The 144,179-nt window shown below is 37.0% G+C and overlaps 2 protein-coding genes across 3 annotated transcripts; one reads left to right on the forward strand and one right to left on the reverse strand.

Annotated features, from left to right (window-relative positions):
- Positions 1-4,275: 4,275 nt before the first annotated feature.
- TEKT3 (tektin 3) lies at positions 4,276-114,748 on the reverse strand. Of its 2 annotated transcripts, none has more exons than XM_007483401.3 (9): positions 114,624-114,748; positions 112,040-112,150; positions 92,532-93,138; positions 90,353-90,436; positions 51,880-51,950; positions 46,374-46,517; positions 26,765-26,987; positions 11,328-11,482; positions 4,276-4,622 (listed from the first exon to the last, which is right to left on the reverse strand). In XM_007483401.3, the coding sequence occupies exons 3-9, from the start codon at positions 93,108-93,110 to the stop codon at positions 4,406-4,408; spliced, it is 1,473 nt and encodes a 490-aa protein (XP_007483463.1). In that variant the 5' UTR covers positions 93,111-93,138; positions 112,040-112,150; positions 114,624-114,748; the 3' UTR covers positions 4,276-4,405. The 2 variants fall into 2 exon arrangements, with proteins under 2 accessions (XP_007483463.1, XP_001368007.1); XM_001367970.3 differs by having other exon boundaries at positions 114,521-114,672.
- An 8,973-nt stretch (positions 114,749-123,721) lies between these two features.
- On the forward strand, positions 123,722-125,473 carry LOC107651135 (endogenous retrovirus group K member 6 Env polyprotein-like). Its single transcript, XM_016429626.2, has one exon. It carries the CDS (start codon positions 123,722-123,724, stop codon positions 125,471-125,473), a length of 1,752 nt encoding a protein of 583 aa, XP_016285112.2.
- The last annotated feature ends 18,706 nt before the right edge of the window (positions 125,474-144,179 follow it).

Raw genomic sequence — 144,179 nt, forward strand, 5'->3', positions numbered from 1 at the left:
CTTGTGTAATCCTGGCTGTGGCTCCTTTACGTTTGAATTACTGGATTATTTTATTTTGGTTCCTCTTTCAGGAGATGATCAGTATATTCTCACAATGTCTATTTTTACCTCATTTCAAGATATCAGGGAAATTTTCCCTGATAATTTTTGTAATAATTTCTTGTAATCCAGGCTTTTATTTTTTTAATGATAGCTTTCAGATATTTTGATCATCCTTAGACTATATAATCTGGAACTATTTTCAGGTCAGTCATTTTTCCAGTGAGATATTTTAGATTTTTTTTTCACTTTTTGATTTTGTCTCATTTTCTTTTTGTAATGGTTTCATTAGCTTTTATTTGTCCAATTCTAATTTTTAGGTAGTCGTTTTCTTCCTTGGAGTTTTTGGGGTTCCTTTTCCATGTGGCTAATCCCACCCCAAACCCTTACCTTCTGTCTTTGAATCAATACTGTGTATTCATTCTAAGGCAGAAGAGTGGTAAGGGCTAGGTAATAGGGGACTTAAGTGACTTGCCCAGGGTCACAGAGCTGGGAAGTGTCTGAGGCTAGATTTGAACCTAAGACTTCCTATCTCTAGGTCTAGCTCTTAATCCACTGACTTACTTCCTAATCCTACTCTTTTAAAGAGGTTTATTTTTTTCCCTTCCTTTTCCATTTGATTCATTCTATTTCCTAAGAGTTGTTTTCTTCAGTGAATTCCTGCCCCAGTTGAGTTTTTCTATCAATTGTCATGTTTTGTTTTGTTTTTTAACTTTTCAATTTCTTCCAGGGATTCTTTTAAGGCCTGACATTCTTTCACACTTTCCTTTGAAGTTTCACATTTCCTTTTTGGTATTGTCCTCTTTGGAGTTATAATTTGGTCTTCCCTGTCACTAAAATAGTTTTCTAAGGTCAAGGGTTTTTTTTGGTCTGGCTCTTTGTGGCCACATTTTGTGATTTTCTTGGCTAAGTTACTGGAGTGGTTGATCATTTTTCCCCCCCTTCAATTTACAGATGTGAAAAATGTGAACTCAAGAAGAATCTTCCTGACTTCAGTCTCAGCACACTGTACCACCAAGCTGCCCTAGTTATCAATGTTTATATAGAAACTTAACTTTGTAAGGAAGAATCTCTTCAGAACTGCCTTTCTACCCCTCTACTATTGGCACACCAGTTACATTTTCAAAGAAACTCTATTGAAAAAACAATTATTATTGACGGCTCTTTTTAAAAATCTACCAGATAGAAGAATAGTAACATCATGTGAAGAAAGACAACATTAAGTTTGGTTTGTAAAACATTTATGATGGAAAAAGAAGAACATTTATACTGTTTTTCGAGGTCTCAAGAGGTTTTTAATGTGCATGACAAGCAATCATAGTTTTCAAACAGTGTGACATTTGTGCTGAAGAAAAATGAAAATATTCTTAACATCATAATCATGTAATTACACAGCTGATAATAGAGGAAAATAACAGGCCACTATAATGCAGCATGCAATTGAAGGTATATATATGTCTGATCACTAACTTGGGATCAGTTTTACTTGAATATTAAACCTCTGTGGTGGTTTGGAAATAATCTGATGACAAGTTGAGACACTGCAAGACATTTCTGTATTTAGTTGTCAGGGTTTGATGTAATTATTGAATGAGCATCAAAATCATTGTGCCCATGATTATATTGATTCCAAATTGCTGCAGAAACAATCCTATAATGTTTCAAACGTGTATAAATTTTTTGTCATAGGGACTTCCGGGTAATCATGGCTGCAATCTAGACCCCACACGCTTCCTCTCCCCGGCACCGAACAAAATAGACTACATCAAAGGAACATGAAAATCACCTTTGGAGGAACAGAAGGACACCCCAGTACTCCCAGTACTCCACAGAGGCGAAGGTACGTATGGTTTGAACATTTCCACACTATAATAAGGAGGAAAAGCTTGCACAGAAAAGTGAACTGAGCCGCCCTTCCCCCACCCCACCTCCCCCACTAAACCAGCGTGAGCTACCTGAGCGCTCACCGGGACAACGAGTAAGTGGGGAATGTCTCTGTCTGGGAGGGGGGGGGCACTCCAGGGTCCTTGGGATCTGGGGACTTCCAGGAAAAAACATCTCAGGGCAGTTTCACTGGAGAATCCAGCACTTCAGCGGAGCTGTACTTGGGGCGGGCTGCACAGAACATCTCCATGGAGCTAAACACCAGGGGCGGACCACATGTTGATTATCTGGGCGGAGCTGAACACCTGGGCAGTGTGGCTGTGATCAGGGACCCAGCCCTCTAAGAAACCTCGGAGGCTGGGAAGAACTAGTCTGAAGCAACCTAAATTCAAAGTGGGGACATTAATTCATTGCTGGTGGAGTTGTGAATTGATCCAACCATTCTGGAGGGCAATTTGGAACTATGCCCAAAGGGCGATAAAAGAATGTCTACCCTTTGATCCAGCCATAGCACTGCTGGGCTTGTACCCCAAAAAGATAATGGACAAAAAGACTTGTACAAAAATATTCATAGCTGCGCTCTTTGTGGTGGCCCAAAATTGGAAAACGAGGGGATGCCCTTCAATTGGAGAATGGCTGAACAAATTGTGGTATATGTTGGTGATGGAATACTATTGTGCTAAAAGGAATAATAAAGTGGAGGAATTCCATGGAGACTGGAACAATCTCCAGGAAGTGATGCAGAGTGAAAGGAGCAGAACCAGGGAAACATTATACACAGAGACTGATACATTGTGGTACAATCGAAGGTGATGGACTTCTCCATTAGTATCAATGCAATTTCCCTGAACAATCTGCAGGGATCTAAAAAAAAATACTACCCACAAGCAGAGGATAAACAGTGGGAGTAAAAACACTGATGAAAAGCAACTGCTTGACTACAGGGTTGGAGGAGATAAGATTGAGGAGAGACTCTAAATGAACACTATAATGCAAATTCTAACAACAGGGAAATGGGTTTGAGTCAAGAACATATGTGATAACCAATGGAATCATGCGTCGGCTTTGGGAGAGGGAAAGGTGGGGGGGGGGGGAGGAAAAGAAATTGATCTTTTTTTCCCGTGAATAATGTATGAAAACGACCAAATAAAATAATGTTTAAAAAAAAAGAAAAAGAAAAAAAATTTTTGTCATAGGGAAAATTGTAGTCACAATTGAACTATAGTATGCTGCTTAAGGTTCCATTTTCAGCATTTTCAGCACAAACCCCTTGGGCTTCCACAAACCCTTAAAGGGTTTATGAATCCCTAAATAGGAGTTAGTACTGGTATTTTAAAGAAATTCTACAGAATCAAAGTCAAATAATTCAACTTGCCATTCAAGACTATCCATAATTTGGTCCCAATTTAACTTTCTAGATATGTGTTTCAATACTGTCCCACATGTCTTGACTTCTCAAAAAGCATTTAAGTTTCTGCTATATACTAGATACTGTGTATTGGGTACACAAAGGCAAAAACAATCCTTGTAGTCAAGGAGTTCAAAGTCTAATGGGGAGACAACATGCAACCAACTATGTATGAACAACACACACACACATATTTAAAGATAATCTCCACGGGAAAGCACTATCATTTTTGTAAAAAGTGGGATTCTACCTGAGACAAGTCAGATAGTCTAAGAGGAGATGAGAGTAAGAATCCTAGGCATGGGGGACAGTGGAAAGTAAATAGTTGAAAGATGCAGAGACTTCTGTGGAACAGCAATGAGGTCAGTGTCACTGAATTGTAAAGTATATGGGGGGTGGGGGGGAAGGGAGTAGAAGTAGAAAGGACCAGGTTATGAAGGGCTTTAAAAAGCCATTTTAATTTTATTCTGGTGGTAAAATAAATAAATCCTATAAGAAATAAAAGAAAGAAAATTAAATTTCTTGAATATTCAAATTGGTCTAATCATTGTTCTTTGAATAGTTTAAAATTTCCAACCTTGGAATTTTTGCTCATCATCAAGAATGTACTCACCCCTTTTTTCCACTTTTGTAGATCCTATCTATTCTTTTTGAGATACCATTCAAATTCCACCTCTTCACCATTTACCCTCTTCCTCTCACTTTGCACTTCCCTAATTCTATTTATTTACTAATTTATAGTACTTATTTGATATTATTTATTGCCTTATGTTGTTAAGTATCTCCACTCATTTTTCCATTAGAGTATAAGTTCTTTGAAGGTAAGGTTGGTTTCCACACAGCTCCTAGAACCATTGAAGACTATAGTAGTCACTCAAAAATATGTGAAAGCATGTGTCTTGGGGGAGGAAAATTAAAAAGGTAAAAAAGGGGAAAGACAATCATTTAATTTATATTAAGAGTATCCTTTAATGAGTGAACATATCCACTGTTTTTATAATCTTGCAACAGAACCATCAGGCTTGCCTTTCTTTAATGGCAAACAATTAAATGGTAATGATTGATTGAATAAGTTTATGAGTATCCCACCAGCCTAAGAGTGCTAGGGTAACTTTTGCGCATTCCCATGCATTTTTCCTGGTCAATAAAGAGAGAATTTGCCTTGACAGCCAGGTCATGTTCCAAGGCAGTTTTGGAATGGACTAGTGCTTGTAGAGTGTCCTCAGCATCTCTCAGTCGCTGCTGTAGACTCTGGATTGTGTCATCAATTTCATGAACTTCATTAACAAGGCTGTAACAAAAATAAAATATTAAAGAAATGATATGGTTAGAAGACCCCATGGCTTGATTCCAGTTAAATTTAATTCATACACCATTTAATGAATGCTTGTTAGATATTATATATATGTGTGTGTGTGTGTGTGTGTGTGTGTGTACTATTGTTGTTATAGTATGTAAATCTATAAAATATTATTTCATAGATTATTATATCACAGAAGTGCAAATAATTGTTGAGCCATATAAAGGTGAGCACCTAATGTGGTATAGTAGAAAGAACACTGGACTTGGAGTAATAAGTTCAAGTTTCAGGTTTCTGTCTCTGATCAAAAATACTATTCTGATGGAGTTTCCTGAGCTCTGATCATAATTTTCTGATTATCTTCTCCTATGATTTTGAGCACTGCTTAGATCATGACTATCTATAAATTTCATATATATTTTGTATCATCTCAGGATTATAGGTTAATAGTATCTAAAGAAAAGACTTCAAAGATAATCTAATCTATGACTTGAAGAAACTACAGCACAGAGAGATTAAGTGACAGTTATAATTTCAGTATAGAAATATTGATTTCATATCCTGTGTTGTTTCTACTATACCCTACTGGCTTTCACCATAAACTACCCCCAGGAGGACACCTAAAAATTGTTTCTTTATGATTTTAAAACTGATTTGTTTTTTATCATCAAGGAGTTTCCATCAGGAATCTTGGATGGTATGTCTACAAGCAAAATCTGATTTTTTCTCTCCCCAGGCTTTTAGATTTTAGATGCTTTACCTTTTTGTGCCATTGTCCTCTTTGGCAGTTTGGGAACCCATCAATTCCATCTCAAAATAATGTTTTGAATGCATAAAATAAAATGAATAGAATTGCAAAGGAAAGTATACTAAAATATAATAATCAGGGTAAAAGGTTCATAGACCCTATAGAAGAGGTATTAGGACTTTTGCAGCCCCTTCTTTATCATATAAGAGCCCTATTTCTATTTACAGAGGCTAGATAAAATCCCACATGGTTCAGTGGTAAGATTGATCAGTGAAAAGGCTAGTTGATCTGCACATAGCATAGCTTTGTCTCAAAGACTGAGTTATGCAAGTCTAAGTACAAGTCTCTGGTATAGTGATTGTGTGAATGGTTCTTCTAATCAGCTATAATTTGTTTTGTCATACACACTCTTCTATTTGGATATCTGTGGTAATTCTAAGTTGAATACATGCTCATGACAAATGCTGACATGATGAAATAACAAAGAAACCTCAAAATAAAAACTCTTAGGAATCCTTTTCAAAATTCAGGGCTTCAAGATAAAGAAAAGATGCAAGCATCCCGAAAGTAAGTTCAAGAATAGAAAAGTCACTGTCAGAATTGTACAAAAAAGCTTGTAATATAATTTTCCAAGTGGCAGAAGAGATAGGCTTGTAACCAATTTACCCAGAAAAACTGAGTATAATCCTATAGGTAAAAAAAACCTCTTTAATAAAATGAGGACTTTTAAACATTCCTGATGGAAAAGGCCAGAATGAATAGAAATATTAACTTATACATATACATATACATATATATATACATATACAACATGCATATTCAAGAGAGACACAAAAATAAGAAATCAATCACTACATACAGAGAAAATGTTTATGTTCTAATGGAGGGAAAGAAACGAGTTTCCCTTGAGAAGGAAAATGACAGCAGGATTTATAGAATGAGTTAGATAAATTTGGCAGAAAGTACATGGGTACATGATTTAAACATGATGGGTCATCACCCACTTGCATAAGCAAATTAAGGGAACATGGAATAGTTTACCAGGTAGCTCTATGGATAAAGGAAGAAGCTATGACCAAACAAGACAAAGAAGCCACCAAATAGATATAAAATGAATAATCTTGATTTCATTAAACTAAAAAGGTTTTGCACAAACAAAGCCAATGCAACTCAGATTTAGAAGGAAAGCAGAAAACCAAGAGAAAAAATTTATAACAAATTTCTCTGATAAAGGTCTCATTTTTCAAGTATATATAAAAATGAGTCAAGCATATGATAAATGGTCAAAAGATACAAATAAGTTTTCAGAAAAGTTAAATGAAGCTATCTATATAAGAAAAATGTTCTAAATCACTATTGAGTGGAGAAATTAAAACCAAAACAGCTCTGAAATACCACTTTCATATCTATCATATCAGCTAATCACATCATTTAATCATAACAAGAAAAAATGACAATGCTGAAGGGGATGTGGGAAAACTGGGACTTTTTCCCAATTGGTGGAGCCACAGCGTCTGATCCAATCATTTTGGATATACATTTGGAAATATGTTCAAAGGGCTCTAAAACTGTCCATAACCTTTGATCTCGCAAAAATATTAATAAATTTGTATCTCAGAGATTATTAAAAATTATCTATTTTGTACAAAAATATTTACAGCAGTTCTTTTTGTGGAAGCACAGAATTTTAAATTGAAGAGATGCCAATCAATTAGAAAATGGCTGAAAAAATTGTGGTATATGATTGCTAATAGAATATTCTTGTGCTATAAGAAGTGAAAGAAAAGAAAAAATGAAAGAAAAAATGTAAATGAATGAAAAGAAAGCAGGATGCTTTCAGAAAAATCTGGAAGAACTTACATGAACTACTGAAAAATAATAAAATGATAAAGCTGATAAAGCAAAACTAGGACAACCTTGTACACAGTAACAGTACAACAAACTATGAATAGTTAAGCTATTCTCAGCTGTGGAAAGATCCAAGCTAATTTCAGAGAACTTATGATGAAAACATACTCTCCACCTACAGAGAAAGAACTGACAAATTCTGAATGCAGATCAAAGCATAATGTTTTAAAACTTTATTTTCATGGGAGATTTTTGGTCTGTATTTTCTTTTACAATATGATTAATATCAATATATGTTTTATATGACTGAACATTCTTCAGTGAGCGAGAAGAGTTAGGAGGGAATTTGAAACTAGAAAATTTTAAAAAATTGTTTTTACATGTAAAAATATACATATATAAAAATATATGGAAAAATATATCAAAGCATATGATTTTTCACTTTATTCTTATTTTGGGATTTTGCTTTTATAAGAGTATTCTCTTAGAACAATAGAAATACATTTTGCATGATTTTATGTATATGTGTATATATATAAAACATAAAAAAAGATTTACATGGAGTAGGTTTTTTGTGTTTATATAATTTTAAAATAGGAAAGGGAAGGGAAAGGAAAAGGAATACACTAGGGAAGAAATCATTGTGAACAAGTAGATTCTCCCCAACCCTCAAAAAAAGGAGGAATGGATGAATGTCACTTAAACCTCATTTTCATATGAACCAATCAGAGTTGGGTAGAACCCACACAGAGTTTAATAGAGAAATACGTTCAACCCAATGGGAAAGAAGAGGAACTTAAGAGAAGAGAGAGGGAGAAATAAGAAGCGCTGACTGAGAATAAATTGGCCATAAGCAAACAAATTTTAACTACAGAAAATAGATTGGGAACAGAAGGGAAATAAAATTATATCAAGTATAGAACAGTTTCCTTTCATGTCACCACCCTTGTCTTTGTAAAGAAAAGACTCAGGAAAAGAGAGAGGAAAAAAGAATTAACAATCATAACTTCAAATAGGACAATATTAACTCACCCATAAAATGAAACAGGAAACAATACTGGGTTGAAAGGGGAAATCTAACACATACTGTTCATAAGAAACATTTTTCAAATATATATATATATATATATATATATATAGAGAGAGAGAGAGAGAGAGATAGATAGTTACATAAAAACACATAAATAAAAAATAAACATGTAAAATAATGGATGCAAACAAAATGTATTATTCTGCAGCTGAACACAAAAAAAAACCAAGAGTACATATCAAAACATCTCAGATAGTACAACAGAAAAAATAAACTTGATTAAGTGAGAAACAGAGAAATTAATTTTACATACAGGCACTATGTGTAATTAATAAATATTAATATTTAAACTATGTGCACTAATTAGTACAGAATTCTAAATGCTTAGGAGAAATGTTAAATTAATTATAAGGAGAAAAAGATGGTAAAAGTATGAAAGTTGGAGATGACATCTTTCAGACCTACACAAGAAAAAACCAGAAATTAGATAATGACCTGCATACATTTTTTTAAACCCTTACCTTCCTTACCTACTGACATTTATATAATTTGACTTTTAAAATAGGCAAACCAAATCATCATTGATTGATCATCAATGAGAAATTTTACAATTTTGAATAAATTAATAAGATGAATAAGAGAAATCATTAGAATTATTTTCCTCAATTGTATGTTAGTAAAGCTGATAATGTGCCAAGAGCCATAAAAGACCACGCTGTTTGACCTGGTCACATGTGGAAACCAAAGACTGCAAAGCAGCCCCCAGGAATGATGGAAACATCCACTGAAACCCCCCTAAGTGACTTTCCTCATTAATATCCCTTTATTATTGGAATTGCTATGATTATTCCCCAGGAAAAATAGATGAGAGCAACATGCTTGCAGGGTTAATACAGATGTCCCACTCTGTTTCCCCCAGAATATTACCAAGAGATTTTACTCAAAAAATTAAACCTAAGGATTCTTATGTACCCACTTAGATAGGACCCTTTTTTCTAGGCATAAAACTTCTAGCAAATCTGTGCTCTGAATCCCCCAGTCTATATCTGGGTCATGTTGCTTCTACCCTCTGACCCTGCACTTAGCAACAATGTTTTATTGACTATTTCCTTAGACTTTGTGTCTGTTGTTAGGATCCATGGAAACATGTATGTTGAGAATTATAGTGCCAAGTAGATATGTGACCACAAGGGTATAAAATAAAGCCAAGTCTCAGTCAAAGCGGAGCAATTTTTCCTGTGAAACTTGTGCTACAGGTTGAATACAAAAGCTGTGTCCTATTCATTATACTGCTGACACCGTCCCACCACCAAGACCCCATCCCCTGTGGGAGGCTGGCCCACCCCACAGCAACAATGTAAATAAACTGGATGAATATTTACTAAAATATAAAATATAAAATGTTCAGATTAACAAAACAATAGAGAATTCACACAGAATGAGCAGTAACACTGAACAATCAATAACACTGAATAATCTATAACAAGCCCCCCAAAAGGAGGTCTAGACAGTTTTTCAAGTTAATCCTACCAATCATTCAGAAAAATTCCAACATTACATAAGTTATTAAAAAAATAGAGGAAAAGAAAGGCTTCTACCAAATGCCTTACTTGATACTTTGAGACTTAAACCAGGGAGACTCAAATCAGAAAAAGAAAACCAAAGATATTGCTTAGTGAACACAAAATGTAAATAAAATATTAGGAAAGATACTATAGCAACATATCACAACTATTATATACTATGCCCATATTGAATTTGTATTAGGAATGCAGGGTTAGGAAAACTCTCGATTTAACAGATAACATTTAAAACAAACAAAAAAAAATGATATTACTATTATCAGTGGATGAAGGAAAAAGTTTTTTTAAAGATTTTTATTCATTTATTTAAAAAATTAAACCAGAATTCCTCTATTTCCTCATCACAGGAATTAGTTTTCCCCAAAAGGCGACTAAGCTATCTGTAGGACCTGATTGGCCATTAGTCTCCCCTGATGTGGCTTCTGGAGTCACCTAAGAGCATAAAAAGTCCCATCCAAATGACTATCCTTGTTGTGTTAGGTCAAAATTAATCTCTTTTTCTTAACTGTTCAAAGACTTTCAAGTACCTCATTTCATTCCAAACATCAAAACTGAACTAACAAATGGAACTTAATATAGTATGTAATATCTATCAAAAGCCAGCATTATATGTAATAGGAATAAAGTAGAAATCTTTCCATTTTCAATACTACTAGTTGATATAGCACTAGAAATGCTAGCTATAGCAATGACAAGAGAAATTGAAGGAATAATCATAGGCTGAAAGGATATAAAATAATGCTTTTTGATAATGACATAATTGTTTTAATTGTTCTATATTTATAATTATGTGTATAATTATAATTGATCTATAGTCAGTGAAAATTTAAATGAAATAACTTCATCAAAGTTGAATGATGCAAAATAAAACAACTACACAAACCATCACCACTTCTATATTTTCTCAACAAATCCATCAGAAACAGAAATATGAAATTAAATCTGATGATGAGGCAGAGGTGATAAATTCGAAGTACTAAATGAGAACTATTTTTTGGACATGAGCAATGTGGTCATTTGTTTTACTTGACTGAAAATTTTTTTTCCAGTGGGAAGGGAAGGCAGAAGAGAGAGCAAATAGTCACAATATACTAATCATCTACTATTTTATATTTCCATTAGGGACATAGTAAATTAAAACAGGTTTAATGTATAGGTTTTTGACACCGTGAAATATAAATAAAACAGGGAAATTCTACAATAATTCTAACTCCTATTGAGATTTATGATTAATTATAAATCATATAGTTTATGATGATTATTTATTTTAACATTGAGACTTTGTTAAATGAAATAAAACCATTTTTATCTTCAAAAAAAGTTTCAACCCTAACATTTCAAACTCTTTCCAAATTGTTAATTCTTCTTTGGAAAAAAAAGTTTATCTACAATCAATAATTGCTGGTGAAGTTACATATGAATGAAAGTATGACAAATATTTCATTCATTCATAAGTAATCATTTTGTACAATAAACTTGTGCCTTACCGTAGTTGGGCTGTATCTCGGCACAGTTCAACATTTGGTCTTCTTATACGCTCATCCAGTCTAGTGTGTGCCACCTTCAAAGGTGTAACTTTGTCCCTAATGGATTTTCGAATTGCTTCTAAGGCCATTTCAGATTGGAAGAGTTCCTGTAGTGTCTAAAAGATGATAAAATATAAACATTAAATAAAACTTGGGAGTTTTCTCCCAGCTTATCTTTTCCTCTTATCAGTTATTGCTTCTCCATGTGAAATGTCACTAGTGTTTTTCATCTTCAGTAAAACCTCATTCCAAAATTGTTCCTCCATCTCATGAGAAGGATGAAAGATATCACTCTTTAGCTATTGTGTTTGGCAGAATCCAAATTTTCTCTCATTGAGAAATCCATCACCTTTGAGATATTTAGCTCTGCCATCTTCCATTGCCATTCCACTAAATATGGGGAAGTTAATGTAAAAAGAAAAGGGCAAATCCCTTTCAATAGGTGTCAGCAGAATAATAATTGTCAGATGAGTGCATTAAATATCAACTCTACTGACAAGTTACTTAATTGCTATGAACTCCAATTTCTCGGGGATAAAAAGTACTTATACTACTTACCTGACAGAGCTGTTGTAAGAAATATTCTCTGTAAATGTGAATGATTATAAATAATGGTTTATACTGTATAGTATGTATGTATAGTTTTACAAGTACTTTGGCTCTGAAAACAAGTGAGTTAGACAGTATAGGCATTGTTGTCTTCATTTGACAGATGAGAAATCCATCCTGTCCAATATTATTTCACCTATCATACTACTAGCATCTGAAGTTGATTTTTTTTTCCTTTCCATAGTATTTACTTGTTTTACATTTTCAAAGAAAACAGAGTTAGACTTAAAGATACAGCTAAGGAGATAAAGGAAACTAGGAAAGAGTTAAGGAGCTAAGGAGATTGAGAAGTGAGTGGTCAGATAAGTTGAAGAGAACCAAGATAGAGTAGTGCCGTGAATTAAAAAAATCAAAAAGAAATATCAAGGAGAAGAAGGTGATCAACAGTGTCAAGTAACTGTAATAAACTGTAATAAAATAAGTAACAAAAACTGTAACAACAGAGGTAAAAGATTGAGAAAAGTTCATTAGCTTTGGCAATGAAGAGATTAGTAATAATTTTTGAGAGTAGTTTCAGTTGAATCATCATTCAAAGGTCCTTTTATATCATCCTTTCTATTCAAGTCCAAGGAATTTCTATATTCAAGAGGATGGCAACTCACAGGAGGAGGAGACTGAACTCTGGCCATGCTGTCTCCAATCCACGAAGTTACCTTTGGGACCATTTCTAACCATGTAAGTTGGGTGGTTTAAGCAGGGAGAATAACATGTTTGCTTTCAGGCACCAGCAGTGGCTCACACCCAGGGATTAGTAGTAGATTCCAAAGCTGCATTTATGTCCAAGGCCCTGGCAGAGTGGGGCAATGGTAGAGCCTATGACATTGCTTATCTCTGGCAAAGAAGGTAGCATTTGGATTCCTTCAGAGAAGTTTGGTCTTGGCAAAGGATGCAGAACTTGAATCCTTACCCAAAGGGACAGTTCTTGGTATTGGCAATAATGTCAGCAAATGTCCATCATAGCCTTTGCTTAATTTTTTGCATAACTGATATAGTCACTCTACAATGCTATTGGCATTAACCCAGTGGTCAACAAACAAGTACTTCTCAGAGAGGGCTTAGAGAATCATTGTGTCATTGGTTGTATACTCTTTGTTTTTTCTAATAAGAGGGGAAATAAGAAATAAATTCTGTATAACTATGCATGTGCCAGAAAAAAAGAGGAAAGCCCCTCAGTAAAGAAATCTGAAGGATTCAGATTTGATATGCCTCTTTCTCCTCTATCCACGGAGTGCTGAAGTAGGTGGCAATACTAGAGTGAGGGTCAGGGAACAGTGAGTGCATGTACTCTAGGTCTCAGTGTACACTGAGGGAAATCTGCAAGAAGGTAATGGTACGTTACGTTATGTTGGTCCATCAGATGATCCTGGACCATGTTTAGAATCTATGACTAGGAGCAACTAGATGGCTCAGAGGTTTGGAGAGGGGAGGTCCTGGCTGCAAATTTGGCCTCAGATATTTCCTAGTTGTGTGACCCTGGGCAAATCACCTACTCCCAATTGCCTCCTCTTTATCACTCCTCTGCCTTGGAATTAATCCACTGCACCACCTAGCTGCCTTCACTTAGTATCAATTCTAAATCAGAAGGTAAGGGTTTTTTAAATTAAAAAATTTTTTTTCAATAAATCTATGGCTATTTTAAAAGTATCATCTGTACTCTAATGTTCTTGGTGCTATTCATATTCATTGTCACTGATTCACACTAGGAGACCCCTTATAAACTGAACAGATTTGGCATCATGTACCATGTGGACTAGATCATTAAGTACTAGCCTGGATTTTAAGCTATCGCCTTCCTTAGTTTCTTTACAGCAGAAATTGTCTTTTGCCTTTCTTTATATCCTCCAAACTTAGCAAGGCCCTTAATTAAAGCTGGTGAATTAAGAGCTTACTATATATGCCAAGGCATGAGTTAAGTACATTGATTGAAAAAAGGCAAAAATAGTACATGCCCTCAAAAACTCTCATTTCTTATAAAGGGGGACAAGATGCAAGTGACCAGATTCATATAAGGTATAAACAAAGAATATGGGAGGTAATTTAAGAGGGAAAGACATTAGCAGTGAGGGGAGGAGAAGAAAGCAAGGAGGAGAGAGGAGGGTAAGAGGGGGAAAGAAAGGGACCAGGAAAGGCCTCCTGAAGAATATGGGATTTAATAGAAATCTTTTTTAATTGAAATTTTTTATTTAATTAATTTAGAATATTTCCCTCCCCTCCTCCCTCCCCCCACCCCGCTGAATGCAACTCCATCGAGTTTTACTTGTACCATTGGATTTGATATAAATCTTTAATGAAACTAGGGAAGCAAAGAGTCGAAAGTGAAGAAAGAGAGAATAGGGCATGGGGGACAACAAGTTGGGAGATGAAATGTCTGTGAAAAGAACAGTAGGCCACTGAGGACAGATCATAGACCATAAGTGTAATAAGACTGGAAAGGTAGGAAGAACCTAGATTATGAAGTATATTAAAGGTCAAACAGAAGATTTTATAATAGGTAGCAAGGAGTAGAGTTCATTAAGCAAAGAAGCTTGCATGCGTATGGCTAGACTTTGGAAAAATCACTATGGTAGCTGAGTGGAGAATGGATTAAAATGAAAATAGCTTTGAGGTACAGAGGCTAATTAGAAAGTTATTGCAGTAATCAAGGTGAGATATAATGAGGCTCTGAACTAGGGTTGATGGATATAAGAGTGAAGAGAAGGGAATGTATATGTTGTTGTGAAGGTAGAAATGACAAAATTTAGTGACAGAAAAGGGGGAGTTGAGAATGATACTGAAGTTGCAAATCTGTGTGACTGGGAGAATGGTGGTCACTTCAACAATAATAGGAAAATAGATAAGAAGGGGAGAGAGCTGGGGAGAAGGGAAGATGATAATGAATTCTTTCAAGAATGAAAACATCCATCATCCTGCAACTAACTTGTGATTGGCCTTTCCAAACTGAGTTCAATTGCTCTTTTGACAGACATGTTATGTCTGTCACTGTCACTGTTACTGTTCTTACTCAAAGTCTTTTCTGCTTAGTAGGGCTTGTCAGAGCTTTCAATCAATCAACATTACCTACATGTTAACTTTCATGGCATGATAAGGAATCACATTAAGCTTGAGCAGTAGCTACTTGTTTAATTAGCTCTATGAAATACTGTCACTATATTATTATTATTTTTGAACTGTTTAATTGTTGAATGAGTACAGCAGTAAATGAATGAATACTTTTCTTATTGAAGACAATAATATAACCATTAGAACACTGCATTTAAATAAAAGTTTAAAAAAAGACAATGACTGAGACTCAAATATTCAGTTTGAAGTGTTCAGATATATAGTTCTGAGAATAATCTGCATACACATGATAACTGTATCCATGGGAGCTGATGATATCACCATGTGAGAGAATGTAGAGGAAGAAGAGGGCCCAGGTCAGAGCCTTGGGCTCTTCCATGATTACTAGGTATGACATGGATAAGTAAAAGATATTTTAAAAGATCAGCAAGCTAAGTAGGAGGAGAATCTAAAGAGGACAGTGTCATGAAGTAGAGAAAAGTTTCTAAGAGGAAATGATGATCAACAGCATCAAGTGATGAAGTGAAATCAAGGATTAAGACTGAGAAAAGGCAATGAGATTTGGCAATTAAGTCATCACTGGTAACTGGAGAGGGTGATTTCACTTGAATGACAAGGACAGAAGCTGGACTGCAAAGTGTTTAAAAGTAAGTAGGAGAAGAAGAAATAGAAACACATGAATTTCTCAAGGAATTTTGTTGAGAAGGAAAGGAGAGGAGGTGGAGTCAAGATGGCTTAGAAACAGCAGAAGTTGAGACCTCTGAAAACCCTTCCTTACTGATTACAAACTGAATGCTCCTAGGGGACTGAAAATCAAACCTAACAACAGGACAGAGCCAAGAAACCCTCCTGCTGGATTCAATCCAAAAAGTACACCCCCCCCAAAAGGCAGAATCAGAGAACACTCGGGTTTAAGGGGAAGGTAGAAAGAAGGCCCCAGGACAACTCCCCCCACCCTAGAGTTCTAAGCCTCCAGCAGCAGTGGGAATCTCTGGACGGGCAAAGTCACTGGTCTGGAGGGTGTACCTTGTGGGCAGAGCAGTGCCAGGCTCTGAGTGTCGAACACAGAAGGCGGGGAAGGAGCTGTAGAGGGAGCGAAGAGCAGGCAGACTGGTCACGGCGGCTGAGACTCTCCATATTGCTACAGCCTTCCAGGAGGTTTTGGCCTTAGGGCACATCCAGCCCAACCCAGTTGATCTTAATCCCATCAAAAGGCTTCAGAGATCAGGGAATCCCAAACTCCAACAACCCTCCCTCAAAGACTTCTGGACTTTAAATCCAACCAAAAGCCTCCAGAGGACAGGAAAGCTCAAACTCCAACACCCCTACTCCACAGCCTGCACTTAGAGATATCCTGGCAAAGCTCCAAGAGGGGAGACTGTCAGAAACCCCCAACACCAAAAAAATTAGAGGAGCAAGAGCACAGACAATAATGGGGAGCAAAGAAGGGGTAAATATGAGCAAACAACAGAAAAAGAAGAAAGAAATTACAATAGACAGCTTCTGTACAGGCAACGAGCAAAGAGTAAATGGAACAGAGGGACCAACAAACGATAAATCAGAAATCCCACCAAATTGGATACAGGCTTTGGAAGAACTCAAAATGCAATTCAAAACACAATTTAGAGAGACTAAAGAAAAGAACTTAAAGCTGGACTTCCGGTCAAGATGGCGGCTTAGAGAAAGCTAAAGTTCAGATCTCCAGAAACCCTTCCCGACCAATCTCAAACTATAGGCTCCTAGGGCACTGAAATTCAAAACGATCAACAGCATAGACCCTGGGAATCCTCCTCCTGGACCTGGACCTGGATCAAAAGGTACGGCCCCCCTCAAAAACCAGAACCCAAGAACACTCAGACCTAAGGGGTAGGAGCTCAGAGTTCAAGGTTCCGGGAAGCCGTGGCCCCTTCCCCCTCAGAGAGCAGGGTCGTCTGAAACAACAGCAACCCTCAGGGCCTTCTATCTGAGTCTCAGTGAAAGTCATTGCCCTCGAAGCTCCGGGAAGCCACGGCCCCTCCCCCCTCAGAGAGCAGGGTCTTCTGAAACAACAGCAACCCTCAGGGCCGGCAAGACAGCCTCACGGGCCAGATCCTTCTATCCAAGTTTCAGTGAAAGTCACTGCCCTCGGAGCTCCGGGAAGCCGCGGCCCCTCCCCCCTGAGAGCAGGGTCGTCTGAAACAACAGTAACCCTCCGGGTGGCAAGACAGCCTCAGGGCCAGCTATTCTGAAGGCAACTTCTGGAAAGCAACCCAACCCAGTGGAGGGGGCACTCAAACAGCAGGGAAACAGAGAGAGCCGGGGGGGTGAATGTAACCCCCTGGCCCGATCCTTCCATTCCAGTTCCAGTGAAAGTCACTGCCTTAAAGCATTCTCAGTTCAACTCAGGGAAAGCTCATAGAATGGACAATCTGCCCAGGACTAAAGCCTCTGAACACCAGACAGAGATAAGAAAAGCTAATCCTCCCCATTCAGAGATGGCAAACTCCACAGAAGCACAGAAGCCCCAAAATCCCAGGAAAAATAAGAAGAAAGGGGCGACTTTGGACATATTCTATGGAGCCAAAATACAAAATACAGAGGAGATAGAATACGATACAAAAGAAAATGCCCCGAAACCTTCCAAAGGAAATGGAAACTCTCCACAAACCCATGAAGAATTTGAATCAGAAATGACCAAAAAGATGGAAGCCTTCTGGGAGGAAAAGTGGGAAATAATGCAAAAGAAATTCACACATCTACAAAACCGGTGTGACCAAACTGAAAAGGAAAACCAGGCTTTAAAGGCGAGAATCAGGCAACTGGAAGACAACTATCGTGTAAAAGAGCAAGAATTAATAAAGCAAAGCCAAAATACCAAGAAATTAGAAGAGAACATAAAATATCTCACTGACAAGGTGACAGATCTGGAAAATAGAGGGAGAAGAGATAATTTCAGAATAATTGGACTTCCAGAAAAACCAGAAATAAACACCAAACTCGACATCGTGCCCATTCAAAATCACCTTAGACAAAATAAAATACCTAGGAATCTACCTCCCGAGACAAACACAGGAACTATATGAACACAACTACAAAACACTCTCTACACAGTTAAAACTAGACTTGAGCAATTGGAAAAACATTAACTGCTCATGGATAGGAAGAGCCAATATAATAAAAATGACCATCCTACCCAAACTTATTTATTTAGTGCCATACCCATTGAACTACCAAAATACTTCTTCACTGATTTAGAAAAAAACCATAACAAAATTCATTTGGAACAACAAAAGATCAAGGATATCCAGGGAAATAATGAAAAAAAAAAAACACATATGATGGGGGCCTTGCAGTCCCTGACCTTAAACTATATTACAAAGCAGCAGTCATCAAAACAATTTGGTACTGGCTAAGAAACAGAAAGGAAGATCAGTGTAATAGACTGGGGGCAAGCAACCTCAGCAAGACAGTATACAATAAACCCAAAGATCCCAGCTTTTGGGACAAAAATCCACTATTTCATAAAAACTGCTGGGAAAATTGGAAGACAGTGTGGGAGAGACTAGGGATAGACCAACACTTCACACCCTACACCAAGATAAATTCAAAATGGGTGAGTGACTTAAACATAAAGAAGGAAACCATAAGTAAATTGGGTAAACACAGAATAGTATACATGTCAGACCTTTGGGAGGGGAAAGATTTTAAAACCAAGCAAGACATAGAAAGAGTCACAAAATGTAAAATAAATAATTTTGAATACATCAAATTAAAAAGCTTTTGCACAAACAAAACCAATGTAACTAAAATCAGAAGGGAAACAACAAACTGGGAAAAAAATCTTCATGGAAACCTCCGACAAAGGTTTAATTACTCAAATTTACAAAGAGCTAAATCAACTGTACACAAAATCAAGCCATTCTCCAATTGATAAATGGGCAAGGGACATGGATAGGCAGTTCTCAGATAAAGAAATCAAAACTATTAATAAGCACATGAAGAAGTGTTCTAAATCTCTTATAATCAGAGAGATGCAAAACAAAACAACTCTGAGGTATCACCTCACACCTAGCAGATTGGCTAACATAACAGCAAAGGAAAGTAATGAATGCTGGAGGGGATGTGGCAAAGTAGGGACATTAATTCATTGCTGGTGGAGTTGTGAACTGATCCAGCCATTCTGGAGGGCAGTTTGGAACTATGCCCAAAGGGCGACAAAAGAATATCTACACTTTGATCCAGCCATAGCACTGCTGGGTCTGTACCCCAAAGAGATAATGGACAAAAAGACTTGTAAAAAAAAATATTCATAGCTGCGCTTTGTGGTGGCCAAAAACTGGAAAACGAGGGGATGCCCATCAATTGGGGAATGGCTGAACAAATTGTGGTATATGTTGGTGATGGGATACTATTGTGCTAAAAGGAATAATAAAGTGGAGGAGTTCCATGGAGACTGGAATGACCTCCAGGAAGTGATGCAGAGCGAGAGGAGCAGAACCAGGAGAACATTGTTCACAGAGACTAATACACCGTGGTATAATCGAACGTAATGCACTTCTCCATTAGTGGCTGTGTAATGTCCCTGAACAATTTGCAGGGATCTAGGAGAAAAAAAAAAACACCATTCATAAGCAGAGGATAAACTGTAGGAGTAGAAACACCGAGGAAAAGCAACTGCCTGAATACAGTGGTTGAAGGGACATGACAGAGGAGAGACTCTAAATGAACACTCTAATGCAAATATTATCAACATAGCAATGGATTCAAATCAAGAAAACATGTAATGCCCAGTGGATTTACGTGTCGGCTATGGGGTGAGGGGGAGGAAAAGAAAATGATTTATGTCTTTAATGAATAATGCTTGGAAATGATCAAATAAAATATTTTTTAAAAAAAAGAAAAAAAAGAAAAGAACTTAAAAATTAAAAGAAGTCATCTGGAAACAGAAAATAGTGTCTTGAAAGCCAAAATCAACCAGCTTGAAAATGAGGCAAAGGACATGAAAGATGAGGCAAAGAGGATGAAAGATGACCTCCAATGAAAATCAGACCAGAAGGATGACGAAAAAGCCAGGGATGAAATCCAGCATTTAAGAACCAGAATACAACAACTAGAATTAAGTGACCTCACAAGGCATCAGGACACTATAAAACAAAACCAAAAGAATGAAAACATTGAGGAAAATATGAAGCATCTCAATCACAAAACAGAAGATTTAGAAAATCGTTGAAGGAGAGACAATTTAAGAATCACTGTTCTACCAGAAGACCATGACTAAAGAAAAAGCCTGGATGTCATTCTACAGGAAATTATTCAAGAAAACTGCCCCGATATTCTAGAATAAGAGGGAAAAGTGGAGATTGAAGGAATCCACAGATCATCTCCTGTACTTAATCCCCAACTGACAACACCCAGGAATGTTATAGCCAAATTCAAGAATTATCAGACCAAAGAAAAAATATTATAAGCTGCCAAGAAGAAGTCATTCAGATACCATGGAACCACAGTAAGGATAACACAGGATCTGGCTGCATCTACACTGAAGGACCGAAAGCCATGGAATATGATATTCCAGAAAACAAGGGAACTAGGTCTATAACCAACAATCAACTACCCAGCAAAACTGACTATATTCTTACAGGGGAAAGTATGGTCATTCAACAAAATAGAAGAATTCCAAGAATTTATAAAGAAAAGATCAGACCTGACAGAAAATTTGATGTCCAAGCACAGAACTCAAGAGAATCATCAAAAGATAATTAAAAAAGAGGGAAAAAATAATAACAAAACAAAACAACAACAACAAAAAACCCTTTTTAAAAGAGATGCAATAAGTTAAAATGATATGTATCCCTATAAGAAAAGAAGTCATTGGTAACTCTTAAAAACTGTTGTTATCTGGGCAGCTAGAAGAATTACACTTAAGAGGGAACAAACTGTATAGGATAAAATAACAAGACATAAATAGGCATATATATATATGTATACATATACATATATAGAATTAGAGCTAAAAAAGAGGTTAATACTAAAAGAAACAAAATGGGGTAAATTTATATGTCACAAAGAAGCTCATGGTGGGAGGGAGAGAACATCAATACACTGGAAGGGTAAAGAGGTTGGAGACAGGAAATACTCAACTCTCATGTGCATCGAAATTGACCAAATGAGGGAAGAACAATCCAATCCATTGGGGCAGAGAATAAATTCGCATTCTACTGGGGAGTAGAAGGGTAACAAACAGACTGGTGGGGAGGGAAGCAGTATAAGGGAGGGAATGGGTGGGGGGTAGTTTTAAAAAGACTGCAAAGAAAATAAGGGGGGATAGGAAGGGAGGGGGTAAAAAAGGAAGTAAAATAATGGTGGGAACTAGGGGGACTGATTAAAAACAAACATTGGTGTAGAAGGAAATAGTGAAAGAAGAAAAGGCAGGACCAGGAGTAGAAATCAAAATGCTGGGAAATACTCATCAGGTAATCATAACTCTGAATGTGAATGGAATGAACTCACCCATAAAATTCAAGTGAATAGCAGAGTGGATTATAATCCAAAACCCTACCATATGTTGTCTACAAGAAACACACATGAGGAAGGTAAATACGCATAAGGTGAAAGTAAGAGGATGGAGGCAAATCCATTGGGCATCAACTAATAAAAAGAAGGCAGGAGTAGCAATCATGATATCGGACAAAGCCAAAGTGAAAATAAATCTAGTTAAAAGAGATAGGGAACGTAATTACATTCTGATAAAAGGCGGTATAGACAATGAGGAAATATCAGTACTCAACATGTATGCATAGCAATGGCATAGCATCCAAATTTCTACAAGAGAAACTAGTGGAGCTCAAGGATGAAATAGATAGTGGGAGACCTGAACTGTCCTCTATCTTAACTAGATAAATCAAACCAAAAAATAATAAGAAAGAGGTAAGAGAAGAGAATGAAATCTTAGAAAAATTAGTTAGTAGATATGTGTAGAAAAATAAATAGGGACAAAAAGGAATACACCTTCTTTTCAGCAGCACATGGCACATTCACAAAAATTGACCATGTATTAGGGCATAAAAACATTGCAAACAAGTGCAAAAGAGCAGAAATAAGAAATGCAACCTTCTCAGATCTCAATACAATGAAAATAATAATTAGTAAGGGTACGTGGAGAGGTAAATCAAAAATTAATTAGAAATTAAACAATACAATTCTCCAAAACCAGTTAATCAAAGAACAAATCATAGAAACATTTAATAATTTCATTGAAGAAAATGACAATGATGAGACATCCTTTCAAAACCTATGGGATGCATCCAAAGCAGTACTCAGGGGGAAATTTATATCCTTGAGTTCATATATTAACTACATAGGGAGAGCAGAGGTCAATGAATTGGGCATGCAAATTAAAAAAACTATAAAATGAACAAATTAAAAATCCTCAGATGAAGAGTAAATTAGAGATCCTAAAAATCAAAGGAGGAATTAATAAAATTGAAAGTCAAAGAATATTGATTTAATAAATAAGACTAGAAGCTGGTACTTTGAAAAAAAAAACAAATAAAATAGACAAAGTACTGGTCAGTCTAATTAAAAAAAGGAAAGAAGAAAACCAAATTGACAGTATTCAAGATGAAAAGGGAAACCTCATCTCTAATGAAGAGGAAATTAAGGCAATCATTAAAAAACTACTATGCCCAATTATGTGGCAACAAATATGGCAATCTAGGTAATATGGATGAATACTAACAAAAATATAAATTGCCTAGACTAACAGAGGAAGAAATGGATTACCTAAACAACCCCACATCAGAAGAAGAAATTGAACAAGCCATCAAAGAACTCCCTAAGAAAAAATCCCCAGGTCTAGATGGATTCAGAAATGAATTCTATCAAACATTCAAAGAACAACTAATCCCAATATTATACACACTATTTTATAGAATAAGCAAAGGGGGAGTTCTACCAAATTCATTTTACGACACAAATATGGTACTGATCTCAAAACCAGGCAGGTCAAAAACAGAAATAAAACTATAGGTCAATTTCCCTAATGAATATAGATGCAAAAATCTTAAATAGGATACTAGCAAAAAAGACTCCAGGAAGTCATCACAAGGGTTATTCACTATGATCAGGTAGGATTCATACCAGGAATGCAAGGATGGTTCAATATTAGGACAACCATTCACATAATTTACCATATTAACAAGCAAACTGACAAAAATCACATGATTATCTCAATAGATGCAGAAAAAGCCTGACAAAATACAAAACCTATTCCTATTGAAAACACTAGAAAGTATAGGAATAGAAGGGCCTTTCCTAAAAATAATAAACAGTATATATCTAAAACCATCAGCAAACACCATCTGTAATGAGGATAAACTAGAAGCCTTCCCAAGAATTTCAGGAGAGTGAAACAAGGATGCCTGTTATCACCTCTATTATTTAACATTGTACCACAAACACTAGCAGTAGAAATTAGAGAAGAAAAAGAAACTGAAGGTATGAAAATTGGCAATGAGGTGACCAAGCTATCACTCTTTGTGGATGATATGATAGCCTACTTAAGGAATCCTAGACAATCAACCAAAAAGCTAGTCAAAACCATCAACAACTTTAGCAAAGTCGCAGGATACACAATAAACCCACATAAGTCATCAGCATTTCTATATATCTCCAACCCATTTCAACAGCAAGAATTAAAAAGAGAAATTCCATTTAAAATCACCCTAGACAATATAAAATACTTAGGAATATATCTGCTGAGACAAACACAGAAACTATATGAACCCAACTACAAAACACTCTCCACACAGTTAAAACTAGATCTAAACAATTGGGGAAACATGGATTTCATTGGTAGGATGAGCTAACATAATAAAAATGACAATTCTGCCCAAATTAATTTACTTATTTAATTCCATACCCATTGAACTACCAAAAAAATTTTTTTTATTGAATTAGAAAAAAACATAACAAAGTTCATTTGGAAGAACAAAAGATCAAGGATATCCAGGGAAATCATGAAAAAAAAATGCAAAGGAAGGAGGACTTGCAGTCCCAGATCTCAAAATATACTATAAAGCAGTGGTCATCAACACAATTTGGTACTGGCTATGAGATAGAAAGGAGGATCAGTGGAATAGACTAGGGGTAAATGACCTCAGCAAGACAGTCTATGATAAGTCCAAAGATCCCAGTTTTCTGAACCAAAACCCAGTATTTCATAAAAATGTCTGGGAAAATTAGAAGATAGTATGGGAGAAATTAAGTTTAGATCAACATCTCACACCCTACACCAAGATAAACTCAGAATGGGTGAATGACCTGAATATAAAGAAGGAAACTATGAGCAAATTAGGCAAACACAGAATTGTATACTTGTCAGATCTTTGGGAAAGGAAAGACTTTAAAATCAAGCAAAAGCTAGAAAAAAATCACAAAATGTAAAATCAATAATTTTTATTATATTAAATTTAACAGTTTTTGTACAAACAAAACTAATGCATCCAAAATTAGCAGGGAAGCAACAAATTGGGAAACAATCTTCATTACAAAAACCTCTGACAAACATCTAATTACTCAAATTTATTAAGAACTAAACCAATTGTACAAAAGAAAAAAACAAGTCATTCTCCAACTGATAAATGGGCAAAGGACATGAATAGGCAATTTTCAGTTAAAGAAATCCAAACTATTAATAAGCACATGAAAAAGTGTTCTAAATCTCTAATAATCAGAGAAATGCAAATCGAAACAACTCTGAGGTATTACCTCACACCTAGCAGATTGACTAACATGACAGCAAACGAAAGTAATGAATGCTGGAGAGAATGTAGCAAAGTCAGGACATTAATGCATTGCTGGTGGAGTTGTGAATTGATCCAACCATTCTGGAAGGTAATTTGGAACTATGCCCAAAGGGTGCTAAAAGACTGTCTGCCCTTTGATCCAGCTATAGCACTGCTGGGTTTGTACCCCAAAGAGATAATAAGGATAAAAAGACATGTACAAGAATATTCATAGCTGCGCTCTTTGTGGTGGGAAAACAAATTGGAAAATGAGGGAATGCCCTTCAATTGGGGAATGGCTGAACAAATTGTGGTATCTGTTGGTGATGGAATACTATTGTGGTAAAAGGAATAATAAAATGGAGGAATTCCATGGGGACTAGAACAACCTCCAGGAATTGATGCATAGTGAAAGGAGCAGAACCAGGAGAACATTGTACACAGAGACTGATACACTGTGGTACAATTGAATGTAATGGACTCCTCCATTAGTGGCAATGCAGTGATCCTGAACAACTTGGAGGAATCTACGAGAAAAACCACTATCCACATTCAGAGGAAAAGCTATGGGAGTAAAAACATCAAAGAAAAACAACTGCTCGAATACATAGGTCAAAGGGATATGGTTGGGAATGTAGACTCTAAATGAACATCCTAGTGCAAACAACATCATTGAAATAAGTTCTGATCAAGGACACAAGTAATACCCAATGAAATTGAGAGTAGGCTACAGGAAAGGGGAGGGGAGGAGGGAAATAAAGTGAGTATTGTAACCAAAAATTTTTTTTAAAAAAGAAGGAAAGGAGAATTAGTGGATCATAACTATCAGGAATGATCAGATCAAATGAGAGATTTTTAAGAATAGCATTTTTAAGGAGCCAGTAGATACGGAGATATATCAGATTGGGGAAAGTAGGAAAGATAAGAGAAACAATTTGCTAAAGAAGATGGGAAGTAATGGGGGAAGAATGCATTTATAGAGGTTTTCCCTGGCATGAAGAAGGGTCACTACTTCATTAAAGACAGGAATGAAGGAGGAGATAGCAGGGATGTCAGAATAATGTGAAATGAGGAAGAGGTGTTAGGGAGTATGCTAATGACTGAGGAATTAATCTAGATAGAGTAAAACCAGTTGAGAGTTCTGTTCTGGGAGGGATAAGAGGAGATTGTTTCAGATCCTTCTAGGTTGTGACAAAAGCTGCTGCTATATATCCTGTAAGGACTGCTAGATAAAAGACAGGTACAAAAATACTTCTTTCATATAAAATATATACTTTTCAATTATAATGAATGATTTATAATATATACATATATAGTATTTATAATTTTGAAGTATTTTAGTTAACTAAAGATGTCATTTTCTACTCTCATACCATTAGTAGACAAGTACTTTTTTCCCCTCCAGAATCCATAAACCTCTTTACATTGTGAAAAATAATATGTGCAAAGATCCAAGACAGCTCTAAAGCAACTATGATGAAAAGTGCTATTCACTACTATAGCCAAGGTACTGATGGAGTCTGACTACAGATCAAATCATGCCATTTTCACTTGATTTCCTTCTCAAGTTTCTTCTTGTTTGTGAGATATGTGTTTCTTTCATATTGCGTGATAGCACATATCTATATATATACACATATGTATGCATATATATATATTATATAACCTATATCAGATTACTTTGCCTTCTTGGAGAGAGGAGAAGGGAAGGAGGGAGAGAATTTGAATGACAAATGTCAGAAAAATGTTAAAAAACTACTTCTATGTGTAATTGGAAATAAAATATGTAATAAAAAAGAAAAATAGTATTTGTTGCTAGGAGAACTAGCTTTTGTTAGGCTAGTCCTTTGTTATAGGATAGAGGGAAGCTAATTGATCTATGTGACAATAAACCCCAGGATTTTAGATTTATTACTTCATGTTGTGACCAAATCACTAATGAAGCACTACAAAGAACTGATTTACCTTTGCTAAATACACCTGAATCTTGTTTTTGGCATCCGCCGTCTCAGCTATGCGATTGGTGAAAGCAACATTGACTGTATTGAACTGATTCCACATCTCATTTGCAGTCACAACCAATAGGTTTTCAATATCATTTCGCAGTTTGGCAGAAGCTGCCCTTTCACTCTGAGAACGAAGAATGTTGTCATCAGTAAACTTGGCCCATGATTCTGGCACTGAGATCCTAAGAAAATGGAGTGAAATCAATAGTGAAATTGTCCAGACAGGATACAGGCAATCATATTCTAAATTAATGAGGAATGCAAATTAAAATTACAATTGATCATGGCATAATTATTATTTATTAATTATATCTTAATATAGTTGATCTTAAATTCATTCAGAAGTGAAAGAAGGCAAGGAAAGGCTGAAAAGCAAATATAGAAGTAGGCACTATGGTATTCCTGGAAGCCTATGGTTAAGAAAAACTAGAGAGACTTCCGGTCAAGATGGTGGCGTAGAAGCAGCGAAAATTCAGACCTCGGAAACCCTTCCTTACCAATCGCAAACAGAGTGCTCCTAGGCAACCGAAATTCAAGCTGAACAACAGGATAGATCTGGGGAAACCTCCTCCTGGACCTGGATCAAAAGGTACCACACCCCAAAAGCCAGAACCCTAGATCACTTGGATCTAAGGGGTAGACAGAAAAAAGGTCCCAGGACCCATCCCCCCCAACCCAGAGTGCTGAGCCCATGGCAGCAGAGGGAACCTCAGGGATTTGAGGACTCATCACCTTGAAAGCAACCTGAGCCAGTCTCCGGGGCGCCCAACACAGACGGCAGGGAAACATAGAGAGAAGGGGGAAGCCAGTAACCCCTGGCTGGGTCCTTCCATCTGAGTCCCAACTGAGGTCCCAGCTTTAGGGCACCAGCTGAATCTAATCCCATCAGGAGCCCTCAGAGCTACTGAAAGGACAGAAAACTCAGGGCTGGCAAAGGTGTTGCTCCAAAGAGCTTACCTTGAAAGTAACCCGGGCCAGTTTCCAGGCATTGAACACAGACTGTGGAAGAGGAGGTTGCTGCTTTTTTTTTCCTTTTTTTTTTGGCTCGAGGATCATCTGGCCCACACCACCTGAACCTAATCCCATCAGGAGCCCTCAGAGCCCAGGCAAGCCATGACCCCTCCCCCCTTAGAGAGCAGGGTCTTCTGAAAGAACCAGATGAACCTAATCCCATCAGAAGCCCTCAGAGCCCAGGGAGGCCATGACCCCTCGCCCCTTAGAGAGCAGGGTCTTCTGAAAAAAGAGAAACCTAGAGGCGGAGTCAAGATGGCAACCTAGAAGGAGCATAAACCTGGCAGCCTGGCCAGAGATTTGGAGACCCTCCATATTTGCTCTAGTTATCCAGGAATTTTAGAACTCAGAGCAAACCCAGCCCAACCAAGCTGAACTTAATCCCATCAAAAGTCTCCAGAACTCAGGGAAGCCCAGGCTCCACACCCATCCTCATTGACTGCTAGACTTTAAGCCAATCAAAAGCCTCCAGAGGACAGGGAAGCTCAAACCCCCAACAACCCTCCCCCAGAGATTACACCAAGAGATCCTCTGTTAAAGCTCCAAGAGGGGAGACTGATAGAAGTCCCCAAAAAACAAAAAAAAATGAGAGGAACAAGAGCACAGACAAATACGGGGAGGAAAAAGGGGGTGAATTTGAACAAACAACAGAAACAGAAGAAAGAAACTACAACAGACAGCTACTACTCACCAAATGGAACAGAGGGGGAGAGATCAGCAAACGATAAACCAGAAATCCCAGTGAATTGGATACAGGCTGTGGAAGAACTGAAAACACAACTAAGAGAGGCTGAAGACAATTGGGAAAAGAATTTAAAAATTAAGATAAGTCATCTGGAATCAGAGGCACTTGAACTAAAACAAGAAAATAGTGGCCTGAAAGCCAAAATCATCCAGCTGGAAAATGAGGCAAAGGAGATGAAAGATGAGGCAAAGGAGATGAAAGACGAGATAAAGAGGATGAAAGACGATCTTCAAAGAAAATCAGACCATAAGGAAAAAGATGACCAAAAAGCCAGAGATGAAATCCAATCTTTAAGAACCAGAGTAAAACAACTAGAATCAAGTGACCTCACAAGGCAGCAGGACATTATAAAACAAAACCAAAAGAATGAAAAAATTGAGGAAAATGTGAAGCATCTCATTCACAAAACAGACGATTTAGAAAATCATTCAAGAAGAGACAATTTAAGAATAATTGGACTACCAGAAGACCACGACAAAAGAAAAAGCCTGGACATAATACTAGAGGAAATTATCCAGGAAAATTGTCCCGAGATCCTAGAACAAGAAGGGAAAGTGGAGATTGAAAGAATCCACAGATCACCCCCTGTATTTAATCCCTAACGGACAACACGAAGAAATGTTATAGCCAAATTCAAAAACAATCAGATGAAAGAACAGGTATTACAAGATGCCAAGAAGAAGCTATTCAGATACCATGGAAACACGGTGAGGATAACACAGGATCTGTCTGCATCGACACTGAAGGACCAAAAGGCATGGAATACAATATTCCGGAAAGCAAGGGAACTAGGCCTACAGCCAAGAATAAAATACCCATCAAAACTGACTATATTCTTACAGGGTAAAGTATGGTCATTTAACACAACGTAAGAGTTCAAGCATTCATAAATAAAAGACCAGACCTGAACAGAAAATTTGAAGTCCAACCACAGAACTCAAGAGAATCATCAAAAGGTAATTAAAAAAGAGGGAAAAAACAACAACAACAGAAAAAGTTTTTTTAAGAGACTCAATAAGTTAAAATATGTTATCTCTATAAGAAAAGAAGTCATTGGCAACTCTTAAGAACTGTTGCTATCGACTTCCGGATAATCATGGCTGCAATCTAGACGCCGCACGCTTCCTCTCCCCAGCACCGAATGAAATAGACTACATCAAAGGAGCATAAAATCACCTTTGGAGGAACAGAAGGACTCCCCAGTACCCCACAGAGGCAAAGGTATGTGGGGCTTGAACATTTCCACACTAAAATAAGAAGGAAAAGCTTACACAGAAAAGTGAACTGAGCCGCCCTTCTCCCACCCCACCTCCCCCACTAAACCAGAGTGAGCTACCTGAGCGCTCACCAGGACAGCGAGTGAGTGGGGAGCGTCTCTGTCTGGGGGGGCACTCCAGGGTCCTTGGGATCTGGGGACTGCCAGGAAAAAAACGTCTCAGGGCGCTTTCACTGGAGAATCCAGCGGACCTGGACTTGGGGCGGGCTGCGCTGAACAACGCGCGCTGATTATCTGGGCGGAGCTGAATACCTGGGCTCGGAGGCTGGGAAGAACTAGTCTGAAGCAACCTAAATTCACAGAAAAACCGCTCTTATAACCCAGACCCCAGACCAAAAAGGAAAGGGAAATAAAACCACCAAAGGGATGGCTCACATGGCCCAAAATCAAGCCTCCAGGAAGAAAGGGAAAAAAGTGACTATTGAAAACTTTTATGGTGGAAGTACCCAAGGAAAAGAGGAGAATGAGGAGGAAATCCAAAAAAATTCAGAACACGCCTCCCAAAATGGAAACTATCAACAAGCTCTGGAAGATCTCAAACTGGAACTTATCCAAAAGATGGAAACCTTCTGGAAAGAAAAATGGGAGAAAGAGATCAGCTGTCTGACAGATAAGACTGCTCAATTGGAAAAAGAACTCGAAGCATCCAATAGAAGGGCAGACAAGGCTGAAAAGCAAATCCAGTCCCTAATGACCAGAATTAAGCACCTCGAAGAAAGTGAGATGATAAAACAGCAAGAATCAATAAAGCAAACCCAAATAATTAATGAATTGGAAGAAAACAGAAAATATCTCACTGAGAAGGTCACGGACCTGGAGAACAGAGGAAGACGAGAAAATCTCCGTATCATCGGTCTCCCAGAAAAACCAGAGGTAAACAACAAATTGGATATTATTCTAGAGGAGATTATAAAAGAAAATTGCCCTCACGTTCTGGAGCAAGGGGGCAAAATAGAAATAGAAAGGATGCATAGAACACCTTCTATACTAAATCCCCAAAAGACAACGCCTAGGAATGTAATTGCCAAATTCAAGAGCTTCCAAGTAAAGGAGAAAATCCTACAAGAAGCCAAGAAGAAGAGCTTCAGATATAAGGGGGCTCCCATAAGGATCACACATGACTTAGCGGCTAACACACTAAGAGACCGCAAAGCATGGAACACGATATTTAGAAAGGCAAGAGAGCTGGGTCTCCAACCAAGAATCAACTACCCAGCAAAACTGACTATATACTTCCAGGGGAAAGTATGGGCATTCAACAAAATAGAAGATTTCCAAGCATTTGCTAAGAAAAGACCAGAGCTCTGTGGAAAGTTCGATATCCAAGCACAGAAAGCAAGAGAAACATGAAAAGGTAAATATGAAAGAAAGGGAAAAGGAGATAAATCTTATCTGTCTCTTTAAGTCAAACTCTCTTCTATAAGGACTACATTTACATCTAATTATATATATTAATATGTGGGGAAAATGTTTTGTGTAACTCTCATAAATTGTATCATCATAAGAGTAGTTAGAAGAAACATGCATAGGGAAAGATTGGGGAATTAAGAAGATTTGGGGAAAGTTGGGGCAAAAAAAGGAAAAGGGAGGGGGGAACCGTGATAATACTAAGATTAACTTCAAGAAATAGGGGGGGAATCAATAGAATAAACTTTCCCATATAAAGATACACATGGGAAGGGGAGGGGAAGAACTCTCATATAAGAAGGAGAGGAAGAGAGCGTGAAGTGGAATTACTTAAACCTTACTCTCAGTGAAACCAAATCTGAGAGGGAAGAACATCTAGATCCAGTGGGATCCTGAATTCTATCTTATCCATTAGAGCAAGAAAGAAAGGAAAATTAAGGAGGGGGAGAGGGGAGGGAGTACAAAAAGGGAGGGAAGGAGAGGGGGGAGGGGAAGGGAGCATAAAAAGGGAGGGGCTAGAAAGGGAAGCATCTCAAGGGAGGGGACTAGGGGGACTGACCTAAAGTAAATCACTGGTTCAAAAGGAGAAAGCTAAAGAAGAAAGGTCAGAACTAGGGGAAGACATCAAAATGCCAGCGAATCCACAAATAACAATCATAACTTTGAACGTGAATGGGATGAACTCACCCATAAAACGCAGACAAATAGCAGATTGGATTAGAACACAAAACCCTACCATATGTTGTCTTCAAGAAACACATATGAGACGGGTTGACACTCACAAGGTTAGAATTAAAGGTTGGAGTAAGACCTTTTGGGCCTCAACCGATAGAAAGAAGGCAGGAGTTGCAATCATGATATCTGACAAAGCCAAAGTACAAATAGACCTGATCAAAAGGGACAGGGAAGGTAAATATATTCTGCTAAAAGGAAGTATAGACAATGAGGAAATATCACTAATCAACATGTATGCACCAAATGGTATAGCATCCAAATTTTTAATAGAGAAACTAGGAGAATTGAAGGAGGAATTAGACAGTAAAACCATATTAGTGGGAGACTTGAACCAACCACTATCAAATTTAGATAAATCAAATCAAAAAATAAATAAGAAAGAGGTAAAAGAGGTGAATGAAATCTTAGAAAAATTAGAATTAATAGACATATGGAGAAAAATAAATAGGGACAAAAAAGAATACACCTTCTTTTCAGCACCACATGGCACATTCACAAAAATAGATCATACACTAGGTCATAGAAACATGGCACTCAAATGCAGAAAAGCAGAAATAATAACTGCAGCCTTTTCAGATCACAAGGCAATTAAAATATTGATCAGCAAGGGTACATGGAGACCCAAATCAAAAATTAATTGGAAATTAAATAACATGATACTCCAAAATTGGATAGTTAGAGAAGAAATCATAGAAACAATTAACAATTTCGTTGAAGAAAATGACAACGGCGAAACATCCTTTCAAACCTTATGGGATGCAGCCAAGGCAGTACTTAGAGGAAAATTCATATCCCTGAGTGCATATATTAACAAATTAGGGAGGACAGAGACCAAGGAATTGGAAATGCAAATAAAAAAACTTGAGAATGAACAAATTAAAAACCCCCAGAAGAAAACCATACTAGAGATCCTAAAAATTAAGGGAGAAATTAATAAAATAGAAAGTGACAGAACTATTGAGCTAATAAACAAGACTAGAAGCTGGTACTTTGAAAAAACAGACAAAATAGACAAAGTACTGGTTAATTTAATTAAAAAAAGGAAAGAAGAAAGGCAAATTAATAGCATCAAGGATGAAAAGGGGGATCTTACCTCAAATGAAGAGGAAATTAAGGCAATCATTAAAAACTACTTTGCCCAACTATATGGCAATAAATATACCAACCTAGGTGATATGGATGAATATTTACAAAAATATAAATTGCCTAGACTAACAGAAGAAGAAATAGTTTTCTTAAATAATCCCATATCAGAAATTGAAATCCATCAAGCCATCAAAGAACTGCCTAAGAAAAAATCCCCAGGGCCTGATGGATTCACCAGTGAATTCTATCAAACATTCAGAGAACAGTTAACCCCAATATTATACAAACTATTTGACATAATAAGCAAAGAGGGAGTCCTACCAAACTCCTTTTATGACACAAGCATGGTACTAATTCCAAAGCCAGGCAGGCCAAAAACAGAGAAAGAAAACTATAGGCCAATCTCCCTAATGAATATAGATGCAAAAATCTTAAATAGGATACTAGCAAAAAGACTCCAGCAAGTGATTAGAAGGGTCATCCACCAAGATCAAGTAGGATTCATACCAGGGATGCAGGGCTGGTTCAACATTAGGAAAACTATCCACATAATTGACCACATCAACAAGCAAACCAACAAGAATCACATGATTATCTCAATAGATGCAGAAAAAGCCTTTGATAAAATACAACACCCATTCCTACTAAAAACACTAGAAAGCATAGGAATAGAAGGGTCATTCCTAAAAATAATAAACAGTATATATCTAAAACCATCAGCTAATATCATCTGCAATGGGGATAAACTAAATCCATTCCCATTAAGATCAGGAGTGAAACAAGGATGCCCATTATCACCTCTATTATTTGACATTGTATTAGAAACACTTGCAGTAGCAATTAGAGAAGAAAAAGAAATTGAAGGCATCAAAATAGGCAAGGAGGAGACCAAATTATCACTCTTTGCAGATGACATGATGGTCTACTTAAAGAATCCTAGAGACTCAACCAAAAAGCTAATTGAAATAATCAACAACTTTAGCAAAGTTGCAGGATACAAAATAAACCCACATAAGTCATCAGCATTTCTATATAATTCCAACACAGCTCAGCAGCAAGAACTAGAAAGAGAAATCCCATTCAAAATTACCCAAGACAAAATAAAATACTTAGGAATCTATCTCCCGAGACAAACAGAGGATCTATATGAACACAACTACAAAACACTTTCCACACAACTAAAACTAGACTTGAACAATTGGAAGAACATTAACTGCTCATGGGTAGGACGAGCCAATATAATAAAAATGACCATCCTACCCAAACTCATCTATCTATTTAGTGCCATACCCATGGAACTTCCAAAAAATTTTTTTACTGATTTAGAAAAAAACATAACAAAGTTCATTTGGAAGAACAAAAGATCAAGGATATCCAGGGAATTAATGAAAAAAAAAATACAAAGGAAGGGGGTCTTGCAGTCCCAGATCTCAGACTATATTATAAAGCAGCGGTCATCAAAACAATTTGGTACTGGCTAAGAGACAGAAAGGAGGATCAGTGGAATAGACTGGGGGAAAGCGACCTCAGCAAGACAGTATACGATAAACCCAAAGATCCCAGCTTTTGGGACAAAAATCCACTATTTCATAAAAACTGTTGGGAAAATTGGAGGACAGTGTGGGAAAGATTAGGCTTAGATCAACACCTCACACCCTACACCAAGATAAATTCAAAATGGATGAATGACTTGAACATAAAGAAGGAAACTATAAGAAAATTAGGCGAACACAGAATAGTATACATGTCAGACCTTTGGGAAGGGAAATACTTCAAAACCAAGCAAGAATTAGAAAGAATTACAAAATGCAAAATAAATAATCTGGATTACATCAAATTAAAAAGTTTTTGTGCAAACAAAACCAATGTAACCAAAATCAGAAGGGTAGCAACAAATTGGGAAACAATCTTCATAAAAACCTCTGACAAGGGTTTAATTACTAAAATTTATAAAGAACTAAATCAATTGTACAAAAAATCAAGCCATTCTCCAATTGACAAATGGGCAAGGGACATGAACAGGCAATTCTCAGCCAAAGAAATCAAAACTATTAATAAGCACATGAAAAAGTGCTCTACATCTCTTATAATCAGAGAGATGCAAATCAAAACAACTCTGAGGTATCACCTCACACCTAGCAGATTGGCTAACATGACAGCTATGCAAAGTAATGAATGCTGGAGGGGATGTGGCAAAGTGGGGACATTAATTCATTGCTGGTGGAGTTGTGAATTGATCCAACCATTCTGGAGGGCAATTTGGAACTATGTCCAAAGGGCGATAAAAGACTGTCTGCCCTTTGATCCAGCCATAGCACTGCTGGGCTTGTACCCCAAAGAGATAATGGACAAAAAGACTTGTACAAAAATATTCATAGCTGCGCTCTTTGTGGTGGCCAAAAATTGGAAAATGAGGGGATGCCCCTCAATTGGGGAATGGCTGAACAAATTGTGGTATATGTTGGTGATGGAATACTATTGTGCTAAAAGGAATAATAAAGTGGAGAAGTTCCATGGAGACTGGAACAACCTCCAGGAAGTAATGCAGAGCGAGAGGAGCAGAACCAGGAAAACATTGTACACAGAGACTGATACATTGTGGTACAATCGAAGGTGATGGACTTCTCCATTAGTATCAATGCAATCCCTGAACAATCTGCAGGGATCTAAAAAAAAAATACTACCCACAAGCAGAGGATAAACTGTGGGAGTAAAAACACAGCTGAAAAGCAACTGCTTGACTACAGGGTTGGAGGAGATAAGACTGAGGAGAGACTCTAAATGAACACTATAATGCAAACTCCAACAACACGGAAATGGGTTCGAGTCAAGAACACATGTGATAACCAGTGGAATCATGCGTCGGCTATGGGAGAGGGAAAGGCGGGGGGGGGGGGAGGGGAGGGGAGGAAAAGAAAACGATCTTTGTTTCCAGTGAATAATGTATGAAAACGACCAAATAAAATAATATTAAAATAAAAAAAAAAAAGAACTGTTGCTATCACCTAAGCAGATAGAAGAACTACTCAGAGGGAACAGTTACAAACTGTATAGGATGAAAGGATAAGACATAAATAGGTATATAGATATATGCATGCATAAATACATATACATGTGTATGTGTATGTATATATATACATATACATGACTAAAGCTAAAAAAGAAAAGAGGTTATGACTAAAAGAAATGGGAAAAGAAACAAATGGGGGTAAATTTAGATGTCACAAAGAAGCTCATAGTGGGAGGGGGAGAACATCGATACACTGGAAGGGTAAAGAGGTTGGAGATAGGAAATACTCAACTCTTATGTACTTTGAAACTGACCCAAAGAGGGAAGAACAATCCAATCCATTGGGGAAGAGAATAGATTTGCACCCTATAGGGGAGTAGAAGGATAAAAAACAGACTGGTGGGGAGGGAAGCAGTACAAGGGAGGGAGAGGGTGGGGGGGAAATTTTAAAAAGACTACAGGGGAAAACAAGGAAGGGAATAAGAAGGGAGGGGGTAGAAAGGGAAATACAAGGGGGGCTGATTTAAAGTAAATCACTGGACTAAAAGGTAGAGCTGAAGAAGAAAGGTTAGAATTAGGGAAGGATATCAAAATGCCAGGGAGTCCACAAGTGACAGTCATAACATTGAATGTGAATGGAATGAACTCACCCATAAAACGTAGACAAATAGAAGAATGGATTAGAATCCAAAACCCTACCATATATTGTGTCTCCAAGAAACACACATGAGGTGGGTAGACACTCACAAGGTCAGAATTAAAGGATGGATTAAGACCTTCTGGGCCTCAACTGGCAGAAAGAAGGCAGGAGTGGCAATCATGATATCTGATAAAGCCAAAGCAAAAATAGACCTGATCAAAAGGGATAGGGAAGGTAATTATATTTTGTTAAAAGGAACTTTAGATAACGAGGAAATATCACTAATCAACATGTATGCACCAAATAATATAGCACCCAAATTTCTAATGGAGAAACTAGGAGAATTGAAGGAAGAAATAGACAGTAAAACCATATTAGTGGGAGACTTGAAAGAACCACTATCAAATTTAGATAAATCAAATAAAAAATAAACAAGAAAGAGGTAAAAGAAGTGAATGAAATCTTAGAAAAATTAGAATTAATAGACATATGGAGAAAAATAAATAGGGATAAAAAGGAATACACCTTCTTCTCAGCACCACATGGCACATTCACAAAGATTGATCATACATTAGGTCACAGAAACATGGCACACAAATGCAGAAAAGCAGAAATAATAAATGCAGCCTTTTCAGACCACAAGGCAATAAAAATAACGATCAGTAATGCTACATGGAAAACCAAATCAAAAACTAACTGGAAACTAAACAATATGATACTCCAAAATCGTTTAGAGAAGAAATCATAGAAACAATTAATAATTTCATCGAGGAAAATGACAATGGCGAGACATCCTTTCAAACCTTTTGGGATGCAGCCAAAGTGGTAATCAGAGGTAAATTCATATCCCTGAGTGCATATATTAACAAACTAGGGAGAGCAGAGATCAATCAATAGGAAATGCAAATAAAAAAACTCGAAAGTGACCAAATTAAAAACCCCCAGCAGAAAACCAAACTAGAAATCCTAAAAATTAAGGGAGAAATTAAGAGAAATTAATAAAATCGAAAGTGATAGAACTATTGATTTAATAAATAAGACAAGAAGCTGGTACTTTGAAAAAACAAACAAAATAGACAAAGTACTGGTCAATCTAATTAAAAAAAGGAAGGAAGAAAAGCAAATTAACAGCATCAAAGATGAAAAGGGGGACAGCACCTCTGAGGAAGAGGAAATTAAGGCAATCATTAGAAATTACTTTGCCCAATTATATGGCAATAAATATACCAATTTAAGTGATATGGATGAATATATACAAAAATACAAACTGCCTAGACTAACAGAAGAGGAAATAGAATTCTTAAATAATCCCATATCAGAAAATGAAATCCAACAGGCCATCAAAGAACTTCCTAAGAAAAAATCCCCAGGGCCTGATGGATTTACCAGTGAATTCTATCAAACATTCAGAGAACAGTTAATCCCAATACTATACAAACTATTTGACATAATAAGCACAGAGGAAGTTCTACCAAACTCCTTTTATGACACAAACATGGTATTGATTCCAAAACCAGGCAGGTCAAAAACAGAGAAAGAAAACTATAGATCAATCTCCCTAATGAATATAGATGCAAAAATCTTAAATAGGATGCTAGCAAAAAGACTCCAGCAAGTGATCAGAAGTGTCATCCACCATGATCAAGTAGGATTTATACCAGGGATGCAGGGCTGGTTCAATATTAGGAAAACCATCCACATAATTGACCACATCAACAAGCAAACCAACAAGAACCACATGATTATCTCAATAGATGCAGAAAAAGCATTTGATAAAATACAACACCCATTCCTATTAAAAACACTAGAAAGCACAGGAATAGAAGGATCGTTCCTAAAAATAATAATAAGTATATATCTAAAACCTTCAGCTAATATCATCTGCAATGGGGATAAACTAGATGCATTACCAATAAGATCAGGAGTGAAACAAGGATGCCCATTATCACCTCTATTATTTGATATTGTACTAGAAACACTAGCAGTAGCAATTAGAAAAGAAAAAGGAATTAAAGGCATCAAAATAGGCAAGGAGGAGACCAAGTTATCACTCTTTGCAGATGACATGATGGTCTACTTAAAGAATCCTAGAGATTCAACCAAAAAGCTCATTGAAATAATCAACAACTTTAGCAAAGTTGCAGGATACAAAATAAACCCACATAAGTCATCAGCTTTTCTATATATCTCCAACACAGCTCAGCAGCAAAAACTAGAAAGAGAAATCCCATTCAAAATCACCTTAGACAAAATAAAATACCTAGGAATCTATCTCCCAAGACAAACACAGGAACTATATGAACATAACTACAAAACACTCGCCACATAACTAAAACTAGACTTGAGCAATTGGAAAAACATTAACTGCTCATGGATAGGAAGAGCCAATATAATAAAAATGACCATCCTACCCAAACTTATTTATCTATTTAGTGCCATACCCATGGAACTCCCAAAATATTTCTTTACTGATTTGGAAAAAACCATAACAAAGTTCATTTGGAATAACAAAAGATAAAGGATATCCAGGGAAATAATGAAAAAAAAAAAACACAAATGAGGGGGGCCTTGCAGTCCCAGACCTCAAACTATATTACAAAGCAGCAGTCATCAAAACAATTTGGTACTGGCTAAGAGACAGAAAGGAGGATCAGTGGAATAGACTGGGGGCAAGCGACCTCAGCATGACAGTATATGATAAACCCAAAGATCCCAGCTTTTGGGACAAAAATCCACTATTGGATAAAAACTGCTGGGAAAATTGGAAGACAGTGTGGGAGAGATTAGGAATTGATCAACACCTCACACCCTACACCAATATAAATTCAAAATGGGTGAAAGACCTAAATATAAAGAAGGAAACCATAAGTAAATTGGGTAAACACAGAATAGTATACATGTCAGACCTTTGGGAGGGGAAAGACTTTAAAACCAAGCAAGTCATAGAAAGAATCACAAAATGTAAAATAAATAATTTCGACTACATCAAATTAAAAAGCTTTTGTACAAACAAAATCAATGTAACTAAAATCAGAAGTAAAACAACAAATTTGTAAAAAATATTCATAAAAATCTCTGACAAAGGTTTAATTACTCAAATTTATAAAGAGCTAAATCAATTGTACAAAAAATCAAGTCATTCCCCAATTGATAAATGGGCAAGGGACATGGATAGGGAGTTCTCAGATAAAGAAATCAAAACTATTAACAAGCACATGAAGAAGTGTTCTAAATCTCTTATAATCAGAGAGATGCAAATAAAAACAACTCTGAGGTATCACCTCACACCTAGCAGATTGGCTAACATGACAGCTATGGAAAGTAATGAATGCTGGAGGGGATGTGGCAAAGTAGGGACATTAATTCATTGCTGGTGGAGTTGTGAACTGATCCAACCATTCTGGAGGGCAATTTGGAACTATGCACAAAGGGTGATAAAAGAATGTCTACCCTTTAATCCAGCTGGGTCTGTACCCCAAAGAAATAATGGACAAAAAGAGTTGTACAAAAATATTCATAGCTGCGTTCTTTGTGGTGGCCAAAAATTGGAAAATGAGGGGATGCCCATCAATTGGGGAATGGCTGAACAAATTGTGGTATGTGTTGGTGACGGAATATTATTGTGCAAAAAGGAATAATAAAGTGGAGGAATTCCATGGAGACTGGAACTACCTCCAGGAAGTGATGCAGAGCGAGAGGAGCAGAACCAGGAGAACATTGTACACAGAGACAAACACACTGTGGTATAATCGGACATAATGGACTTCTCCATTAGTGGTGGAGTAATGTCCCTGAACAATCTGCAGGAATCTAGGAGAAAAAACACTATCCATAAGCAGAGGATAAACTGTGGGGGTAGAAACACCGAGGAAAAGCAACTGCCTGACTACAGCGGTTGAGGGGACATGACAGAGGAGAGACTCTAAATGAACACTCTAATGCAAATATTAACAACATGACAATGGGTTCGAATCAAGAACACATGTGATACCCAGTGGAATCACGCGTCGGCTAAGGGGGGTGGAGTGGAGGAAAAGAAAATGATCTTTGTCTTTAATGAATAATGCATGGAAACGATCAAATAAAATAAAAAAAAACTAGAGAATCAAGTAAGAATCTAAACTAAATACCTAGGAAACAGGGAATACACATGTACTCAAGGGCAAGGGGGGGGGGTGGTTTAAAAGAAAAGCAGACTGCCATGGACAATGGAACACACAAACACAGGAGGTCAGAGTCAGTTAAGTGTTCAGGAACAAATTGAGTCCTTTGGACAACAAATACAAGGTACTTGAAAATGAAGTCAAATCCATAGTAAATATAGTATATTAGAAAACATTATTTGCTTTGGATGTATGGGGTGTATGGCGTGTTTAGGGAGGGGTAGTATCTCTGGTATGGAGGGCTTGTTGTGCCCTCCTCTGGCAGCTCTCCAGCCTCTGACCGCCACCTGACACCCAGCTCTCACTTGTGGCTCCCAGTAACTGCTAGCATGCGGCAGTGGCCACACCCCAGGCAACAGCTTCGACAGGCCAGCTAAACCTTGTGAAGTTAGCCATCAGGTCATCGACCCCTGGTGAATCAGGGCTTTGCTCATCCAGCATGTGAAGACTGTTTCGGCAGAACAGGTGGAAGAAACCAATAAGAAGGTTCAATGGCTGAGATGGCAATGCAGCAAAGCACTGTGGAGTGCTTAGGGTGTGTTGGAGCACAAAGGACAACACGGCCATCCAATGCAGCTGAGAATGCCTCCAGGCATAACAATTTTTCGTGCCACTGGACCCAGGCTTCCAGCTCCGAGAGAGTGGGACTATCTCTGTGCATCAACTTTTCCACTTAAATCTCTTTCACGCACAAGTATCTTTGTGCACACTCATCTATTCCAACCCTGTCCACCCTCTTCAAGACCTGCGGCAATGGGGGTGTGGCGATGCAACAGGTGGAGGTGACCACTGGCAGTTGTAGTCACAATTCTGCACGTAGGTGGCCCATAGACCAGTGGTCTCTCGGCTCTGTAGGGCAGCAGAGACTTTTGGCAGCATCCTGAGCGACTGAGCAGCCCTCTCTAGGCCAGCACTGCTCACCCTAATCAAGGGAGGGGACTAGAAAAGGTGTCCCAAACATTGCCTGCCCTACAGCACACCGCGGCTGGTGGGTCATCCCTTTAAGCGGTCGAAATCAAAGGAAACAAAATACAAAGAAACTCCTTCTAGGAGCATGGAACATCAGAACATTACTTGATAGAGAGAATATCCCAAGACCTGAGAGAAGAACAGGTCTAATCAGTAAAGAACTGGCACGATATAACATCGACATCACAGCATTAAGCGAAACATGCTTACTAGAAGACGGATCACTCAGCGAACTCACCACTGGATACACCTTCTGAAAAGGTAGAGCCACAAATGAAGACAGAATCCACGGCGTTGGCCTGACTATCAAGACCAGTTTGCTCAAACAGCTGCCATACTTGCCTGGGGGCATCAGCGAGAGGCTCATGAAGCGTTCGCCTCTCAGCAAAGACCGGTATGCCACAATCATCAGCGCATGTGCCCCTACACTGACCAGCACAGAGGAGACCATCGAGCAGTTCTACTCTGACCTGAGTGCCATCCTGCACTCAGTGCCCACAAATGACAAGCTGATACTACTGGGAGACTTCAACACCCATGTTGGCCAGGACCATGAAAGATGGAAAGGAGTGCTCGGCAAATACGGTGTGGGCAAAATGAACAACAATGGCCTACTGCTACTCAGCAAGTGCTCAGAGTTCGAACTCACCGTCACGAACCCAGTGTTCAGAATGGCGAACAAATATAAAACAACATGCATGCACCCACGATCAAAACAGTGGCATCTCATTGACTACATCATTTTACACCGGGGAGACATCCAGGATGTACAGATCACCAGAGCCATGAGAGGAGCTGAATGCTGGACAGATCACTGATTGGTTAGAGCAACTCTTCAAATGCGCATTGCCCCTCGCCATCCAAAACACGCCCAGACAGTTTGCGCATTTTACAATGTGAGTCATCTTAGAGATCCATCTTATTTGCAAACATAACAGTCCTGCCTGGACAACAAGCTGTCTGCCAAGGGACCACTCACTGGAAGCTCAACCGAGAAATGGAACCAGTTCAGAGACGCAGTGAAGGAAACATCAAAGGCAGTTCTAGGCCCCAAACAATGCAACCACCAGGACTGGTTCGACGAGAACAACACTGCTATTGAAGACCTATTGAGCAAAAAGAACAAAGCCTTTATGGAGTGCCAAAATAACCCAAACTCTGCCTCTAAAAAGGACAGATTCAAGTCTCTCTACGCCACGGCACAGTGTGAGATCAGGAAGATGCAAGACCGATGGTGGGAAAAAAAGGCAGAAGAAATCCAGCACTTTGCTGATACAAAAAACTACAAACAATTTTTCAGTGCCCTCATTATGGGCCATTAAAACCCACCACTCCCTTGCTCTCCTCTGACAGTGACACTCTCATAAAAGATAAAAAAGCATCAGCAACAGGTGGAAAGAACACTTCAGTTTCTCAACCGACCTTCTTCAGTCGACCAAAGCGCCCTTGACCAGATCCCCCAAAACCGCACCATTGAACACCTTGATGTCCCTCATTCAATAAAGGAAGTCCAAAAAGCCATTAAACAAATGAATACAGGCAAGGCACCCGGTAAAGATGGGATCCCAACCGAGGTGTACAAGGCCTTAAATGGAAAGGCACTCCAGGCATTCCACATAGTCCTGACCAGCATATGGGAAGAAGAAGACATGCCCCCAGAACTCAGAGATGCCTCCATTGTAGCCCTATACAAGAACAAAGGCTCACGAGCAGCCTGTGACAACTACAGAGGCATCTCACTACTCTCCACTGCTGGAAAGATCCTCGTCCGTGTTATACTTAACAGACTCCTGTCATCTGTTTCAGAGCAGAACCTGCCTGAATCACAATGCGGCTTCCGACCAGATCGCAGAGCCATCGACCTGGTCTTCACGGTGAGGCAAATGCAGGAAAAATGCCTTGAGCAGAACCTAAGTCTTGTCTTCATAGACCTGACAAAGGCATTCGACACAGTGAACAGGGACGCATTTTGAGTGATCCTTAGCAAGCTCGGCTGCCCAGCAAAATTCGTCAAACTGATCCAGCTCTTTCATGTCGACATGACAAGGGAAGTCCTATCTGGTGGAGTGACTTCTGATCGCTTCAACATCTCCAATGGCGTGAAACAAGGCTGTGTCCTCGCTCCAGTACTATTCAACCTAAACTTCACCCAAGTATTATGACATGCTGTGATGGATCTAAATCTGGATGTCTACATCAAATACCGACTAGATAGCTGACTATTCGACCTTCGCCTCCTGACTGCAAAAACAAAGACAACAGAGAGATTCATCCTCAAAACTCTCTTCGCAGATGACTGTGCTCTCATGGCCCACCAAGAAAATCATCTTCAAACCATTGTGGACAGGTTCTCTACCGCAACAAAACTGTTTGGCCTGACTATCAGCCTCAGCAAAACAGAGGTGCTGTTCCAACCCTCACCAGGGAGGCCAACTAACCAGCCGTGTATTACAATTGACAGCATGCAGCTTTCTAACGTCAACACTTTCAAGTACCTGGGCAGCACCATCGCCAATGATACGTCCCTAGACCATGAGATCAATGCCAGGATCCAAAAGGCCAGCCAGGCACTCGGGCAGCTGTGCTCCAAAGTTCTCCAACACAGCGGTGTAAGCACTGCGACGAAGCTTAAAGGTTATAATGCAGTGGTCCTCAGCTTGCTCCTGTACGGTTGCGAGACATGGACACTGTACCGAAAGCACATGAAACAGCTGGAGCAATTCCACCAACACTCTCTCCGGTCAATCATGAGGATCCGATGGCAGGACCATATCACCAACCAGGAAGTCCTCGACAGAGCCAACTCCACTAGCATCGAAGTAATGGTCCTCAAAACCCAGCTACGATGGTCTGGACACATCATCCGCATGGACCCACAGTGAATACCAAGACAGGTATTCCATGGTGAACTGTCAGCTGGACTCAGGAAACAAGGCTGACCAAAGAAAAGATACAAGGATAAGCTAAAGTCAAACTTGAAGTGGGCTGGCATTACACCAAAGCAACTAGAACTCGCTGCCTCTGACAGCTGGCGTACTGGCGTACCCACATTAACCAAGCCGCCACCACCTTTGAAGATGAGCGACGTCAACATCTTGCCACTGCGCGTGAACATTGACACCAGGCCACAACCTCACCTCCCATAACAACTGGTGTTCAAACTTTGCGCCTCAGTCTTTGGACTCCAAAGCTATATGAGGGTACACCATAGATGAAAACGCACAAAGACAAATGTCATTCTTTGACACCGATAGACTACTACTATTTACTTTGGAATGAGAAGACTTGGGTTCAAATTCTATTTCTGATGTTTACTATCCCTGTGACCCTTCGGACAGGTCTCACTGGGTCTCTGTTTTCTTATCTATAAAATATATTAGACTAAATGACCTTTAAGATAGCTTTGGGCAAAAAACATAAGGTATCTATAAAAATTTGGCTAAAGTCAGGCTGTGGGTTATAAATCAGGGAAACAGATGAGCCAACACATGGGAAAAAGGTAAAATTTTAAGTAAGATGGTGTGGTGGTAAATTAGACAAGTACTTAGAAAACAGGGGATACATAGGGAGATTAAAGCAAAAGAACAAGTCAAAAATTATGTAAACAATGAAAAACGATCTTGAAAATGAGCAATCTTCCCCTAGAAACCTTCGGTTAAAAATAGAGCCAATGCCAAGGCTCAATAAGTCCAGAGATGGCAGGTAACAAAATAGTTTTAAGGAAAATTGTATGTAGGTTCAACCTGGCTGTAGTATGAAGTGTTGGGTCAGAGAAAAGAGTAGACAGACACTGAGTCTATAAATTATATGTAGAGTATATTATTTTTAGTAGAACTACTAGTTAGCATTATATAGCAGTTTGTCATTCATAAAGTACTATACAAGTATGATTTTATGTTATCCTCATGCCACCTTTGGGAAGTGCTATTATTATCCCTGTAAATTGGACAAGAAATTGCCCATGGTCTATGGGCCACTAGTGAGCATCTGAGGTCAAGTATAAGAACATTCAGGTCTTCCTGACTCTAGTTCCACTAAGCAAACTAGTTGCTATATAATTATTGATTATTCTCCAAACAGTCTGTATAATAGAATCATCATACTACTAGATCAATATTCTTAAAGATATGGGATTGATTATGTCTTTTTAAAAATCAGGTTTACAGTGGAATTGTGCATCGGATATGGGAGGGGGTTGGGGGAAGGTGAGGGAAAGAACATGGTTTTTGTAATCCTGGAAAAATTCTCTAAATTAATCAATTAGATAATGTGCATCTTATATGATAAAAAATGAAATCGGGAAATGTTTAATAAAATAAATAAAAATACAAAAATAATAAAAATCAGTTTAGGAAAATGGTGTATATATGGCAGCATATTATGATCATTTTTACCAGAAATGGAAATTGTTTTATAAATCATTTAGCTGTAATAATATCATTCCTAAAGATTAACAAGTGACCAAATAAACAATACAAAATTTTTAACAGTCAAATATAGAAACTTCAAAAATATATTTGACTTACGTAGCATCAACACGTTCCACACCTCGATAATAACCAATACCATCTGAAGTATTTCGCAGGTGGTGGCATTTATCATCAATCCGAAATGCTATCTGCTTATCACTGAGATCCTTCTCAAGCTCATGCTGGGCTGCTCTGTCAGATCTGAAGCAAAAGAGGAAAACCTTCAGGATTTATGTTAAAACTGATATAATTATATATTATGAAAGACTTCTTTAAAATGAAATTATCATGTGTAATTTGACTTTTAGCTAAAGAGAAGCCCTATTTAGAACTCAGTATTTACATATATTAATCTATTTACTCCCTACTAATCCTCTTCCAAGACATACTTTGACATGCATTGAAGTATAGAAGCTCCTTCTCATAATTTTTCCTGTTCCAGAAGGCATAGTAATTAAAAATATTATTATACATTCTATTCCTCCTCTTTTCTTATTTTATTCTTCTTTCATTACTCCTTGTTCCCTTTCTTCCTCCCATACCTGAGTATAGTTCACTTCTTATCTCCCAGTACTTCATTCTCCTTGTCTAAAGGAGTAGCAGAGTTAAGGAAAGGGAAAGACTCGTCTGAAAGGAAAAGGCTAGAAAGGATCAGAATAGGGCTAAATTCAGAAGGGAAGGCCAACAGGAAAAGTCCAACATTTTTACTAGGAGCCTGCAATGCCATAATCAGCTAAAAATAAGAAATACTGAAGAATATTCTAGGTAGGATGGAGGTAGCTATATGACCTCTAAGGTCCTTTCTAATTCTGGATTTTGTGATTTTTCTGATTTTGTGATTCCTTTGATTTTCAAGGCAACAATTGATAATGATATAATTAATGTAATTAGAAAAATAGAATAGAAATTCAATCATAAAATTATGAATTCAAATATATTTATAAGCATTTTATACTTTTTTCAAAAAGCATCAAAATATTTTCAGTAAATCTTCAGAAGTCTACAATATAGAAATGGTAAATATTATTTTCCCTTATTTACATATGAGGATACTGTAGCTCAGAAAAATTAAGTGACTTGGCCAGTGTCACTAGGATGTCAGAGCCAGGACTTAGAATTAAGTTCTCTTAGGCCCAAGGCTATTTTTAATACAATTTTTATAATGTATTTTATATAATTTTACTTCAAGTTCAGTGTTCTGCCACAGAGACCACCTCAACAATTCAATCCTGTTTCTACTATTTCTTTTTCTATGAAGCTTTCTCTAACCATTCTAGTCTACTTGATCACTCCTTTCTTTGAATTTTCATAGCACTTTAAGTCTATCTGTAACACTTTTGTGCTTAGATTATAAAGCAGTGATGGTTCCAATTAAGTTTGGAAAGATCTTAGTGATCACTGCCAAATTACATTTAGAATTGAGAGAATATAGATAACAAAAGCAGATTTTCCTTGTCAATGTTGATTACTTGAGATGATGTTCACTACTACCAAGGTAAGAGCCTCTCATATTTTATATTTTTCTCTACTTTGAACAAAAGAAAAATTTTAAGGGCTGAATGCATACTCCTTTTGTATCTTCTACAGTCTTAGCTGTGTTGAACAGCTAATCAAGCTTATATGTTTAGAAGTGATTTATAAGGTAATTAAGATCCAAATTATTTAGAACATTATATATATGCTATATAAATATATGAACTCCTTAATGGAGGGTCCTTTTTTGTTTTTGTTTTTGTATTCGCTATGCGTAATACATTTCCTGACCTACTGAAAAGCTTTATAAATCTAGAATTTGGGAAAGTCAGAGAAGGTGATGAACATCTTAAATGAGGACATGAACAAAGGCTTAGAGCTGGAAATGTTCTGGCACTGAAGAAAGGCTGATCTAGCAGCATCTAAGGTTTCCTGTTAGGTACTAATGGATTATATGGGGTGAGCCAAGATTAAGGAGAGCCTTGAATGCCAGATTAAGTAGTCCAGGCTGTATAATAAGCAAAAGAAGAATGGGTGGTTCCCGAGCAAGGGGAAATCCTCTTAGAATTGCTGTGTTAAGCAAATCAGTCTGATAGCAATATGTAGGATTTAAAGGGGAGAGAAACTGGCATTAGCAGACTTTAAGCAGGAGCTCATAAACACCTGCATTGGGGTTGTCCCAATGGTAATAGAAAGGAAGTGACAGATATATGAGATATTTAAAGGGATCTAAAGGATTTGCTAATTAATTTTATAATAATATGACAAGTTTATGTGGAGTTTCAGAATTTACAAAATATTTTCTTCACAAGAAAATTATGAGGATAATTTGTACAAGTCAGTGGTATCCTTATTTTACAGTTGAGTATAAAAGCAGAATGGGAGGTTAAGTGACTTGCCCAAGGTCATATTGCTATGAAAATTAGTATCACATTCAGGTCTCTAACACAAGCTGGATGATTGAATGTTAGTGTTTTTTTTCCACAATATTTGAAGGATAGAAAATAGATATTTCTTCAATTTTTTTCTTATGCTATTTGTTAGTTAAGCCAGAGTATTTTACATCAGCAGAAACTGTGAAATTGTTTCCAGGAGTCTCAAATTCAGAGAGCTGAGAGGTGGAAGCTAAAGGAATGTTCCTTTTGGGGAATTGCTGAACAAAATGTGGTATACGATGCTGATGGAATACTATTTTGCTCTAAAGAATGATGAACAGGATGATTTCAGGAAGTACTGGAAAGACCCACCATGTGAACTGATGCAGAGTGAAATAAGCCGAATCAGGACATTATATACACAGTAATGGAAATAGTGTGAAATGATCAAATGTGATAGACCTTCCTACTAATAGCAATACAATGATCCAGGACAATTCTGAGGGACTAATGAAAAAGAGTGCTATCAATCTCCAGAGAATGAACTGTTGGAGTAGAAATGTAGATGAAAATATAGGATTTGTCATTTGTTTATTTGGGTATATGATTTGGGGGTTTGGTTTTACAAAATTTTACTTTATAAGATTACTTACAAAAATGAATAATTAGTTTTGCATGATAATATATGTATAACCCAAATTGATTTACTTGTTAACTATACATGGGATGGAAGAGGGAAAAGGGGAGGGAGGCCACAGGATTCATATAACTTTGGCAAACATGTGGAAATTTGTTATTAAAGTAAAATAAAGAGATAAAAGACTAGGAACCTGGTATGGAAGAAAAAAGAGGTAGAGGAGAAGCTAAAAAATTAAACATTGAAAACTTTTCCTTGAAGGGCTCATTCATAAGATAAAGCCAAATGAATGAAACAAAAAAAAAAAGGAGATGAGAGGGTGAAGGAGCACATTTGAAAGCCAAAAGCTTAAGCTGTTTATGAACTGAATTTCCCTTTAATAGAGAAATGTCTTTCCCACAATTAAGTATTGGTCCACTATGAAGGGATCCTAGGGCTTTTGTTTTCAAATGTCCTACATAAATAACCCAGGAAATTCTGGGTTATTTTATATTATATATAATTTATATATTTTATATATATATGTAATATAAATTAATGTTTATTAAGGAACTTTCTTTGAAAATTTTTTAAAAATGAAGATAAATGTACTAATCCAAACCAGAAATCATATGAATGACTGATAAAATCACCTGGATTAATCAATACTAGCAGGGCCAAAGAAAACTTAGATTTGAACTTTGGGATGAATAAATGTTAAGTTTTACTGTTGAGTTAAAAAATTTAACTTCACAAATACAAGATAGTGGACAAGATAGTAGTAGCTCAACAGAAAAAAATCTGAAGACTAGTTTTAAATAAACTCAACACAAATTAGTGGTATTATGTATGAACAACAATAACAAAAAAAGGTAATGAAATGTTAGGTTGCATTGAGTGCCATAATATCTGGGACTAAGGGACATGATCATTCTCCTATACAGTAGGGTCTTGTTTTATGTGACCAATATGTTCCAAGACTCTGTGTTGAAAATTACATAATAGTGAACCCCATTGTTTAATAAGTATTTCTTTTATGAATATACCTTGGCACTTTATGACTTTTCTTAGGCTTATCAGGGTTGCCAGCATCACTATTCTTGTTCTTTGGAGCCATTACTAATAACTAAATAGTGTTACTGAAACAGAGAAATACTGCTCTGATACAGACATGATTGTTAAAAGTGGGAACTCCAGCAAAGATTGCTAACCGTTTGGAGTAAAACAAGGTAACAACTCACACTAACATGTCTCCGAGTGAGAGACTAATTGGGTGATTGCTATAAGACTTTATGCCACTTGATAAAATAGTGTGGATTTAGCACATGATTTTAAAATGTTTAATTTACATATTTTTCTGCCTTTATTTTTCTGATGGCCAATCACATAATACCTGAATGCACGTGTGTTGGTTCACATAAAATGAGATCTTATTCTATTCTGTTTCCAGTCAGACCACATCTGAAGTATTGTGTTCAGTTCACATTTTGGAAAGGCCACTGATAAACTGGAGAATGTTCAGAGAAGAGCAATCAAGAAGGCGAAAATATCCTATGTCCTAAAGATCACGCCATATGAGAATCATTTGGAAGGACTACATAAGGTTAGCCTAGAAAAGAAAAATCTTGAGGGAGACATTCAAGTCTTTGAATGTTTTTTGGGAAAGGGATTAGATTTATTCTTTACTCAAGCCAGAACTAGAAACAATAGGAAAATATAAATATGATATAAAGAAGACTTTCCTAACAGATGAAGCCAAAATTGGGATTAGCTGCTTCAATAGGAAGTAGGAAGAAGATTCTCCTCTCATTGACAGTCTTTGAGCAAAATTGACCGACCACTTTGGAATAGGCTCTAGAATGGCTTCTTGTTTAGATTACTTCTGAGGCCCCTTGCAACACTGAGATATCATGATATCCAAATCTGGGAGAAATAAATTTTTGTCCTAGAATATAACTGAAAAAGTTGCAACTACCTAGAGTTTTAACATAATGGTGAAGTTTCAAATTATCTATAGATATGGATAAAGACATAAACACATAAAACAGAGTTTTCAAAGGCTGAAAGGCAAAAGTGTAAATGTGTTCATTTGGTTTCTATTTATACTTTTAATTATACTTTATACTCTTCTATTTATACTTTATGAGACATTCAGCCTTCATTTCCTCTGCATCCAAAAAATAAATGAAAATACATTTGGATTTTACATTTAAATTAACTTTCCATACTAGTATTTGTTATCAGGGAATAAGATGACCTTGCTTAAATTATTTCATTCTAGAACTTTCCTGGTTTTCACCTTTAACATATGACTCAGTTTTATATTACAGATTGAAATAATTCTCAGAGATCTTTTACTGTAATCTTCTACACGGTGCAGAAGTCTCTTGGATAGCATTCCTGACAAGTTATGAGATTGATTTAAATTTATTTGAAAGCAACAAGGTATTTTCAACCACAGGGAGCATCTTAGTTTCTTTGGACTTCATTATGTTTTTTTCATTAAAGTTTAAGAGAAAGTAGAATAGAAGATTATGAAAACTTAGATTACAAAATTTAAAACCCACCAATAAAAAGCAAAGATAAAATTCTTTCTTACGCAAGTTGAGCAATACCCTTTTCCAGATATCTTCTCATTCTTTCATGACAAGATTTAATAACATCAACTTCCTACTCAATTGAAAGAAAAATTTTGTTAATGATTTCTACTATCAATTTAGATATCATTCAAAATCATTTAAAATGTCAGTGACAAAAAAGAACCAACTTATTTGACTTCAGTAACTAATTAAATACAAATAGTTATGATATCAAATTTTAATTCATAGCATATTCTTTTCATATGTCCATGTTCTTCTGAAATAATCTCCTATGCCTGAAAAGAAACCATGGTACTTTTATGCAAAATACATGAGTTCATAGAAGAGAGGAAGGAAAAAAAAAAACTGAAAACCTTATTTCAGGTTTAAATTCATTTGAGTTAGAAAAAAAGTTTTTAAATCTTCCTTTTTTATCTCCTCAGAATTTTTACAAATGTTGGTTTGCTTTGAAATTTTCAAATTTATTTGAAAAAGTATTTTAAAAGTAAAATAGGGGAGAAACTTTACAAATGAATAATAACAACTAACATTTCTATGTTGTTTTAAAGGTTGCAAAGCATTTTACCCAAATTAACTCATTTGATCATTAAAACAATCCTGAGTGGTAGGATGGTATTTTATAGGTAAGGAATTGAGGCTGAGAGAGGTTGTGACTTGCCCAGGATGTATATCTAGTAGGTGATTTCATACAGCTAGTAAGTGATTTCAATTTATATCTTCTTGACTCTTAAGATCTATGCTGTATCTATTGTGCCCCTAGTTGTCTACATATATTTTTAAATAGATGTAACCAAGATGTTTCAGTATATTTTTGGGTAGCCTTTTTGTGCTGTATAGTATAGCTTGTTGTTCAGTCATTTCAGTTGTACTTGACTCTCCATGATCCCATTTTGCAGTTTTTTTTAGTAAAGACAATAGAGTTGTTTTCAATTTCCTTCTTCAGCTCGTTTTATAGATGAGCAACTGAGGCTCATCTATAAAACGACATGCTCAGGGTAATACAGCTAGTAAGTACCTGAGACTAGATGTGAACACATAAAAGTGAGTCTTCATGATTCCAAGCCCAGTGCCACTTATCTGTGTCATCTGTGTTATAATAAGTATAGCTAAAAAGTTCAATTTATAACTTCATCTTTGCCTTCCTATTTTTCTGGCAAAAAAAAAACAAACCCTCAACAACAACCTAGTGTTTTAAAAACAAAAGTAAGTAAAGAATCATATCATCTGCAAATAGTGATAAGCATTGTATTGCAGTGATAATGGACATCCTTGCACTGTACTTGATTTTAGTGGAAGTCCCTTAATTTGCCCCCCATTACATATAATGATGACTCTTGATTGTTTTTGTTAGATTTATCTTGGTCTGAAAGGAAAAACTGAAGTCCCCAACTATCATGGTTTTCTTTCTATTTCTCTGTATTACTCATTCAGCTTTTCCTATAAGTATTTAGATACTATACCATTTGGTGCATATGTTAAATATTCATATTAATTTACTGTCTATAGTACCTTTTGACCTGTAACTTTCCTGTTTAATTTTTTAAATCAAGTCTATTTTTGTTTTGTTTTCTTTGTCTGAGATATAAATTTTGCGTTCAGCTGGAGCATAATAGATTTTTTCTAGTCTTATTTTAACAGTGTGAAATCTTTATTTAAAGTGTTTCTTATTACTCTTATTATGACAAACATTGTTGAATTATAGTTCCTAATCAGTTCTGCTATCCTTTCTATCTTACCATTCACATTAATACTTAGAATTATTATCTATGACATGTTGCCATTCTATTCTCATATTTTCCTGTCTGTGCTTCCTCACTTCCTTTACAAAGAAAAGTGGTGAGAGAAAATGATGCTCAGCATCAGTACTCTTTGATTGATAAAGTTTCCTGCTCCCTGACACTTTTCTAGACCCTAATCACAGATTTTAAACTCTTCTTTTCCTTTTGAAAATTACTCTTTAAGATTTACCTCAAGTTAATTTGTTTTGCTTATGATGAAACTCTCCCTTCCTCATTCTTTCCTTTTTCTCTGATGAGATAAATGTATTTTTTATTTTGTGTATGTTTTCGGATTCTATCCTCATTTAAAAAAGTGAGCCAATTTTATGTTCTGATGATATGAAATGATAAATTCTCTCTGCCTTTCTCCTTTTCCTTAACGTATTTCCTTTTCCTTCCTGTTCTTTCCTTTGTGGCTATGAGAAAATAATAACAGTCGGGGTTAGTGGGTAGGGCAGCTACATGGCTCACTGTATAGAGTGTCAGGCCTAGAGTCAGAAGGACCTGTTCAAATTTGGCTTCATATCTTCCTAGCAAGTCACTTAACCTTAGTTGCTTAGCCTTTACTGCTCTTCTGCCTTAGAACTGATATTTAATAACAATTCTAAGACAGAAGGTAAGGGTTTAAAAAAATACTCCAAGATCTTCTGTTTTTTTTTTTTGGGGGGGGGGTTAGCTCTCTCTGTGACACATAACTGTACTGTTGAGGTCACCCTCTATATCATTTGTATCATTTCCCCCATTAGGATGTAAATACTTTCATTCTTGAGTAATCCCTCCTAATTGTCCTCTTTATTGTTCTCTATATTTCACAGTTTCTATTTAGTTCTGGTCTTAAATCCAATCCTTCCCCAACCCTCTGCCCCGTAGGATTATATTCAGTGTTTCTGGGTTATTTATTCTTGGCCCATGTCTTTTATCTTTTGGAATGTTGTATTCCATGATTTCTATTTTATAATAGTACCTGTCATATTTTGTGTAAGCCTCCTCAGAACTTTTGAATGCTTTTTGACTGTGTGAAGTATTTTTTTTAATTGAAAATTCTATCTTTTTGCTCTGACACTGTAGAAACCTTTTATATAGGAGTTTCTTTCAAAAAGTGACCAGTGGAATCTTTTTATTTTCATTTTGCCTTCTACTTTTAATATATTTGAATAGCTTTCTTTACGATTTATTGAAAACTGTTTAGTTTAGGACCTGCATTAATTTTGGCACTAGCAATTACTGATGATTTGGATCTATCCCTTTCCTATAATGACAAGGAAATGGGACAATGGAAGAAAAAATTTAAAGCCAATCAGATGGGTATCATCAAATGGCAAATCCCTGTTCCCTTGAACTTTCTATAACCAAATTTGTCACTTCATCTATAAACATTGTCATTTCGACATTGTAGATTCTGTTAAAAGAGTATGCATAGCACCTGGAATAACTACAATTGCCTCCAAAGTATGTACAGCTTGTCCTTCCTGCCAGATCTTTAATCAACAATGACTTTTGTGGCAAAGCCTTTGGTGGACGTCCTCTTGCTTATACACCGTTTGAGCATTTACAAATTGATTTAATCTCTATGCCGAAAGCTGGACAAGTATAAATTTTGTCTGGTCATAGTTGATCAGCTGAGCAGGTGGCCTGAAACATTTCCTACTGCTCAGGCCACAGCAGCTTTTGTTGCCAAAGTCCTTTTGAAAGAAATTATTCCTCATTTTGGCCTGTCAGCATGTATTGATTCAGATAGAGGAACTCATTTTACTGACTTGATCTTATTAAAAATTTATTGCTGTTTGGGGATAACTCCTAAATTTTACACACCATATCATCCCCAGAGCTCCGGCCAAGTTGAAAGGATGAATAAAAAACTAAAAACTGTGGTTGGCAAATTATGCATGGAGACTCATTTAAAAGGGCCTGAAATTTTACCTCTGGCCCTATTTTATCTCAGAAGTTGACCCAGAGGTGATTTACACATTTCACCATTTGAGATGCTATTTGGACATCCACCTATTCTGGCCAACCATTTACCCCTGCCTATACATCATTGTTAGGAGGGGATACAACCATTGCCACATATATCAAACAATTACAAATGAAATTGAGAGAACTCCATGACTCTGGAGCTGCTGTTCAGGCAGGCCCCATAGACTTCTCTCTTCATGATTTAAACCCAGGTGATTGCATGTACATAAATAATTTCAAATGTACTGGGTCCACTAAACCTACTTGTTCCAGGTCCTACAACAACAGTCATTAAAATTGAGGAGAACTCATGGATTCATTGTAACCATTTATGAGTACCTTTTGTTGATAATGAATAATTGACTGTATTGATTGTATTTGACTATTGATCGTGATAAGACTTCCTTATTGCTGGATCTGTACTATTTTGTGATACTGTATTTGATTAATCAAATTGCTCTTGTAGGACAATACATTATTATCTCAAAGAAAACCTGTATTAGTGACCTATATTGACTTGACTTTTATAACATTTTGTACCTTTTGTGGATTTTTTTTTTTGTATTTTCTAGAATGGATCATTGCTTCTATACCTCCATTGCTTTATCTACCCCATTTGCACTTACACTGTGGATCATGGCTCAGTTAAGAAGAAATGGGATTGTAAGAGATTATTTTTTATTTTTAGAGCATTTTTATAACTTCATGTGCAATTGAGTTTTCCTAAGCACATGCCATCAATATTTGAAGACTTTTTGATTTTCCACTAGCGTAGGTTTAGTGTGTCCTTTAGTATGCCCATTAGCTGCCCAAAAGTCTTAAGACTATGGGAAACTGACATTGTATTTTTAAATATTATGGGACCTTGCTTCATGAATATATCTGATTCAAGGAAACTAGAACAAAAAGGAGCACAGACTTCACCTACAGTGCCACAGAAGCATGGACTTAACTTGAATAGTGCCAAAAGAGCATACAGGTAAAAAAGAAACCAATCCAGGTGGGATTGATGAATTTCTATGCCAATATGAAAGGGCTTGAACCTAGTGTGAGACTCAGGTTGTGGCCCATGACATTTTGTAAGACACAGGACTCTTTCTACCACACTCCTTATGAAATACTTTATATTAAGTACCTACCAATTGGCTGTTCTGGCTCCCCTATCCCTGAGGAATGAGAAAAGATCAGACCAAGGAAGAAAAATATAGTCCTTTTTTTCCATCTTTTATGCTATGGCGGTTGACTGTAGTCCTTGCTGCTGAGTGGATAAGTGCATGATTGTTGTTACAGACTTATAGGATATAAATTGTTTTATTCAGGCCATTATTCAAGGACCTATTGTGATTGTTTTTTCTTACTTAGAATTTTTACATATAAGATTTGGAATTGGATATTTAGAATTTTCATCCAGTAGTTATTTGGCTTTTTGTGCTATTTTTCTGATGTTTTTTAATTGGCAATGATTCATATGCCTCATCCTTCAGCCGTATATCCCCATGTGATTTCCATGTTTCCTTATATCCTTGTCAGGGGGGGATGAGCTTTAATTTCATATGAAAAGTTGAATTAAGAAATTTGCTGCCTCCTGGAATCCAGAGACTGAACTCCTTGCAGAAGATGCCATGGAGATGCCAAAGAAGACCACACCCTACTCCAGGAGATCCTGAGCAAACTGGTTGTAAAAATTGAAATTTGGGGGGTTAAAATTAATTTGTTTTGTTTAAATGCATTTGCTTTTTATATATAGTTAGTTAGTAGTAGTCTCTCGGTGTCCGAGAATGACAATTGTCTTTGTGCATTTTCATCTACGATGTACCCTCGTGTGTGTGTATATATACCCAAATATATATATATATATATATATATATATGTATATATATATATATTTCTAGTTAAAAAGGGGATTTCCCCCTATTTTTTATTATAAAAAGTACCAAGTATTTGGTTTTCTTTTGTTGTTTCTTTTATCCTAAAATTTTGTTTCCATTTTCCCCTTGCATTGATGTATATACCCTTTATTTTGATTGAGATTGTAAATTTATTTGTGTTTGTTATGATCCACTGGGGAGACCGGTCTTCCAAAGGATCACAGGGGGATTTGTGTTTTGAAAATGGATCTAAACCCTGGGAGACTACATCTTCTAGGACTCTGTACTGAAATTTCCTCGGATACATTCCACTTTCTTTGTAGGAGGTGTCTGAGGGAGAATAAAAAAAGAGATAAGAGTGGGTTTTGGTGCCTTTTTCCCTGAATGGAGGTGGAGAGCTTTGGTCCCTGCATAGCTGCTAGAGATCAAACTTTCCCTTACTTTCCCAAATCTTTCTTTTCCTAGCCCAAATAAACCTATCTAACTATCTCTAGAGTCTGGCTTTGATTTAACAAGAAGACAACCTTGGTCAATTTCTCTACTGTGCAGGGTGGGGGACTCCTGGCTACCTTCCTACCCTTCCTTTCCCTTCCTTTCCCTCTTTTTTTCCCAACTTCATAGGTAATCCCATGATCCTTAAATTTCTTTGGTCAGTTTTAACAAAATGATACACCTTATATTTTTAAATTTTAAAAATATTTTGATTTTGTTTTTAATATCTCTCTCTCAGATGGTTATTTCTTTCTACTTGTCCCATTCTAATTTTTAGGAAGTTTGTCACTTGAGTAAGTATCTGTGCCTCTTGTACTACACTTTTTTTTTTTAAAAAAACACTTACCTTCCATCTTAGAATCAGTACTATTTTTTGGTTCCAAAGCAGAAGAGTGGTAAGGCTTAGGCAATAGGAGTTAAGTGACTTGGCAGAGTTACATAGTTACATAAACTAATTTATCCAAGCAGTGTACATATGCGTGTATATACCAATGAATATAGATTGCTCCCTTTGGGAGCAAAATAATTCATATCAACTAAGAAAAAAGAGTTCCAGAGAACTTAAGTTCTCTGGAATAATGCATTTTTTCCCCTCAAAGTTGAAAGCAAGGAGACACCAAATCTCTCTTCTTTTTCTTTCTCACCAATTCTGCCTGTCCCTCATGCAAGCAGGGGGTTGGGGTTATTGTGCAAATAATTTCCACCAAGTAGAGTCTCATGCTATATTGGCGCTTTGAACCAAGAGTTGCATAGTATTATACTCACTCTTGCATATTAAGTCATGCCTTCTGTAATCTCATATTCAAAGTTATTTCTTTTTTTTGTTTGTTTGTTTTTACTGGAGTTCCTTAGTACTCTTAAATCTTTCTTCTGGCTGCTTTGGATATTTTTATTTTACCTGATAGTTCTTGATTTTGTTTATGAAATTTCTGGTAATTATGATTCGGGGGCTTCTGAAGGAATAGGGTATTCTTTCTATTTTCATTTATTCTTTGGTTCTTATAGATATGGGCAGTTTTTCATTTAAGACATCTTAAAATATGATGAGGCTTTGGGATTTGTTGTTTTCAGGAAGTGATGATTCTCAAATTCTGTCTTCTACCATGTTTTTCTAGATCATGTTTTTAAAAACATCAGGTTCTTCCATTTCATCTTTTTATTTTGTTCTTTTATTTCTTGTTGCCTCCTAGAGGGAGTCATCAATTTATTTGATCCATTGGTGAGGAGTTCCATCTTGTGTTTTATGTTTTAAGTTCTTTTTAATTCTTCCTTCCTACTTTTCTTCAAATTTGCATTAGGTCTTTTTGTCAAAAACTTTTATATTTAATGTAGTCAGAATCATCTGTTTCATCCCCTAGAAGCCTTTTTGTTTTGTTTGGTCATGAATTCTTCTCCTGTACATGGAGCTGACAGGGAATTTAATCCATGTTTCCCAAATTTGCTTATATCACACTTTATGTCTAAATCATGTACTCATTTTGCCCCATTTCTGCCATATAGCTTTCTAGTTTTTCCAGAACATTTTATCAAATGGTAAATTCATGCCCCAATAGCTGGGATTTTTGGAATTAACAAAGCTGTAAGTTTCTATGTTCCTTTGCTTCTGTACTCTATTTCTCATCCAGGACCAACCTGTTTTGATGATTACCACTTTACAGAATAATTTGAGGTTTGGCTCTACTATGCTCCCTTCTTTCCATGTTTTTTCATTGATTACCTTGATATTTTTTACCTTTTTGTTCCTTTAGATGTATTATTTTTTCTAGTTCTATAAAGTAATTTGTTGGTAATTTAACTAGTATGGCACAGAAAAAGTAAATTACTTTAAGTAGTATTGTCATTTTTATTTTTATTTTTTATTTTTATTTTTTAAAACCCTTACCTTCTGTCTTGGAATAAATACTGTGTATTGGCTCCAAGGCAGAAAAGTGGTAAGGACTAGGCAATGGGGGTTAAGTGACTTGTGTGACAGAGGCTGGCACTAAAGAAAAAGTGCCAGGCTGAAGAGTGTGTGAAACTGATCACCTTGAAGGGGGAGGGGCTCCAAGGGATTGGAATTTGGAGGAGAAGACTGGTAGAGGAGTTGGTCTCTCAGTCTTGAGAAGCCAAAGGCAGAAAGTGGGAAAAGACTTTCCCTTGAGGGTTACGCACTTTTCCTGCTGGTGACTAGAAATCTTCCCCCCTTCCCCATCCAACACTTCCCAATTGAAGGGACTTTCTGAAGAGAAACCTGAGCAGACTTTACCTCAGCTCCTGTTACCCAGGGGTGAGTCAACCTGACTTTCTCTCAGGAGGCTCAGACTGCCAACGCCTGAGTTCCCCCAAAACTTGAGGAGGGACCCCTTTTTCTCCACTTTCCTTTCCCATTCTTTCCATGCTAATTATTCTTTTGTATTATCTAATTGAGTTGGCATTAAAAGTTATCTGTTCTCCAAACTAAGTGTGAATGAGCAGATCAAGGGGAGACCCTTTGGTCTCAAGTAGTGGAGGGGGAATAAGAGGGACAAGAGTGAATCTGGGAGAGCAGCCTTAGCTAAGGAGGGAAGGCAGAAGGGGGAAAATCTTCAAACTCCCTCTCCTATCTCTGAGCCAACCCTAAACATCAGCTGTCTCCCCTGAACCCTGCTTTGAGAAGGGGGGTTCTCTTCTCTTTCCCCCTCTCTATACTGAAAGTCTGAACCCTTCGGTTACAAATTAACCTCCCCTTTGATACACTTGCCCAGGGTCACACAGCTGGGAAGTGTCTAAGGACTGTCTTGAACCTAGGACTTCCGACTTCTAGGCCTGGCTCTCAATCCACTGAGCTACCCAGTTGCCCCCAGTATTGTCATTTTTAAAATGTTGGCTTGGCTTACCTATGAGAAATTAATATTTAACTATTTATATCTGTATTTGTATAAAGAGTTTGTACCTGTGTCTTGCTGTATGAATTAGAATTTATATAGTTTTGTTCCCATGTGTGTTGATAGATTTTCAGATATTTTATTTTGTCTTTGGTTAAATAGAATTTCTCTCTTTTCCTGACAGGATTTGTTGGCAATATTCAAAATGATGATTATTTGTTTGGGATTTATTTTATAACTTTATTAAAGTTGTAATTTGTTTTGGCTAGTGTTTAGTTGACTCTTTAGGGTTCTCTAAGCATACCATCTTATCATTTGTAAAATGTGAGTTTGGTTTCCTCATTGCCTTTACTTATTCCTTCTAATTATTTTCTTGTCTTATTGTTATAGTTAGCCTTTATGGTATAGACTGAACAATTAGTTATAATGGACATCCTTGCTTCACCCCTAATCTTATCAGAAAGGTCTCTAGCTTATTCCCATTAGAGAATTTTGCTCTTATTTTTCCAATTGATAGCATTTACCATTTGAAGAAAAATTCCATTTATTGCTATGCATGCTATTTTAAAAAAAAAAAAGTAATAGGTGCTGTGTTTTATTAATTTTTTGCATATATGATTTTTCTTGTCTTTTAATGATATGGTTACTTATGCTTATAGTTTTTCCTAATATTGTAGTCCTACATTCCTGGTTAAAAATCTCTTCTGGTTATAGTGTATGGTCTTTATGACACATTGTAAACCACTAGCTAATATTTTATTTTAAAATTTTGCATTATCACTAGAGAAATTGAGCTAAAGTTTTGTTTCTCTGTTTTAGCTCTCCCTGATTTAAATATCAAAGCCATATTGTGTTATAGAAGGAATTTGGCAGAACTCTCCCTTTACCAATTTTTCAATTAGTTTATATAATATTTGCATTAATTGTTCTTTAAATGTTTGTTAGAATTTGCTTGTATTTACAATTTAGTCATGGAATTTTTTTCTTATGGAGTTATTTTATGATTTGTTCAATTTATTTTGCAACAATAGGGTTAAATATTCTATTTCCTCTTCTCTTAACCTGGGCAATTTTTATTTTTGTAAATATTCATCCATTTCATATAGATTGCCAGTTTTATTGATATATAGTTGGGCAAATAGTTCCTAATAATTTTATTTTATCTTTACTGGTTATGCAATCACTCTTTTATTGTTTGATAATGTAATTTGTTTTCTTTTTTAGTTGTAGTTTATCTATTTTGTAAATTTTTAAAAGAGCTCCGAGTTTTATTTACTAATTCAGTTTTATATTCAACTTTATTAAACTCTTTGATTATTTTTATTTCTATTTTGGTGTGTAATTGGGGGTATTACATTTGTTTTCCTAGTAATATTAGTTGCATGCAAACTTCATTGATTTCCTATTGATTTCCTCTCTGTCTCTGTGTCTCAAGGCTGAACATCAGTGAACTGCCTGATGAGATAGACATTTCTTCCTACATGGAGCAGACTCAGTAGAGGATTTCGTCGTCCCTGGAGTAGGATACCCTCTCTCTCCCCAGGAGCTGAAAACCCAGCGTGGGGATGAAGGAGACATTACTGCCACCTACCCCCCAGCCTCCAGCTTCAAGGGCCCTATTCACATCATCTCCCCAAATCCCTCATTGATTTGCCCTGTTGAATTTTTTTTTTAGCAGTTCCAGGTTGAGAAGATGGGTTAGATGACATCCCTAGTTTTTACTGATTAAAAATCCTCCCAACAATGTTTACATGGAAAATCTTCAGTGACTGATGAGTGATTTGATTGTCTAATCGAGACTTTGACTGGAAATCATTTAGGGGAAAAAACCTATTAAAGTTGAGGAAAGAATGTAAATTCCTCCTGGGTTCCGTGTTCCTTTTCAGGGGGTGTTAATGGGATTCAAGCACAGAGATCTTGGCCTGGGTCCAGAAGAACCCACAGCACTGTACTAGTTCTGCTCAGCAGCTTGTGAGACTGCTTTGAGTCCCCACCTCTGTGCCAATTTCCCTTCCTACCATCCCCAAGAAGCCATCATTGCTGCTGGTGACCCTCGTGGAAGCTGTGAGCCAGGATCTGAACCCGTTCCATCCCTTCCTTGGCAACCAGTTATGAAGGCTTTTCTAGCACCTTCTAAAGCATGAGGAACCCAGGTCTCAGGATTTCTACAATCCTTCCAAACAAAGGGCCCCCAGATGGGGGGGCACCCCCACTACTGTTGCTCCCCTGAGGCTCCAAGGGACAGGGAAAAGGGATTTGTTTCAAATGATTTGATTTGGCTTCATTTTCTTTATGAATTTATAATTTATAATATTTTATTTATTTATTTTCCTTATATACCTGCAACTCTTGCCCTTCACCTCCCTCTAACCCCAATCCCGACCAAAACCTTTAGTTTTCTGCTGGAATTGAAACATTCTGGTACAAATTTAAGAGCTTAGGCTCTCCTGGGCCTGCAATTCAGAGGACTGAGGAGATCAGGAGGCAAAAAAGAATATCCTTTGGCCAAAGGACACAAAGAGATAAACATTTTCCCTAGAGTATTACTTTGACTGTATTTTGAAAAATTTTATGTTGTCTCATTGATGTTATTACCTTTCACAAAATTATCAATTTGTAAATTATGATTTGTTCTTCTACTCTCTTATTCTTTAGGACTGGCTTATTTAGTTTCCAATTAATTTTTGTTCTATGCTTCAAAGACCCAAAATTGAATGCAATTCTATTACGTTAAGGTCCAAGAAAGAATATATTTAAACTTATAAAGTTTTTTAATGTCCTAATACATAGTCAGTTTTTGTCTAGGCGCCACATACAGATGAGAATAGAAGTATACTCCTTTCTATTCTCATTCAATATTTTCCAATGCCTTCTGTCTAAGTAGACTCTCTCTAACAACCCTATTAATGATAAAGTTCTGAAGAGTTAGATGTATCCTCTTCCTGTATAGGAATGCAAACAGTCTAACCTTTCATAGATTTTTGATTCATATTTGTGTTTTTTGCTTTTCTTAAATCTTGTGTTTAAATAGCAAATTTTCTTTTGTTGAATTTGTTTTTTTCATCAGGAAAGCTTAAAAAGTCCTCTATTTCATTAAATATCCACTTTCCACCCTGAGATACTATAAAAATGAGTTTTGCTGGGTAGGCTTGTAATCTTAGCTCCCTTGCCTCCTAGAATATAATATTCCAAGACCTCCATTACTTTATATGGTATTGTATCTTATATGATCCTTACTGTAGCTCCACAATATTGGAATTTTTTCTTTTTAGCATATTTAGTATTTTCTCCTTGACTTGAGAGGTTTTTGGACATAATATTTCTTGAGTTTTCATTCTTGGATTTCTTTCAGGAGGTGAGCAGTGAATTCTTTTACTTTCTACTTTGCCCTGGGTTCTAGATAACTGGGTAATTTTCCTTTTTACTCTCTTAAAATATGTTGTTACTTTCCTTTTTTGTTTTGAGCTGTCCAGTAATTATTAAGTCATCTCTTCTTGGTCTATTTTTCCAGGTAAGTTGTTTTTCCTATGAGACATTTAAATTTTCTCCCATTTTTTCCCCATTTTTTTTGTTTCTTAATGGTTCAGGGATTCATTAGCTTCCACTTGGCCAATTCTTATTTTCTAGGAGGTGTTTTCTTTTAGTGAAGCTTTGTGGATCTTTTGTCGTTTGGTCAATTCTGATTTTTAAGGGATTATTTTCTTCACTATTTAGTGTGTTTCTTTTCCCAGCTCTTAGTTTTCTTTTCATAATTTTCTTTCATAGCTCTTATTTCTTTTCCCAACTGGTCAACTACAGTTTTTAAAAATTATCTTTTTATTATTTTTGATCTTTCTTTAGAACTCTTCTAGTAATTTTTGTTGCACTTCTGTCCAAGTAGATGTTTCCAAGTCATTGTTTTTTGAGTTTTTAAGTGTCACAGAGTCCTTTGGCAATCTGGTGCAACTTCTAGATTGCATCTCAGACTAACATATTGGATTACAAAGAAATTATATTAAAATAAAATAATCAATGGGGGCAGCTGGGTGGCTCAGTGGATTGAGAGTCAGGCCTAGAAACGGGAGGTCCTAGGTTCAAATCTGGCCTCAGACACTTCCCAGCTGTGTGACCCTGGGCAAGTCACTTAACCCCCATTACCTAGCCCTTCCCACTCTTCTGCCTTGGAGCCAATACACAGTATTGACTCCGAGACGGAAGATAAGGGTTTTAAAAAAATAGAATAATCAAAATGATTTTAAAAACAAAAATATTAAACATTACTATAGCCTGTCAAGATCTTTTTGGATTTTTGGATAGTTTTATTATTCCCACTTTGATAACACTTGCAAATTTGATGACTTTGTCATCTATTTCTTTATATGAATTATTTATTAAAAATGTCAAAAAGCACATATCCCTAAAATATCCTATAAGAGACCTCCTGCAATGTTAACATTGAACCATTAACTAATATTCTTTAAATCTGACAATCCAACTAATTATTAATCCATTTAATTATGTAGGGATTCAGGCATATACTAATCTTGATAATATTTTAGGGGTGCTCAAAAAGCTAACTCTTATGATATTTCTAATGATTGGTTTCTGTAACCTTGAGTTAAATTAAGCCTTAAGCTTCTCATATTCCTAACCCATCCCTGACACTACACTCTGGAAGACTGACCAGCTCTCTCAGCCTCCTTGTTTTGCCAATATCAATTAATATCTGTATCAAACAAGCTTAGATAACTTAGGCTATATGTACTCCTGATTTTGGGTGCCAGCTACATCTATTGTTTTAGGATCTGGTGGTGTGCATCTTGTCAGACCTCCTTTGTCCTTTCCCCCCTTCTTTTTGTAACCCCAGTAAAAATGAGTATGCTGGAATACAGTTAAGTTCTTCACCACCAGAGCTCTATTCTATCAGAGCTCCATTTCACCTAGAGCCTATTAGCTTAAGGCCTACTCTTTTGCTGCAATTCTCTTGTCTCTTTATTCTGTCCTTTCTCCTTTCTCTTACCACCATCAGAGTAGCACACATGCTGGAGTCCAGGTTGTTGAATCCTTAAGCTCTGAGTCTTTCTTCCTTTATTGTTTCCTCTCTCCTTTTCCCTTATCACCCATCCTCCCTCAGTCTTCAACCTCCCTCCTGAGTGTTCACCCACAACTATATTAATTTGTGGCTGCTGGCAGCCACAAATTATATGATCATCAATTCTACTTCGTTCCATCTTCTCACAAGAATAGCATGAGATAGTTTATCAAGTGTTTTGCTAATGCAGCCTTCTTGTCTGGGAAAATTGCCAGGGAGATTAATTGGTGCCAAATGTATCTATGGCAACAGAGTAGACTTTTACCCAGAGTACACAGCAACTGTGACATTTTGAATGTGATATTGAGAACTGTGGGAATAAGAATGTAAAGAATCCCTTTTGATAAAAACCACACAGAGCAGCAAGGCAGACTGGGATGGGATTTAGGAAAAAAGATTGCTACTTCTTTCTCCAGGTATGCTATTCCTGCCTCCAGAACTCTTGTTAAAGGACAGGTTGTTGCCACTGATGATGGCAATTTGATTTGAGGTACTAGTCCAGAGAGATTTCTAGAGTGGATGTAGTAGGACTGATGATTATTGGAGAAGTTTCTGAACCTCATACACACATCAAGACAGTAACTTTCTTCCCTCCCTCTTCTGTGCCTGTAGGGAAGGCAGACCTCTATTTAATGCACAAATGATTCATTTCCTGCCTGTCTCCCCTATCCTATAAAGAATTAAGGGGGGAAAGCCTATTCTGTTCCCTACTGGCTACAGGGCCAAACTACTGGCATCCCAAACAATTTATTGCTCAGTTGTTTACTGTTCTTTCATTTCTAATAAATGTAGTACCATTGCTATAAAAGAAAAAAAAACTGATGGTCACCAAACTCTGACTAGCTAAAGTTCTTTTATATTCTGGCACTGAGGAAAGAATTTTTGTTCTTAAAAAAAAAATTTTTTTTTTACTCTTCAAATGAAAGCTGTGGTGAGATTATGGGAAAGAGGTTCTGAATCCCCATAGGAGGAGATGAGAAGGGGAGAGAGAAAGATAGTCAGAGAGAAAGCTAGAAATGTGTATATTATCATTATACTAGACTCAAATTCAGAAGCCCAAGCCGGGAGCTTCAGGGTGCCTAGTGAAAATGAAGCCTGGGGCACTGAAGCTGTTGAAGCTTTCTACTATTTTAGACTAAGGCATTGGTGCTGCAACTGTTGGTTAGGGACTAAAGCTGCTTTCCTATGAAATTGGTAAAGCTGGCTGCCATTTTTGGTTTTGTTCTTTTCACTGAAAGGATTTCTGTTTAACCATGCCCTAGGTTATGGGGTACCCACTTCATTTAAAATCTTTTGCTATAATAAAAACTGCTGTTAAATTTTAATGTGTTTTGCTCTTTTCAAGTCTACAAGTGGTATTTCTATATCAAAGGGTATGCACAGTCCCCCCCCCCCATTTTAACAGCTTATAATTCTTTTCTTAAGTAAAAGTTTTAAGAAAATATATCTGTCCTTCCACTAATGTACTCCACCCCTCAATTGACAAAACTAAAACAAATCCAAACAAATAACTCTACAACTATATGGTCTGGCAGAACAAAGTTTTACTTTAATCAGTGTCTGAAAAATAAATCAATCAATAAGTATATACTCTGTTCCAGGAACTGTGCTGGGGATACAAAAAGGGGGGAAAGACCATTCCTGCCCTCAAGATTATTATTTGTTTCATAAGGGAGACAACATGCAAACAAATATATACAAAGCAAACTATCTACAAGATAAAGAGTAAATAACTGAGGGAAAACACTAAAATTAAGACAGGATAGGAAAAGCTTGCAGTAAAAGAAGAGTTTAGTTAGGACTTAAAGGAAGCAAACAGAGGCCACTAAGTGGAATAGAGGAGCAAAAGCATTCCAGGCATGGGAGATAGCCAGAGAAAATGCCCAAAGCCAAGAGATGGAGTGTCTTGTTCAGGAAGCTAGTATCACTGAATCAAAATGTGGCAGAAAGTAAGGTTAAAAAGGTAGGAGGAGACACCCTTTTAATTTCCAAATTTTGGTTACTATGGAAACAACTGATATATTTTTGTACATATACTTTTTCCTCTCTCCCCTTCTCTGATTCTTTGAAGCATAGATCTAATAATAATAATATATCTGGATCAAAGGATATGTACAATTTGGTAAATTCTGGACATGGTTCCAAACTGCATTCCAAAATGACCAAAATACTGATGTATGCTTTTCCCATAGCTCCCCCAACATGTATCATTTTCCTCCTTTGTCATCTTTTCCTGTCTGATAGGTGTGAAGTAGAACCTCAAAATTTCTTTAATTTGTATTTATCTAAGTGTTAGTGATTTTGAGTATTTTTCATATAGTTACTGATATTTCTTCCTCTGAGAGTCATCAGTTCATATCCTTCGGTCATTTATTTATCTTTTAAGTTTGAAATGATTCCATATATATTGAAAATGAGGTTTTTATTAAAGAAACTTGTCACAAAGATTTTTTCCCATTTACTTTGTTACCTTCCAATTTTTACAATTTCTTTGTGATTTTAAAATAATCAACATTGTCCATTCTATTTTGTGTGGTCTTTTTACCCTCTTTGGTCATGAACTTTTCCCCTACCATAGATCTAAAAAGTAATTTCTTCCTTATTCCTCTAACTTGTTTATGATGTGATTAAAAAAAAAAATCTAAGTCATGCATCCATGTGGAGCTTACCTTAGTGTGATATATGATGTGAGATCTAAACCTAATTTTTGCCAGAAAGATTTCCTAGCAGTCTGTCAAATAGTGAGTCCTCCTGCTTTTAATTAGGGTCTTTAAGTTGATCAAATACTATGGTACTCTGATTGTTTCTGTATTTTGTGAACTTAATAACATTCTGTCTGTCTCTCTCTTCTCTCTGTTTCCGTCTCTCTTCTCTCTCCCTTCCCTCTCTCTTCTCTTACTCTCCCTCCATTCCTCTCTCTTTCACACACACACCCAAATATACACCACTGCCAAGTTGCTTTACACTTCTTTTACAGTTTGAGGTCTGGTACTATTTGGATCTTCCTAGTTTTTTTTTTTTTTCAATTATGTCCTTTAAGATTCTTGATTTTTTTCTCCCTCCTATGAATTCCATTTTTTTTAGCACTATTTTCATTGAGGAGTTTCATTGCTATAGCACAGAGGAAGCAAATTAATTTATATAATATTGCCATTTTTATTATACTGACTCAACCTAACCATGAACAAATTATATTTTTTCATTTATTTAGGTCTATCTTTATTTTTGCAAAAAACGTTTTAGTATTTATTGTAATAGTGTTTTATAGTCCCCAGATGAATCTTGATAGATATGCTACCATGTATTTATAGCTTCTGTGGTTCTTAACAAATTTTCTCATTCTAGTTCTTGCAGGATTTTGTCAGTTACATAAAAGGAATGTTAGTAATCTGTGTAAATTTATTTTATATCCTACAAATTTGCTTGTTTTTAATTATTTCAATATGATGCACAAGCTTCCTCTATACCTATGTATATTCCCTTATTTTTTCATTTTTTCTTATCTTTTTGCTATACCTTGCATTTCTAGCACTATATTAAATTTTAGTAATAACAGACATCTCTATGTTAGTGGAAATCCCTTTAACTTTTCTCCATTATACTTAATGTTTCATCTAGAACTTAAGATAGATATTATACGAAAGAAAGGTCTATTTATTCTGATGATTTATACAATGTTTAATAAAAAACAGGTTTGGATTTTATTAAAAGCTTCTTCATCATCTATCGATATAATAGTTTTCATTATTGATATTATTAACATGGTTTATTATATTTATATTCTTCTGTACATTGAACCAGGGACATGCCTAGTATAAAGTCAACATGGTTATAATGCATAATCTAGCCTATTTGCCTTTTACTTTTGCGTCAGTCTTCACTTAGGATATTGGTCTGAGGTTTTCTTTCCTCTGCATTGTTTTCCTAGTTTAGAAATGAAGCCATACTTGCATCGTAAAGAGAGATCTGAAGAGTGTCTTCTTTTCTAATTATTGCAAACAATTTACCTAATTTTGAAATTACTTTTTATTTGAATGTGTGACAAAATTCAAATGTATTAGTGTTGTTTTCTCCCCCCATGGAACTTCATTCAACCTTTTAAAAAAAATTTGTTTTTGCTTTCTGATATTGAATTATTTAAATAGTGTATTTGTTAATTTAAGTATTTAGTTTTGTAAATATTCTTATTTCCTCTAAGCCATTCATGTTGTTAGCATGTAGTTGGACAAAATAGTGTCTTATAATTTTCTTATATTTCTTCAATTCTTGTAGGTTCTTTTTCATTGTTGATACAAAAAAAGTTAAGTTTTTCTCTGTCTTAAAAAAAATTCCTGGCTATTTATTAGTTTTTTTAAAAGCTCCTCTGGGGTGTTGTCAAGATGGCAGGGAACCAGCATTTTTGCCTAGCTCTCCCAAAATCCCTCCTCCATAACAACCTCAAAAATATGTCAAGCTGAATTCTGATCAGGAAAGTCAATAGAAGGTTACAGTGAGTTGTATTTCCAGTTCAGAACAGTCTAGAGATTCAGAGAGGCCTGTGGACACTGGGGTGGGGACTGTCCAAGTGCAGGAGCTCTATAACAGGTGAAGCAGCAATGAAGAACAAGCCACTGCCAAAGTGTTACAACCCATGTAATCAGGCCTCAGGGAGAGTTCAACCCCCATAGGGACAACTCAGCATGAAAGAAAAGAAACTGGGAGCCAAAGGAAGAAGTTGAACAAAAGCTGGAGCTAATGCTCTAGCTTGAGGTATTTATTAGGAAAATCATTACAAAAATTATTACACATTGATACATGATGAATAGAGATCAGTGGCTGACAGGGGGAAGCAAAGTAGATAGCTACTTCAAAAGAATACAAAGTCTGATGCAGGTTTGCCATATCCTTATTACAGATAAAGCTCATAACTTCATGGCTACGTGACTAGAGATAAGGAGGATGAGGAGGGGGGGGGATAGCTAATATTAAATCTAGATGCTATAAAGAGGTGCCTTTGAGTCTAGGAGATACTGCCTATCTGTGAAAGTTTGATGTTTGATGTGCTAAATCCAAAGATGTTTGAAATGCTAATTGGGAATGCTGATATAAACACCTTAAAAGAGGAAGGTCAATTGTTTATTCAGTGGTATTGCCAAAGAATGTACTTTTTAGGAACTTGGAATTGTCCTCCAAATATTTTTTAGAAGGTCAGGACTTGTTAAGTCATGAGGCTTTCTGATATTGTCACAACAAGAAAAATACTTTTGCAATAATAATTTGATTTTTACTGAATCCTTGCTTTAGCATAAGATGCATCATTTTTCTCATGGCATTTCATTCCTAGTAATCCCTTCAAAAAGGACTCAAACACTTGGGCAGAAACAGATCTCAGGGACCCCTGTATTAGCAATGGGTACAGGAATGATTGCTATCTAGAAGCTGTGGCCTCCATTTACTCAGTTTCAAGTCATAGATCCAGGATAGAGAAGAACAGCAATGGACTCAAAAATTAAGGAGTCCCTACTTATTTTAAGGAGCAGGGAACAAGTTCCAGAAATACAGCCATGTGGTTTTGAGTCCAAGAACAGAGTGAATTTTGGTTTTAAGCTTTAGTCCTGCATGCAAACTTACAATGGGATAAACCAGGTCCAAGAGGTCCAAAACCAAGGGGATTCAGCAGTTCAGTCACTTGAAACCTATAGAAGCTTCCAGTGGGCTACCTGTGACCAAGCCAGCAGCAGTTTATGGATACATGAATAACACACAAACCAACATACCCAAACTGACCCAGAAAAATTACAGGGAAAAAACTAGAAAGACAACAAACAAATCTCTTCCTAGATCACACCACTTTGGAAGCACCCCCCAAAACTTACAGGTTTTCAGATTATGCTTGTGCTGTGAAAGCTACAGGTAGACATATAAAAGAGACGTTCAAGGCAGACATCCCCAAAAGAGGTGGGAAGGGCCCAATATTATATCAAGGACAAAATCAATAAGGAGGCTGAAAAATGAGCAAACAACAAAAACAGAACTTGACTATAAAAAGCTACTATAGTGATGGAGAAGCTCAGGACACAAATACAGAAGATAATTACTTGAAAACATCTAAAAAATAATGCCCAAGAAAAATTTCTTGGAGAGGAATTTACTTATTTTATAGGAATTAAATTTCATATTAAAAAGATGAAAAAGAGAAAAACTGATTTAAAAGGCACAATAGAGGACAAATTAGGAAAAGAAAATTAAAAATTACAAAATTAGGAAAATGACTCCTTAAAAATTAGAGCTAGCAAAATGTTAGATAAAGACTTCTTGCAACATCCAGAAACTAAAACATAGTCAAAAGACTGAAAAAATAGAAGAAAATGTGAAATATCTCATAGGAAAAATAAGTGACTTTGAAAATAGATTAAAGATATAATTTAAGAATGATTGGATGACAGGAAAACCAGAGAAAAAAAGAGCACCAGCTTTATATTTTAAGAAATTATAGAGAAAAAAAAGAATGAAATCTCCCAGAAATATAAAACCACAATATAAAACTCCCAGGTCAAAGAGAAAATACTAAAATCTGCTAGAAAGAAAGAATTGAAATATCAAAGAGCCACAGTCAGGTCACACAAGATTTAATAGCTACTACATAAAGGAATGGAGGGCTTAAAATACAATATTCTGGAGGGCAAAGGAACTATGATGACAAGTGAGAAAAACCTATCCAGCAAAACTGAATATGGGGGTGGGGGAAGTGCATATTAATGAGACAGAGGACTTTTAAATATTCTTAATGAAAAGATGAAATTTGACAAAAGAAAATATGACATTCAAGCACAAGACTCAAGTAAAGTATAAAAGTTAGATACAAGTCAGAAATCATAAAAGAGTAAACAGGACTAAACTATTTACATTCCTATATGGGAGTATGTTACATTTAATCTCTCATAACTTTATTAGTAGGGCTATGAGAGGGAATCTACTTAGAAGGAATGATTGTAATTCTCTTTTGTTGAAATGATCTCAAAAGAAGAATGGATAGCAATAAATGGAGCTTTTCTTCAAATGATAAGTACTATCTATTCAAAACAACTATTATCTTTAACAGGAATAAACTCAAAGGTTTCCCAATAAGATTAGGGGAAAAGCAAAGATATCCAAAATCACCATTATTATTCAATAATATACTAGAAATACCATTGAGATAGGACAAGAAAAGAAAATGGAATAAGCACCAGCAATGAGGAAACAAAACTATCCCTTTTTGCAGATGATATGATGTTATACTTAGAGAATCTTAAAGAGTCAACTAAAATACTAGTCAAATTAATTTATGACTTTGGCAAGATTAGAGTTATTAAATAAACACAAGTCATCCGCATTTCTATTTATTATCATCATAACCCAGTAGGATGAGAAAGAAAGAGCAAATCCATTTAAAATAATTACAGACAGTATAAAATACATGAGAGGCTGCCTACCAAGATATGCACAGGGACTATATGAACACAATTACAAAATACCCCTCACACAAATAAAGATATTTGATAATTGGAGAAATATTAATTTGTTCATAAGTAGGCTGAGCCAATATAATAAAAATTACAATACCACTTAAATTAATTAATTTATTCTATGCCATACTGAGCAAACTACCAACAGACTATAGAGTTAGAAAAATTAATTTAAAAATTCATCTGGAGGAATAAGAAGTTAAGAATTCTGAGTTAATAGGGAAAAAAAATGAGAAATAAGGGGGACTACCAGAACCAAATCTCAAACTAATCTATAAAATGGTAATTATCAAAATATTTTGGTACTAGATAAGAAACAGAATGGTTGCTCCAATAAAACAGATACACAGAAGCAAATGAGCACAGATATTTTTTTTTCCTCAAGCCATTGACCTAAGACAAATAAATGCCCCTGAGCACAGATTTGATATACCCAAAAGATCTTAGCTACTGGGGCAAGAACTCACTATTTGATAATAACTGCTGGGAAAACTGGAAAGTATAGTCTGGCAGAAACTATACAAATCCATATCTCACACCAAGATAAGCAAGATAAGATCCAAATAGGCACATAATTTAGACATAAAGGGTTATATCATAAGCAAATAAGGGGAGCATGGAAGAAATTACCTGTCAGGTTTATAGGTGGGGAAAGAGTTCATGATCAAATAAGAGATAGAGAAGTTTATAGGCAGCAAAATGGATAATTTTGACTACATTATTTAAGTTTATGCACAAACAAAACCAATGTCACCAAAAATTAGAAGCAGGAAACTGGGTGGCAGAGATAGAGAATCTAGCAAGTTTTCTGATAAAGATTTTATTTCTCAAATTATAGAGGACATAGGCAAATTTATAAGAATAAGAAACATTTTCCAATTGATAGTCAAAGGATATGAACAGGCAATTTTTGAAAGGAAAAATCAAAGTCATCAATAATTACATGAAAAAATGCTCTAAATTACTAATTAGAGAAATGCAAATTAAAATAGCTCTGAGGTGTCAGCTCACATAAGTCAGACTAGCTAAGATAATAGAAAAGAAAATGGTAAAAATAAGTACACACTCCACTGCTGGTGGAGCTGTGAACTAATACAATCATTCTGGAAAACAATTTGTACAACACCTAACACCTAAATAACTATTAAAGTGTCCAAAGTTTCTAACCCAGCAATATTACTACTAGTTCTGTACCCCACATAATTTAAAAAGAAAATGACTCATAAGTAGAAAAATATTTATAGCAGATCTTTTTGTGATGGCAAAGCACTGGAAGCTGAGGGAATGCCCATTAACTGAGTAATAGTGAACAAGTTTTGGTATATGAATGTGATTAAATACTATTGCACAATAAGCAATTATAGAGTTGGGATGGTTTCAGACTGTTGCAAAGTGAAGTGAGCAGAACTAAAAGAATGATTTTCATAGCAATATTGTAATGGTAATCAACTGTGAAAGACAGAATAACTGATCAGCATGAGGGTACACCACAATTCCAAAGGACTCATGATGAAAAATGTTATCCACATTTAGATAGAGAAATTGTGGATTCAGAGAGCAGATTGAAGCATATTTTTTCTTTCTTTTTAAATAGTTAATGGAGAAATTTGTTTTGTATGACTTCATATTTGTAATGAAAGTCTGGTGTATAAAGAACCTAGAATGTAAGATTTATAAACCACAGTAAATTGGAAAGATTAAACATCAGCATCTTGGGAGTCCGTGAGCTTAAATGAATGGTGAATGGATGAATTTAATTCAGATAATCATTACATATACTCTTGGCAAGAATCCCTTAGAAGAAATGGAGTTGCCCTCATAGTCAATAAAAGAGTAAGAAAAGCAGTGTTGAGGCATAATCTCAAAAATCATAGAATGATATTCTGTTGAAATCCAAGGAAAACCATTCAACATCACAATAAGTTTATGCTAATCACTGATAATGAAAAGGCCAAAGTTGATCCGTTCTTTGAAGACCTACAAAATCTTTTAGAAAGAACACCAAAATAAAAAAAAATATCTATCACATTCATTATAGAGGGTTAGAATACTAAAATAGGTAATCATAAGGTAATTGGAATAACAGATATGTATGGTCTTGGAGTACAAAATAAAGCTAGGCAGAGACTAATAGAATTTTGTCAAGATAATTCACAGATCATAGATCATGCCTTTTCAACAACCCAAAAGGCTGTTATATATGGACAACACCAGATAGTCAATACCAAAATCATACTGATTTCAATATTTTGCAGCAAAAAAGTAGAGAAACTCTAAATAGTCAGTTAAAACAAGACCTAGAACTGACTATAGCTCAGATAATGAGCTCCTAATGCATCATTCAGACTTAAAGTAGGGGAAATCAGTAAGACCATATAGATATAACCTAAATAATGCCCCAATGAAAATGAAGTAGAAGTAACAAGTAGATTTAGATAGAGTGCCTGAAGAACAATGGACAGAAGTTCATGAGATTGTACAGGAGGTAAAAACAATTTTTTTAAAGAAAAAGAAAAGCAAGAGAGCAAAATGACAGCTTAGACATGAGACTAGAAATAGCTGAGGAAAGAAGAGAAAGGAGAAGGAGTAAGAGAAATATATCCCCAATTGAAAGCAAAATTTAAGAGAATAGCAAGGAGATGATAAGAAAGTTTTCTTAAATGAGGAAAGACAAGAAATCTCTTCAAGAAAATTAGGGATTTCAAGGGAACATTTCATGCAAAAATGGATATGATAAAAAATGAAATTGGTAGAGGCTTAGAAGTAGAAGAGATTAAAAAATGACAAGAATATGTAGAACTATACAAGAAAAATCTTAACAACACTAATAAACATAATGGTATGGTTACTATTCAAGAACCAGACAACTTAGAAAATGAATTCAAGTGGACCTTAGGGAACATTGCTAATAATAAAACTAATGGAGGTGATAGAATTTCAGCTGAAGTATTTAAAATCCTGTAAGATGCTGCTGTTAAAGTGCTGCACTCAATATGCCAGCGAATTTGGAAAACCCAACAGTGGCCACTGGATTAGAAAACATCAGTTTATATGCCAATCTTACAGAAAGGTGATAACAAAGAATGTTCAAATTGCCAAACAATTGTATTGATTTCACATGCCAGCTTTAACTTAAACAGTTTTGTTTAGTTTGTTTAAGATTTTGCAAGTAAGATTTCAGCAGTGTGTGAACTGAGAATTATGAAAGATCAGGCTGGTTTTCAAAGCAGAAGAACAAGGGACAAATCAATAACTTTTGCTAAAAAAATGGAGAAAGCAAGGGAGTTTCAGGAAAAAACAAAACAAAACAAAACAAACCACATCTACTTCTGTTCACTGCTTCACTAAAGTCTTTGACTATGGATCACAACAAAACATTGCAAGTCCTCAAAGAAAAAGGAATATCAGGTTATCTTGAAGACCCTATAAGCAGGCCAAGAAAAAAAGTTAGACTTGAACATGGAACAACTGATTGTTTGAAGATTGGAAAAGAAAGAAAGGCCAAATATTGTCTCCTTATTTAACTTATATAAGAAGAGAACATCATGCAAAATGCCAGGCTTGGATGAATAAAAAGTTAGAGTGATGCACAATTTTATGGTCCTTTGGACTTGGTTCTAAATTGTTCTCCATAATGGTTGGACTAGTTTACAGCTTCACCAACTGTAGATTAGTGTCTAAATTTTCCCACACCCCCTCCATCATTTATCAGTTATCTATATATTTGAAGAATGTCAAAGATGTTTGATATAAAAATTTCCCCACTTTTTTGTTTCCCTTCTAATCTTGATTGCATTGGTTTTGTTTGTACAAACACCTTATTTTATATCTTATATGGTTCTCTACATCTTGTTTTTATCATAAATTCCTCCTTGATCCATAGGAATGACTGATAAACTATTTTGTGTTCGACTTCTGGGTTAATATGGCTGCAATCTAGATGCGAATCACTTCCTCTCCCCAGCACCGAACGAAATAGACTACCTCTAAAGAGCATAAAAATCACCTTTGGAAGAACGTAGGGACTCTCCAGTACCCCACAGAAATGAAGGTTCATGGGTCTTGAACATTTCCACACTATAAGAAGGAGGAAAAGCTTGCACAAAAACATGAACTGAGCCACCCTTCCATCCCCAACCCCCCCACCAAACCAGAGTAAGGTATCAGAGCTCTCACTGGGCCAGTGAGTGAATGAGCAATGTCTCTCTCTGGGGGAAGGGGGAGGCACACCAGGGTCCTTGGGATCTAAAGACTGCAAGGAAACGACCTCTCAGGGAAGTTTCACTGGAGAATCCTGCGCTGAGCAATGGGGCAGCTGCGCTGAACACAGGGGTGGTTGCGCAGAGCAAAGGGGCGGCCCTGCTGAACACAGGAGAGGTTGCACTGATCAAAGGGGCAGCCTTGCTGAACACAGGAGAGGTTGCACTAAGCAAAGGGGTGGCCACGTGGAGCAAAGGGGCAGCAGCGCTGAACACAGGGGTGGTTGTGCTGAAAACAGGGACCTGCGCTCTAAGAAACCTTGGAGGCTGGGAAGAACTAGTCTGAGGCAACCTAAATTCACAGAAAACCCATCCATATCACCCATACCCAAGACCAATAAGGAAAGGGGAATAAAGCCACCAAAGGGATGGCTCACATGGCCCAAAATCAAGCCTCCAGGAAGAAAGGGAAAAAGGTGACTATTGAAAACTTTTACAGCTGGAGTACCCAAGGAAAAGAAGAGAAAGAGAATGAAACCCAAACAAAATCAAAACATGCCTCCCAAAATGGAAATTATCCACAAGCTCTGGAAAAACTCAAATTGGAGCTTACCCAAAAGATGGAAACCTTCTGGAAAGAAAAATGGGAGAAAGAGATCAGTAGTCTGATAGACAAGACTTCACAATTGGAGAAAGAGCTGGAAGTATCTAATATAAGGGCAGACAAAGCTGAAAAGCGAAACCAGTCCCTAACGACCAGAATTAAGCAACTGGAAGAGAGTGAGCATGCAAAACAGCAAGAATTAATAAAGCAAAGCCAAAAATATATAGAATAAGAAGAAAACATAAAATATCTCACTGAAATGGTCACAGACCTGGAAAACAGAGGAAGAAGAGAGACAACGTAAGAATTATTGGTCTGCCCAAAAAAACAGATAAAAACATCTATGCTATACTACAGGAGATTATAGAAGAAAATTGCCCACATGTTCTGGGGCAAGGGGGCAAAATAGAAATAGAAAGGGTTCATAGAACACCCTCTATACTAAATCCCCCAAAGACTAAATGCCCCAGGAATGTAATCGCCAAATTCAAGAGCTTCCAAGAAAAGGAGAAAATCCTACAAAAAGCCAAGAAGAGGAGCTTCAGATAAAGGGGGGGATCCCATTAGGATCACACAGCACTTAGCGGCTAACACACTAAGACACAGCAAAGCATGGGACATGATATTTAGAAAGGCAAGAGAGCTGGGTCTCCAACCAAGAATCAACTACCCAGCAAAACTGACTATATACTTCCAGGGGAAAGTATGGGCATTCAACAAAAGAGAATATTTCCAAGCATTTACTAAGAAAAGACCAGAATTTAGTGGAAAATTTGATATCCAAGCACAGAAAACAAGAGAAACATGAAAAGGTAAATATGAAAGAAAGGGAAAAGGAGATAAATCTTATCTTTTTCTTTAAGTCAAACTCTCTTCTATAAGGACTACATTTACATCAAATTATATATATATATATATATATATATATATATATATATATATATTAATATGTGGGGAAAATGTACTGTGTAACTCTCAAAAATTGTATGCACCATAAGAGTAGTTAGAAGAATCATGCATAGGGAAAGATTGGGGCATCAAGAAGATTTGGTGAAAGGGGGGTCAAAGAAAGGAAAAGGAAGGGGGGGAAGTGTTGACAATACTAAGATTCACTTCAAGAAATGGGGGGGGGACTAAATAGAATAATCTTTCCCATACAAAGATACACATGGGAAGGGGAGGGGAAGAACTCTCATATGAGAAGGAAAGGAAGAGAGCGTGAAGTGGTATTATTTAAACCTTACTCTCAGTGAAATCAACTCTGAGAGGGAAGAACATCTCAATCCAGTGGGATCCTGAATTCTATCTTATCCAACATGGTAAGAAAGAAAGGGAAATTAAGGAGGGGGAGGGGTGAGGGAGTATTAAAAAGGGAGGGAAGGAGAGGGGGGAGAGGAAGGGAACATAAAAATGGAGGGGCTAGAAAGGGAAGCATACCAAGGGAGGGGACTAGGGGGACTGACCTAAAGTAAATCACTGGTTCAAAAGGATATAGCTAAAGAAGAAAGGTCAGAAGTAGGGGAAGATATCAAAATGCCAGGGAATTCACAAGTGAGAATCATAACTTTGAACATGAATGGGATGAACTCACCCATAAAACATAGACAAATAGCAGATTGGATTAGAACCCAAAACCCTACCATATGTTGTCTTCAAGAAACACATATGAGGCGGGTTGATACTCACAAGGTTAGAAATAAAGGGTGGAGTAAGACCTTTTGGGCATCAACTGATAGAAAGAAGGCAGGAGTTGCAATCATGATATCCGACAAAGCCAAAGCACAAATAGACCTGATCAAAAGGGATAGGGAAGGTGATTATATTCTGTTAAAAGGAAGTACAGACAATGAGGAAATATCACTAATCAACATGTGTGCACCAAATGGTATAGCATTCAAATTTCTAATGGAGAAACTAGGAGATTTGAAGGAGGAAATAGACAGTAAAACCATATTAGTGGGAGACTTGAACCAACCACTATCAAATTTAGATAAATCAAACCAAAAAATAAATAAGAAAGAGGTAAAAGAGGTGAATGAAATCTTAGAAAAATTAGAGTTAATAGACATATGGAAAAAAATAAATAGGGACAAAAAGGAATACACCTTCTCAGCACTACTTGCCACATTCACAAAAATAGATCATATACTAGGTCATGGAAACATGGCACTCAAATGCAGAAAAGCAGAAATAATAAATGCAACCTTTTCATATCATAAAAGCAATAAAAATATTGATCAGTAAGGGTACATGGAGAGCCAAGTCAAAACTTAATTGGAAATTAAATAATATGATACTCCAAAATCAGTTAGTTAGAGAAGAAATCATAAAAACAATTAATAATTTCATTGAGGAGAATGACAATGGTGAGACATCCTTTCAAACCTTATGGGATGCAGCCAAAGCAGTACTTAGAGGAAAATTCATATTCATGAGTGCATATATTAACAAATTACGGAGGGCAGAGGTCAATGAATTGGAAGTGCAAATCAAAAAACTTGAGAATGACCAAATGAAAAACCCCCAGAAGAAAACCAAACTAGAGATCCTAAAAATTAAGGGAGAAATTAATAAGATCAAAAGTGATAGAACTATTACACTAATAAACAAGACTAAAAGCTGGTACTTTGAAAAAAAAGACAAAATAGACAAAGTACTGGTCAATCTAATTTAAAAAAGGAAAGAAGAAAGGCAAATTAACAGCATAAAGGATAAAAAGGGGGACCTCACCTCCAATGAAAAGGAAATTAAGGCAATCATTAAAAAATACTTTGCCCAACTATATGGCAATAAATATACCCTTAGGTGATATGGATGAATATTTACAAAAATATAAATTGCCTAGACTAACAGAAGAAGAAATAGATTTTTTAAAAATAATATTTTATTTGATCATTTGCAAGCATTATTCATTAGAGACAAAGATCATTTTCTTTTCCTCCCCCCACCCCCATAGCTGACGCATGATTCCACTGGGTGTCACATGTGTTCTTGATTCGAACCCATTGCCATGTTGTTAGCATTTGCATTAGAGTGTTCATTTGGAGTCTCTCCTCTGACATGTCCCCTCCACCCCTGTCATCAAGCAGTTGCTTTTCCTCGATGTTTTTACTCCCACAGTTTATCCTCTGCTTGTGGATAGTGTTTTTCTCCTTGATCCCTGCAGATTGTTCACAGACATTTCACCACCACTAATGGAGAAGTCCATTACGTTCAATTATGCCACAGTGTATCAGTCTCTGTGTACAATGTTCTCCTGGTTCTGCTCCTCTCGCTCTGCATCATTTCCTGGAGGTCATTTCAGTCTCCATGGAATTCCTCCACTTTATTATTCCTTTTTGCACAATAGTATCCCATCACCAACATATACTATAACACAATTTGTTCAGCCATTCCCCAATTGATGGGTATCTCCTTGTTTTCCAATTTTTGGCCACCACAAAGAGCACAGCTATGAATATTCTTGTACAAGTCTTTTTCCCCATTATCTCTTTGGGGTACAAACCCAGCAGTGCTATGGCTGGATGAAAGGGTAGACATTCTTTTATCGCCCTTTGGGCATAATTCCAAATTGCCCTCTAGAATGGTTGGATCAGTTCACAACTCCACTCCACCAGCAATGAATTAATGTCCCTACTTTGTCACATCCCCTCCAGCATTCACTGCTTTCCTCTGCTGTCATGTTGGCCAATCTGCTACGTGTGAGGTGATACCTCAGAGTTGTTTTGATTTGCATCTCTCTGATTATAAGAGATTTAGAACACTTCTTCATGAGCTTATTAATAGTTTTGATTTCTTTATCTGAAAACTGCCTATCCATGTCCCTTGCCCATTTATCAATTGGAGAATGCCTTGGATTTTTGTACAATAGATTTAGCTCTTTATAAATTTGAGTAATCAAACATTTGTCAGAGGTTTTTATGAAGATTGTTTCCCAATTTGTTGTTTCCCTTCTGATTTTAGTTACATTGGTTTTGTTTGTACAAAACCTTTTTAATTTGATGTAGTCGAAATTATTTATTTTATATTTTGTGACTCTTTCCACGTCTTGCATGGTTTTAAAGTCTTTCTCCTCCCAAAGGTCTGACATGTATACTATTCTGTGTTTACCCAATTTACTTATGGTTTCCTTATTTATGTTCAAGTCATTCACCCATTCTGAATTTATCTTGGTAGGGTGTGAGGTGTTGATCAATTCCTAATCTCTCCCACACTGTCTTCCAATTTTCCCAGCAGTTTTTATCGAATAGTGGATTTTTGTCCCAAAAGCTGGGATCTTTGGGTTTATCGTACTGTCTTGCTGAGGTCGCTTGCCCCGAGTCTATTCCACTGATCCTCCTTTCTGTCTCTTAGCCAGTACCAAATTGTTTTGATGACTGCTGCTTTGTAATATTGTTTGAGGTCTGGGACGGCAAGGCCCCCATCATTTGTGTTTTTTTTTTCATTATTTCCCTGGATATCCTTGATCCTTTGTTATTCCAAATGAACTTTGTTATGGTTTTTTCCAAATCAGTAAAGAAATATTTTGGGAGTTCCATGGGTATGGCACTAAATAGATAAATAAATTTGGATAGGATGTTCATTTTTATTATATTGACTCGTCCTATCCATGAGCAGTTAATGTTCTTCCAATTGCTCAAGTCTAATTTTAGTTCTGTGGAGAGTGTTTTGTAGTTGTGTTCATGTAGTTCCTGTGTTTGTCTCGGGAGATAGATTCCTAGGTATTTTATTTTGTCTAAGGTGATTTTGAATGGGATTTCTCTTTCTAGTTTTTGCTGCTGAGCTGTGTTGGAGATATATAGAAATGCTGATGACTTATGTGGGTTTATTTTGTATCCTGCAACTTTGCTAAAGTTGTTGATTATTTCAATGAGCTTTTTGGTTGAATCTCTAGAATTCTTTAAGAAGACCATCATGTCATCTGCAAAGAGCAATAACTTGCTTCTTGCCTATTTTGATGTCTTCAATTTCTTTTTCTTCTCTAATTGCTTCTGCTAGTATTTCTAGTACAAGAAATAGATTTCTTAAATAATCCCATATCAGAAAAAGAAATCCAACAGGCCATCAAAGAACTTCCTAAGAAAAAATCCCCAGGGCCTGATGGATTCACCAGTGAATTCTATCAAACATTCAAAGAACAGCTAACCCCAATACTATACAAACTATTTGACATAATAAGGAAAGAGGGAGTTCTACCAAATTCCTTTTATGACATAAACATGGTACTGATCCCAAAACCAGGCAGGTCAAAAACAGAGAAATAAAATTATAGACCAATCTCCCTAATGAATATAGATGCAAAAATCTTAAATAGGATACTAACAAAAAGACTAAAAAAAAGACTCCAGCAAGTGATCAGAAGAGTCATTCACCATGATCAAGTAGGATTTATACCAGGGATGCAGGGCTGGTTCAATATTAGGAAAACCATCCACATAATGACCATATCAACAAGCAAACCAACAAAAATCACATGATTATTTCAATAGATGCAGAAAAAGCCTTTGATAAAATACAATACCCATTCTTATTAAAAATCCTAGAAAGCATAGGAATGGAAGGGTTGTTCCTAAAAATAATAAACAGTATATATCTAAAACCATCAGCTAATATCATCTGCAATGGGGATAAACTAGATGCATTCCCAATAAGATCAGGAGTGAAACAAGGATGCCCATTATCACCTCTACTATTTGACATTGTACTAGAAACACTAGCAATAGCAATTAGAGAAGAAAAAGAAATTGAAGGCATCAAAATAGGCAAGGAGGAGACCAAATTATCACTCTTTGCATATGACATGATGGTCTACTTAAAGAATCCTAGAGATTCAACCAAAAAGCTAATCGAAATAATCAACAACTTTAGCAAAGTTGCAGGATACAAAATAAACCCACATAAGTCATCAGCATTTCTATATATTTCCATCACAGCTCAGCAGGAAGAATTAGAAAGAGAAATCCCATTCAAAATTACCTTAGACAAAATAAAATACTTAGGAATCTATCTGCCGAAACAAACACAGGAACTATATGAACACAACTACAAAACATTCTCCACACAACTAAAACTAGACTTGAACAATTGGAAGAACATTAACTGCTCATGGATAGGGCGAGCCAATATAATAAAAATGACCATCCTACCCAAAGTCATTTATCTATTTAATGCCATACCCATTGAATTTCTAAAATAAATTTTTTACTGATTTAGAAAAAAACATAACAAAGTTCATTTGGAAGAACAAAGGATCAAGGATATCCAGGGAAACAATGAAAAAAAAATACAACGGAAGGGGGCCTTGCAGTCCCAGATCTCAGACTATATTATAAAGCAACGGTCATCAACACAATTTGGTACTGGCTAAGAGACAGAAAGGAGCATCAGTGGAATAGACCCGGGGTAAATGACCTCAGCAGGACAGTATACAACAAACCCAGAATACCCAGCTTTTGGGATAAAAATACACTGTTTCATAAAAACTGCTGGGAAAATTGGAGGACAGTGTGGAAAAGATTAGGTTTAGATCAACACCTCACACCCTACACCAAGATAAATTCAAAATGGGTGAATGACTTGAACATAAAGAAGGAAACTATAAGAAAATTAGGTGAACACAGAATAGTATACATGTCAGACCTTTGGGAAGGGAAAGATTTTAAAACCATGCAAGATGTGGAAAGAGTCACAAAATGTAAAATAAATAATTTCGACTACATCAAATTAAAAAGGTTTTGTACAAACAAAGCCAGTGTAACTAAAATCAGAAGGGTAGCAATAAATTGAGAAACAATCTTCATAAAAACCTCTGACAAAGGTTTAATTACTCAAATTTACAAAGAGCTAAATCATTTGTACAAAAAAGCAAGCTATTCTCCAATTGATAAATGGGCAAGGAACATGAACAGGCACAGTTCTCAGCCAAAGAAATCAAAATTATTAATAAGCACATGAAAAAGTGTTCTAAATCTCTTATAATCAGAGAGATCCAAATCAAAACAACTCTGAGGTATCACCTCACACCTAGCAGAATGGCTAACATGACAGCAAAGGAAAGTAATGAATGATGGAGGCGATGCGGCAAAGTAGGGACACTAATTCATTGCTGGTGGAGTTGTGAATTGATCCAACCATTCTGGAGGACAATTTGGAACTATGCCCAAAGGGCGATAAAAGACTGTTTGTCCTTTGATCCAGCCATAGCACTGCTGGGTTTATATCCCAAAGAGATAATAAGGAAAAACACTTGTACAAGAATATAGCTTCACTCTTTGTGGTGGCCAAAAATTGGAAAATGAGGGGATTCCCTTCAATTGGAGAATGGCTGAACAAATTGTGGTATATGTTGGTGATGGAATACTATTGTGCTAAAAGGAATAATAAAGTGGAGGAATTCCATGGAGACTGGAACAACCTCCAGGAAGTGATGCAGAGCGAAAGGAGCAGAACCAGGAAAACATTGTACACAGAGACTGATACATTGTGGTACAATCGAAAGTGATGGACTTCTCCATTAGTGGCAATGCAATGTCCCTGAACAATCTGCAGGGATCTAAAAAACACTATCCACAAGCAGAGGATAAACTGTGGGAGTAAAAACACCGACGAAAAGCAACTGTTTGACTACAGGTGTGGAGGGCATATGACTGAGGAGAGACTCTAAATGAACACTCTAATGCAAATACCAACAACATGGCAATGGGTTCAAGTCAAGAACACATGTGATACCCAGTGGAATCATGTGTCGGCTATGGGAGGGGTGGGGGAGAGGGGGGAGGAGAAGAAAATGATTTTTGTTTCCAATGAATAATGTTTGGAAATGACCAAATAAAATAATGTTTTAAAAAAAAAAAACTATTCTGTGTTCCCCTAATTTGTTTGTGGTACCCTTCCTTTATTTCTAAATAATGTCTCCAGTTTGACTTTGATCTAGCTATATGGCATAAAATGTTGGTCTCTGTCTACTTACTGGTTTTCCTGGCAGTTTTTGTTATTGTTCTTCTAAAAGTTTGGATTTGTCAAACATTAAGTTAATATGGTCATGTATGTGTTGAGTACCTAATATTGATGCAATACTCTATTTCTTAGCTAGTACCAAATTGTTTTGATGATAACTGCTTAATACAGTTTGAGATCCAGTACAGCTAAACCAACTTCCTTCATATTTTTTTATTAATTTTCTTGATATTTTTGGCCTTTTGTTCTTCCAGATGAATTTTATTATCATTTTTTCTCCGTTAAAAGATGAAATAATCTTTGAGTACTTTGATTGGTATAATACTGAACAGGTAAAATAATTTCAGTAAATGTCATTTTTATTATATTGGTTCAGTCTACCCATGTATTTTTTCCAATTGTTTAGACCTTACTTTATTTGTATGAAATGTATTTTGTAGTTGTGTTCTTATAGTTCCTGGGTTTGTTTTGGCAGGTAAACTCCCATGTATTTCATGTTGTCTGCAGTTTTTGTCTAAATTGTCTTGACTTTTTCAATTTCCTCTTCTGAACCCTCATCAATATCATGCCCTTATAAATTGTGGGTATTTGCAAAGGTTCTGTTCTTGGTTCTTTCCTTTTCTCTTACTACATTTTCCTCTCAGGGTCCTTATCATCTCCCATGAGTTTAATTCTTTTTGTAGTGGCAAAGAACTAGGAACTGAAGGGATGTCCATCAGTTGGGGAATGGCCAAACAAGTTTTGGTATTTCATTGTAATGGAATACTATTGCACCATAAGAAATGATGAACAAAAAAATTTGGAAAGACATATGAAGTGATGCAAAGTGGAGTGAATAGAACCAGAAGAAGATTGTAACAACAATGAAGGATGATGATTAACTGTGAATAACTTAACTTTATCAGAAATATAAGGATCCAGGACAACTCCAAGGGATCCATGACAAAAAAGGCTATCAGCTACTATAGAAGGAACTGATGGAGTTTGAATGCAGATTGAAGCATGCCATTCTTCACTTTATTTCCTTCATGAATTCTCTAGTTTAAACAATATGTATCTTCTTTCATAACATGATGAACATGAAAATATGTAGTGAATGATAATCTATATCATCTTATGTCTTGGGGAAGAGGAAAGGTTGGATGGGAAGGAGGAAACATGGATTGCAAAATATCAGAGAACAATTATTGACAATTGTATCTCCACATAAAATAAAAAAAACTTTAAAAAAAGGCCCCAACCTATTAATTTTTAACCATCCTAGTACCCTACTGCTAACAATGATTTCTAAGTCTCATTCTCTTTTCATAAGCAAGTTTTCTCTGATTGTCTGTAGGCATAAATGTAAGAGAGAAGGTCCCGTGTACTTCACTGATTATATCTATACTAGTACTCTGCAGCTTTGACTGGAGAGGTTATAAAATAACTCCCTGGATACCCTAGAAGTTTGTTCCTATCAAAGTAACTAGTTTATAAATGATCCTATGATTGTCTCAAGCAGAATCCTAAAATTTGAGCTTTCTAATGGCTCTATCAATATTTGCTTCAGTAATATTCCCAATCTTAGCTGTACCTGTGGATTATTACATATATACAAAATTAGAAATTCTGGCATTCCCCTTCTTATCTATCATTTCACCTCTAACAAGTTTGCTATTATTTTTGAGACCTCTAATCTCTTTACACCTCAATACTTTAGACCACTACCCATGCTCTCTCCTTCTTCTCTAACCTCAAAACAATGGTTTGCCATTTCAACTCTGCACTGTTCTTGAATCCCTTGCTCCCCTCATCCTATTGCCACTTTTCTTATGTCAAACCTAAGCCCTGAATTACTTCCACCATCTGCATACGCCACCTAGGAATCACTACCCACTGAATGCTACTGGAGGAAAACTCACAATCATGCTTACTGAGTATATTACATTTAATGGGTGAGTTCATCCCATTCCCATTCAGTTATGATTACTAATTGTTTCCCTCTATCTTATTTTCCGTTTCTTCTCTTTCTCTCTTCTTTTAGCCTTTCCCTGTTCACAGTTGTTTTATTTTCAGCAACTGCCTTCTCCAGTTAACCATCCTTTTTGTCCATTCCCACCCCCTCCCATATTCTCCCTACCCTTTTACTTCCTAATAGGGTAAGCTGAATGTGGGATTTATTCCCACTTTGGGCTAGTTCTGATGAGAGCTAAGGTTCAAGCACAGTCAACATCCTCCATTCTCTCCTCCACTTTAATTGCTTCTTATGGACTTTTTTGGTAAAAGGTACTTTTTCTCCTTCTATCTCTTTTCTTTTCCCTATTCCTCTTTTTTGGGGGGTTAGTATCAATTCATCTTATTTAGCTTCCTTCCTTCCTTCTCTTTCTCTGAAGTTCTTAAGTATCTTAGGCACTTTAGGTATCTTGCATAATTTAAGTATCTTCTCTTTCTCAAGTATCATAGATATCTAATTATTTCAATTATCACCTTCCCAAATATGAATGCACACAATTAACCTTTATCAAAACCCACACTTTCACTTTTATCTTTTCTTGGTTCTCTTGAGTGTTTAATTTGTCAAATTTTCTTTTCAGTTCCCTTTCTTTTGATCAGGAAAGTCTAAAGGTTCTCTCTTTCACTGAACATAATTTTTCCCTTTGGAGGATTATTCTTAGTTTTGCTGGTTAATTCTAGATTGTATCCCTAGGTCCTTTGCCTTTTGGAATATCAAATTCCATTCCTTTAATGCAGAAGTTGCTAGCTCTTATGTAATCCTACCTGTGGCTCAATGATGTTTGAATTGTTTCTTTCTGGTTGCTTTTAACTTGGCCTGGGAGTTCTGGAATTTGGTTATAATATTCCTGGGGTATTTTATTTTAGCATCTCTCTTAGGAGGTGATTGGTCAATTCTCTAAATTACTATCTTTCCATCTTGTTTGTGGATACCAGGGCAGTTTTCCCTGATTTCTTGAAATATAGTGTCCAAGCTCTTATTTTGACTGTGGCTTTTAGGTATTACTATGATTCTTAGATTATCTTTCCTGCATTCTTTCCCCCCCAAAACTTTGACTAGGGTCTCTGTTTCCTTGGGGCCCCAATCTCTGGTATGCTAATGTTTCTCCCCTGGTAATGAGACCTAAGACTGCAACCCAAATCTGCCCATGGGTAGTGCAACAGAATCCTACACCCAGTGCAAGGAAAGGGTCCCAATAACCTCTTCCTGACCAACTGTCCAACCCTGTGAGCCAAGAGCTTCAGAAGTGGCTACTGCTGATTCAGCTGGATTTAAGGTCTATGCCAGCTTGACAAAATGAAGTCTTTCCTGGTGCAGCCTGAGTTGGACTGTACTCCACTTTCCTTCTGGTGTGACAAACCTTTCTTGCTGATTTCCATATTTTCTTATGGTAGGAAATTGTTCATCCCATTCTTTTGTGGGTTCAGCTATGCTAGAATTCATGTTGAGGCATTATTTTAAATTTGTTTGGAGGGGAATTTTGGAGAGATCAGATGGGTCCCAGCATGCTGTGGCCATGCTTAAAATTTTTTTTAATTCATTCATATTGTATGAAAATGCATTTATATTTCAGATAATAATTTTAATTAATTAATTTTTATTTTTCTGCTAAACAGGACTGGTCCTAATGGTATAAATGGTATAGTAGACAGTTTGCTTCTAAACTGCCAACTTTCTCTTTCTGTGCCTCCAAATCCCTTTTCTCCCCACTGGTACACTCCTGTCCTTCCCTAAAGTTGCTTTATGTTGTTATATTCTTTTTTCTCTTTTCATACCTATGTTCTGAAAGGGATTTAAAAATCATATTCATATTGAACATATAAATAGCCAATAAATTTATTCAGAAAGATGTTTGCATTTCACAGATATAAATGTTAATTGTGGAATTGTTATCAGTTATGTTAAGAGAGGTTGTTTTGGGGTATGCCATTCTTTTATCTTGAAATCATATCATTTAGGAAGAAACTTATTTACATGAGAATGCTGTGTGACAATTGTAAGTGGACATGCATATTAAACTACTATATTTATTTTTGTTAGATGCTAATGCCAAGCTGATAACTACCTAAGTACCTTATTATAGTGATATGGTTGATTGGTTGCTTATATTAAATATTTTCAATATGACTCAATATTGTTTGTTGAAATTGTACTGTTTTCTATATTAAATGCACTTATTTCTATTTTTAAGTACTTTGTTGCCTAAAAAAGTAAACAAAACTTACTGTCAAGAGTTGTTTTTCCACCTCATCATGAACTAAATCAATCCCCATCCTTTTCTCTCTATGAAATAAACATTCTTGGGCTACCTATAAATATAAAAGGAACCATTAGAGACCAATATTAGCTAATCCAATATAATTATGATATTTTTATGTAGTATTTAGTCTTGATTAATCTCTAATAAATTTTATAATGAACCTGTGAACCTTTACTGGAAAGATATTGCCAATAGAAGTAGACTTGAACCTTAGCAACTTAGCTATGACTTACCATGACTGTAAGATGATTGATGACTGAGAGTCAAGGAGGAAAACTCCAGTTAAAAGTACCCACCTTTACCTTGATAGTATGTAAAGGTGAGCTGAGATGTCAGCTCTTCCTTTTTATGTTCTTTCTGTCTCTCTTGGACTTGCAGTAAGGTGAAGGAGAGGTGATTTCTTCTGCCCCTATTGAAAATGGCAACTGAAAGGAAAAGCTCACAGTGATTTGCCTGTGTTTATTCACTAACTTTTGAGTTACTGGCTGCTTTCTGCCTTCTGTTTCTTTTTTCTGAGGACACATCAGAGACTCATTCTGAGTTCAAAACATGTTTTAATGGAAGATCATTCTATAGTGAAAGGAATAAAATTATGCAATGGAGGCAGGATTGCTGAAACTTCTTTAGTGGAAGAGGCCTAAGGTGAATGGGGAATATACATTTAGTAGTCTCCTTAAAATGCTTTCACTTTCTGGAAAGTAATAGAGTACTTGTGTGTTTTATGTTTCTGCATTTGTTTATAGGTTCCTGTGGCTTCTTTGAATCTTATACATTTTCTGTAGTAGGTGAGAAACTCACTCATCAAGGATTCCCATGATCAATCCTCCTTAGATTTAATAATTTGAAATATCTTGTGATAAAGCAATTCTATAAAAATTTAGCTTAACAGTAGAATTGACAGTAAATGACTCTTGGCCCAAATTATCTGTCTTTGCCCTTCCTACATTTTAAATGAGTCCTTTCATTTTCAGATTCTGTCAGCTTTCCCTTGGACTTCCAGAAAGGGAGGAGGGATGGGACTTTATATCATACAATCCCTCTCCCAAGTAGAAATGGTGGACACAAGCACATAGCAGCAAGAACATGATGTTGGACTTCAAGTCTATGGTAATCCAGACCATCAAAAAATAATCCTAAGAAATGGAATTTTCCCCTCCTAGGAAACCATTTGAGTTTGAGAAGCCAAGGTTTCCTGATTTGGTGCAAGCATCACAATAAGAGATATTTTCTGCTACTAAGTCACTTCTCAGTGGACTGCCAGCAGGATCATTCTGAACCAGAACAGTATGAAAAGCCACATATGGATGACTGGAAGATCCACAGTTTATGAGTTGCTTTTATAGTAGAGATCTGAAATAAGTGTGAAATATCTGTTTAACAGTTCTCTTAAGTTCTCTCATGTACAAAGAGTATAGTAGGTATGATGAGTTTTTGCTTTATGTCTGAAAAATTAATTATTAGCACTTTGTGTTTTAGGCTTTTTTTTTGATGAAGGAAATAAATAGCAGTGCTATACCCAATAGCTTTAGTGTATACTGAATCTTCTAGAAGAGGCCCTGTTAAATCCTTCTTAATATACCATTTATATGAACTGTACTTATTTTAGAGATAGATCTTGCCTATAGTTCTACTCCTTGATAGAGTGGTGAAAGAAGCCTGATACCACTTCTTTTACATTAGGTTGCCCTTAGGATGAATCTGACTCCTGAGCTCAGAGATGGAATAGTTGTAAGAAAGGCATATTATAGATTACACAAAGAAAAGAAAGTTTAAGGATTTTTTTTTTTGGGGGGGGGTAGAGAGGTAGTCCTCCAAAGTGCAAACAAATCATCTCTTTCACTACCAATGAACAATGAATGAAGGGCAATCCACTGGGTTGAGTGAAATTGTCTTCCACACTTTGTAACTTCAGGTCAAGCACAAAAGAATCCCTAACAAAACCCCCAAATTAGAAATTTGGGTGAATCCAGATATATTTGAAAACTGATATATAGTCAATGAATGTTTTCTAGTATTTGTAAAATACTAGTTGCTAAATATATATTCTGAATAAATATCTTATTGCTGTTACATACATCTAGTTAAAGTATTTCAAATAAAAGATGCCTGCTAGAGTAAGTTATACTACAGGATATAATATTTACCTGAAGAGGTGCTTCTGTTTCAATTAAAGCTCTCTCCAACCTTTTCTTAATATCTGTAAAAGCATTTGTCTCTCCAATCATCTCATCCAACTCATGAATGAGTTCTGATTTCCAAAATCCTATGTCACTGACTCTTTCTCCTATGTTTTTGGTGGTATCTGATTGGGTATTTCTTGTTTGTTGATCTTTGTCATGAATCATCCGAGATGTATCCACCCTTAGTCTTTCTGCATTATGTCTGGAACTTTCAGACTCTTTGAAATTTGTTAGCCTGGATCTGTACCAATCATCTGGTGTATACCTTGTGAAAAGTGCTGTTCTATTAGAAACAAAGGGCAGCATCCTGTTCTCAGATAGTCCCTCAGATCCTCTGGATAATGGAGCTAAGGTAGGTGAGTAGGAAGCTACTTTATAATATGTGCTTGGTCTCCATGGAAGGCTCAAGCTATGAGTCAAAGAGTAGTGGGGAAATCGGTTCTTATAACTTGATGCCATGGTACTGATGGCTGGTAGAAAATTGGTAGGTGTTGGATCAGGGTGGGCATAAGTTGCTGTTAAGGTAGATCCTAAAAGCTCCATGATGGAAAAACTGTTACTCAAGTCTCTCCTGTACAAACCAAAACAGAAAGAAGGTCACTTAGGTGACAATAATATCTGATTAGACACAAATATGTTTTATCTTTATGTAGTATGGCAATTCCTATTATTATTATCATCATAGGGCTTATATAAAGCTAAACATGGGTTAGAAGAACATTTTTTTTCTGTTAAAGTTAAGTTAAAAACTGCAGGTTCTTCGTTTCCATAGAGTTTATTAATAATCACTTAAAATAGAGAGCAGATAAATCGAGATTAAAGTCTAATCTAATCTAACTCTGACTACATGTTTCTCCACATGGCTGTCTCTCTTAGCCATGGTCCTCCATCACCATCATCCAAGGGATTAGAGAGAGCCGGTACTCCCTCACACTCCTTTTTTATCCTCTCTCTTGACCCAGACCCATAACCTTTAGGTCTGGGTCATGTTCCTAGGTCTCTTCACCTGTGACCTCTGTTTGGAGTGTTCACTTGACAGATGCAAGCATGCAGAAAGGATGGATAGGATGAGAAGGAAATTCACGACCCTGGGAGGAAGGGGTTCCCTTTACACACTTCCTGACAGCTAGATAATTCCTGTACTTTTATCATTGGCCACCAGGTCCAAAAAGTAAATATATCAAATTTGGAAATATTATTTACTTTCCAGCATCATTATTTTTAAAAAATTGAGTTAAACATATATTTTCATTTTCTTTAGAGCATAGGTAAATAATTTATTTATAGATTAATACTATTTGGGACTTGTTTCTTAAATACATTTTTCAGTCTTACAACATGTTAAGAAAAATTCCATCTGTTTATTGAAACATGAAGATTATAAAATAGATCTGAACCATTATTATAATAATATTCTTGAAATGTGGCTAAACCAAGTCATGTTAAATATATGAAACAAAAATACTGTACCACTTTTACTTATGTCCTATTCTACTTCCTTGAGTCATTGGCTTCAAATACTTTTTTCCAATTTAATTAAACTGCCCACTATGTGTAAGGCACTATGAGATAAAAAAATAAAAATCTGCAATAGTACTTGGCCTCAAGAAATCATGGAACAGCCTCTATTTAGACAAGTTTTGAATTGTAGCAAAGGCTAGAGTCTCTCTAAACTTTATTTCATAAATTTAAGATTAAATCATTGCCTTTTGACCCAAATATCACAGAATTTAATATCTGGGAAAGAATAAGGAGCCATCTATTTCATTCTATTTGAAGAAGAAACTCATCTCCAAGGAGTGATCAGCTAATCTTCATTTAAAGACCTCTACGAAGGAAGCCCAATTCACTTTTGGATGTTACAAAGTTTGTTGTTATAAAATTTGTTACCAAGTTTCACCTTACCTACAGAAAAAAAATCTGTCTCTCTGTAACTTTTACCCATTTTTCCAAAGTCTGACTTCTGAGATCAAACAGAAATGTAGAGGCTTGATTCCTCTTTCACAAGAGTCCTTCACACACCTGCAAACTATAATCATATCACATCCCCCCCCCCCAAGCTGTCCTTTCTTCTAAATATTCTCATTTCTTTCAGTTGATCCTTATATGTCATGATCTTTTTTTTTTTTTAACCATTTTAGTTACGTACTCTCCAGTTTATTGACATCTTTCCCAAAATGAAGCACTCAGAATTGAATATAGTACTCCAAATGAGGTCTGATCTGAGTAGAGAACAGTAGCTCCAAATCATGATGCCTGCTCTGGTGACCCTTCATCCCTCCTTCTTCATATTCTTCCTCTGAAATGCCCCACACAGTTAGCTTTCACCTAATCTTGCCCAGAATCAGTCTTTCGTCTCACTTTCTAGGCCACCACTCTAAAACCATCTCGCTGTCTCTGTCTCTGTCTCTGTCTCTCTGTCTCTCTGTCTCTCTGTCTCTCTGTCTCTCTGTCTCTCTGTCTCTGTCTCTGTCTTTCTGTCTGTCTCTCTCTCACGCGCACACACACACACACACACACACACACACATTTCTAGTTCCCCTTCATGTCCTTATTAAAATTAAACTCCTCTAAGGCAAGCATTATCTTGCTTGCTTGTATATGTGCCAGGTTCATAGTAATCAATCCCTCCCCCCCCCCTCCCCCTCATATCACCTTCTTAGTTCTGGATACTATGTCACTGTTAAGGCAATCAAAAATAATAATTAACTTTTTTTGGCTTCTATATAGCATAGTTGAATCATATATGGTTCTTGGTCCAATGAAAAACCTTTAATCTCTTCCAAACTACCATCTACTCATACCTTTCCATCTTGGGCTTGAAAACATCTTTAATCCAAGTATAGCACTTTAAATTTAGCCTTATTAAGTTCACTCTAATTAAATTCAGTTTAATATTGATATTTCTGGCTCTTGACTAGTCACAATGTATTCATCCCAGATTTGTGTCATAGATAAATGACTACACATTTGTCAACATGGAAATATAGAGATCCCCAGTTTATTTAGTTTGAGTATAGAAACCCCAGGTTTTGACCTTGTCACAGGAGAGTTTCCCCCTGAGGGAAGGTCCCTCTTCACCAGACAGTGAACTTCCTGTTAGTCTGGGTGGGAACAGCTAATCCCATCCAATATTGAACATCCCTTTTGTCCCAATGGTTTCTTCCCTCTAGGCTATGGTCCATGACCAAGGTGACCCAGCCCTAGGCTGAGTCTTTCCCTGTTGTGTCCATTGTGGGGCCCCAGCCCCTCACTATTATTCCTGTCTGGAACTTCTCATTTTCCTTTCTCACCATTGTAAGGTCAATCAACTCTCCCTCTAATCCTAAAGCCCCCAGGTCACCTAGAGTGGTATATACATTCCCCAAGTTCTTTTGTTCCTCGGAGTCCATCCTGAGTCGGTGGCACTCCCAGGGGCTGGTGACCAGGGCGTCTTGACTCCGGTGCAGTCTTGGAAATCAGCTCTGTTGTCATAGTAGCAGCGCTAACCCCTTTTTCCTTGATTAAAGAGTGATTTTGACTATTTAATAGTTCTGTGTTTTTTCTAGTTGACACATTGAAACCTGATATAATCAATGTCCAAATTAATTCTAAATCTAGGAGAAAAAACCCAGTCATCATCCAAGAGGAACTGGGAGTCAAATTGGGTCAAGTTGAATATAAAGTAGACTAAATGGTTCATTTAAGTCTTTTCTAACTCTCACACTCTGTGAGGTTCAAAGGTGAAAATGATAGGACCAAAAAAGATAGAACTTGTTTCTGTTGAGCAGCCTAGGGTAAAGGCTAAGACAAATGCTATCTCAACAGCTTGTAGTTGATGAATCCTAACAGAACTCTCCAAAAGTGAAACAGACTGCCTCAAAAAGGCTTCCTTAGAAGCCTTCAAGCAGAGGATGAATGATGGTGGCTGAGATCCCTTCCAAATCTTAAAAATCTCTGATTCTGTGATTCAGCAAAGAGAAAGACCATCATAGATGAGAAGAAAGGGATGGCATAAGATGGCAAAGACAAATGTAACTCAGTCAAAGAGTTAGTATATATATATTTTCAAAACAACTATGGTTTAATCATAGTGTAGTAGTTTGATTGCCTCAAATTTTTGGAATATAATCTTAAAGAGTACAAAATCACAGAGTTGGTAGATTCCCTTACAGCTGAGTTTCAAATCAAAATGAAATTAAAAAAAAAAAAACCCTTCCAAACTGAAAACAATTCTTAAAAGGGAACTGGGTAAAAATATAGAATGCTCAGTACAATCTTGGCAATTCAAAAACTCAAAAGTGGATTTTACTTTTTCCTTACATTTTGCTTCCCTTTGTAAAACATTTAATAACCCAGCTATACTGGTTTACTTGATGTTCCACAAAGCACTACATTTCCCAACTCTGTGTATTTGTACTTTTGATGCCTCATATCTAGAATGCCCCCATCCTCACCTTTGAATTCATACTTGAAGAGGACCAAAATGATATCATTGGTGATGTCTTTTGACTTGAGGATAATTGTATTTAAATAAAGCAGCATTAAATAAAGTTGTCAGCCTCACTCTCTTCCAGAGCCATTAAAGTACAGTGGCAAGACAAAAGTCAAGGCAATAGGTGATGGCTTCGGATGAAGCAAATGACCTTGACTTCTTGACATCTAAACAGGCTCTAAGCACTCTATAGCACCTGCTTCCACTGCCTTCATGGCCATTGATACAAATTGTTCTCATCTGCCTCTTCCACAGGGGAAGTCTTCATATGTCTAGGTAGAAATCTCAGCTAATTCACCAATGAGTTTGAGGCCTGTTGTTTGCCTCAATATGGTTTATCCTGCCATGATTGTTTACTGGAGTATGCCTGCAGTTCATGCCTACAGTTACATGCTTTTTGGAGCTGTGGCAGATGGAAACCAAAGGAAAAAAGCAACTCTGAAATTATTTGGCAAGCTCTCATGCCAGAGGTACTAGTATTCCTTGAATGTCCTATAGGCATTTCAAACTCAATCTTTAAAAAAAACAAAAGAACTTATTTGTTTTTTGAACTTATTTATTTCTTCCAAAGTTGTCACCATTCTACCTCTCAGGTTTATATATATATATATATATATATTTTTTTTTTACTTTTAATATATACAAAGCTAATCAGTTGTCAAATCTTACAGTTTCTGCTTTCACAGCACCCCTCAAAACTGTCTCCTCACTACTCACACCAACCAGTGTTGCAGGGGAAAGTGCTTTGGCTCAAATCACACCTTTGTGACCCAAGAAAGTCACTTTATCCTTCCCATTCTTTAGTTTCCTCATCTGTAAAAAAAGCCTCTGAGGTTCCTTCCAGCCCTAGATCTAGGATCCACTGCCTGGATTTCTAACTGATCTCTCTCTCCACTCCCATCCATCTTCCACACAGAATCTAATGTAATTTTCCTTAAGTGTAGTTATAGCTTAAGAGCAGTGATCATAACTCTCCTATTCAATAAAGTCTAACAATTTATTACTTGTAAGGATAAAAGTATAATCTTCCTTTATAAGAATAAACCCTCAATGACCCTTAAAGATATAAACCTTTAAAGTAAAAACCCTTTATGATCTGGCCCCAACCTAACCTATCTTTCCAGCATCTATAAATTAATGTCCTTTCTGAAATCTATGGTTTAGTCTAATTAGTCTTCTTGCTGCATCTACACCATAAATCTATTTTCTACCACTCTATCTTTGCATTGATCATAGTTCATCCCTGTAAATGCTTTCCCTCACTTTTACATCACAGAATCTCTTATTTCCTTTAAGACTCAGCTCAAGAATTATGTTCTTCTATATGAAGACATCTGATACCTGTCCTCTTCCCCAAGTACTATCACCCCTCTCTAAATGGTCTTGTATTTATTTTGTATATACTTATATAACTAGAGCCTCACCAATTCATGAATGTTTATTTGTTTAGAGTCATAGAACTGAGACTGGAAGCCCAACCCTTTTTGTCCCTGAAACAGAGAGGAAGAGCTGGAGATTTATAGCAGGAAGTAATGACATTAGAGAAAAAAAGGCAAGAACCTTTGGACCATATGGTCACCTGAAGAAAATGAGATTTCAACTACAAAGACTGGTCAAGAAAAGGGAGAAAGCTGACACTTAACTCTATTCCAAAATATTTCCTTAACAATTTTGATTGTGAGGGCTACTAAAAGTGAAATAATGAGAGAGATGGGATCATTGTTGTCTCAATGGAGGATGAGAAAAGAGTGTAGTTGAGTTCCTGATGTTATTTTTGCAGGATAGCAGTGTAGTCATCCTGATTTTCCTATAGTCATAATGGTGAAGTTACTATTTTCCTGACTCTAATTTTGCTCTGGCATTCTTGCCAAGTTGATATATATATCTATATACACACACACTATACTACATTTCTTTAATATCTATTCTTTGCATTCCTACTGTGAATTTTAAAACTACTCCACCCTAATCTTTAGAAGATCTGATTTAGCTATTTCCTGATCAATAACAATGGAGATACTTGGAATAACAGAATCAGGTCTTGGAAACTCCACATTCTCCACCCTACTTAGTTAAATAAGATTTTGAAAGGTCTGCAGCAACTCAAGATTTAATTATATGAGGAGATGGCCTTCAACAGACATGTGCAAAAAAAGGACAGACCTCTGGGCTGTCCTAAGTCAAGCCAAGTCCTCATTGGTACAAATGAGTCACAGAAAAGTGATGTAAAAATGTCCATATAAGGCAGATCAGTTTCTGCCTCTTTCTCTTTCCCTGGAGAGACTACTCTGGCTGGCAGCGTGCTAAGCATTCCGATATCTTGGAGTATTTGGTGGCGAGTTTTGCCCTGGAGCTGATTTCAGATTCCGGTATCTTAGCTAAGACTCTTTGGAGGTCAGGCTGATTCTTTCCTCCTTCACACTCAAAACCTTACTTTCTAGATCTCCTATCTTCCTTCCCAGTACTACCCCCTTCCTTCCTCCTTCTTCTTAAAATCTTCTCTACTATATCAATTAAATCACCATAAAATTTGGCAGCTGACTTGGGTATTTTATTATTTGGGATTACCCTTGGCGACCACTTAAATTTAGATTTTTTTTTTCAGTCTCAACCATGATTTCACCCTTTACACTACTGCCTTATGTTCTCGAAGATCTTGGTTTTTCTATGATATCATTTACCATGTGCATATTTAGGAGAAAAAAATAAAAGAAGGAAACTCTCTTGCTAATGTGGGAGTATGTATAGGTTATGCCCATGTCCACATAGCTTTGTCTATATTGGATTCAAAGATAAATATGAATAGATATTTCTAGAATATAATCTACCCTTTCCCAAGGAAGACTATTTCCTAACTAGAGAGGGAACAGAAGCTTGGGGCTTCAAGGCTGGGTCATTCTTCATTCCTCAGAAAATACTAGATTAGAATTCTATTTGTCTGCCCTACTAAATATCAGTAATCTAGGGGAAATTATTTTTAGTTTGAAGTCACTTTTCTAGTCATTGTCCTTTAATGGAGAAGTACCCTAAGCTATAACTAAAATATTTATTCCTTTCCCATCACAAATAATGAATAGTTAAAAAACACATTGATCTATTAGAATATTCCAGACATGATATGAAATGAAAGAGGGAGGGGAGAACCTGATCCTCAGCCAAGGGGAAATTCCCTGAAGTCTTTAGTTTGGCAAGCTGGAAATTAGGTACATGAAAATCCGCTTCATCTTTGCTTCTTCCCAAAATATTTTTTTTCTTTCCAGGGATTTAGAAATGCATGTGTCATCCCTAAGGCTAAAATCTACAAGAGACTTTTTCTTTTCCTAAGTTCTCACCAACTCCACCTCTCATGCCACCATGGCTTGATGAATATGTAGTTTTACTCTTCAGCCACATGCTACCTTACCCTCAAGTCACTGCTTCACACACACACACACACACACACACACACACACACACACACACACACACACACACACACAACCCCTTATCTTTCCTGATTAAAAATTATATGTTTGTGGACAACAGAAAGTTTCATTTTTGTCTCTGTAAATCCAGAGACTAGTACAAGTGTATGACACACTATAAAAAAATTCTTAATAAGGGTTTGTTGATGGAATTATTGGAGTTATATAAGGCTAGTGTCTTCATTATTCCAATAAAAGAATAGGAACTAGACTTATGATTAAGACTTCTGGGTCATATAACCAAAAAGTTGGAGGACTAGACATTTTCCCAAACCTCATGACCTCTCAAACGTCTCTAATTCCAAACAGGAATTATCCACAAGATATAAAACTACTTTAAGAATTTAAATAATATTTCTACCTAGATATATATTTTATAAAGTTTATTAGAAAGGTTAGACAATCGGTCCTATAAGTAACTTGACCATGTGGTCCCTAGCCTGCAAGTCTCTTCCTCCTTTCTCCTTACCCTCCTGGCTCCATTCCCACATTTCTTCTCTGTTCCCTTCTCCCCAAGAAGCCCAAAACCTAGACTTTTATTGACATGCAGCATGTACAGGTACGCAAGCCTGGCGCAACTATGTTATATCAGGAATATTTGATGGACAGGTCAAGTTACTCAGGAGGGGAAAGGAATGAAATTCCTTGACACACTACTTCATTTGTCTCTATAGGCTAGAACATTAAGAACCTTAATTAGGTAACAATGAAATGAACTAACAGTAGAGAAAAACTAATCCTTAATCCCCAACACTTTCTACCCTCCTTTTTTTCTAATATCAGAAACAAAAAGTAGAACATGCTAAGACTGGGAAAGCAGTTTGATAGTACTTTCTGGTGTAACAGAGCTTAGCCAGAGAACTGACAAATACAGGGAACCTGGAAGGATACATGAATATAACTATGTCTACTCCATTAAGTCTGAAAGTGTCATCCAGCTGAGGTCAGTTCTGTCCCTCTAGAAATGACTTAAAGGGAACCATGCTAGTGGAGAAGGTACACACATGATCTCTACCAAATGACCTTACAAAAAATTAAGTTATAACACCTCAAAATGAATTCTAGAGCATCATAACCCCCCAAAAGTTGGGTGAAATAATTTTTCAGTCAAAGCAACTTAGAAGATTGGCATGAAAAATCTCCTGCACTGGGGTGGAAGTGGAACAAAAAGAAGCGCACCAAGTCAGGCCCCACCATGGCAATAGGCTTTATGGGGTATGTGTGTGTATGACTGAATCATCAGCAAAGGCTTTTGGAACTCTTAGCCACAGATGGTAAGGGGAGTCAGATAATTGCTGAGAGGGAGATTACAAGGGTCCCTTTGCTGGCATTGGGTGCAAGACTCTTATCTCATTGCTCATACACAGATCCAGGTCACAACCTCAGGGTGAGGACAAATAGAAAATACTCTGGTGGTCACAAAGGAGCAGAGGACCCTGGTCACAGTTCCAAGGTGGAAAAAAAGAGTGCTTGTGTTTACTCACAGACCAGAATGTAGGCTAAAAGAATATTAAACATACTTCTCTTTACATCATACTGCCTTGAAAGAACTGAAAGCAGATAGATCCCCAGAGCCAGTTCTGATGGCAACTGAAGGGAAATGAGAATGATACAGGAAAACCACGAAAAAAGAGTCATCAACTTAGTAAAGGAGGCACAAAGAAATACTGAAGAAATGAACAAACAGAATAAACCAATTGATAAAAGAGCTTACTTCACCACAGTTAGAGTCAAACTCAACCTTTTTTTTTTTAATTAAAAGAAAAGGAAAAGGCTGGAAAATGAGCAAACAACAATGAAAAGAGAAACTCAATATAGAAAGTTATTTTGGTGACAAGACCAAAATGAACTCAGAAGAATACATCAAAATCAATACTACTGCATCCAAAGTCTCCAAGAAAAATATGAACTGGTCTCAAAGACAAAGAATTAATGGAAAAGCTCAAAAAAGATTTTAAAAATCAAATAAGAGAGGTAGAAGAAAAACTGGGGAAATAAGAGTGATACAGGAAAACCATGAAAACAGAGTCATCAGCTTAGTAAAAGAAATACTGAAGAAATGAACAAAAAGAATAAACCAATTGATAAAAGAGGCAAAAAAATCCCTGAATTCTTTAAAAAGTAGAATTGGGCAAATGGTAAAGGAAGTACAAAAAGATACTTAAGAAAATCATGTTTTAAAACTCCCAAGGCAAAGAGAGAATATTGCAAGTGTAAATGCCAAAACTGTAAGGATAATTTTTACTATTTTGACTTAAAATCTAAGTAAGTGGTCTCCATGGGAAATTCCCAAATATGAAAATACCCAAATCAGCTGGGATTTATGGAGATTTTAATTAATAAATAAAGAAGGAATTAAGGGAAGGAGAGAGAAAGTGAGAATTAATTTAAACTGCTCTGGCTCAGGCTGAGCCAAGCAGTAGTTAAAGGCCTTGGCCAAAATGGCCTCCCTGAGCCTAAGGGAGAGGGAATCAATCTTTATCACTTACCACAAGACTGTCTCCAAGCAAGCTCCAGTCCTCCATTGAATCTCCTGAACTCCAATTAGCCTGAACTGACTTTTTATCATTCCTTTTAAAGAAAATTTTCTCTTATGTCACCTCCCCTAAATTTTCAGATCTACCAATCACAGTAGCCATTTTTTTCCCAGGACTGCCCATTCTTAGTTTTCACCACTCTTTAGTTCACACCTTCTCTGGTTAGATTATATCTTCTGAATACTTCACGCTTCTTTGTTAAGCTTGCCTTTTGTAAGATACTTGACCTTTTTGTTATTAATTTAACCTTTACAGATACTTAACAACTTTTTTGTATTAGATATAAAAATAGATATATCTTAAGGTTCTAATTTTACTATAAGGTATGAGTTAGGGACTTTCACTGTTCAATCAGGAGTTTACAACTTTATCTTCCCCTAAGGCACTGTCTGAGTAGGGTGGAATAATTTTAAAAGTTCCCAATACATTCCTGATTCTTGTTAGACCAAGTATCTCCATTGTTACAATAAGGAAATATCTAAATCAAATCTTCTAAAGTACAGTCTGAGTAGTTTTTAAGATTCACACAAGCAGTCAAAAAGAAGAAATTAAAATATTGTAGAGCCGGTCAGAATAACACAAGATTTAAGCAGTTTCTACATTAAAAGGATCAGAGGATATGGAATATTATATTTAAGAGAATAAGAAGCTAGAAATTCAACCAAGAATCATGTACTCAGCAAAACTGAGCATAATCTTTCAAAGGAAATATGGATATTCAATAAAATACAATACTTTCAAACATTCCTGCTGAAAAGAATGGAAAATCTGACTCTCAAATAAAAGACTCAAGAGAAGCATAAAAAGGTAAACAGGAAAGAGAACTCAAAAGTCATTCAAAAGTTAAATTGTTTATGCACCTATAGGGGAAGATGATTTTTGTAATTCCTATGAACTTTATCATTATTAGGGGAGTTAGAAGTGGTATACATAGACATAGGGCAAGAGTATGAGCTGAATATAATGGAATGAAGCCTAAAAAAATAAAATTAAGGCTGGGCTTCCAATGCATTGGGAGAAGAGGTAAGGGGAAAATAGAATGGAGTAAGTTATCTTACATAAAAGAAGCATGAAAGAGCTTTTAACAGAGGAAGAGAAGATGAGGGAGATAGGGAGAGGAGCACTTGAAACTTACTCTCATTAAAATCGGCTCAATGATGGAAGAACATACACAATTGACTGGGTATAGAAATCTATCTTACCTTACACATAAGAGGGCAAGGAGATAAGAGGAGGGAGGTGCAGCTAATGGAAAAGAAGGCAAATTGAGAATATAGTGATTGGAAACTAAACAGGGTGAAAAAAGATAGTGAGTAATCATAGGGATGCAAAAATTTTTACAACTCTAATAAAAGCTCAGATACATAGAGAAATGAAATGAATGTATAAGAATACAACTCATTCCCCAACTGAAAAATGGTCAAATGGTAGTTTTCAGATGAAATAATCAAAGCTCTCTATATTCATGCAAAAAAGCTGTAAATCATTATCAATAAGAGAAATGCAAATTAAAAACAACTCTGAGGTGCCACCTCACACCTATCAGGATTGGCTATTAAGACAGAAAAGGAAAATGATAAAACTTGGAAGGGATGTAGGAAAATCGAGACATTAATGAGCTGCTGGAGAAGTTGTGAACAGATTCATCTATTCTGGAGAACAATTTGGATCTATGCTTAAAGAGCCCTAAAACAGTTCATACTTTTTGACCCAGCAATATCATTACTAGGTCTATATCCCATTACATTAAAAAGCTTTTGTACAACAAAACCAATTAAACCAAAATTAGAAGGAAAACAACAAACTGGGGGAACAATTTTATAACAAATTTCTCTGATGAAATTCTAATTTCTCAAATTTAGAGAACTAAGTCAAATTTATAAGAATACAAGCTATTCCCCACTTGACAAATGGCCAAAAGATTTGAAAAAAAAAAAGCAATTTTCAGATGAAGAAATCAAAGCTATCAAAAATCATATGAAAAATGTTCTAAATCACTCTTGATTAGAGAATGCAAATTAAAACAACTCTGAAGTATGGTCTCACACCTATTAGATTGGCTAATATGACAATAAAGGAAAGCAGTAAATGTTGGAGGGGATGCAGCAAAATTGCAACAGCAATGCATTATTGGTGGAGATGTGAATGTATCCAACCATTCTAGAGGGCAGTTTGGAACTATGCCCAAAGGACTCTATAACTTCAATCCTGTTAATACCACTCTTAGATCTGTATACCAAGAAGATCATAAAAAGGGGAAAGGACCTACTAGTACAAAAACATTTATAGCAGCTCTTTTTTTGTGGTGTCAAAAATTGGGAATTATGGGGATATCCATCAGTAGGTGATTGGGCTGAACAAATTGTGATATATGTTGGTGATGGAATATTATTGTGCTATAAGAAATGATAAGCAGGATTACTTCAGAAAAGTTGGAATGATTACATGAACTGATGTAGAGCAAAATAAGCAGAACTGGGAGAACATTGTACATCTTAAGAGCAATTTTGAACATTGATCAATGATGAAAGACAGATACTCTCAGCAATAAAATAGTCTGGAACAATTCTGAAGGACTTATGACAAAGAATGCTATCCACCTGCACTGAAAGGTCTATTAGAGTCAGAGTCAAAGCATACTATAATCTACATTATTTTATTTATAATTATATTTGTGGGGTTTTGTTTTATATGTGTATTCTCTTAAAACAATGATAAAAAATGGATATATGACAATACATGCATTTTGCAAGATAATACATATATAACCCTAATCAGATTACTTACTATCTCTGAGGTAAGGTAGCGAGGGAATTGAGAGAGACAATTTGGATCTTATAATGTCAGAAAACATATATGGAAAATTATTATTGCATTTAATTGAGAAAATAAAATATCTTTGAATTTAAAAAGATAGATACCTTAAAAAAAGGAAAGAAAATTCTATTTAAAATTACTCTAGACAAAATAAAATACCTGAGGGTATACCTACCCAAACAAACCCAGTAACTATATGAACATAATTATAAAACATTCTTCACACAAATAAAGTCAGAGTTAAACAATCAGAAAAATAGTAATTACTCTTGGATAGGCCTAGTCGATATAGAGAAAATGACAGTCCTACCTAAATTAATTTACCTATTCAGTGCTATGTAGCATCCCAAGCATATTCACATCTATGAAATATAAATGACTGTATGATTACTGTGTCTCCAAGCATAAGGTTATACCAATGAGGTTTGTGAATGTAACCTTGAACTGGCCATGTGGACCTTGGCTAAGACAAACTCATTAACATGCTCGGACTCAATTCCCCGGGAAAGCGCAGTTTGCAATCTACATGCCCAAAGGTGTTCCCTCTACCTTGCCACCCAATCTTAATTGTCCATACTTTGTGATGTGGGTACTACATGCTTGGGAGTACCGCCCAAGCAGGACAGGAATAAATTCAGAGGCAAACCCATGAACTTCCTCTTGGCTTTCTCTCCCTTCCATGGAGCTCCACTGGGCTCCTCAATGACTATGTCTCTCTCTCCTCTTAACCTTCTCCTTCCCCGAGGCTGTAACCATCTTGGCCTGCATTTCCTACCTTAATCTCCTCCTCCACCTTGTGTTCCTTTGTACTCATACTCTCCTATCTAAGGGAGTATCATAGGGATTGCCTGCCCTATCCAACCACTGACTTGTCCGTGTCTTTCATTTCTACCCTGGTTCTCGGTTCCTACCTCTCCTCGGGTCCCATCACAAAGGTGAGCCCCTTCCCTTGTGGGACCCTGCTGGTCAGGGAAGTCCATTAAGGAAAAACCCCACACAGTGCCATATAAATCAAAAAACCTCAAAATTATTTTGTAGAACTGGAAAAAAATAACAACAAAGTTCATTTGGAAGAGCAAAAGGTCAAGAACAAATATGAATGAAAAAATTTAAATGAGAGAATAAAATGAAATGAAAATGAAAAATAATATATATGAAATAAGGAAACCTGACCATGGCAGATATCAAAATATATTATAAATCAATAATCATCAAAACAATCTGGTACTGGCTAAAAAATAGAGTGGTAGATCAGTGAAATAGATTAGATAATCAACACATTGCAGTTAATACCTGTAACAACTTAAGTGTTGGATAAACCCAAAGATCCAAGCTTTTGGGGAAAGAACTCACTCTTTGACAAAAACTGCTGGCAAAACTAGAAATCAGTATGGCTGAAGCTAGATATAGACCAGATATAAACAATATGCCAGGATAGAGTCAAAATGAATACTTGATCTAGAATAAAAGGTGATACCATAACCAAATTAAGGGAATAAAGAAAAGTTTAACTGCCAGGCTTATAGAAAAAAAATTTATGACCAAATAAGGCACAAAGAACATTATGAAAAATGAAATGGATAATTTTTGTTACATTAAATTTTAAAAGTTTTCTACAAACAAAACCAATGCAGCCAAGATTAGAAGGGAAACAACAAATATGAAGGGGAAATTTATAGGAAGTACCTTTGTCAATAGCCTTATTTCTCAAACATATAGAGAACTGAGTCAAATTTTTTAGAATAAAAAGTATTTCCAAAACAAAAAATGGTCAAAGAATATCAACAGACAGTTCTCAGAGTCTATCCATAGTCATATGAAAAAATGCTTCTAATCAATATTGACTTAGAAAAATGCAAATTAAAATAGCTCTGAGATACCACTTCATACCTATCATATTGGATAATTTGACCAAAAAAAAAAGAAAATGATAAATGTTGGGGAAGATATAATACATCACTGATAGAACTGTGAATTGATATAACCATTCTGGAGAAAAATATGGAACAGGCTCAAAGGGCACAATATTATATATACCCTTTGAATAGCCAAAGATAAGGGAAAAGGTCCTACCTGTACCAAAATATTTTTAGCAGCTTTTTTCTGGTAGCAAAGAGTTGGAAACTGAGAGGCTGTCTATCACTTGAAGAACAGATAAATGAGTTGTGGTATGTGATTGTTATAGAATACTATTGAGCCATAAGAAGGAATTAATAGCATGAATTTGGAAAAACCTGGAAAGACTTTTATGAACTGATGCAAAGTGAGCAAAACCAGGAGAACAATGCACATAGTAACAGAATTATAAAAAGATCAACTGACCATTATCAGCAAAGCAAGTTTCCAAGATAATCCCAAAGGATTCATGATGAAAATGCTATCCACAGACAAAGAAGAAACCAATAAAGCCAGAGAGCAGATCAAAGCATGTCGTTTTATTTCATTCATAAGATTTTTAATGCATGTGTTATATGTGTCTTCTATCATGACATGAGCAGTAAGGAAATATCTATTGCATGAAAGTATAGGTATAACCTATTATCAGGCTATTTATAGTCTCAGGGAGTGGCAGTGTAGGTAGGGAGAAAGAAAATATGAATTCTAAAATTTCAGAAAACAACTGTCAAAAATTGTTTCTATTTGTAACTGAAAAAATGGATTAAATTTTTTTTAAAGGACTGATGGAGTTTGAATCCAGAGGAAATCATATTAGATTTCATTTTTTTGTTTGTTTAAGTTTTTTTCCTGTGGTGAAAATTATTGATCAGAAGAAATGCCAAGAAAAGAAACAAAGTCTCCAAGCCAAATGAAATAGATTCATTGAGAAAGGGCTGATCTCACAAAAAAGCCAGACTCTGGAGAAGTCCAAAGACTCGAGCATTGTGAAATGGCCTCCTTTTATTTCTGAGAATTTTACTACTCCTTATATACTCAGGAGCTAGTGTGTTTCTTGTGCCCTGAGTAACAAAGGTTAAGTATCAGCAAAAAATAAAGGAAAAGGAGAAGTGAAGTTCAGGATACATAACCATGCAGGCATGCTTGATGCTCAGAGAACAAGAAACACCAACTGTGCTCGATATTGTTGGAAGAGATTTTTCTCTCCATTATGTTGCTTTGTTTAACATCATCTCTCAGTGACCTGGAGGTCAAATACCACTGAGTAAACTCAGGTATAGATAAGCCCTCAGAGAAAGGAAGTTAAGGAACCAAGGAACCAATGAGACAAGAAACTGATTCCACAGGCACTTATCCTCGGGTGGTCTAGGTTCCTTAGATGTGATGTGTGAGAGGTAGTGGGTGGAGAAGACAGATTATAAAGGGAGATCCAGAAGCCTGTGGAGGTTTTCTGACTGGATTGAGGAACTCTTGTTGAATGTTAGCTTCAATCCAACATGGCTGCCAATAAGCTAAGTATCTCTCTACCTCTCTCCTATCTTTCCCTCTCTTTATTACTACTACTACTACATTGATTTAATAAAGTTAAAAAGCTACTAGCATCCTCATAATTTTAATTATTACAATGTTCAAGAAACACCAAAGGTGTTTGAGTAGCCTGAACTGCAAGTTCACAAGTTTAAGACCACATTTACTGGATAAAATAATAATATAATCATAAATTATAATTTTGATTAAATCAAGACTAGTGCTAGCAATAAAAGTAATATTGAAAGAAGGGGGTAGGGCATTTCTTATTCACATTCCTCAAAAGGATTAATATGGAAAAATGTTTTACATGACTGCACATGTAAAATTTATATCATATTGGTTACTGTAAGAGCAGGGGAGGGAAGGAGAGAATCTAAGACTCGAATTTTTTCTCAATGTTAAATTTTTTTTCTAAATATTATAAAATTTTAAGATATATCAAAATCCAAGAGGAATTACCAGAAGGAGAAAGTATATTTTAAACAGCTATAAAATGCATATTTTAAATAGCTATAAAATACATGAATTATCTGGAGGTAGTGAGATGCCTCTGTAGTTGTCACAGGCTGCTCGTGAGCCTTTGTTCTTGTATAGGGCTACGATGGAGGCATCTCTGAGTTCTGGGGGCATGTCTTCCTCTTCCCATATGCTGGTCAGCACTATGTAGAATGCCTGGAGCGCCTTTCCATTTAAGGCCTTGTACACCTCGGTTGGGATCCCATCTTTACCGGGTGCCTTGCCTGCACTCATTTGTTTAATGGCTTTTTGGACTTCCTCTATTGAAGGAGGGACTTCAAGTTGTTCAATGGTGCGGTTTTGGGGGATCTGGTCAAGGGCGCTTTGGTCGACTGAAGACCATGAGATCGATGCCAGGATCCAAAAGGCCAGCCAGGCACTCGGGCAGCTGTGCTCCAAAGTCCTCCAACACAGAGGTGTAAGACTGCAACGAAGCTCAAAGTGTATATAACGCAGTGGTCCTCTGCTCGCTCCTGTACCGTTTCGAGACATGGACACTGTATCAGAAGCACATGAAGCAGTTGGAGCAATTCCACCAACGCTCCCTCCGGTCAATCATGAGGATCCGATGGCAAGACCGAATCACCAACCAGGACGTCCTCGACAGAGCCCACTCCACCAGCATTGAAGTAATGGTCCTCAAAACCCAGCTACGATGGTCTGGACACATCATCCGCATGGACCCACAGCGAATACCAAGACAGGTATTCTATGGTGAACTGTCAGCTGGACTCAGGAAACAAGGCCAACCAAAGAAAAGATTCAAGGATTAGCTAAAGTCAAACTTGAAGGGGGCTGGCATTACACCAAAGCAACGAGAACTCGCTGCCTCTGAGAGAAGCAGCTGGAGAACCCACATTAACCATGCTGCCACCACCTTTGAAGATGAGCGATAGTCAACATCTTGCCACTGGGCATGAGCACCCAGGCCACAACCGCATCTTCCCTAACAACTGGCGTCCCATGCCTCATGTGCCACAAACTTTGCGCCTCAGTCTTTGGACTTCAAAGCCACATGAGGGTACATCAATAGATGATAATGCACAAAGACAATAGTCATTCTCAGCCACGAGAGACTACCACTATCTGCAGGGCAACTAACAAAGCACACAACATACTTACATAGACTTAATTATAAAGCATTCCTCAAAGAAATAAAGAACAATTAAATAACTGATAATATTTAGTGTTCATGGTTGAGCTGTGGCAATATAATAAAAATGACAATATTGGATCCCAGGACAATTCTAAGTGAAGCAACTCTTTCTACCAATACACAAGTCAGTATCTTTTTTGCAATTTATAGTCTTATTTGTTGTGATTTTCTGGGAAGGTGACACAAACAGTAGTATCAAGGGAGGGCTTGAACCTAGGTCTTCTTAATTTGGAGACTATCATATCTATGCAACATTCATTCCACCAAACACCACATTCATGTAACAATATTCTAACACATATTTAAAGATAACTACCATATTTGGGGGTTAGGAAAAGTAGGTTCTAATTCCAGCTTTGTGTCCTAAAAAAGTAACTTTTATTCCTGTAGATCAGTTATACCATGAAAAATGGAGTGAGCTGGATAACTTCTAGTGCCTGGCCTCAGATACTTAGTAGTTGTGTGATCCAGAGGAGATCATTTAACACACTGCCTGCTTCAGTTTCCTTAACTGTAAAATGGGGATAATAGTAACACCTTTCTCCCTGGGTGGTTGTGAGAATCAAATAAAGCATTTAACACAGAGCCTGGCAAATACTAGGTGCTTAATAAATGGTAGTTTCTTTCCTTATAGCTCTTCAGATACTAGTTTTCAAAACTAATCTATTACTTGCATACTAAATTAAATTGAAGAATTTTTTAAATGGAAATGAAGATTTGGATATTGGCAAAAACCCTGCCTCTTTAGAAAATTATTTGCTTACTTAAGAAACCACATTAATTATAGCCAAACCACTTATCTAAAAAGCTCTAAGAACTTAAAGGTAAGATAGAGATAGACTTGAGCTATATTGCTAAAACAAACATGGAACTTTAAGACTGTGACCTTAAAAAAAGTTTTTACCTGAATTATTTGGATTATTTATTTCAATATCTTAATTTTCGTATAATACCGTAGCCCTTTACTTTGCTGTAACTTAGGGGAAAATGCACAAAGAAAGGGAATTTTATTTGAAAGATCAAAACATATAATTGACATTTTGCCAAAAATTATGAAAATAATTACATATGTATTCTCTTACCTATACGGCAGCTGATGGGAAATGTAGTTTTTTTCCAGGTGAAAGAACTAAAGATCACAGAAGGTAGAAACCTGGAACCCCAGCTCAGATCTCTTTTGCAAGGCAAGGATGCTGAATTTAAAATAATCAGGAATAATTCAGAAGCTGGTTTGGCTCTGGACATTTTATTTATTTTGTTTTATTTTAATTTTATTTAGTCAATCTAGAACATTGTTTCTTGACCATTGCTTGTTTCCCTCCCTCCTTCCCCCCCCTCCCTTCCCATACATGTGTTCTTGATCAAAACCTATTTCCATGTTGTTGGTGTTTGCATTAGGATGATCATTTAGATTCTACATCCCCAATCATATCCCCTTCAACCCATGTAATCAAGCAGTTCTTTTCATTGGTGTTTCTACTCCCACACTGGACACTTTAAAGGGTGCTCTGTTTGGACAGAATTTGCTTTCCCAATGGAAACTGATAATTCTTTCTTCATTTCTTCCTTACTCCTTTGTTTCACAATTGTCTGGCAAACTGGCATTGTATATCCTAATGAGTTTCCTCTTTTCTTTACATTTTGCTTACTTGTTGCCTATACTTTTTAGTGGGTCTCTCTCCAAGATAAATAAAAGCTAATTTTTATTACCTTCTGAGCAAGTGTTGCTATAAATGAATGGAACAGTGTAGAGAAAGTCAAGGAGACTAGAGGTGTGAGAAAATGTAATTGGGGAATAATTAACAAAATAAAAATACAGTAGAGCCCTGATGATATTATATGGTTTTCTAAATGATTAAGTGCAACTATGATCCTCAAGTACAGTTTAGTATTTGGCAATAGTGTCTTAGGCTAATAGCACTATAGCTCTGAGATACCACCTCAAAAGAAAATTTTAAAATGCATAAAACATTTTGGTCACTTCAGCAATGGTCAAGAATGTATTTCTATGATATGATATACAATTTAGTTATCCTCCACACTCATATCTGTAGAAAACTTGTAGAAAATCTGTAGAAAAACTACAAGTTGGTAGTTTTTCCTCTTGAAAGTCTATAGGAACTGGTCTCATGAGTTCACTTTATCTTTCCTTTCTCTATAGTAAAAATTTAACATTTAACTTCCCCCCCTCCCCATTTCTTCTTTACTACTTCTCTGTAGAAAACGCACATTCAGAATTTTAGACCATTTTTTGGTGCCTTATCTTTATCTGGACACCAAAAAATGGTCTAAAAATACCATAGCAAGTAAGCTTGCAAAAAGGAACAGATATTGGGGGGTGAGAATGAGGAGCAGAGAGGAAAAATCAACTCTCTTTCTATACTTCAATTTTTCCTTCCATTTGGGAGAACTAAATTTCCCAGCAACCTCAACTAACAATATGAGACAACATCAGGAAGAGGAAGACTACAGGACACAGACGTTATATGTCATCCCCAGCCAATAGGGGGAAAGAAAAATAATGCTCTAGCTATTTTTTAAAAACATAAGTGTTGGAAGCTAAAGATATTATTCTTTGATTTTTCCTCCTTGTTTGTTATAAAAATAAATAATAATTGGAAAACCTCTGATTAAAATATATTCTTTACAAATACAAATTGAAAGTTATAAGGAAAAGTTAGACAATTGAAAAAACACTGGCTTTAGAGTAAGGGGCCTGATTTCTTGGATCCTACATACTTGTCTGACCATAGGCACCTCATTTCCCCCTCGATATCCTCATCAGTAAAACGAGTTGCATTAAATATTTTGCAAAAATGCTTCCAATTCTAAATTCTTTAATTTGCTCCATAGAGCTTACCTCTCCCTCCTATTCCCAGATCTCATGGAATTTTCAAATTCAATCCTTTTTCAGGTGTAGAAAGATGTTTAAGAAAGGTGTTTTTGGATGGCAAAGGAAAGAGGAAGATTTTTGTTTTTTTCCCCTTGGGTTGGGGAGGGAAGAAGGAAGGAGGAATCATAGGTTAACAGGAGATTTAGAGTTAGATCATTTTACAGATGAAGAAACTGAAGCCAATGGATGAGGTAACACCCAAGATTACACTGGCAATGGAAGATCTGGGATCTATATCCCAGTCTTGAGAAATGGCACGGATAGAGCATTGAATTTGAAGAATTAGATTCAAACTCCCTTCTGACCTTATTAGTTATGTTAATTGGGCAAGCCACTGAATCTCTTTATGCCTCAATTTTTTCATTTGCAAAACGAGGAGAATGGAATAGGTAACCTTCAATGTTCCTTCTAGTTTCAAAATCTAAGCTCTCTGACTCCAAATCCAGACATCTTTCCAATAAAATTGCTTTTGATGTGTTTTTCCACATATAACTGGGGGTTCTGTAGAAGACAGGTGTGTGGGAGAAAAGGAGGTCCTGCTCTCGGCCTTGGATTTGAGAGGGGGAAAGTTGTTCTACTGGCTCTCCCTGTCCCACGAAAATGGAATTTCTGACACTCATGGGACGTGTGGAGAATCTGAAGCAAGCTGGTGTCATTTGGGGTTACTCACCTATCAGCAGTTTCACCTCTGAAGTGTGACCAAGAAAGGGAAAGGACCCTGTCAACAACCTCTACACCTGCATTGTAACTCCCTACTTAGGGCTTGGACCCACCTTTTCCGAGTGTCCTCCTTTGTGACCCCTCCTCTTCAAGGCTTTCAACTGTCTACCACGAGCTGAAATTGCGTGAGGCGGATTGGTCCAATGAGAAAGAGGGAAGGGGTGGGGCTAAAACGCTAGACTAGGACAGTTGCCATGGTAGCAACAACTCCCCTTGAGAAACACATCTAAAAGTAATGCTCATTTGAGGGTGTAAAAAGGGGGCATAGTTTAGTGGTTTTCTCGGGCCAATATTACAGCAATACAGTCTCTTCTAGGAACTGGTAGATGAGCCAGTTGGATTTTTGTTTCTCTTGCTCAATCTTTTGCTGGAGTCGTTTTCCTAGTTCAAGTCCTCGATATATCATCCCTACCCTTCTTTCTCCTCCCATCTGTCTTCAGTATAACTGCCCAAATAGTTTCCTAAAATATAATCATATTACAATGATACTTCCCTCCTCTAGACTCTTCAGCTGGTCCCTTGTTGCATCTAGGATAAAATACAGACTCCTCGATATGACATTTATGCCTTTCATAGTATATAGCCACAGTCTACTTCCAGCCAAAGGGTATTGACTACTGTACTTGGTGTTTCGAAATTTAACCTTCCATTTCCCGGCTCCATGCCTTTAGATAAGATGTCCCTCAATACTTGGAAAGTTCTTCCTCTTCTCCTCTGCTTCTGGAGAATGCCTAGTTTCTTTCAAGATTTATCTGAGGTACCATCTTCTTAAATGCCCTGAGTTATTACTGCTTCTCCCTCCTCATATCTTTAATTTTTTTAATCTGTGTGCAAGTTATATCTTACAAGTGGAATGTGAGCTTCTAGAGGGCAGAAATTTTTTTCATTTTTATCTCTATGATCAGTGCCTAGCACCATGCTTTGAACACAGTATGAACCCTGAACTCATATAAATGTTTATTGAATTGAATTGATATAGGTAATTTCTAATTCCAGATAACTTGTGTAAGTCAACAAGCCCATATTACAACAATGGAAGGGGAAAAAAAAAACTTGTCAAGAATTATCAGCAAGCTATAAGCAGTATAAATGGAAGGTAATCTCTGGGAGAAGGAACTAGCAGTGGGGGATGTGTGGAGGGGTGGAGTGTTGGGTGTGTATGGTGGGGGGAGGGGATAGATATTCGTGTGGAAGAGGGAGATGTGAAAAGCTTCTAAAAGTATATGTAAACTGAGTCTTAGAGGAGGTCAGAGAAACCTGAAGGGAGAACATTATAGGTATGGAAAATGAACCATGAAAATATGATGAGTTAGGAGATAGAGTATCCTGAATGAAAAACAAAACAAAACAAACAAAAAAAACAGCCAAAAGCCTCAAAATAGGGACAACTCTTTAGGTCAGTGGAAAGAACATTGGGCCTGGAGTCCAGAAGACCTGAGTTCAAATCCAGCCACAGATACTTCCTTAACTGTGTGACCCTGGGCAAGTCACTTAACTCCAATTGCCTAGCTCTTACTACTCTTCTGCCTTGGAACCTATACCTATATTTATTAAGGGCTAAAAGGGGTGGGGGTGGGGGGGATATAATAGAATACCTAGAAAGTATTGTGGTCTGAGAAGAATAGAAGGTAGAAAGGAGCCAGTTTCAGAGCATATCAAAGCTATATCTGGGATGAAATGTTACTTTAAGCTCTGTTTTATTCTGACTAAAACTGAAATTGGCCTGTGTCTATTCATGTAAATTATCAAGTAATTCAGGTAAAAAAGGAAAAAGTTACCAAAACATCTTTTTTTGATGACATTACCAAAATTAGAGTTAGTTTTACTTTGGTGAAGAGACTTTCCTTCAAAAACTTTTTTTAGTTATGAAGAGAGAAAGTCATATGATAGTGAAGGGGCAGTTAGGTAATATAGTAGATAGAGTGCTATGACTGGAATCTGGAATACACAAGTTAAAAGGCAGCCTCAGACACTAGCTTTGTGACTTTGGGCAAGTCAGTTAACCCTGTTTGCCTCAGTTTCCTCATCTGTAAAATGAACTAGAGAAGGAAATGGCAAACTGCTCCAGTTTCTTTGTCAAGAAAATCCCAAAAGAAATTATGAGGAGTCAGACAAATGACTAACCAACAATAGGAAACATAAAAGAACTAGATTGTCACATGCCACCCTTTCATCCCCACAGTGTTCTATCCTGGTGTTTTGTCCTGCTTAGTCTTCTTCTGTTTCTATTGGCCCTGCACTGAAAATTCAGACATTGCTGGTGCTATGGAGTTAATATTTGTAGTGTGCACAATCTTCAAGGCTCTAGGTGGAGGATATAGTTGTAGTGTGTTGTTGGAACTCTGTTTTAACCCTAGTCATATGTTCTGTTCCTTTCCCTCTGTTATTTCACTCTCCTAAAGAAATATTTTAGCATGAGTTTTTTGAGAAAGGAGGCAATTTGACCTATAGGTTGATAGAAAAAAAAGGATAAATTTTTTCACCAAGAAATAACTGAGGCACTGTGACCATCCCTCCATTCACTACAGTTGAGAAGTTTAGATAAGGTGATGGTTATAAGGAGGAGCAAAGGTGTCTAGTAGTGTCAGTGTGGAGTCAGAAACTTTTGCTTTATAAGGGAAATATATGTCACTGAACAACTACAGGCAAGTCATTAGATGCAGAAAAAAAAAAAAACCAGCAAGAAAAGAGAAGAGTTAAGAACATTGAAAGGAAGAAGGTGGTGAGATTACACCAGATACTATGAGGTGACAGAAAAAGCTTCAGCACTATATTTAAGTCAACTGATTAGAAGAGAAGCATTAAATGATTCAAGACATTTCATTTCATTTATTTATTTATTTATTTATTATCATGTTATTTGGTCAATTTCAAACATTATTCCTTGGTTACAAAAATCATATTCTATTCCTCCCTCCCCTTCCCCCTGCCCTTCCCATTGCAGATGCACAATTCCACATGTGTCCTTGATCAAAACCTATTTCCATGTTGTTGTTTGCACTAGGATGTTCCTTTAGTGTCTATATCCCCAATCATACCCCCCTCAACCCATGTAATCAAGCAGTTGTTTTTCTTCTGTGTTTCTACTCCTACAGTGTTTCCTCTGAATGTGGATAGTGTTCTTTGTCATAGATCCATCGTGGTTGTTCAAGATCATTGCATTGCCACTGTAGCAGCCCAGCCCTAGACGTTGTGGGGAAGCAAGGAATGTGAGTGAGCACATGGCCATTATGTGCATGGCAATGAACTTTATTGCCAGCATGGCTGAAGTTTAGGCGCGAAACCTTGCTTTCCTGTGTCCCACTCACCTGAGGAGTAAAACCCCACCTTCACCTTGTCATAGGTTGTATTATCCAATAGGGGTACCCCAGATAACTCATCCATATGTATTGAGGTATCATATAACTGTTCAATATGTATTGAGCTGGCATGACTATAAATAAACCAGCTCCTCTAAGCTCCGCCCACTGGTTCAGGATTCCCGGGTCTGGCAAGTAGCAACTTCTCCCCTGTCCCTCTTCTCTATCTTTCTTACTAAGGCCTGGTCCTTAGACCAGGCCTGCCTTACTAAGGCCTGGTCATTAGTCCAGGCCTGCCTTACTTCCTCTCTTTCTCCTAATGCTATCTAGCATTATCTACCTCTTGTAGTTCCTAGTCTCCTTTCCATCTGCACTAGCTTTATCCTCTGACCGGTACGGTGTTAAAAGAGGATCATTGGGTGGTTTCAGCCTGAATATTCACACCCAGTGGTCGGAGCTTAGCTGTGGCTCATACAAATAATATTCGTCTACTGACTCGGTTACTCACATCTCTAAAGTCGGCTCGTTCACGCCCTTCGCGGGTAAAAATCTCTTCTCTATCTCTATCATCTCAAATTCTTCCCCCCTTGCAGCCTCTTGCAGGCCGGGAGGTTGCATTCTGGCGCCCAGACGTGCTTAAGGCCCACTCCTAGCACTCTCGTGGCATTCTAACTTTATTTCTCACAGCGGTTTGGGAGGGCGCGCCCCAACACGTGAAGGAATTCTTCAGGCTCGCGTGAACGAAGCCAAAAGACGATTCCCTTCAGGTCTGGAAAAAGGAAGGTGAGTTGGTCTCAGAGATGGGTTTGAATATTTCCTCCCACGCAGGCTATATACGACTCCTCATGTCGTTAGTGGAACAGGGAGGTAGGAAGGTCTCCAAAGCGCAGATCAAAGCCTTGCTACAGGTGATTCAAAAGGCTTTCCCAGCCTTCCCAGCCAAGGGGACGCTAGAAGTTGCGCAATGGGACCTAATCGGACAGTCTTTAAAGGACTATCAAAAGGAAGGTAACAGAGTCAGGAAGACGGTATTTAACACCTGGTCAATTATCAGAACCATTCTAGAGGATTTAGCTACTAGTACCTATACTGCAGGGGAGAAGGAATTTCCACAGACTCAGGAATTAAAAAAGCAGGATTTCAAAGGCACTGCTCCTGAGGAGACTGATGGGGGAAGGGAAGGAGAGTGTTCAGAGTGGTCTAGGGATCCGCCAGAGGCCCCAGGCTATAGCTGGAAGAGGAGTAAAACAAAAGAGTCATTTGCAACTCCAAAGCTGTATCCTTCCTTAGACACTCTGACCCCTCCCCCTCCCACTCCTCCACCAGACTACGGGTTGGCTTCACGAGTCTCCCTCGTGGCCTCCCCACCCCCACCTTGCTCACCTGAAGTTTCTAAGCCTTATTCACCCAGGAATGAGCCGATCACGCCTACTCAAAAGGACAAGGAGGGCATTTCTGCTTTCCCAGTCAGGTATATAGAGGACCCTGAGGATGCCAACAGACGCATTGCCCAGCATAAGCCCATAGACTGTAAGGTCTTGAAAATGCTCAGAAGCAGCGTAGTAAAAAACGGGGCAATCGCGCCATTCACACTAGCGCTCCTCAGTAATCTGGCTCAACAGACACTCACACCGGCTGACTGGTACCTGGCAGCCGAGTCCGCCCTTAGCGGAGGTGACTATCTGACCTGGAAGCTGAAATTCCATGATCTATGTTCCCTGCAGGCCTCCGAGAACAGGCAGGCAGGAATCAACGTGCCCTTTGAACAATTGGTAGGGCAAGGAGAATTCGAACCAATTGCTAGGCAAATCGCAGCCACAGAGCAGATTTTTAACCAGATAGCCAGCGCGGCCACTAGGGCATGGAGAGCCCTACCCGGGAAGGATTCAGAGCGCTTGTATACAGAGATTATCCAAAAGCAGAACGAATCTTTTGCTGACTTTGTGGATAGGCTCAGTACAGAAGTCCGCAGACATATCCCTCACGAAGATGCAGCCAAGGTTCTCATTCGGGACCTTGCTTTTTTAAATGCTAATGAACAGGCCAGGACAGCTTTAGCTCCCATTAAAGCTACAGGGACCCTGACAGATTTTTTAAGAGCCTGCCAAGACATAGGCATGGGTGAGACACGAACTGTTTTAACAGTGAGTGAGCAGCAGGGAATGCTCACAGGGCATTGCCATGCATGCGGCAGGAAAGGTCACTATCGTAAAGCATGTCCAAATAGAAGACCAGGAAAGACTCCAGGTATCTGCCCCAAATGCGGAAAGGGCAGGCACTGGGCTTCTGAGTGCAGAGCTAGCAATAAGCGAAGTCTTCCCAACACAGGATCTAACACCCAGTTAAACTAGACTTCGGGCCAGCCTTGAGCCCAGGAGCAAATCAGGGCAGGACCATGAGGTATTCTTTTCGTTTCCCTATTATAGCAACCGAAAGCATAGTATTGAAAGAGAACTCAGAACCTACTTGGATTCCAGCTAGCTTTCGTTTCCCAGTACCTCAAGGTGCTAAAGGGTTAATACTAGGCGACCCTGACCTCATTGCAAAGGGTTTAGAAATCTTTCCCACATTGTTTCAGGATAAGGAGACCAATGGGCTCCACATCCTGGCTGCTGCAAAGCCAGCATTTTGCATTTCAAAGGACAATAATCTAGCCTATCTGACCATATTCCCTGAGGCTGATTTCTCTCTAAAGAGCAAGCTTCAAAAAAGCAGCCTTGACTCCACAGCCCATGGATTGTTTTGGTCTCAAAAAGTGACTCAGGATAGGATGGTAATGTCTTTGTTTGTAGAAGACAGGGTTATATCAGGCATCCTGGACTCTGGAGCAGACATCTCGGTGATCTCTGCTACGGATTGGCCAGAGTCATGGGAAGTCATTGAACCTCACCAGAAGTTAGTAGGCATAGGCACTCCTGAGCACATTCTCCAATCAGCGAATTCTTTATCGTGGTCTGATAGTGAAGGACATAGAGGTACCTTTAAACCTTATGTACTAGATATTGCCCAATCTCTGTGGGGCAGAGAGGTGATGTCCGCAATGAACATAACATTGACCACATCGGACAAACTGCACACGGAATTTGTGGGTGCGGCTAGCGTCGCCCCACTATTTGCTGACCCTATCACATGGTTAAGTTCCAAACCCATTTGGATTAACCAATGGCCTATATCTAAGGAGAAATTAGTACATTTAGAGGCCATAATACAGGAACAATTGAGATTAGGTCACATACGAGAATCAAACAGTCCCTGGAACACCCCGATTTTTCTGGTGCCAAAGAAGGCAGGGAAGTGGAGGCTAGTCCATGATCTTAGGAAGATCAATGAACAGCTAATGGACATGGGGACAAGGCAACCGGGATTACCTTCCCCGGGTCCGATTCCCATAAACTGGAAGCTGATAGTTATAGATTTGAAGGATTGTTTTTTCAATATCCGCCTGTCCCCACAAGATTGTCACAGATTTGCATTTTCTGTACCCTCAATAAATTATGGTACTCCTTTCAAAAGATTCGAATGGCTGTGCCTTCCACAAGGCATGCGTGTAAGCAGCTGTTTATGTCAGAAATATGTAGCACATGCATTAGAAAAGGTTAGACTTGAACACGCGAATTACCATATACTTCAGTATGTAGATGATATTCTGTTAGCAGCGCCATCTAGTGGCGAAGTGGAGATATTGCTCGCAGACGCCACCAAAGCTTTAACGGCGGCGAATCTGGTGATCTCTAAGGAAAAGATTCAAACCACGCCCCCTTACAAGTACCTAGGAGCACTAGTGTATGATCAAGAGATCCGTCCACAGAAAATTGAGATTCGTAGAGATTCCCTGAATACGTTGAATGATTTCCAGAAGTTATTAGGTGATATTAATTGGCTCAGACCTTTTCTAAAAATCTCTACAGGACAGTTAGAACACCTGTATGCCACCTTAAAGGGAGATGCTGCTTTAACATCCCCTAGAACACTGTCTCCCAAAGCGGAGGAGGAGTTAAAGGTAGTGGAAGAAGCGGTATCAAAAGCCAGAGTGTATAGAATTGATCCATCATTACCTTTAATAGCGTCTGTTCTACAGACCAGGTATACTCCCACAGGTGCTTTACATCAGGATCAACACATCATAGAATGGATTCACTTAGCCAATCAACAAACTAAATCCCTCACTAGCTATCTAGAACTTATCATTTTACTGATAACTCAGATCAGAAAAAGGGCAAGACAGTTAACTGGCATAGATCCTAGTACAATTCATGTGCCTATAACAAGAGAGCAAGTTCAGAATTTATTTGCACAGTCTTTGCCATGGCAAATTGCTTTTGCAGATTATACAGGACAGATAGATAATCACATTCCTGCTAATAAGATACTGCAGTTTGTAAAATTGACTCCTATTATTTTTCCAAGAATGACATCCATGCATCCTCTTGTAGATGCTGTGAACGTTTTTACGGACGCATCAAAACATGGGAGAGCAGGAGCTGTAGTCCAGGATAGTACAATGTTATTAGACACTACTTATGGCTCTCCACAAAAAGCTGAATTAGCTGCAGTTCGCAGTGTGCTAAGGGATGTAGTACAAGCTTGTAATATAATCTGTGATTCATTATATGTGGTTAATTTGGTTAATTCGCTGGAAACAGCAAAGATTAAACCTGTACCTGATGAAGAGTTATATCTCTTGTTCCGTACCACCCAGAGGGTGATATGGCAGAGGCAGAACAAATTTTTTATAACACATATTCGTTCACATACTAACCTCCCTGGTCCTCTCTCGGAGGGAAACGCTAAGGTGGATACCTTAGTGGCATCTGCTTTTCAAGATGCAGTTAGATCACATTCTTTATTGCACCAAAATGCAAAATCTCTCAAATGCCAATTTGACATTACTAAAAGACAGGCACAGGAGATAATCCAGCAATGCAGCTCGTGTGCCCAGTTCTCCTCTACACCTCTTCCCCCAGGAGCTAATCCACGAGGACTCAAAGCTAACCAGCTTTGGCAGATGGACGTGACTCAATATGCTCCTTTTGGAAGGTGGAAGTATGTGCATGTGATAATTGACACATACTCAAGGGTCATATGGGCCACGGCACAAACGGGAGAAAAAGTTTCTCATGTCATTGCACACTTGCTGGAAGCATTTGCGCATTTGGGGATTCCAAGTCAGATAAAAACTGACAATGGTACTGCATATACCAGCAAAAGGTTTGCAGAATTTTGCAAACTGTGGAATATAAACCACAAAACTGGAATTCCAGGTAACTCCACTGGTCAAGCAATAGTGGAGAGAGCTAACAGGACTCTCAAGAACCAGATACAAAAACAAAAAGGAGAGTACCTGACAATTTATGAAGGTGATATCTCTAAACCCAAACCTATTATCCCTAACAAACTGTTAAGGATAGTACTTTTAACTCTCAATCATTTCTCCATCCCAGAAGGGCTGAATGCTACACCTATGCAGACGCATTTTGAGTGTCATGATACCATGGACACGGTGCAGCAGCCCTGGGTTTTTTGGAGATTGCCAGGAGACAAAGATTACAGAGGTCCGAACAGGCTAATAACGATGGGTCGAGGCTATGCTTGTGTTTCCACAGATAATGGAGAGATCTGGACTCCCAGTAAGCATCTCAAACCGTGGAAGGGACCGCTTCCAGATGCAAGGGGAGCAGAGGAACAGGCTCACCAGTCTAGCACCGCACCGGCTGCCCGAGACCAGGACGAGAAGCAGACGAGCATCGCTGCTGTCTCCAGTCAGCTACCTGATGGTCAAGCGCAGGGCACCGGGATCGAAGGCAACACTGGTGAATGCACGCACTCTGAACACTGACATTACATTTACTCTGATGACATTCACTATTTTGACTTTGCTGAACATCTGTCATGCTGAAGTCTACTGGTCCATCGTGCCCAAACCTCCTATTTTGAGAATGTTAACTTGGATGGACAAGCCCCCTCTGGTATATGTTAACAACACGGACTGGCTACCGCACCCTATTCTAGCCAAACGTGTTCCTCTAGAGTCTGAAGGGGCTCTGTACAATTATTCAGGATCTACTGTGTATCCTCCATTTTGTATGTCTTTTAGAAATTCGTTTATTGGTAATTCTTTCTGTGTACCACGCAGACAGCAAGCGTGGATTGTCAAAAATGCCACTGACAACAGTTATGTAGGGGTTGGCATGGGTGTGATAGGAATGGGAGATGAGTTAGCACGTAAGACGTTCCAACCTAAACACCCTGCTAACAAGTACCTATGTCCAAATCAGATAGGTACGGTACAAAAGGAGTTGCCATGGACAGATTGTTCTGTCCGAGTTCCCAGAAAGGTTAAGATGCCGGCAACCACAGACTTTAACATTTACAATTGGGCACCCAGGCTATGTTGTGGTCGCTCTGAACAACTGACACGGTTAGACAAATACACTGACTATGAGAAATGGCACATGCCATGTCAGAATTTGCAGAAAATTGAGGACTTACTAGAAGTAGACATGGCTGGTTCTAGACTTGCTATTGAAGCAGGTCCAATACAGAACACACAGTGGAAGATAGTGGCTGCCACGCAGCCGATATACAAGTTTAAGGTCAAGGTGAAGAACTCAGGACTTGATCTTGAGTATGACAGTCACATCAATGTCACAGCATGTGTTTTTGCTCCTTATGTAATGCTAGTAGGTAACAACCTTCGAATTTTTAAAAATGACAAAGGTCTATATGAGATCAACTGCACAAAATGCCGACTACATCAATGTCTTAGTCCTAAACACCAAGATTCATATGTTGCTATTATGTATCATCCACCTTTAATGTGGGTACCTGTCAACTTGACAGAGACGTGGGCATCTACGCCTACTGTGCACATTGTTCAAAAGGCATTTAACATGGTTATACATAGGTCCAAGAGAATGGTCTTTGCACTTGTAGGAGCCGTAGTCTCAGTAATTGCCATGATCACATCACTAACCACGGCAACATTGGCATTAACTTCCTCTATCCAGAACCATGAGTTCATACAGGAAGTGGTGTCTAACTCTTCCAAATTATGGCACACTCAGCAGAGTATTGACTTAGCTTATAGAGATGAGCTGGACAGTTTAAAAGATGCTGTGTTTTGGTTAGGTAAAGAGGTTGAAGCTTTACACACAAGAATTACTTATCCCTGTCATTACAATCAAACGGGTTATTGTATTACTCCGTTGCCATATGATAATGTGTCATATGAATGGCAACTGGTCGTTCAGCACATCAAGGGTGCTTGGGGAAGTCATAACAGCACCTTGGACATTATTAAGTTGCAACAGCAGATCAACAAATTAGACCAAATTGTATATGAGAATGAAGCTGCAAATATAGCTGCAAATTGGGAAGCAACTTTATCTTCCCTAGATCCCCAAAATTGGTTTGGTAGAGCTAATTTAACCAGCATTGGTACTATCATTTTATTCATATTATTGGCTATTGGTTTGATTATACTTTGCAGCAGAAGCTGTAAAAACAGAGCCTACATTCGAGGCATACTGCCAGAATTGGCACGGTCTTATCACACTAGGCAATTGGTGCCTGAAAATGTTGAATTGAACACAACCGTTTTATGAAAGACCAGAGTATAATGATACTTTACATTCCAATCTTTGATATATACTGAGAAGGTGAAGGCATGTTTGCTATGTCACACGTCTGTCCCTCCTGAATTGTTCAGAGAGGATGTTTTTTCTTTAAAGGAATCTCTCCCACCACACGATCAAAAAGAAAAGGGAGAGGAATCTTATAGAGATCAGTATTTCTAAGAAATCTTACAGAGATCAGTATTTTGCTCTAAGATCAGTATTTATATTTTAGAGGACACTTTTTAAAGTCACTCTTGATTGATCAACCTTGATTTTTTCTTTTACACTATTAAGGCCAGAACTTTAAGCATAAAGAAGGTACTGTTAATGCTCTGATCCAGAATTATGAAGGTGCCAAGATTTCTAGAATTACAGTCACCTTACGGTCAGTAAGCATGAGAACATGACAGAAATTGTTAATTTTCAGTTGACCATTCTGGAGAGTGATGTCTGATTGCATGCAACGGGAATCATGATGAATACCAGACAGCCTAAGCCACGGTGATGCATTTTCCATGTGAAATGGATGCTTGAGGTTGGGGAATGCAGAGACATAGTGCACTGACGCCCTCAGTCACTGGAGGTCCTGGCATCGTCCTTCCAACCAGTTTCTTAGGTGGCAGGCATCTGGCAGTGAGAGCGGATAGATCCCAAAGATGCAGAATCAGTTCAAGAGAAGGAAAGCATTTATCCTTCAGGTCCAGAGGAGGTCAGTTTTGCTAATCATGATGAGATCTGACAGCTTCTCATGGTTCTGACTGGTGAAGAGTGACGTAGTTAACTGAAGCACCTATCTTGTCAGACGGAGAACTTCTACCTCATGAAACCAGGATCAGTGTTATGGAAATTATTTTTCTCTTTGACATTTTATATTTTATATAATTATTTTGTTAAGCACATAGATAAAAAAAAAAGGTTCACACTTGATTTTTATATTTGAGTTTTATAATCGGGTTTGATTTTCTCACTGTGAATTGTTATGATTGTGCACCAGTGTGTTTATATTTAGCGTGTGTTGAGTTACATTTTGATATCACTCTATTCATTTGTGTGTCAAACAAAAAGGGGGAGATGTAGCAGCCCAGCCCTAGACGTTGTGGGGAAGCAAGGAATGTGAGTGAGCACATGGCCATTATGTGCATGGCAATGAACTTTATTGCCAGCATGGCTGAAGTTTAGGCGCGAAACCTTGCTTTCCTGTGTCCCACTCACCTGAGGAGTAAAACCCCACCTTCACCTTGTCATAGGTTGTATTATCCAATAGGGGTACCCCAGATAACTCATCCATATGTATTGAGGTATCATATAACTGTTCAATATGTATTGAGCTGGCATGACTATAAATAAACCAGCTCCTCTAAGCTCCGCCCACTGGTTCAGGATTCCCGGGTCTGGCAAGTAGCAACTTCTCCCCTGTCCCTCTTCTCTATCTTTCTTACTAAGGCCTGGTCCTTAGACCAGGCCTGCCTTACTAAGGCCTGGTCATTAGTCCAGGCCTGCCTTACTTCCTCTCTTTCTCCTAATGCTATCTAGCATTATCTACCTCTTGTAGTTCCTAGTCTCCTTTCCATCTGCACTAGCTTTATCCTCTGACCGGTACGGTGTTAAAAGAGGATCATTGGGTGGTTTCAGCCTGAATATTCACACCCAGTGGTCGGAGCTTAGCTGTGGCTCATACAAATAATATTCGTCTACTGACTCGGTTACTCACATCTCTAAAGTCGGCTCGTTCACGCCCTTCGCGGGTAAAAATCTCTTCTCTATCTCTATCATCTCAAATTCTTCCCCCCTTGCAGCCTCTTGCAGGCCGGGAGGTTGCAGCCACTAATGGAGAAGTCCATTGCATTCGATTGTACCACAGTTCCTCAGTCTCTGTGTACAATGTTTTCCTGATCCAGGAAAATTCTGAGGGACTTATAAGAAAGAATGCTATCCACATCTAGAGAAGGTATTGTGGGATTAGAAATTCAGAAGAAAACAAATGATATATTGCTTGGTTATATGGGTATATGATTTGAGGTTTTGGTTTTAAAAGATTACTCTATTATAAAAATGAATAATGTGGAAATAGGTTTTGAGAGATAATATATGTATAACCCAGTGGAATTGCTTGTCAACTCTAGGAGGAGGGAGGGAAGAGGGGAGGGAAACAATAAGAATCATGAAACCATGAAAAAAAATTTAGAAATTAAATTAAATTAAAAAAACAAAAGAAAAGCGTTATTTTGCAGATTGGCTATAGAAAAGACTGGAAGCCTGTTGTTATAAGATCAATGATTTTTGCTACTGTTTCATTTGCTGTTTTTCAGAGAAGACTTGAGCTCAAATCCAGTCTGACACTAGCTGTGTGACACAGAGTGAAACACTTAACTCTATTTGCGTGAGTTACTGCATATGTAAAATGTGCTGAAGGAAATGGCAAACCACTCTAGTACCCTACCAAGAAAACCCCAAAAGGGGTCACAGAGTCCAACATGACAACAACCATGACAAATTCTTCCCAGAGATACCTATTTCTTCTCTGCTGCCCTCTTCTTGTTTGAGAAAGAAAAACTAAAATAAAAAAAAGGCTATTATCAGCCAAGGGCTGATTTAGGAATTTTCCTGTGAACTCTGTTTTGCTACAACAAGATACTATGCTCTAATTTAGTTGAGTGAGGAGCTGTCTGGGCTTCTTTGCATTGCCCAAAGAGTCAACCTGTCTAGCTTTTTGAAGTTTGCTGGCTTAAGTAAACTGCTTGTCACTATGAAATTATACTTCTTCAGCACCTTTTTAAGAGTGGTTGTGACTAAAAAGTTAGTCTTTATATTGTCAGTTTGAAGGTAGAATAAGAGATTTACCCAGCATGAGGGAAGTAAGGGCCAGAAGAGGAGAAGCTGGCAAATAAGTAGTTTCAGAGAGGGTTAGATTTTTCCTGAGTGGACTAAAAACAGCAATATCTGTAGTCCAGAGTTGTAAATTGCCTTGAGCACATGGATTTTCCTTACTCATGTAGCTCCCTGGTAGCTGAGAGAGATTATATTGGACAGACACTAAATGTATTGGCGGGAAAGTGAGATCCAGATTTGTTTACACTAAGAGTTATTGAATATATAATACAATAAAAATTTATTGTGTCTCCTTTCTACCACAAACTGTACTTAGCATTAAGGATACAAATAAGAACAAGAAAAACTCCCTGTCCTCAAGCAATTTATTAATCTAATGGAGGAAGACAAAAGCTAGTTGAAAATGGCAGGGGAGGTGGGGAGGGAGTAAAGGTGACAGAATAAAGTAAGGAACTCAATCAACTGGGGCTCTCAAATTCCCCTCCACACAACATTAAAGTAATACCTAAAAATGAATTCTGAAGTGGCAAAACCAACAAAAAGAATGAGGTGAAACAATTCTCTTTCCTAAGATAATTAGAAAGTCAGTAGGAAAGGTTTTTCTCACTAGGTAAGAGTAGGATTCAGTCCAGCACAGGTCACACTATTGCAGGTCTTACCTGGCAAACCAGATGCAGGTCTTTAGGACAAATGAATGGGCAGCTACAGTGACTTTTAGAGCTCTCAAGCCATAGGGTAAGAGGGTGGGACAACTGGTCAGAAAGAGGACTCTCAGCTGGTACTGGGACCTGACCCTGTAACATTGCTTATATGTAGTTCCAGGTTGCAATCTCAGGACAAGGAGGAGCACTAGCAGAATGGACCCTGGTCACAGTTCCAGGTCAAACAAAGAATACTTGTGGTCACTCATAAAAAAGAGCACAGGCTAGGAGAATAGTGACCATAGCTCTCCTTAGATCATACCACCTTAAAAGAACTGAAAACTGAAACCCTAAGAACTAGTTCTGAAAAGAACAGCATGAAAAACCTGAAACTTAGTACAGTGCCCCCATTGCTTAACTTAATTTAAAGAAGGAAAGAAGATAACCAAATTACCATTATAAAAAATGGAAAGGGTAAATTCAACACCAGTGAAGAAGAAATTAAAGAAATTATTAGGAACTTTTTTGTTCAATCATATGTCAATAAATCTATCCATCTAAATGAAACAGATGCATATTTCCAAAAAAATAAATTGCTCATATTAACAGAAGAGGAAAAAGAACACTTAAATTTAGAACATTTTAGAACAAGAATTTGAACAAATCATATATTAACTCCCTAAGGAAAAAAAACCCAGGACTAGATTCACTACAAGTGGATTCTACCAAACATTGAAAGAATGTTTATTAATTATTATTTAAAAAAGAAATACAATATAAAGAAAAGCAACTAAAGAAGGAGTCCTACCAAATTCTTCGTATGACAAAAATATGCTGCTGATACCTAAACCAGGAAGAGTGACAATAAATGGAAATAACTATAGGCATTTTCCCTAATTAATATTAATGCAAAATTTTTAAATAAAATATTAGCAGGAAGATCACAACAGTATATCACGAAGATCATGCACTATGACCAGGTAGAATTTGTTCCAAGCTTAACTATCAACATAATTCATGATATCAATAACAAAAATCATATGACTATCTCATTAAGCACAGAGAAATCTTTTGACAAAATACAACACCCATTCCTACCAAAAACACTGGAAAATCCTCACTCCTGCTAGTGCTCTTTCTTGCCCTGAGATGACAAAGAATGATGCTTTTCTTAAAAGAAGCCATCAGCAAGCATTGTCAGTAATAGGGATAAATTAAAAGCCTTCCCAATAAGATCAGGGGTGACGCAAGGTTGTCCATTATCACCATTATTATTCAATGTAGTCCTAGAAATGTTGGTTATAGCAATAAGAGAAGAAAAATATGTTTAAGGAATTAAAATAGGAAATGGGGAAATAAAACTATTGTATACTTAGAGAATCGACTAAAAAATTAGTTGAAACTTTAGCAAAGTTGCAGGATAGAAAATAACCCAACATAAATCATTTTTAAATATTCCAACACAGTCCAGCAACAAGATATAGAAAGAGAAATTCCATTTAAAGAAACTGTAGATCATATAAAATACTTGAAGTCTACCTATCAAGACAAACTGAGGAACCATATGAACAGAATTACAAAACATTTTTCACACAAATTAAGTCAGGTCTAAACAACTGGAAAAATATTAATTATTCATGGATAAGTGGAGCCAATATAATAAAAATTACAATTCTACCTAAATTAATTTACTTATTCAGTGCCATGCCAAAAATAATAAAAATCATCTGGAAGAACAAAAGGTTAGGAAAATCTAGGGATTCAATGAAAAAAATTTGAAAGTGACTTAGCCAAACCAGATCTCAAACTGTGTTGCAAAGTGACAATCATCAAAATAATCTGGTCCAGCTGATCAACAGAATAAATTAGGTGCATAATACATAGTAATATGTGACCAAAGTAATCTAATGTTTGGTAAAACCAAAGATCCAATATTTTAGGGGAAAGAACTTTAACAAAAACTTTTTTAATTTTTCTGGGTTTTTTTATTGATTGAAAGATTTATTGGGTTATTGATTCTGTTTGATAATGTAAATCTTTGCAATGCAGGGAACTGGAAAGAGAAATGGATTTGAAATAAATTCTTACCTCCACTATTATACTAAATTTTATGTAATATTGGGCAAATCACTTAACCTTAGTGGGCCCCAGTTTCTTCATCAGCAAAATGATGCTGATGAAAAATCTACTTACCTCATAGAGCTGGAGTAAAAACCAAATGAGATAACCTTTGGGTCCCCAAAGCCTAGGCCAGTGCCTTGCACATAATAGGGGGCTGGTAGACTTGTTATGAGTGAACTATACCAATAGAAAAATGACTGAATCATCAGTTGCAATTACTCTTATTAGGAGTAGGGTATATGGATATTCAAGAAGAGCTAGCACCTCTGGGGCGGGGGCTTGTTGAACCCTTTTCAGGGCAGCTTATCTACCTTTGGTGTGTATACCTGGCACTCAACCCTCACCAGTGGCTCCAAGAAGCTATAGCATGATGGAGTAGCTAGGTGGTTCTGTGGACAAAGTGGCTGGCCTGGAGTTGGAAGGACCTGGGTTTAAATCTGGCCTCAGACACTTTCTAGCTATGTGACCCTCTGGGGTTTCTTTTTGAGAGGTTTGTGTTTTCTTTTACAACATGACTAATATGGAAATGTGTCTGGTATGAGTGCACAGGTAAAACATCAAATTCCTTGCCTTCTCAATGAGGGGGGAGAAAACAGAGGTAAGGAGAGAATTTGGAACTCAAAACTTTTTTAAATGAATGCTAAATTTTTTAAATGTAATTGGGAAAAATTAAAGATTCACAAGCAAAAAAAAAGCGACAGTGATGGAGAAAATATCAATAACATGGTTTAAACTTTTTTTTTTTTTTAATGGAGGGGAATGTTTAAGGGAGATTTAAGAGAATACCTGGTTCAGGGACATGATGGTAGAATCAAAACCAAGTGGAATAGGTGGTAAAAGATGGAGTCTGGAAATTGTGCAGCCTTTATAAAAGAAGTTTTGGGAAGGATTTTTTTGCTTTGCCCTCCAGTCAGAAGGGCAGAGCAACTGAAGGTATGAGGTATGAATACCAAAGCTGAAGCAATCTCTAGGCTGATGAGATTCCTGGTGATGAGCATATCCTAGGGAATGCATGATATTGATGGAGTCAAGACCAAGCAGAATAGCTGATGAACAATTAAGAGTTGGTAGGACATTCTGAATCCCCTATAAAGGGAAGTGGGAGGAGTTTTGTGCTCTATCTTCTTATTGAATAATTGTGAAGTTATAATTGTTCTTCCTTTTGTTAATATTTTATGTTCAAAAACTAGAGGTGTCATTGTGACAGATTTTGTATAAATGGGAAACACCTAAATAGGGCTCATGAGCTACAATGGTAAATAATAGGAATGTATATACTCTACTCGTATGTCTCCTACATATCCAACAAGGTTGCCCCTAGAACTCTGATAGAATTTGAGTTGTATGTGGTGGTCCTTCTTTGGGAAACTCAGAACTGCCATTGTGAGAGTAGTTTGAGCCGAGTGAGATATCCCAGAAATGAAGGAGTTCTAGTCAATATTATAATAGAGTCATAGAGTTAGAGCTGGAATTACTGTGAAATGATTTGCCCAATTTACATAGTTGGTAAATAGTCAAGACAGTATTTCAACCCTGATTCAAGTAAAAAGAGTAATAAAAAATACAGACTCTTTCCAGTATGCCACACTGCCTCCAGGGATTAAGATCTTACTTAGCAATGGGAGAAGAACATGTCAAATTCCTATGAACAAACTTTTCCATTTGCAAATAACCATGCCATATCTGATCTGCCAAAATTCAGATAAGCATTTGAGTGATTTAACACAAAATGAACTATCACTTTTTGAAATAGGATTACAGACTTTACCTATTTCATTGGTGTAGTATAAATTGTAGGACAGATTGCTAAACTCATCTCCACTTGAGCAGAGGGCATGATAATTCCCTTAAGCTCAAATTCTTGTTTCTAATAGTTTTTCATTTTCCTTAAATCCCTGTGGTATATATTTATTAGTTTATATGCAGGTTTTCAAATATGAGATATCTTGTTTTAATAATTTTAATAACATTCAACATGCTTTCCCCCAAAAGTTTCTAGGTAAATAACAATTGTATCTTTTTTGCATATTAAAAGTACAAATCTAGTCCCCAGAACTAGGAAATACAAATTGACATCTTCCCAGATTTGGAACTTCTTAGGAGGAACACTGGCAGTTTTGATCGTGAAGCTATAAAGACTCAATGCATAGACATGTGGCCAAGGGAAAACATAAAGGGATTTTTTGTTCAAGCTATAATTTGCGCATTCCAGCAGAGCCAGTGTTTGAGCTCAGGACGTTCACAGAATGATCTTTGTCAAAAAACTCCCATAGAAAATTTTAGGCAGTAGGAGTTACTACACAGGGCAGAGAATTGACTGTAGATGTCCTAGATATTTCTTCTGAGGTCAAACTATGCCAGGAATTCATAGATTATGGTTTCTGCAGAGAGGCATTAGAAAATGTCTTCTCTTCAAAAAGTTATTACTTTCCAAGGATTTATCTGTAAGGATTAGCTACAGACCTAGCTTAATTGTTTAGCTAATAAGTACTTATAGAGTTCATGACTGTGTTGCAGGATTTCAATATCACTTTCCCTTTTTAGGAACAATTAATTGTTTAGGGTCACCAGGAAGGGGAAAAAAGAATTTTTCTTGAATAACTTGTGCCAGCTGTTTTACATGTAGACATATCAATATATGTACATTTTTGTACATGTGTATATATGCACAGATACAGCAATTATATAGAAAATATTTACATGTATTTGTTCTACTACTAAACACATACATATAATCATCCAAACAGCCCACTATTAGCTACAATGAGGGAACAGTTTTCTGAAAAGTCTATGAAGAATATAATGTGAATCAATCTTTACCTATGGACACTAGAAAACTGGCAGCATCAAAGATCCCACCAGCATCTGCATACCCAGACTTTGTCACCTTCCATTTTTCTTGATTTCATTTATGGAAACTTTAGAGAGGTTATAGCCACAATTTCCACAGACATTTCACTGGCATAGGAGGCAATTCCTAAAGGATTCAGATCAATGGCCCAGATCAGGCAGCAATATGGTGAAATAGATAGTCTAGGGAATACAGTCAGAAAGATCTGTGTTTGAAACCTGCCTCAAAAACATATTTACTAGCTGTGTGACCCTGGGAAAGCCATTGAACCTCTTTCAGCCTAAAATTCCTCATTTCTAAAAATAGCGATAATAGGACTTCCTGGTAAGCATGGTGGCAGAATAGACATGGCTCGCTTCCCCTCCTCAGCCCCAACAATACAGATGACCCTAATAGACCCCCAAAAAACCATACTCATAAGAATGGAGGGACTCTACAGTAGGGCGCAGTACTAAAGGTACGTGGGATTTGGGCATTTCCACACTATAAGGGAACGAAAAAGCTCCCACCCAAACTTGAGCTGACCTACCCTCCCCCACCACATCTACGGAGCCACAGTTAAAGTCAGTGTGCACCAGAACCAATGAGTGAGGGAGGGGCACACCAAGAGTGAGCAACGGACAGCCCCAGTTCTTGGGATATGACTAAGACCACTAAGGACTTACCTCTGGGAGCAGTAATACCTGAAACCCTGGCAGGCAGACAAGGGGAGCTCAGAACTCAGGTGCTCAGAACCAGTGCTCCATAATCAATGAGTGTGCAAAGGGCACCCCTGAAGTGAGCAAGGGGCACTTATAGGACTTGGGAGTTGACTAAGACCACCAAGGACTTACCCCTGAGAGCAGTAACACCCGAAATGCCAGCAGGCAGGGTAGGGCAGACCTCAGGCTCCCAGGAAGATAGCCCAGCTGTGGAGAATCCAGACTTTGCCTGAGGCAAAAAGCCTTGATCATTAGATCCATACACAGAGAGCCAGCCCTCCTCACTCAGATTTCTGACTGCAAAGAGAAGGAAAAACCACATAGATGGCAAAAAGTGCCCAGGAACAACTTCCCAACACTAAGAAAAGAAGAGGTTGATTTTGGATAATTTTTGTGGAGAAAAAATACAGACTACAGAGGAAATAGCAAAAGAGGAAACCCAAATAAATGCTCCAAAAGCTTCCAAAATAAATGGAAATTGTCCACAAGCTCTTGAAGAATTTAAATTGGAGGCTATCAGAAAGATGGAAGTCTTCTGGCAAGAAAAGCGGGAAATAATGCAAAGAGAATACAACAATCTGAGGGACAAGAACTCCCAATTGGAGAAACAGTTGGAAGCCTCAAAAAAGCAGGATAGACCAAACTGAAAAAGAAAATCAGTCTTTAAAGACCAGAATTAGGCAACTGGAAGACAATGGTCTTGCAAAACAGCAACAATTAATAAAGGAAAGTCAAAAGTCTAAGAAATTAGAACAAAACATAAAATATCTCACTGACAAGGTGACAGATCAGGAAAACAGAGGAAGGAGAGACAATGTGAGGATCATTGGTCCACCTGAAAAGCCAGAAATAAACAGGAATCTTGACATCATAATACAAGATATCATCCAAGAAAACTTCCCTGAGGTTCTAGAAAAAGGGGGGCAAAATAGAAATTGAAAGGGTTCATAGAACACTCTATACTAAATCCCCAAAAGATAACTCCCAAGAATGTAACTGCCAAATTCAAGAGCTTCCAAGCTAAGGAGAAAATCCTACAAGAAGCCAAAAAGAAACAATTCAGATACAAAGGAGCACCAATCAGGATCACACAAGACCTGGCAGCTTCCACACTGAATAACTGCAAGGCCTGGAAAATGATATTCAGAAGGGCAAGAGAACTTGGTCTTCAACCAAGAATCACCTATCCATCAAAACTGACCACATACATCCAGGGGAAACTATGGGAATTAAACAAATATTCCCAAGTATTTGTAAAGAAAAGACCAGAGCTCAGTGGAAAGTTTGATATCCAAACACAAAGAGCAAGAGAAACATGAAAAGGTAAATATGAAAGAAAGGGAAAAGGAGAAAATTTTTTTTTTATTTTATTCAAATTCTCTTCTATGAGGACTACATTTAAATCAAATTATATATATATATATATATATATTAATATGTGGGGAAAATGTAATGTGTAACTCTCAAAAATTGTATGCCTTATTAGAATAATTAGAAGAATCACTCATAGGGAAAGATTGGGGCATAAAGATGATATGGAGAAAGAGGGGAAAAAAGAAAGGAAAAGGGTTGGGGGGAATTGATGATGGTACCAAGATATACTTGAAGGAATAGAAAGAAATTAAAATAGAATATTCTTTGTCACACAAAGATACACATGAGAAGGGGAGGGGAAGAATTCTCTTATAAGAAGGAGAGGAAGAGAGTGCTAATTGGTATTACTTAAACCTTACTCCCAGTGAAATCAACTCTGAGAGGGAAGAGCACCTAGATCCATTGGGATCTTGAATTCTATCTTATCCAACAGGGTAAAGGAGAAGGGGAAATTAAGGGGGGTAGGGGTGAGGAAGTACAAAAAGGGAGGGAAGGAGAGGGGGGAGGGAAATTAACAGACCCTAAAAAAAACAAGAAAGGAACAAAAAGGGAGGGTCTAGAAAGGGAAGCATACCAAGGGAGGGGACTAGGGGGACTGATTTAAAGCAAACCACTGATTTAAAAGGTTATAAGAAAAGAAGAAAGATCAGAATTAGGGTAAGAGATCAAAATGCCTGGGAATTCACAAGTGACAATCATAACTTTGAACATGAATGGGATGAACTCACCCATAAAACATAGATGAATAGCAGAGTGGATTAGAATCCAAAACCATACCATATATTGTCTTCAAGAAACACACATGAGGCAGGTAGATACTCACAAGATCAGAATTAAAGGTTGGAGTAAGACCTATTGGGCCTCAACTGATAGAAAGAAGGCATGAGAGGGGGAGTCAAGATGGTGGCTTAGAAGCAGCAAAAGTTCAGACCTCTGAAAACCCTTCCTTACTGATCACAAACTGAATGTTCCTAGGGGACTGAAATTCAAACTTAACAACAGGACAGAGGCGGGGAACCCTCCTTCTGGACTCAATTCAAAAGGTACACCCCCCAAAAGCCAGAACCTTAGAACACTCGGGTCTAAGGGGAAGGCAGAAGGAAGGTCCAAGGACTCCACCTCCCAACTCAGAGCACTGAGCTCACAGTGGCAGCAGGAACCTCTGGGAGAGCAAATGCACTGGTCTGGAGGGTGTACCTTGAGAGCAACCTGGGCCAGGCTCAAGGTGTCCAACACAAGAGGCAGGGAAGCAGACAGAGAGAGATTAAAGAGCTTGCAAGCCCTGTGGCTGGGTCCTTCAATCTGGTTCCAGTCTCACCTGAGGTTTTTACCTTGGGGCACATCCAGACCAACCCAGTTGAACCTAATCCCATCAGGAGTCCTCAGAGCTCAGAGCGGCTAGGAACCCTCCCCCATAGAGTGCAGGACATCCAGCAAGGACAGGAACCTCTGGGCAGGCAAAGGCACTGGTGTACCTTGTGAACAGTGCTGTGCCAGGCTCAGAGCATGGAAAGCAGGCAACGGAGAAGCAGCTGGAGAGAACTGGAGAAAGCCCGGGTGGCTCCAGCCTTACAGGAGTCTTTGGCCTCAGAGCACATACAGCGCAACCCAGTTGAACTTAATCCAATCAAAAGCCTCCAGAGGACAGGGAAGACAACAATCCTTCCCCAGAGACAGTACCAAGAGATATGACAGAGCTCCAAGAGGGGAGACTGACTGCCCCAAAACCAAAAAAAAAAATGAGAGGAGCAAGACCACAGACAAATACGGGGAGCAAAGAAGAAGTAAACATAAGCAAACAACAGAAAAGGAAGAAAGAAATTACAATTGACAGCTTCTGTACAGGTAACAAGCAAAGAGCAAATGAAACAGAGGGTGAGGGATCAGCAAAGGAAAAATCAGAAATCCCAGCGAATTGGATACAGGCTTTGGAAGAACTCAAAATGCAATTCAAAGCACAATTAAGAGAGGCTGAAGACAAGTAGGAAAAGAACTTAAAAACTAAGATAAATCATCTGGAAACAGAAAATAGTGTCTTGAAAGCCAAAATCAACCAGCTGGAAAATGAGGCAAAGGAGATGAAAGATGAGGTAAAGAAGATGAAAGATGAGAAAAAGGAGACGAAGGAAGAGTTAAAGAGGATGAAAGATGGCCTTCAAAGATAATCAGACGAGAAGGAAAAGGATGACCAAAAAGCCAGGGATGAAATCCAGTCTTTAAGAACCAGAAAACAACAATTAGAATTAAGTGACATCACAAGGCAGCAGGACATTATAAAACAAAACCAAAAGAATGAAAAAAATGAGGAAAATATGAAGAATCTCATTTAAAAAACAGACGATTTAGAAAAACTTTCAAGGAGAGACAATTTAAGAATCATTGGTCTACCAGAAGACCATGACAAAAGAAAAAGCCTGGACATCATATTACAGGAAATTATTAAAGAAAACTACCCCGATATCCTAGAACAAGAGGGAAAAGTGAAGATTGAAAGAATCCATAATTCACCTCCTGTACTTAATCCCCAACTGACAACACCCAAGAATATTATAGCCAAATTCAAGAACTATCAGACCAAAGAAAAGCTATTACAAGCTGCCAAGAAGAAGTCATTCAGATACCATGGAACCACAGTAAGGATAACACAGGATCTGGCTGTATCCACACTGAAAAAAAGAAAGGCATGGAATATGATATTCCGGAAAGCAAAGGAACTAGGTCTACAACCAAGAATCAACTACCCAGCAAAACTGACTATATTCTTTCAGGGGAAAGTATGGTCATTCAACAAAATAGAAGAATTTCAATAATTCGTAAAGAAAAGACCAGACCTGAACAGAAAATTTGATGTCCAACCACACAGAAATCAAAAGAGTCATCAAAAGGTAATTCAAAAAGAGGGGGGGAAAGAAAAACAAAACAAAACAAAACAAAACAAAAAATTTTTAAGAGACTCAATGAGTTAAAATCATATGTATCCCTATAAGAAAAGAGGTCATTGGTAACTCTTAAAAACTGTTGTTATTACCTGGACAGCAAAAAGAAGTACATTTAGAGAGAACAGTGACAAACTGTATAGGATGAAAGGACAAAACTTATATAGGTATATGCATGCATAAATACATACACATGTGTATGCATATATAAGTATGTATATATATATATATATATAACTAGAGCTAAAATAGGTTAATATTAAAAGAAATGGGAAAAGAAACAAATGGGGGTAAATTTATACATCACAAAGAAGCTCATGGTGGGAGGGGGGGGAATATCAATATACTAGAAGGGTTAAGAGATCGGAGATAGAAAATACTCAACACTTATGTGCTTTGAAATTGACCCAAAGAGGGAAGAACAATCCAATCCATTGGGGCAGAGAATAGATTTGTGTCCTATAGGGGAGTAGAAGGGTAATAAATGGACTGGTGGGGAGGGAAGTAGTACAAAGGAGGGACGGGGCGAGGAGTTAATTTAGAAAGACTACAGGGAAAATAAGGGATAGGGAATAAGAAGGGAGGGGGTAGAAAGGGAAGTAAAATAAGGGAGGGAACTAGGGGGACTGATTAAGAACAAACATTGTTGTAGAAGGAAATAGTGAAAGAAGAAAAGGCATGAAGAGGAGTAGAAATCAAAATGCTGGGTAATACAGCTAGTAATCATAACTTTGAATGTGATTGGAATGAACTCACCCATAAAATGCAAGTGAATAGCAGAGTGAATTAGAATCCAAAACCCTACCATATGCTGTCTACAAAAAACACACATGAGGAAGGTAAATATACATAGGGTAAAATAAGAGGGTGGAGCCAAATCTATTGGCCAACAACTGATAAAAAGAAGGCAGGAGTCGTAATCATGATATCCGACAAAGCCAAAGTAAAAATAATTCTAGTTAAAAGAGATAGGGAAGAGAATTACATCCTGATAAAAGGCAGTATAGACAATGAGGAAATATCAGTACTCGACATGTATGCACCAAATGATATAGCATCCAAATTTCTAAAGGAGAAACTAGAGGAGCTCAAGGATGAAATAGATAGAAAAACTATACTAGTGGGAGATCTGAACCTTCCCCTATCTGAACTAGATAAATCAAATAAAAAAATAAATAAGAAAGAGGAAAGAGAAGTGAATGAAATCTTAGAAAAATTAGACTTAGTAGACATGTGGAGAAAAATAGTGGCAAAAAGGAATATACTTTCTTTTCAGCAGCACATAGTACATTCACAAAAATTAACCATGGATTAGGGCATAAAAACATTGCAAACAAGTGCAAAAGAGCAGAAATAATAAATGAAAATTCCTCAGATCACAATGCAATGAAAATAATAATTAACAAGGGAATATGGAGAGGGAAATAAAAAATTAATTGGAAATTAAACAATACAATTCTCCAAAACCAATTATTTAAAGAACAAATAGTAGAAACAATTATAACTTCATTGAAGAAAATGACAATGATGAGACATCCTTTCAAAACCTATGCGATGCAGCCAAAGCAGTACTCAGGGAGGAATTTATATCCTTGAGTTCATATATTAACAAATTAAGAAAGGTAGAGATCAGTGAATTGGACATGCAAATTAAAAAATTCATAAGCAAACAAATTAAAAATCCTCAGATGAAGACTAAATTAAACATCCTAAAACTCAAAGGATAAATTAATAAAATTGAAAGTCAAAGAACTATTGATTTAATAAATAAGACTAGAAGCTGGTACTTTGAAAAAACAAATAAAATAGACAAAGTACTATTCAGTCTAATTAAAAAAAGGAAAGAAATAAACCAAATTGACAGTATCCAAGATGAAAAGGGAGACTTCACCTCTAATGAAGAAGAAATTAAGGCAATCATTAAAAACTTCTATGCCCAATTATATGGCAACAAATATGGCAATCTATGTGATATGGATGAATACTTACAAATATATAAATTGCCTAGACTAAAAGAGGAAGAAATAAATTACCTAAACAACCCCATATCAGAAAAAGAAATTGAACAAGCCATCAAAGAACTCCCTAAGAAAAAATCCCCAGGTCCAGAAGGATTCACAAATGAATTCTATCAAACATTCAAAGAACAACTAATCTCAATATTATAAAAAGTATTTGACAGAATAATCAAAGGAGGAGTTCTACCAAATTCATTTTTCGACATAAACATGGTACTGATCCCAAAACCAGGCAGGTCAAACACAGAGAAAGAAAACTATAGACCAATCCCCCTAATGAATATAGATGCAAAAATCTTAAATAAGATACTAGCAAAAAGACTCCAGCAAGTCATCACAAGGGTTATTCACTATGACTAGGTAGGATTCATACCAGGAATGCAAGGATGGTTCAATATTAGGAAAGCCATCCACATAATTGACCATATTAACAAGTAACTCAACAAAAATCACACGATTATCTCAATAGATGCAGAAAAAGCCTTTGACAAAATACAACACCTATTCCTATTGAAAACACCAGAAAGTATAGTAATAGAAGGGCCTTTCCTAAAAATAATAAACAGTATATATCTAAAACCATCAGCAAACACCATCTGCAATGGGGATGAACTAGAAGCCTTCCCAATAAAATCAGGAGTAAAACAAGGATGCCCATTATCACCTCTATTATTTAACATTGTGCTTGAAACACTAGCAGTAGCAATTAGAGAAGAAAAAGAAATTGAAGGTATTAAAATTGGCAATGAAGAGACCAAGCTATCACTCTTTGCAGATGATATGATGGTCTATTTAAAGAATCTGAGAGAATCAGCTAAAAAGCCAGTGGAAATAATCAACAACTTTAGCAACATTGCAGGATACAAAATAAACCCACAAAAGGCATCATCATTTATATATATCTCCAACCCATCTCAGCAGAAAGAATGAGAAAGAGAAATACCATTTAAGATCACCCTAGACAATATAAAATACTTAGGAATCTATCTGCCAAGACAAACACAGGAACTATATGAACACAACTACAAAACACAATCCACGTAGTTAAAACTAGATATAACCAATTGGAAAAACATTGACTGCTCACAGGTAGGATGAGCTAACAAAATAAAAATGACAATCCTACCCAAAATAAATTACTTATTTATTGCAATATCAATTGAACTTCTAAAAAACGTATTTACTGAATTAGAAAAAAAAAAACATAACAAAGTTCACTTGGAAGAACAAAAGATCAAGGATATCTAGGGAAATCATGAAAAAAATGCAAAGGAAGGAAGATTTCCAGTCCCAGATCTCAAACTATATTACAAAGCAGTGGTCATCAAAACAATTTGGTACTGACTATGAGACAGAAGGGAGGATCAGTGGAATAGACATGGGGTAAATGACTTCAGCAAGACAGTCTATGACAAACCCAAAGACCCCAGCTTTTGGGACAAAAATCCAGTATTTGATAAAAATTGCTGGGAAAATGGGAAGACAGTCTGGGTGAGATTAGTTTTGGATCAACACCTCATACCCTACACCAAGATAAATTCAGAATGGGTGAATGACTTGAACATAAAGAAGAAAACTATAAGTAAATTAGGTGAACACCAAAGAGTATATATGTCAGACCTCTGGGAAGGGAAAGATTTTAAAACCAAGTAAGACTTAGAAAGAGTTACACAATGTAAAATAAATAATTTTGACTACATCAAATTAAAAAGTTTTTATACAAACAAAACCAATGTAACTAAAATCAGAAGGGAAGCGACAAATTGGGAAACAATCTTCATAACAAAAACCTCTGACAAAGGTCTGATTACTCAAATTTACAAAGAGCTAAATCAATTATACAAAAAATCAAGCCATTCTCCAATTGATAAATGGACAAGAGACATGAATAGACAGTTTTGAGATAAAGAAATCAAAACTATTGTTAAACACATGAAAAAGCGTTCTAAATCTCTTATAATCAGAGAGATGCAAATCAAAACAATAGGTAGGTATCATCTCACACCTAGCAGATTTGCTAATATGGCAGCAAAGGAAAGTAATGAATGCTGGAGGGGATGTGGCAAAGTCGGGACATTAATTCATTGCTGGTGGAGCTGTGAATTGACCCAACCATTCTGGAAGGCAATTTGGAAATATACCCAAAGGACAATAAAAGACTGTCTGCCCTTTAATCCAGCCATAGCACTGCTGGGTTGTACCCCAAAGGGATAATAAGGGAAAAGACCCCTACAAGAATATTCATATCTGCACTCTTTGTGGTGGCTAAAAATTGGAAAATGAGGAGATGCCCTTCAATTGGGGAATGGCTGAACAAATTGTGGTATAGTATATGTTGGTGATGGGATACTATTGTGCAAAAAGGAATAATAAAGTGGAGGAATTCCATGGTGACTGGAACAATGTCCAGGAAGTGATGCAGAGCAAACGGAGCAGAAACAGGAAAACACTGTACACAGAGACTGATAAACTGTGGTACAATCGAACGTAATGGACTTCTCCATTTATGTCAATGCCATGTCCCTGAACAATTTGCAGGGATCTAGGAGAAAAAACACTATCCTTAAGCAGAGGAAAAACTGTGGGAGTAAAAATACCAAGGAAAAGCAACTTTTTGACTACAGGGGTTGAGGGGATATGATTGAGGAGAGACTCTAAATGAACACCCTAATGTAAATACCAACAATATGGAAATGGATTCAAATCAAGGACACATGTGATGTCCAGTGGAATAGAGCATCTTCTATGGAAAGGGTGGTGGGAGTGGGGGGAGGAAAAGAAAATAATCTTTGTTTCCAATTAAAAATGTTTGAAAATGACCAAATAAAATAATGATTAAAAGGGGAAAAAATAGAAAAAAGCAGGAGTTGCAATTATGATATCTGACAAAGCCAAAGCAAATAGTCCTGATTAAAAGGTATAGGTAAGATAAATACATCCTGATAAAAGGGAGTATAGATAATGAGGAAATACCACAAATCTACATATATGCACCAAATGGTATAGCACCCAAATTTCTAATGGAGAAACTAGGAGAATTGAAGGAGGAAATAGACAGTAAAACCATATAAGTGGGAGACCTGAACCTTCCTCTATCAAATTTAGATAAATCAAATAAAAAAATAAATAAGAAAGAGGTAAAATATGTGAATGAAATCTTAGAAAAATTAGAGTTAATAGATATATGGAGAAAAATAAATAGGGACAAAAAGGAATACACCTT

The sequence above is a fragment of the Monodelphis domestica genome, chromosome 2 (genome assembly GCF_027887165.1).
Source record: "Monodelphis domestica isolate mMonDom1 chromosome 2, mMonDom1.pri, whole genome shotgun sequence".
NCBI lineage: Eukaryota > Metazoa > Chordata > Mammalia > Didelphimorphia > Didelphidae > Monodelphis > Monodelphis domestica.

Coding starts and splice junctions, on each gene's coding strand:
- TEKT3 (XM_007483401.3), bottom strand. CDS start 93,110: ATGGAGCTTTTAGGATCTACCTTAACAGCAACTTATGCCCACCCTGAT. Junction 26,988..46,373: donor GTGGAACGTGTTGATGCTAC/GTAAGTCAAATA, acceptor CCATTTTCTTAG/GATCTCAGTGCCAGAATCAT. Junction 11,483..26,764: donor TTCAGGTGTATTTAGCAAAG/GTAAATCAGTTC, acceptor ATCATCTTTTAG/ACACTACAGGAACTCTTCCA.
- LOC107651135 (XM_016429626.2), top strand. CDS start 123,722: ATGACATTCACTATTTTGACTTTGCTGAACATCTGTCATGCTGAAGTC.